Source organism: Haliotis asinina, chromosome 12, assembly GCF_037392515.1.
Source record: "Haliotis asinina isolate JCU_RB_2024 chromosome 12, JCU_Hal_asi_v2, whole genome shotgun sequence".
Lineage (NCBI taxonomy): Eukaryota > Metazoa > Mollusca > Gastropoda > Lepetellida > Haliotidae > Haliotis > Haliotis asinina.
Window position 1 is genome coordinate 3,953,873 of NC_090291.1, and position 104,780 is coordinate 4,058,652.

Consider the following 104,780-nt stretch of genomic DNA (forward strand, 5'->3'; position numbering starts at 1 on the left):
TTACTTGAACGATATGATCTCATATACAAAAGATGCTATAATATTTTATTCACGAAATGGAAACTGTCTTTTTAGTTCGTTGCCATGTTATCAACACAAGGCAGTAAGTTTGTGTCCATAATCCTGTACATGGATACTCTGATTGACAACCAGTTTTCACTCACACATCTGTAGCACATGTCATGTCGATTACAGGCTGGCGTGAACGTCGTCTTGAAGAAGAACGGCAGCCTGAATGGTGTACTGCAGCCGTTGACGTCGTACCGAGCACACACATCACTTGACGTCACCGACACTACCCATAATGCAACGCTCAACCCCTGAATTAGTTGAATATACACTGAAATGGAAATATACATGATTCTACGAAGTCCAATAATTCATATGACATACTTAAAAATACATAAATTATGTCCTGGTTGATGAGTAAATAGTTATTTTATTCCTCGTGCAGTCCTTAGGTGATAGACCCTTGATGTTTGTTTATGTTCCCTGAACGCTTACACCACTTCAGCCGATCTGTGTGAATCGAACGATTCGAATCTTGCATCTTGGTGTTTTTCCCGCAGGTATTGTCTTAATATTGTCGTTGCGGTGTAATTACTCTTCTTCATATTCACAGGGACTACGTATACATTTGGACGTTTCGTCAAAATGTATTTATTGGAATGCGAAGCAAATCTTTTCGTAGCCACCGTTAGATTTTGCCGACGACACATGAAGAATAGAATCAGAGTTATAATAATAGAAGAGCTAGCGCTCAGCCAATCAGAAAACGCTTTTATGTGAAGGGTAAGATGTATGTCATTACACTCCTGTATAAATAGTTTGTCCTTCAGTGGCAAGTGAGGTGGAGTTTGATGGTGAGTTTCAGTGGTTTTGTTTTTTATTTTGTGTACATGGACATCACCTCACACATTCTTAATCGACACTCAGGAGCGGTGGGGTAGCCTAGTGGTTAATACGTTCACTTGTCACACCGATGACACGGGTTCGTTTCCCCACCCAATCTAGTCTAGACTCCCCAACACAGAGGGTGTTTCCATATGGCATGCTGCTACTGGACATGACGTCACAAAACAAGCAAACGTTGATAAATGTGTCAATATCTATGTACACCTATATTCCCATACAATTACTGAGGCAATTACGTAACAGCCTCGCCGAAATGAAGACTGTTTTCGAAATATATTATGTCAGTAGCGCTATAGCATCCACGTACATCTATATTCGCACATAATGGGAATTGCATTTGTGTAACAGCCTTTCTGAAATGAATATAGCTCATATGATCATGGTAACACATGGTGCAATTATTGTTACAAATCTCTTGTACATCGATATTCCTGTTTGAAGATATAACTATGTAACTGCCTCACTGAAATGAATAAAATATTATAAAAAGAAACCGTTGATAAATGAATGACAACGCAACTGGTGAAAACTAACAGTTGTTCATCAACAAGATAAACAATATGAGTCATTAATAAAATGCGGAACTACCATTTGCAATCGTCAAACGCCATATTTAACCACTTTGAAAGTTGACACGGAAACTGTCACCACACCTAGACAGTCTTTATATATATCACACACAAATTCCCCTGTTTTTCTAATACATCACCACTAACACGCGTTCAGTGCTGATTCTAAGCTGGAAGAACAATGCCAGTCTCTGAGTGAAATGTCAGTGCAGAATAATGAACGTAATTAGTGATGTCTGCTCTGACCTATATGAAAAACCAACGCATCAAAGAGTTGAGAGACATTATGTTATTACTTTTCAAAAAAAGTTTAATAGTTTCAGGCCCTGTCTAGTCTTAAAGTGAGGCTACGGTGTTCGTTCTAAATCCATTTTCTAGTGTAATTCGAGAAGTGTGTGCAACCTATGCTTGTCTCCGTGTTGTTGGTCTAAACATAACACGAGGCATAGCATAACAATGGTTTTGATTCGCTTTGATCAAACGTAAACCGGAGCCACTTGACAAGAACATAATACCAAAAACAACTGTCCAACACTTTACAGATATTAGTGGCTGCTTCCCTGCAACCTAAATATTCCGCATGAATAGTAACATCCTCGTCTATTAATACATCTGAGCCCCATACAAATATGAATTTAATTACCGGGAAGAACATATGCTTAAACTGGAACATACAATTATCGTTACATTAGTAACCATGTAACCATTAACCATGTACATGTTAAGTGTAGCATATATCATTACGTTAGTTATATAAAATGTGTATAATGCTGCAAGAACAAGCCTACCGTGCATCCTGTAAACAACTGTGGCGCTTTGTCGTTGCTTTGTGTACTTGGTCACGTGTTCTTTCGAACAGCGTCCATTCTCATGTCGATGTCGAAGCTGACACACGTCTTTGTCTCGTGTTCAACAAGTGTACAAAAACACTTCCCAGGTCCAGCAGCTGACAGATGTAGACATCCCTGGTAGAGAGTGGTGAGGAGAGGGCGGGCCGGGCCAGTTTTCGACAAGGAATTTAATCGCCAAAATTAACTGAGACAGTGTCACTTCCCTGTTCGTGTGAGCGTAGGCACGTCACTTGCACAGAAGTCGCCGAGATGAACTTACAGAAATATCGCCGATGTAAGCCTTTATCACACAAATACTCATGTATGCACATGCACATACACACGCACGCACGCACGCAAGCACGCACGCAAGCACTTACATGCACACACATGCACAAAAACGCACGCACACACACATTCACACATGCAGATATATACAGTGATGATATGTACACATACCTCCAATTTGAAATACTGTAACGAGAGTTTCAAACCTGGCAAGGTTTGCATAGTTATCTCCCTTGTCTGTCGACATAGATGAACCGCTTCACAGCATCAGTGTATGAAATTCTTGGCGGGGTTGTAGTGTTCATTATTGCAAGAATATTGGCGACCATAGGGTGCCTTGAAGGGTGCCTTGAAGCACTTCTACACAAAGGAGTGAGTGAATGGAAGTGACTGTGTGTCGCTTTTAGCAGCATTCCATGCAGCTGTGTCACAGTATGGGACACCGGAAATGGGTTTCACTCACTGTGCCCATGTGGAGAGTCGAACTCAGGTCCTCGGAGTGACGCTCCAATTCATGGTGCATCATTTGTAATATCCAATAATTAATTGTTCTATTTTAATGGTTTAAGGTGTTGAATATCTGCGTATTTGTTATTATTCACTGGAAAATAATGAAATAATGCCTAATTTTGAGCGATTTTAAAGTTTAAGACCTTTCAAGCAATCTTGTCCCTCCTTTGATGTTATTTTTATTCTTTTTATATTTATTTATTTATTGTTTGTTTGTTTGTTTGTTTGTTAATGCATACAGAGGTCTTTCCAGTGAGGAAATCCATCAAGTCAGTATCTGTTGGGAGACGTTAACATTACATGACAGTCTCTGTACTAACAAGGGTTTTATTCGGTTACATGTCCCACGGTCACGTGACCCCTATGAGTTGACAAAGAATATTTATCTTTTTTTTTTTCATGTCACTTTTCAGACATACCTTCCATTTTCTTTAATAACGCGTGATTCAAATGAGTGGTGTCACAGCAAGAACAGACGAAATCGCGCAAAGTCGAATGTATGGGAAGACTTGCTGAGTTGAGATACAGCGTTGGAAATCGTTTTCATGAATACCTCACTTCAGTACCAACTATTGGTTCGTGTTGTATGCGGCAAACGCACGTACGGTATGGAGTTAGGCAGATTTTACGTAGGCTTCATATGCTCGTACACGCTCCCTTGCATCACAAATGTTGCATCGATCTCTTCCGATGTGCACTCAGCTGTACGCGATAGTGCCAAAGCAACCGGGAGGTCGTAAAGATCCACGCCTACCATGCGGAACGCGTAGTCGCATATATTCTCGAGGCATTCACTGCAGCTAAATTTTAATGAGCGAGGGAATGTGACCTGAATACAAATATGAACTAAATTTAATATTATATCAAGATATGTATGATATGGTCACCATACTAACGCTTTGATGTTAATATTTTCTGACCGTTTAAGCCAACGACAATAGGTACCACCCGTCTCCCATGGCAACAGCAGTAAACCCTAATACTATTTATAGCACATTCTCTGAGAGTCACCTTGCACAAGGATAAGTGTTCCTATGATACTCAACAGGAACCATCAGTCAGTTTCCAACGCCTGCTCTCCAGTGAAGGTCGACATCCTAAAGCAACCACACAGACCGCGGTTGTTGTCTTATCTTATGTCACCTGACATCGAAGGCAAACAAATATTTAACCGTGCTTGACACCGACCTGTAGGGAGAGTATGACGCATGGAGATTAGACAAGGTAGATAAGTGTGTTTCTATGAAGACTGTTCGCGACCCTGTCAATTCTGGATTACCTCCGCAATGTGACAGTCTCAGCATGGCTCAACTGTAATATACCGTCTCCTCCTCACTTACCCAGCAACTACATCCCTTTTGTAAGGAGTACTTCTTATCGACAACTAAAAGGTAACGCTAACAGCATTCATGTATATATGTTTGAGTCTAATGTTCGCCTTCATTGACATGGAACATTGAAATAAGTCACTGATCACAGCAGCATGGGAAACGAGACACTATGTCATTAAAGGCTGCATTCAATTACGCATGACTACATATTCTACGCCGCTGGATTACTTTCCCTCGGGTAAATATGTGCTCCGTCTAGATGAATGTCATTTGTACTTCGGACTGTATGTTTTCAGCTAAGAAGCATATAACAGGCCCGTTTACAGGTGCACATGTGAGTCTAACATGCCGTTCAACGGGTGTATGAGTGAGATGTGTAATTATAACACGCCCGTTTACAGGTGCACATGTGAGTATAACATGCCGTTCAACAGGTGTATGAGTGAGATGTGTAATTATAGCACGCCCGTTTACAGGTGCACATGTGAGTATAACATGCCGTTCAACAGGCGAACGTGTGAGAAGTGTATTTATAACACGCCCGTTTACAGGTGCACATGTGAGTATAACATGCCGTTCAACAGGTGTGTGAGTGAGATGTGTAATTATAGCACGCCCGTTTACAGGTGCACATGTGAGTATAACATGCCGTTCAACAGGTGTATGAGTGAGATGTGTAATTATAGCACGCCCGTTTACAGGTGCACATGTGAGTATAACATGCCGTTCAACAGGCGAACGTGTGAGAAGTGTATTTATAACACACCCATTCACAGGTGCACATGTGAGTATAACATGCCGTTCAACAGGTGTGTGAGTGAGATGTGTAATTATAGCACGCCCGTTTACAGGTGCACATGTGAGTATAACATGCCGTTCAAGGGGTGTATGAGTGAGATGTGTAATTATCACACCCATTCACAGGTGCACATGTGAGTATAACATGCCGTTCAACAGGTGTATGAGTGAGATGTGTAATTATAGCACGCCCGTTTACAGGTGCACATGTGAGTATAACATGCCGTTCAACAGGCGAACGTGTGAGAAGTGTATTTATAACACGCCCGTTTACAGGTGCACATGTGAGTCTAACATGCCGTTCAACAGGCGAACGTGTGAGAAGTGTATTTATAACACGCCCGTTTACAGGTGCACATGTGAGTATAACATGCCGTTCAACAGGTGTATAAGTGAGATGTGTAATTATAGCACGCCCGTTTACAGGTGCACATGTGAGTACAACATGCCGTTCAAGGGGTGTATGGGTGAGAAGTGTATTTATAACACGCCCGTTTACAGGTGCACATGTGAGTATAACATGCCGTTCAACAGGCGAACGTGTGAGAAGTGTATTTATAACACGCCCGTTTACAGGTGCACTTGTGAGTCTAACATGCCGTTCAAGGGGTGTATGGGTGAGAAGTGTATTTATAACACGCCCGTTTACAGGTGCACATGTGAGTATAACATGCCGTTCAACAGGCGAACGTGTGAGAAGTGTATTTATAACACGCCCGTTTACAGGTGCACATGTGAGTCTAACATACCGTTCAAGGGGTGTATGGGTGAGAAGTGTATTTATAACACGCCCGTTTACAGGTGCACATGTGAGTACAACATGCCGTTCAACAGGCGAACGTGTGAGAAGTGTATTTATAACACGCCCGTTTACAGGTGCACATGTGAGTCTAACATGCCGTTCAACAGGCGAACGTGTGAGAAGTGTAATTATAACACGCCCGTTTACAGGTGCACATGTGAGTCTAACATACCGTTCAAGGGGTGTATGGGTGAGAAGTGTATTTATAACACGCCCGTTTACAGGTGCACATGTGAGTCTAACATGCCGTTCAACAGGCGAACGTGTGAGAAGTGTATTTATAACACGCCCGTTTACAGGTGCACATGTGAGTCTAACATGCCGTTCAACAGGCGAACGTGTGAGAAGTGTATTTATAACACGCCCGTTTACAGGTGCACATGTGAGTATAACATGCCGTTCAACAGGTGTGTGAGTGAGATGTGTAATTATAGCACGCCCGTTTACAGGTGCACATGTGAGTATAACATGCCGTTCAACAGGTGTATGAGTGAGATGTGTAATTATAGCACGCCCGTTTACAGGTGCACATGTGAGTATAACATGCCGTTCAAGGGGTGTATGAGTGAGATGTGTAATTATCACACCCATTCACAGGTGCACATGTGAGTATAACATGCCGTTCAAGGGGTGTATGGGTGAGAAGTGTATTTATAACACGCCCGTTTACAGGTGCACATGTGAGAATAACATGCCGTTCAACAGGTGTGTGAGTGAGATGTGTAATTATAGCACGCCCGTTTACAGGTGCACATGTGAGTATAACATGCCGTTCAAGGGGTGTATGAGTGAGATGTGTAATTATCACACCCATTCACAGGTGCACATGTGAGTATAACATGCCGTTCAAGGGGTGTATGGGTGAGAAGTGTATTTATAACACGCCCGTTTACAGGTGCACATGTGGGTATAACATGCCGTTCAACAGGCGAACGTGTGAAAAGTGTAATTATAACACGCCCGTTTACAGGTGCACTTGTGAGTCTAACATGCCGTTCAAGGGGTGTATGGGTGAGAAGTGTATTTATAACACGCCCGTTTACAGGTGCACATGTGAGTCTAACATGCCGTTCAACAGGCGAACGTGTGAGAAGTGTATTTATAACACGCCCGTTTACAGGTGCACATGTGAGTCTAACATGCCGTTCAAGGGGTGTATGGGTGAGAAGTGTATTTATAACACGCCCGTTTACAGGTGCACATGTGAGTCTAACATGCCGTTCAACAGGCGAACGTGTGAGAAGTGTAATTATAACACGCCCGTTTACAGGTGCACTTGTGAGTCCAACATGCCGTTCAAGGGGTGTATGGGTGAGAAGTGTATTTATAACACGCCCGTTTACAGGTGCACATGTGAGTCTAACATGCCGTTCAACAGGCGAACGTGTGAGAAGTGTATTTATAACACGCCCGTTTACAGGTGCACATGTGAGTATAACATGCCGTTCAGCAGGTGTATAAGTGAGATGTGTAATTATAGCACGCCCGTTTACAGGTGCACATGTGAGTACAACATGCCGTTCAAGGGGTGTATGGGTGAGAAGTGTATTTATGACACGCCCGTTTACAGGTGCACATGTGAGTATAACATGCCGTTCAACAGGCGAACGTGTGAGAAGTGTATTTATAACACGCCCGTTTACAGGTGCACTTGTGAGTCTAACATGCCGTTCAAGGGGTGTATGGGTGAGAAGTGTATTTATAACACGCCCGTTTACAGGTGCACATGTGAGTATAACATGCCGTTCAACAGGCGAACGTGTGAGAAGTGTATTTATAACACGCCCGTTTACAGGTGCACATGTGAGTCTAACATACCGTTCAAGGGGTGTATGGGTGAGAAGTGTATTTATAACACGCCCGTTTACAGGTGCACATGTGAGTCTAACATGCCGTTCAACAGGCGAACGTGTGAGAAGTGTAATTATAACACGCCCGTTTACAGGTGCACATGTGAGTCTAACATGCCGTTCAACAGGCGAACGTGTGAGAAGTGTAATTATAACACGCCCGTTTACAGGTGCACATGTGAGTCTAACATACCGTTCAAGGGGTGTATGGGTGAGAAGTGTATTTATAACACGCCCGTTTACAGGTGCACATGTGAGTCTAACATGCCGTTCAACAGGCGAACGTGTGAGAAGTGTATTTATAACACGCCCGTTTACAGGTGCACATGTGAGTATAACATGCCGTTCAACAGGTGTGTGAGTGAGATGTGTAATTATAGCACGCCCGTTTACAGGTGCACATGTGAGTATAACATGCCGTTCAACAGGTGTATGAGTGAGATGTGTAATTATAGCACGCCCGTTTACAGGTGCACATGTGAGTATAACATGCCGTTCAAGGGGTGTATGAGTGAGATGTGTAATTATCACACCCATTCACAGGTGCACATGTGAGTATAACATGCCGTTCAAGGGGTGTATGGGTGAGAAGTGTATTTATAACACGCCCGTTTACAGGTGCACATGTGAGTATAACATGCCGTTCAACAGGTGTATAAGTGAGATGTGTAATTATAACACGCCCGTTTACAGGTGCACATGTGAGTATAACATGCCGTTCAAGGGGTGTATGGGTGAGAAGTGTATTTATAACACGCCCGTTTACAGGTGCACATGTGAGTATAACATGCCGTTCAACAGGCGAACGTGTGAGAAGTGTGATTATAACATGCCGTTGAACAGACGAACGTGTGAGAAGTGTGATTATAACATGCCGTTGAACAGGCGAACGTGTGAGAAGTGTGATTATAACGTGCCGTTCAACAGGTCTATTGTTTATGTTAGCTCTATAATTATAATATGCAGGTCAACAGATGTATATACGAGAGCTGTTATTATAATAACATTCCGTTCAGCAGACGTATAATAATATGTGAGAATGGGTAATTAGAAGACGCCATTGAACATGTGCATATGTTAGAATGATACCAATAAATCTGAGTGAACAGGTGTATATATCTGCAGGTGAGAACCGTTCATGTAACACGCTGTTCAACAAGTACATTTTATGCAGGCGAGAGCTGTAACACGCAAGTGGTAGACACACCTGCGGTTTGGTTATCTGACACACCAGTCGACGGGTGTATATATTTACTGCAGATTGTAACGCAGAGTCGGCTCAAGGTTTTTTACAGTCTAAGTAAACTTTGTGTCAGTATGTGGAAGTGTATCGAATAATACATAGACTACGTTTACTGACACTGGGTTTTAACGCGTTTTCACTCGGATCCGCTTATAAACAACAAGGTAAGTCTTCTGCGAAATAAATACCATTGTGCCTCACACAAGTCACGTAATTTGACTTATACGTCACCTTAAGCCCGCTTTGGTCATCAGTCCCTTCAAACCAGGCCAACGGAAATAGGCTGATATCAACATCTGACTACTAGTAACAGTAGTAGTCCGCTTATTTGGAGCTCATATCCAGGCACGTTGCCTGCTCACGGAGCAACGTACATTACTATCCCCGGTCATAGGACACTATCGGACTTTCCTATACTTGGTCAGCTCCCTGGGATCACACAGCCATGCTACCTGTTGGGTGCAATGGACTAAACACACGCATTGCCAGCATATTGTCACGAGCTCAACTGAGACAATGTGGAGCCAAGTATCTTGTCCAAGGATACTACGAAATTGTACTAGACTCGGAGTCCGAATCTAGATGCCTCCACCGGGCTTCGAACCCGGGCTTTCAGTGTGGTAGGCAAACGCCATACCTCTGCACTACTATGCTCCATTACTAATTCATCACCGTAAAATGGCTTCGAGGCTAATAGTGGCATATGGGTCGTTTTCAAACAATATAAAATACTAGCACATTGATCGGTTTTACCCTGATGTCGCGTTACACTTAGTATTGTCCACTCTGTCAGCCGAAACAAGCAATGCCGTCCTTCCCAGTGGCGTACTCAAGAAGACCGATAACTTGTCAGTTGTCACTGAAGATGAATAATCGTTTGCTGTATGGCCCGTGAAGATCCGGTTTGGAACTGATCTTCCGTAACCCCATGATGGTCGGAAGAGGCGTCTTACGGGATCGGGTGGTCGGGCTCGCTGACTTGGTTGACACAAGTCGCCACATCCCAACTGTGTAGATTGATACTCATGATTTTGATCACTGGATTGTCTACAGACCGTCGCTGTATAGCTGGGTGCGGAGTAAAACTTAACTCATTCGCATATTTTGTTGTATGAGACATACCCTGTGACTTGATGCAGATATTGGTAGGATGCTAATTCATACAGATGCTAACAAGGTGATTTCAGTTATTCATTCCTTGATATCTGCGATCACTACAGTTCATTAATACTTTATTAATACAAACTGTAGCATTTTGGTAATTTCAGTTATGCTCACGTTCAGACACGTTTACTATCTAGAATGCTTTTATCAGCCACATTTCCTGTGAACATATGCTTCCTCTGGGCATGCCAGTAGTCGATGATCCGGGTTCGAATCCCAGTTTGACCGGGTTATCATACGATACCCGTGTTCTTACTGATTCTCATTCGGCATCACCGTGACAGCTTATGACAAACTCACTGGCCCATGTCGTATTTTTCCAACAGTTAGGTAGGTTAGTTTGTTGCTAGTTCTAGCTGCACTGACATGTTTGACATCGAGTCCAGACAAACCACTCATCCTTTCAGTAATACTGGCTCCAGATGTCACGCTGCAAAACAACAGTGGGGTAACATGAACTCAGCCATAGGAACTGCACTAATTACATTTTTTATTCAATTATGGAATATTTTATATCTCGTCTCCTGACACACAATCGCTAAACATAGCTAATTAACGAAGACAGCTGCATGCGAATTTGAATAATTTTTAATTCCTGATTACAATGTATGTGAGTAAGGATGGTTTGGAGATTTAATTCCGACAGAATGAGACCCGTGAAGACAAATGAGTGAGTGAGTGAGTGTGTTTGTTTGTTAAGATCAGTGCTTCACCCATATCGTGGCTAAAACAAGTCTCAAATGAGCCATAAACACAGGCAAATTTGTAAAAACCTGTCAACAATGGACAGTCAAAGCAACTAGGATATCACAGTATCAAGAATTAAACCAGCATCTCTCCATAAAACTGGATTTCAAGTTAGGGCAATACAGTAAAAGAATATTATTTTAGATCGCCAACAACAGATGGTAGGTCACCAAACTAGCGACCATGGGGACTTACACTGCCTTTGATACCTGCATGGACCTTGGTTGGATCGCCTTAGAATTGATCTTCAGTAACCCGTGTCTATCTTAAGAGGCGATTAACGGGATCGGATGGTCATTTTGATCTGGTTGACACATGCGTAAACCAGGAGCACAGCCCTGCGTGTCTTTTTTTTTTTTTTTTTTTTTTTTGGGGGGGGGGGGGGGGGGGGGGGGCAGCGTAAAAACTCAGTCACTCCGATTTAATGCGTATTTTGCACACGGTACGTGGGTCCAGGTGCTAAATATGGCTGGTGCTCCTTCACGTGATCAAACCTCAATGACAATTGTTTCTGTAGATAGTATTCCTCATTGCCGGAATGTCTTGATTTCCCATGCAGCTACATTCGTTAATTATGTGTGATCCTGTTTCAGTCGGCGAGAACAGTACAGCAAAGAAAAGGATTATTCCAAGCCATAATATATGTGTTAGGTGTAATTACAGCATGTTCAATCACGCATTGTTTAACACAAACAACAGCAATATATATGGCGAGGTACATAAAATGTACATAAACTTAAGAACGGGCTTCTCACCCAATGAGCAGAATAGAACAGGGCCTTGCAGCCTAAACAGAAGCCTTTGTCATTCAGCTGCCCCAACGAGCTAACACGGTATGCATGTCAAAAGAAAAGTGCATCCAGTGAGCTAATTTCCTTTTGTGATCCACTTTGTGCTGAAGTCTGGGGCTTCGAGAAGATTATACGATATATGGTGAATTGGGAACATATCCAATATATATACTTATAGGATAGGTTAGGGTCATTTCGTATGACTGATAACTAATTTCATGGCACAATGTCTACTATTTCATATAGTAGAATGGCCCAAATATATTTTGACATTTTATTAATGTAGTTAAAATAATTTTGTATTGTTCTGGAATAAACTTTTTTATGGATATCTCAATTTTGTACAAGTAAGATTTGGTTTAATACTTATCTTATGCATACATTACGCAACCAGTTTCATCAACCCTTGGACGAATGTAAAACAAAGTGTACTAAAGGTCACTATTATATTATGTTTAAGATACCCCCAAAGCTTGAAAGTTACATGTATTTATTACACCTTTCATTAAATTATTCATTTGGCTTACGTATATTAAAACTTATGATACCATCCATCTGTTTCTATTGGGGGCTTATGGTTACAAGTTCTAATGTAGGTAAGGTTAAAATACAATGAGAGATGAACTTCACGTCATGCATTGTCCATATTTATGAAATGTAAGTAGCTATTATTGTGATTACCAATTACCCTTGTACGCGTAAAGCACTACAGTTCAAAATAAGCACCTATACGAAAACCAGTCTAAGTATGCTCCCATAAAGAAGCCAGTACAATTGTATTTTTGTATCACTGTTGTGATCTTTATGGGAATAAACCCTTCATTCATTTATGGTGCCAACTGTCGCACACATCATCATCATCCAGTTCACATGACGGACTGTCACAACACATTCCATGTCGGCACTCTTAGTCCCAGCAACACGTGTGACTGAAATACGTTACATCCCAGTTCAACTTGCGCATGTTAATAATAAATATCATTTCCGCAGTTGCTGTAGTAGACGATGAAGGTGGCAGTGGTAGGTGCTGGCGTTGTCGGTCTGTCAACCGCTGTCAACATCCTGGAGAATGTTCCCGGGGCTGACGTCACCGTCATGGCGGACAAGTTCGAAGAAGAGACAACCAGCAGCGGGGCAGGGGGTCACTTCCGGCCAAACCTTAACCACATCGATGGTGTACCGAAGGCAACACTGAAGTACGTATAGAATGATCACTGATACTGATTGCCTGCTGGCAGTGTGCTCTCGCTGTGACTACCTGTCTGTGTGTGCTTACTGAGGTCACCCCCGCATGTGTGTTGGTGTACTTGTTGAGGTCACCTCTTAATTCTGTATGAGGTCTCACTTTTAGAGGTCACATCTAAGTAACGTGTACTTGTTGAGGTCACCTCTGAAGTGTGTGTACTTGGAGATGTACCGTTTGAGCCAAATGACAAATAATGGAAGACTCAGACGAAACGATGTCATTAGTAACAAGTCCAAATTCGGTAGATGACCTGTTTGTGCACTTGACATGTTGCGTCATTTTTTCATGCATCGCCCCAAAACAACATCAAGGCAACCAGGAAACGACCTCACGATCTATCGCAAAACTTGCGGCCCTAACTGGGGTGAAGTTTAGAAACTAGTTTTCGCGTCCAGTATTGTATTTGGGTCAATTTGGTCTCCCTACAGACTTCGGCACGTTTCCTTCACGTGAAGGCGAAGCTGCTTAAGGCGGGGACACAAAATACAGCAGTCGACCCTGTTCATAGCAGTTGTGTGTGTAGACACGATGTGTTTTGTTACCAGATGCTGCTATGAAGAGAGAGAATGGGGAAAGAGGGTGGAACCTATGATGATTTAATGACGTTGCATGTAGTGAATGACACCCCTAAAATTAATGCACAACGTATAGTCCGTTTGGCTCAAAAGCGGGCCGATGAACTGCAATGCAACTCGAAAACTAATTAGCATAACATACTCAATGAAACAATGATCATAATCAAACATCAAACCAATTCTGTGACGTTTTTGCAGAATTTTTGTCCTAATAGTAAAAAGGTAATATCAAAATACTGACACAGTTCACGATTTATTGCGAGGGAATGCAGAGAAAGGGACAGTCAGGAGTTCAAGAAGCACGTGCACAAGTGTCGAGAAAGTTATATATTCATTACTCTGTGCAATACTGACCACATGCTTCCTCTCCTTCCTGAGCCAAAGGAATATACATGACACCTCTCCCTCCCCCCTTGCTTGTCATGTGTAAAATCAAAGAACCCCTTACAGACCATGTGTACAAAATTGCTGACGCAGACACACCTCCCCAGAACAAAATGGGTGACCCCCCTCCCAAGCCCCACCCCTTTTAAAATCATCACCACCACCCCTAGCCATAAATCATGAACGGTTCCGTATATATCCGTATTTGCTTGTGTGTGTGCTGTTTGTAGATACTGTTTGATGTGTTGTGTTTCTAAAGATTGTTGTGTATACCAAGTTTGTAGCCACTGTTTCGTATGTTGTTTTTTATGACATGGTCCTGTTTATTGCATTTGCTGACATTGTTTATTGAGTTATGTTTGTAGTCTGTTTCGTATCTGGTGCTTGTAAAATGCTTTTGTGTATTGTTTATAGACGCTGGGCAATGGACTCGAGAGACCATTTCTTCTCTCTTGCGGCATCAGGGGCGTCATCAGAGTCGGGTACCGGCTTTGTCTCCGGCTATCTGCTGCAGGACACGCCTGAGGTGCGCAGTCGAGAACATGAGCTTGGAAAAAAGTATAACTAAACTGACGGAGAAAAGAAAGTATGCATCCATGATTCCTAGTGTCCAATATATAAACAGTATAATGAGAAAAATAAGAGGAAAGTAGAAATGGTCATTCTTTGGTGATGTTTTTCATGGCAGTATCAAAGTTGTATCTTAGACCTTTAGTTTACTGTGTTTTGTCGACTAGTTTAGTAACCTGTAGTTAATAACATAAATAGCGTTTTGATAACGTTTAAAGTTTCAATCCTATTTCAATTGTTTATTCTTTTGTCAGGCAGTTTTCGTATCCACCATTTGTAATAGTGATTTGTACATTCACATAAATGAACTATGTATTAGCTGTCGTTGTCCAGTATATATCTCAAATACTACTGTAGACACTTACTACAAACGTCGCTTATCAGAGATCAAAAGTTGTGACGAAAATGGAAATATTAGTCCTATATGGATGTACAGTATGGAAATATTCGTGCTATACTTCTCATATATCAACTGGACATGCAAACCCGGGCTTAAAGACGTAAGGATTTAATCAGAATATTGAATAACTTCCGTTTCTAGTCAAATTAAATCCACAACAGGACGTGCTTTTTATACATATTTTGCTTTGTGCAAAAATAGTTTCTTCAAGAATAATGTTTTCTCTCAAAAATATATCTCAATGCCCTCCTTCACATACATGTACGTTCATGTCCATGTTTTTATTCACATTACCTGTCATATCTATTGCTATTTGGTTTTTTCTATTGCTATGTAGAATTAATATCCATGTCAAATTCACATACATTATCAGGTTTGAATCAGTGTACAGCTTAACAACCAGTATCGTGTTCGAATCCATCTTGGTATTCCCGCCTATCCCACAGTCACATCTACCATGTTGTTGACATTCATGTTATATTCGCGTCTGTGTTTATATTCACACAGAAAATACAATTACATCAATATTTGCGTTTACATCCGTGTTTCTATTCAAATTCATTTTGGGGCGTTGTGGAAGTCTTGTGAATAAAGCGTTCACTTATCATGCCAAAAGCCCGGGTTCGATTCCTCACATGGGTACAATGTTTGTAACCCATTTCCGGGTTTCACCCGCCGTGATGTTGCTGGAATATTGCTAAAGGCGGCGTAAAACATACTCACTCACTCACTGAAATCCTTTTTATGTTAATTTTCATTTTTATGTTGACATTATCTTACATAAGATAATATACATAATATGCACACTTACATTCATATTCACATTCTCATGCAATTTATATTCACACTCATTTATATTCGTTTCCATGTTGACTATGTCCGGTTCCCGAATGTTCCACAGCTGTTCCTGCGGTGTGTTTCAGGGGGGTGTTCTGGAGGACATAGTGCTACACTTTAGACGACTCTCCCAACAGGAAATGGAGCGCTTAAACTTCAAGCAACGGTAAAATAGATTAACTGTTCTTAAGATAAGCTTTTAGACTATGGTAAGTGCAAGAACTTTTCGACGTGTCTATCTGTTCAAACACGACAAAGTCATGATGGCGTGATTTTGGATTTTACCAAAGTGATGATTCTATTAATTAAGCATTACCGAACCCCATGAACCTGAACCAATTCACTCCTTCAATCACAGAATTGTGTGAGAGATAATTGCTGTGGTTGTTTGTGTGTGAGTGAGTGGATACATTGAACGACGTTTTAAGCATCATTGCAGTCACATACTCTTCAAAAAGTAGGGGAACCTGCGCGTTCAATTTGGACAGGACGAACAAGCGGCAACACACTTTTCACTTTATCGCTGCCCCTAAACGCAACGCACGACCAGGATGCACACACACGAAGCAACGGCCCCATACACGCGCATGTTGTGTTAGTCTTAAACATGCAATACACCAGTGATATTTCAAAAACGATTACTGTTCAAACACCTATGGTTATAAGGAGGTTCAAATAGGGTTGTACTCTGAAAATGTTCATTATTATCATGTCAATACAGACTGACTCCGATTTATCTCCCAATTGTTTTAAATTAAATTAAAATGAAGTCCCCCGTGCACGAACAAACAGTGAAACCCATGAGTATGGCGCTGACAGACCTTAGAAACAGTGTGCGGTGAACCGGGATTCGAACTAACAATAAGTCTCCCACATGCGCCAAGACAAGTACAAACTGTGCAGCAAAGTCCGCTGACGTAGTTGCGCTGACGCTGAGAGAACAGCCCGTACCCAGGGGTACTTGTCAGGACAGTCTGGCACTATAGTATTACGGCAAAGTGTGTAAGTTTTTGACAGTTTGATTTGAAAATTAATTATACTATATTGCTTTTTCAGTTATTGCTATGTTTATACAACTGTCATCACAGAAATGAAGAAGTACCTCAAGTGGCTGGCGGCAAGGTAACTAGTGAAAGTACCGACTGTTATACAGCCATGGGCTAGTGTTCTTCAGCAGTGAGGAATCGCTACTTACATAGTATACTGGACAGCAAAAGAAACGGAACTGAGGTTTTTATCAAGTCTTTAAATGGCAGACAGGCAAAATTATTTCTCATCATTTATTCTATAGGAAACACTATGAATTTTTAACAACTGAAAGTTACTGTTTATGAGATTCTTTTTTCGACACTTGCATTTCCTTTGCTGTTCGTTACAATTATTTTTTTAAGTCTTTGAAGGGCATTTAGAAGTGAAATGCATAAGAATGAAGATTATATGGATATCAACTTCTTTATATGAGAACACAACGTTTCGGTGAATCAAACACCTGATGAAGGAGTCAGCATTAACTCCGAAACGTTGTGTTCTCATATAAAGAAGTTGATATCCATATAATCTTCATTCTTAATTATTTTTTTGTTTACACATCTGTACATGTCCATGTTACCCATTGCACAGCGATAGTTGAACACAGACGATTGTTTATAGACATTTGACCTTTTTATTGTCATGGATGCGACGTTTCGGTGAGGATGCTAGTATCACTTGCTTGGCTCATCCACTGCAATAAAGAAGTTGTCTCTCCACAAAAAAGAAATCGTTCCTGTTCATCATACCAGCTTCTAAATGCCACTCAACGAAGTTAGTGTGTTAGATGTCCAACGTAGTTTTATGCATGCGCGTGTGTTGTCCGTAGATATCGGATTGCTTTAAATCAATAAACTTATATTTCGGCACGAAACACGATTCGAAACATGGTGAGATTAAAATTCATGTATTACCCGAGTCCTCATTTACACCATTTAATTTTGAGATTCACTTTTTCAAAATGTTCCATGATGATTGAAACAGACATGCTCAACCGGAAAATATATCTTTCAATTTTAGATGTTGCTAAAATGCAGTTATACATTCTTCTGTCCCTCGGTCTATTTGTCTCTTACTCTAATGAAATAATTCAGTGGGTTGTTTCTTGCTATGATCGCTATGATTCTGTATTTTTGTTTTACATCAGAATTGTTGAACGAGGAGGAAGAATACAGAGAAGAAAGCTTTCTTCCCTAAAGGAAGTAAGAAATTTTGAGCTTATGACCCAAACTTCGTAAAGACAACTGTTTTGACAAGAAATGTCGATGTATCGACATATTTGAGTAATGTCCCTTGGATGTGATGCCCCGCTCCACCGCCTGGTATTTTTTGCAAAGACACTGGATCCTCATCCACAATGCTTTCGTACCCCTACGACATTCGTAAGTCTGTGATAGGCTACAGAGTTACGACAGATCGTAACGTTAAAGCTTTGTGGAGCGGGACCATTGTGTCGTTGTACAAAGCGACCTTAGCGTTAAAGTGACATACCTCTTGTACCTTAACATAGACTTAAGGTAGTCTCAGCACTAAAGCCGTTTTGTACAACGGCAGCCAGGTCTTTAACCTACGTGTGTGTTTAATGAAATCCGGTTCTAACTTTGGCTCGCGGTGTCAAAGCTGAAATATTAAATTCACTTAGTTCAGCGGCCTATATCATATTTGTAATATGACACCTTCGCTTATTGTCACACCCTGTGTTAGTACATAACGGCCTGGTAGACTTTGACTGGCTGTGATAGAAAGTCATTTTGATGCACTGCTGTCATATAACCACATCACGTTCATTTCCTGCAGGATACTGGAGTACACCATGTGTTGTCTCTGCAATACCTCCCGCATTCACTCTAACTTGCTGTTTTATACTGCTGCATACAAAATTAAATGTTTCTCGGGCACATTTTTGGGAAAAGTGACGAGGGCGGTAGGACTTTTTTTTAAATGTTTAATAGAAAAAAGTGACGCGGGAGGAACACATTTTTATTTTTCTTGTAGTGGACAAATGGATGACCGGGACAAGGCCAAGTCAAAACTGCTTTTTTCAATGGCGATAAAAGTTGTTAAGTGCGCATATAAAAGCCAGTGCCCGAGAAACATTTCACATTTTTTATTCAGCCTAATTAATGTAACCATCTCACTAACTCTGCCAAACCGTCTTCTATTAAAGACTATCATCAGTAATTCTGTCATTGAATGTTACACCTGCAGTGTAACCATATAACCTTCGTCACGGTGTGTTATAAATATCATATTTGGTGACTCGGCCACATCGAGTTATGACTTTGAATAATTACCTCAGTAACTCTGACACGTGTGTTTTCTGACTCGACCTCACTGGGTTACATCTGTAACAGGACACGTCGTTTTAGAACTTGCTGTAACACCTGTTAAGACTGGCACGTTGTATTGTATCTGTAACATGACAAGTGTTGTGACTTTGACATACAACCTTCACTGCCTAATGTTTTATGATAGTGTATTGGCTCGTGTTCAGACTGTTTCATGACACGTTTTATGACCGTAACATGACACCAATTACTACTTTAATATGACAAGTGGTATGGCCATAACATGACACCAATTATGACTTTAATATGACAAGTGGTATGGCCATAACGTGACACCAGTTATGACTTTAATATGACAAGAGGTATGGCCATAACATGACACCAATTATGACTTTAATATGACAAGTGGTATGGCCATAACGTGACACCAGTTATTACTGTAATATGACAAGTGATATGACCGTAACATGACACCAATTATGACTTTAATATGACAAGTGATATGACCGTAACGTGACACCAATTTTGACTTTAATATGACCAGTGTGATAGCTGCAATATTCCGCCTTAGCCAACTGATACGCCGTGTTGAATCTTAACAAGAACTGATGGATGCGGCATGTGTTATCTTATCTGTAAGGCGGCAACTGTTTTAACTCTAATGTACCGTCCTAGCTAAATGTTTTGACATCCATAATGTTTTTGAATAGAATATGACGTCTTCACTGCGTAACTGACTGAGCTGCCTGATCTGAAAGACTGACTGATTGATCTGCCTGATTGACTGACTGATCTGCCTGACTAACCGATCTGCCTGACTGACCGATCTGCCTGGCTGACTGATCTGCCTGACTGACTGATCTGCCTGATTGACTGACTGATCTGCCTGACTGACTGATCTGCCTGACTGACCGATCTGCCTGACTGACTGATCTGCCTGACTGACTGATCTGCCTGATTGACTGACTGATCTGCCTGACTGACTGATCTGCCTGACTGACTGATCTGCCTGACATCATCTGCCTGACCGAGGCTCTATTTGATCAATTTGCATGCGCATGAAATTGAGAGCGGTGATCTGTGAAAGCAAAATAAATTTATTTACAACAGACAATGCAAGTTAATCAATAGTGTGGAAATTCTACCTGTATCGTATCACTGGCAAATTGATCGGAAATGCACACTGCTGCATTTGAACAAGTAACTCGGTAGGTATATTACGTGGGCTGCATTCACCACACAGATCTCCAATTTCAGGTAGCATACGGTCTAGCCATACGAATAATGCGTGCACGGAAAGAACCTGTGACTGACGTATTGATGAAGTTGATATTTATGTATAACTGTACACTGTATATGCACCGTACGTGCACTGACTTCAGTGTGGAAAATAGACAGTTTCTCCCGTGTCCCGTATCAGCAAATATCAGTGATATCAAGCATCATATCACGGCATTAGTAAACACCTACCATTACCCGCTGTGGGCAGTTTTATCGCTTTCAAAGGTAACTACAAAACTACATGAAACACATGCGAGATATTCTAACTGATGTGTCCTTTGGAACTGAGTATTCAATGACGATCTGTGTGAGTAAGGTTTAACAGCCTGACTGCAACTGTTATCTAATCACTAATAAGCATATATGTCGTAATATCATCCATTACATTTCCCTTAAGAGAACGAGAAGAGGATGGTCTTTGAGAACATTTCAGTATTTTATAATTGCAAATAGATATTATATGTTGAATAAATTCCTTTGTCTAAGTATTTACCTACATTTGGAATGTCGTTGTTTCTATCCCATGAGTTACTATGTGCTGTCTGTATTCCGTTGTCTTCAGTGTGTTACTATGTATTGTCTGTATTCCGTTATCTCCGGTGTGGTACGGTGTGTTGTCTCCATTCCGTTATCTCCATTGATTTACTGTGTGCTGTCTGTATTCCACTGTCTCCCACGAGTTACTGTGTGCTGTCTGTATTCCATGATCTCCACTGAGTTACTGTGTGCTGTCTGTATTCCACTATCTCCCACGAGTTACTGTGTGCTGTCTGTATTCCATGATCTCCATTGAGTTACTGTGTGCTGTCTGTATTCCACTATCTCCCACGACTTACTGTGTGCTGTCTGTATTCCATGATCTCCATTGAGTTACTGTGTGCTATCTGTATTCCACAATCTCCCACGAGTTGCTACTGTGTGCTGTCTGTATTCCATGATCTCCAATGAGTTACTGTGTGCTGTCTGTATTCCACTATCTCCATTGAGTTGCTGTGTGTTGTCTGTCTTCAATTATCTCCATTGAGTTACTGTGTGCTGTCTGTATTCCATGATCTCCAATGAGTTACTGTGTGCTGTCTGTATTCCACTGTCTCCATTGCGTTACTGTGTGCTGTCTGTATTCCACTATCTCCCACGAGTTACTGTGTGTTGTCTGTATTCCATGATCTCCATTGAGTTGCTGTGTACTGTCTGTATTCCATGATCTCCATTGAGTTACTGCGTGCTGTCTGTATTCCATGATCTCCATTGAGTTACTGTGTGCTGTCTGTATTCCATGATCTCCATTGAGTTGCTGTGTGCTGTCTGTATTCCATGATCTCCATTGAGTTACTGTGTGCTGTCTGTATTCCATGATCTCCATTGAGTTACTGTGTGCTGTCTGTATTCCATGATCTCCATTGAGTTACTGTGTGCTGTCTGTATTCCACTATCTCCATTGAGTTGTTGTGTGTTGTCTGTATTCCACTATCTCCCACGAGTTACTGTGTGTTGTCTGTATTCCATGATCTCCATTGCAATACTGTGTGCTGTCTGTATTCCACTGTCTCCCACGAGTTACTGTGTGCTGTCTGTATTTCATGATCTCCATTGAGTTGCTGTGTGCTGTCTGTATTCCACTATCTCCCACGAGTTACTGTGTGCTGTCTGTCTTCAATTATATCCATTGAGTTGCTGTGTGCTGTCTGTATTCCACTATCTCCCACGAGTTACTGTGTGCTGTCTGTCTTCAATTATATCCATTGAGTTAATGTGTGCTGTCTGTATTCCATGATCTCCGTTGAGTTACTGTGTGCTGTCTGTATCCCATGATCTCCATTGAGTTACTGTGTGCTGTCTGTATTCCATGATCTCCGTTGAGTTACTGTGTGCTGTCTGTATTCCATGATCTCCATTGAGTTACTGTGTGCTGTCTGTATTCCATGATCTCCATTGCAATACTGTGTGCTGTCTGTATTCCACTATCTCCATTGAGTTACTGTGTCTTGTCTGTATTCCACTATCTCCCACGAGTTACTGTGTGTTGTCTGTTTTCCGTGATCTCCATTGAGTTACTGTGCGCTGTCTGTCTTCAATTATATCCATTGAGTTAATGTGTGCTGTCTGTATTCCATGATCTCCATTGAGTTACTGTGTGCTGTCTGTATTCCATGATCTCCATTGAGTTACTGTGTGCTGTCTGTATTCCATGATCTCCATTGAGTTACTGTGTGCTGTCTGTCTTCAATTATCTCCATTGAGTTGCTGTGTGTTGTCTGTATTCCATGATCTCCATTGAGTTGCTGTGTGCTGTCTGTATTCCATGATCTCCATTGAGTTATGTGCTGTCTGTATTCCATGATCTCCATTGAGTTGCTGTGTGTTGTTTGTATTCCATGCTCTCCATTGAGTTGCTGTGTGTTGTCTGTATTCCATGATCTCCACTGAGTTGCTGTGTGCTGTCTGTATTCCATGATCTCCATTGAGTTGCTGTGTGTTGTCTGTATTCCATGCTCTCCATTGAGTTGCTATGTGTTGAATGTTTAATGTTCTTCCATGTGTTTAATGTTATTATGTCGCCATGGGTTGAATGCATCCCTGTCTGCTTAATGTGTCATTATATTTTGAATGAATTCCCTTGTCTTCAATTTGTTATTTGTTCAATGTATTTTGTTCTCTTCAATGCGTTACTGTGAACGTGTACTCACAAGTATACAACGTATTGCGGGAAAGTGGACTAGCCTAACAGTCATTTTTAAATACCGTTAGCTCGTCACGACGAAACTAGGGCTGGAGAATGGGACCATTGGAAGAGTGTGTGAAGCCCATTTCTGGTGTCCCCCGCCGTGATATTGCTAGAATATTGCCAAGAGCGGCGTAAAACTTACTTGCTCAGTCACTCACACATTCACTGTGTTGCTTCTTCGTCAGTGTGTCCAAGTGTCTCCAGTGTGTTGTAGTGTTCGATGCAGTGTTCTTTCGTCTTGGCTATTAAACAATATCTTAAATGTGTTGATATGTGCCCAGTGTATTGCTCTCGCGTTTAATATTCGTGTATATTTCAGTTATGCGGGGTGTATGAAGCCGTGGTTAACTGCTGTGGTCTGGGTGCAAGACAGCTGGTTGGCGATACCAACATCCACGCCGTCAGAGGCCAGCTGGTTAAGGTTGGATATCACCCAGCTCACACATAGCCCTATACCTAATTGAATACATTAAAAATATGTCAAACCCGTTCTCTCGAATTCATGGGTTCAGTTGGATAGTTCAGTTTGACACACTCGATTCGGCCTTACCAACGTCATAAAACAGACAGCAACGTTCCGTACTTTTCTTTGCGAGCATTTTTCAATCATATCATACATACTGAGCGTTGTGCTGTGTTATGTCATTTATCGCCTTTAATTCCATCTGTTATTCTGTACTTTTCATAACATTTGGGACCACATCTGAATTCCATTTCGACATATGAGAGTTAAAATTTTGGTCAAGTATAGTGAGAGTTTCCTGGACCAGATTGTGGATTCGACCGAACCAGAGATTTGAAACATCCTAGTTTGATCAACTGTATTCTTGAAATTACTTCAAACAATTAATGTATGGGAGAAAAAAACTGCTTCAAGCAATGAATGTATGGGAGAAAAAACTGCTTCAAGCAATGAATGTATGGGAGAAAAACTGCTTCAAACAAAGAATCTATGGGAGAAGACCTGGGCGTGGTGGCAATGGGATAGCGTAGTGATTAGAAATTTCGCTCGTCACGGCGAAAACCCGTGTTCGACAATAGGAATAAGCTCGACACAGCTGTGTTTGACTGTACAGTCGTTACGAATCTCAAACACCGCTGGCACATAGAGTTCACACTGCCCCACTCATGCCCCAAGAGATGGGAGCTTAGTTACAATTCTCTTCTAGGTCCGTGCCCCCTGGGTCAACATGTTCTACACATCAGAGACGAAGGATGGAGTGAGCACGTACGTCTATCCACAGTGAGTATGTTACACGCACGTCTATCCACAGCGAGTATGTTACACGCACGTCTATCCACAGTGAGTATGTTACACGCACGTCTATCCACAGCGAGTATGTTACACGCACGTCTATCCACAGTGAGTATGTTACACGCACGTCTATCCACAGTGAGTATGTTACACGCACGTCTATCCACAGTGAGTATGTTACACGCACGTCTATCCACAGCGAGTATGTTACACGCACGTCTATCCACAGTGAGTATGTTACACGCACGTCTATCCACAGTGAGTATGTTACACGCACGTCTATCCACAGTGAGTATGTTACACGCACGTCTATCCACAGTGAGTATGTTACACGCACGTCTATCAACAGTGAGTATGTTACACGCACGTCTATGCACAGTGAGTATGTTACACGCACGTCTATCCACAGCGAGTATGTTACACGCACTTCTATCCACAGCGAGTATGTTACACGCACGTCTATCCACAGTGAGTATGTTACACGCACGTCTATCCACAGTGAGTATGTTACACGCACGTCTATCCACAGTGAGTATGTTACACGCACGTCTATCCACAGTGAGTATGTTACACGCACGTCTATCCACAGTGAGTATGTTACACGCACGTCTATCCACAGTGAGTATGTTACACGCACGTCTATCCACAGTGAGTATGTTACACGCACGTCTATCCACAGTGAGTATGTTACACGCACGTCTATCCACAGCGAGTATGTTACACGCACTTCTATCCACAGCGAGTATGTTACACGCACGTCTATCCACAGTGAGTATGTTACACGCACGTCTATGCACGGTGTTACGTGATCTTGCATCCAAGTCTCAGGGTTGTCCTGGAAGTAATACTGGAAACATTACTTTCGTGTTTATCTCCATCCTTTCATTAAACTGACAAGTTGTGGTCGCCAACATATGACGGTCGTAACATTAATCTCATCTAACCACCATCCCCGGCCACACTGTCTAAAATACATAAGCAGCCCCAAACATAAATATAACATACCTATTAGTGTGACATTTAATAACATATACTCCCCATCAAAAGGTATATATACATCAAAGACTGATTTCTCCCCTAACTTGCGGAAACCAACAGCGAACTTTATTCAAATGCAACTGCACGAAAATCATGCATCGAATTGTTGCAAAACATGCAAATATTCTTCATGTGAACTGCTGCATTTGGATGTAAACGTTTTGTTAAGAATTCGCCAAATTTCACTTGTAATTATCATTTGCTAAGCTCATGACAATAATGTTTACAACGAATTTGTTTTAGAATACATCACTTCATTTTTAAACAGTTCCTTTAAACAGTATTGAATACTTTGCAAAAATTAGTTTTAAAAAGTTGCTGAAGTAAGTGACTATACTTACTCTAGGAAACTTTTGGTGGGGAGTATAATTTACACTGCCAGTGTTCGATTTGATGTTGATGTTATTCCCAAGTTCGTAATCGTTGCATTGTTTGTAGGAAATGTGGCAAGCCGTGCTCCTGTGGTAAAAGGGAGATAACTATGTATTACGTCCCGTAGGACAGCCATTAAATATTAATATTTGCAGCTCTAACGTCGTCAACCTTGGTGGGACCAGACAGGTTGGGGAAACGAATCTAGAACCAGATCTCAATCTTGCTGACGACATCATCAGACGAACCAAACAAATCGTCCCTGCCCTTGAGGTAAGTGGTATCGCATCGAAGGGAGACACTGAACCCTGTCACTACAGTTGACCCAAAGTATTGTCGGAAATAGAAAAGATGTTTTTTGGTGAATACTCTGAAATTTACACAATTGCAAATAGTATGTGTCGAAACATCTCACGGCAGTCTAACTGGGCATTCAATAGCACGTGTAATGGAATATCTAGAAAAGCCTTATTGCTCGTAAAATCGCACAAAACTTACAATAAATACAAATAGCTGCTAAAAGCAACAGATCAGACTATATATTATATTCGTAGTGAAAACGTACCGATGAATTTCATTTTAAACTAAAACGTAAATCCAACAAAGTGAAATTAGGACTGCGAATTCTCAGAATTTTACCTTGGCAGTTGAACGTTTAAACCTCCGAATTTCATTCATCTTAGGATAAAAGTTTGCATTACAAGGGGGTAAGCACAGTAGTTGGAACAGTGAAACAAATGCACGTGCTGTACGTGGTGAACGTTAACACAGACCACCCTGCTTGTTCTCGGTGTTTGATTTAACACCTTGTGACTACAGTCATCGCTCTTGAAAGATAGTTGTCATATGCTATGACATTCGCATGTGCACGAATTTCATTTTTGAAAAAAACACGGCCAGAAACAAACATTATCAACTGTGTGATGTCAGATGATTGTCCATATTTATGGTTGACATGATAAGTTCTTGAACACAGTCAAAATCAAGAATGACACCCCATGCACGTGTATGAAGCTGCTGAGTTGTACACGTACATCCAAAGCGTTGTGTTAAGGGTTGATGATACAGGAAAATGGTGGTGCGTGCTTTGGTAAGTTTGTAAACGCTCATGCTTCCTATTCCACTTGAAAGTCCGGGTTTCTATACTGGACAGATCCATCGAGACCACTGGCGCTATCAGTGCAGACCAATCCTGTCTAGAAATATTTGATGAGCTGTGACTTTGACCTCCAGCCATAACAGAATATCATGTTACAACTGCTGTGTCATTACATCATCTTGCATTGGCGTCAATTGTAATCGACATAATCTCTTGTGCTGTATTTTGTCGGGAACATTCTTTCTGACATTCTTTGCACATTTGCGAAAGGTGAATCGTTAATGCTTTGTTAATCAGGGCGCAGCTATCGTGGACCACTGGGTCGGTCTCCGTCCAACAAGGACGCCGATACGGATTGAACAGGAGGTCCTCCATGGGAATGGTAAAGACATAATGGTAGGTATGTGAGACCTGTACCTCACCCTGCTCATTAGGCCACCTGTCTTAATATCGGGCCAAACAAAATTAATCACTGAAGCTCTCTGCTGCTGCTGTTGTTGTTGCTCCTTTGTTTGTTTGCGTATGTCATCGCGCTGGTCAACACTGGACCTGTATGGGTATGGCCATTAAGGTTCAGGTTCAGACCAGACAGGAGAGTGACAGAGTCAAAATCTCTCAGCTGCCCTTACCTGCCTATTTCGACAGGCCTAGCTTGTCTTGTCACATTATTCGCATTCTTTCTACATTTGTGCCCGAGGTCTCCCAGAGATTTTCAAATGATTTTATTCACAGATGTGAAATTTATCCAACTTAAATACCCGTTCCTATGTATATTTTCTGAAATAAAGCACGCATAGTCGAGATTTTCCCCAATCTCAATCACCGTATCGTGGGCGCCGTGTGCTTCAGGACACTATCGTGTGTATGGTGGTTGATAACTAGCTGGTTTCACGTCTTCGTATTCAAATTACGCTGCAAGAAAGAGTAAGTTTTGTACTACGCCGCTCTTAACATTGCATGTATTCAGCAATATCACGACGGGGGACTCAAGAAACGGGCTTTGCACATTGTATCCATGTCGGGAATCGAACCGGGATCTTCGGCGTGACCAGCAAACGCTTTAAACACTAGACTACCCCTCGGTCCCCGCGAGAAAGACGTATGTGTTGAATGGCTCGTTGGGGCTTTCCATAATGATTTCCATAATTTTTGTGTCCATTGATTTGAGAGTTTTAGTATTCCATACATTTGCAGGTGATCCATAACTACGGCCACGGCGCCCTTGGAATCACGCTCAGCTGGGGCACCGCTCTGGACGCTACAGAGATCCTAAAAACATGGGCACTATCCCGCAGTCGGTCCAAACTCTGATCATTGTCATTGCAAATGTTACTGACACTTGTCCTTGTTTAAAGGACAAATAATGGCAATCAGTGGTTAGTGCAATGGAAACTATTGTGAAAGTACTGTTTTGTATTGATTTGATTTCTTTAGATTATTTTAGGTAATGTTGCTGTGTGGCTGAAATCATCCATGTGTACTAAAGATTGCACGCCATCACAAGGGACACCGACGTCGATACCGACGCGTGATAACGCCATCGACAAAGACACAAACATCAACACCCCAATTTAATCCACATCCACACTTGCAACTGCACTCACACCAATACCCCAACAACCCCATTGACTGACACCCCTCAACCCCACCCCACATCAACATCCACCCTGACCCACATCCACCCTTCATGAATCGTCTGTTTATCATTACGTGCATACTGGATGTGTAAATTGGATGTTTCCTGTGAAACAACGATTCGCTGTCCGTCCAGTAACAATGGTGGTGGTATATTCAGTCCTTGATGGGCAGAAAACAGTTGTCTTTGCAAGCTCCATGATTGCATTGTAAAAATGATATATAAAATCAATAAATATAACTGAAACACATTTGTTTGTCACAAGTAGCTCGTTTTATCAATTCAGTAGGATATCTGTTTCAAATGTGGATCGCATGGACAAAAGCTCACTGACGACAAAGGCTAATGCGCGAACAATGAGGGTTTGCCTTTAAAGTAATTCTGTAGATTGTGTGAACATGGTGCCTACTGGAACTATGCAGTCGTCTGCCTTGGTCACCTTAGAGCATCGGTCCTTTCCAGGACCACACACCTGGAAAACAGCCTGAAATGTTACTGCAATGTTATGCTCAAATGCTTTGCATTATCACTAATTGACAATGGTTCAGTGTCAGGCCTACTAGACCTAAGACACTGCACAAGAACATTTCCTCTTTGTGGCTGCTTGTACCGCTGTAATGCGTACTTCATATGATAGCGACGCCAGACTTACTTATTGGTTGAAATTCTACGTATTTATGGTTAAAGTCAACGAACTCCGTTATTGACGGACATGACATCAGTTTCAACGAAAAGCAAACATATATTCTAATATTTCATGTTAAACTAGGCATACTAATTGGCCTTCGTGTTATGATGTTTATGCCGCTGAGAATATCTGTAAGATCAGATTACGGTAGCGTATAGCAGAGTTTACTAATAATCAGTCGCCCTCTTCATATAACCAGGTTATGAACAGGTCAGAAACACACGCTTGTCCTTTACAAGCTCAGGTGGTCAATGTAGTAACAATTACAGACCAACATATGTGTAACAATATCGATCTTAGCGGATAGTTCACCTACAACGAAATCATCACTTTCATAAATGTATGATCAACTGATAACTTTTGGTATACTTTCTTTTGCCGAATAGTTTAGTTGTGTTACAAGAAATATTGTACATGTCGTTATTAAATTTCTTGAAAGGTGACAGTAGGTAGCATAACGGTTAGCCGCTTGTCAAGCTGAAGACTCGGGTTCGATTTGCCACACAGGTGAATATATGAAGCTCATAATCCCCGTCGTGATGTCGCTGGAATATTGCTAAAAGCGGCGTAAAACCGAACTCATTCACTCACCTTTCTGGGACGGGACAACGGAGAATGCTATTTAAGTTTTGTGTCAAACGGCTGAAACATGAGGTGGCATATACACGTTTTGTTTTAACCAGACATAACTAAATTCATTTTAGTATTGAAAATGTTTTTAAGATGAACATAACTATGATGAGAGGTCTGGTCTGTTAGTCATGAAATGGCAGCACAATACTGGTATGCTGCATGAAAAGGCATGTTACTGTATGATGGCCGCAAAGTGTTGGTAGAACACAATAAAGGGCACATAATGATCTCGCGAGATGTAGTCCCAGTAAAGCGAAAAAGCCATTAGCAATGGCAAGTGAAGCCATTCTATAGCATTACATCTGCACCCAGTCTGTGAAATGCACAAAGTCCCCAAGGACGCCTATAAACTCTTGTTGCTCTATCCGAGCTGTCAAGTTGAAACCTTGTCTCACCTTACCGACTTGTGGCAGTTTAGTGCCCATTCCTTCGATGCACCAACGGAATACGGCTGATGCACCAATGGTCATGTTTATAAGACATGATACATCGACGACCCTTGGAGTTAAAGAGATTTATTTATGAACATGTATGGTTACTATTTACTGCACATAATTTGAAATTCCTCCTGACAAAAAATATATATATATATATGGCGTAGGGTGTACCATTTTTGAGTCAACCAACATAGATCAGCCAACGTCTATAAGAGGCATTTGGAAGGTGGTAGGGTGAAGAGGAACGCTTTTGTATGGAAAGACAACTTCTTTATTGCAATATGTAAGTTCCTCGGAAACAACCGGTTTCCCCAACATGTCAAAACAATATCCATCACTTCCGTGTTTAGAGCGAATACCATTTCGTCATAACCAGCTGTCATTAAAACAACTTTCCACACCGAAGAGACAATACAACGCCATACATAAGTCTGTTAATTACCGAAGGAAGAAATTCATCATTACCCCTCTTGACACTAAAACCTGACGATATGTCTACTCCCCGCTGTGCTGGAACAGAAAGCTCCATCAATATACCTAGAGGCGATCTAACCCACTCACCCAGCCAAACATATCACGTGTCGTCAGGTACTAGCTATTATAGTGTTTTCTACATCTTACAACAATGATCTCAATTAGAGAATGACGTGCAACTGTTGTTATACCCACTTTCCCACGGGTGTCAGATGACGTGTGACAAGTCATGATCAAGTGTCATGATCATCTGTTCATCAAGCCTGTTCTTATACAATCTAGCTGAATCTTCTTAAGACGGACGTATTGACTCAGTAAGTATTTGCATGGTGTTACTTCACAGGTGTCCCTGACTAAGGTGTCGCCATGGTGTCATAACACAGGTGTCCCTGACTAAGGTGTCGCCATGGTGTCATAACACATGTGCCCCTAAAGTGTCGCCATGGTGCCATAACACAGGTGCCCCTGACCGAAGTGTCGTCATGGTGTTCTGACACACGAAGAATGGGGTGTTTATTTTGACGCTTTAGCAACATGACTTCACAATTAAAAATATATAGCATACAAAAACACTTTTTTATAATTCCCTATTGTTAATTTGCCAACAGTCGATGGCCAGTGACGTACAATCTATAAATATTCAACATCTTGCTTCAAGAATATCAACGTTGCATGCCTCACATCGGTGGTTTGGCTTCATTCCAATCTAACTCACCGTCCATAGATCAAGCAGTTGCTATACACAAAAATCATGGAGTTTTTGCTTCTGAAGATTTATCTGATGATGGTTAAATATTTCTATGTGATTTGTGGTAAGTCTCTGTTTGATTATTTTGAGTAGACTATTAGGTATATAAAAAGTTGTGGTAGCTTCATCATTGTGATGTCACAATGCAGTGTATGGAGTTTTTCATCCTTTTCGAATTCATGTTGTGCCTGTAATCTGAGGTGGGTGCTAGTTTTATGGTGTGAATATTTCGCATTAGTAAATAATATTGGCATTGGCATTGTTGTATGTCGGTGATATGTATTTGATTGATCTGACATTACATATGAACCACTAGCGTCACCAATATCTAAAACCCCATAAACATGAATCAGTTCTGGCATCGTCTGGGATATTCTCCATTCATAATGTGTACATGCCATTGAGTAGATGTATCGTTAGAAGTGATATTTAAACTGACAGGCAAAAGAAACTATACCAAATTTAGGATTCAAATATTTTTAATATTTTACCTGAATTTTGTTTCCACTTTACATATACATATCACAAAAACACAACACACAACAATTTGAGCACGAGCTATGTGAAAATGCACTGGTTCCTGCGAAAATCAGTTTTAATGATGAAAAATTTAACGATCCCATAATCGAAATGGTAATGGGTGTAAAAACCCGGCAGTTGGTATTCCAAGACCATAAACAAGACGATTACATCAACTAACTGATTAACTGCAGAACAGCGCGAGAGGGTGATTGGTATGTTCCAACTGGGAGTCAGGCATGCTCATGTGGCAAGAATCTTTGTAAGAATGAAGATTTTTATGGATATCAACTTCTTTATGAGAGAACACAACGTTTCGGAGTTAATGCTTACTCCTTCATCAGGTGATTGAGAAAGGGATACAGAGGTGTATTTGTATGTACAGGTAAAACAATAACAAAGTAACAAGTGGAATGAGTTAACGAAAGCTAGTATAAACAAGCACTGATAGGAAGCCGATAGTTAAGATAACAATGATGGAAGCCAATGGTAATGCATTACGGTTGATTGGATATGTTTACATAACACAGATACGGGGTAAGGACGATGTACATGATTGGGGATGAGGATGGAAGCCAATGGTGATACATTACGCAAGATAGGATGATGTACATAACACACGATAGGGGGTGAGCATGTTTACATGAGGGTTGATGATGTACAAACACAAGTAGGTAAGGATGTACTCGGGTAGATTGGCTATACATGAATTACATAGATAGAATGTACACAGGTAGATGAGATTAATTTATCAATAAGTTGATGTACATAACACACGATAGGGGGTGAGCATGTTTACATGAGGGTTGATGATGTACAAACACAAGTAGGTAAGGATGTACTCGGGTAGACTGGCTATACAAGAATACATAGATAGAATGTACACAGGTAGATGAGATTAATTTATCAATAAGTCCCAGGCACTTGGTAGGTACACTCCTTGGTCGCGGTTGATGGCTGGTTTCTGTCTCCGGATCTCGATGGCCTCTTGCAGTTTCCTTTGGCGCCAGTTGTTGTTGTTGGTAGATAGTATCCTAGTGTCCTCCCATCGAATTGATATATCTTCATTCTTATGTATTTTCACTTCTAAATGACATTCAAAGACAAGAATCTTTGGTTGCACTCGAACACCAGTAACAAGGCTGAAGGCAAGACAGAGGCAAAGAGGTGGCACTGCTGACAGGCCAAGGAGCGGCAGAACACGAGTTACCACCAACAATGACGACCGGTATGCGTTTATTACATCTTCCTAATCGCTTCATCACTGTTACGTCATCAGCAGCGATGTCGTTGAATCGTGTGGTCAGTCGAAGAACCAGACGACTGAGACATTATGGTATTCGTGCTTATCGACCATTCCGTGGGATGACCTTGACCTCTCGTCATCGACGTGACAGACTGAGGTGTGCCCGCACTGTGCAGCATTGGCAGAACCGGAATTGGCAACGAATTTTCTTTACTGATGAAAGCCGTTTTCAGTTATTCCGTGCAGATGGTCGGGTTCGAGTCTACTCCTTTTGGTGGAGGGAGTGTTATGGTCTGGGGCGGCATATGCAGAGATTTGACGACACAGCTGGTAGTTTTCGATGCAAACGTATCTGATCATGTCCACAAGCTCCAATACGTCTCTTAACAAACTGCAAATTTACATATCACACCTTCTTCATTTAAATTTCTGTACATTGCTAATGTCAGCCCCAAATGCTGTAAATTTTATGAATATCCATTGACAAATGAGTGGTTGAACAATGAATTACATAACTTTGACATGTCTTTCTTTTTTATATTTTCCCAGAGGCAAATTTGTATTGGTATTGTTTCGCTTGCCCGTCAGTCTATTTTAAGTCAGCGTGTCCTTCTTTACACAGGCCTACTACAAGCCTACCAAAGCAAATTTGGAGCTACTACAATGCATTACAATTGACATGCTTGAAGTTTTCACATTAATTACAAACATGGACGCAGCGTTCATAAAGTTGCATCCCTGCACATCTAAACACCCAAACACCCCAACACCCCAACACTCCAACACCCAAACACCCCCATATCCCAACACCCAAACACCCCAACACCCCAACACCCATACACCTCAAAGTCTACCAGGATAGTCAGAGGTAGAAGAGGTATGCCAGTTTGTTGAACAACATCCTTCAGCGCATGCAAAAGTCTACAGCAGGCAGCACGTTGACGATCAGGCATGAGACAGAAAGCTAAGGGAATCATAGTATTGCCACTGAGAGAGTGAATCACGTACAACTGATGCCAAAGTCTTGGACACGAATAGGAAGTTCCATCCATAAAGAGGACATCAGTCTGCTGTAACGTTGAGAGTGTCTCTTCTGTAGAAAACACCAGCAATTTGTCACCATCTCCGTCTTCAACAGCGAGAAAACGACGACCATCAGATGTAGTAGTTCATCTTCCGTCAAGGTTGACATCTCTACGGTGTTCAGGCAATGCAGGATTTGTCTTCTTTCTGTGTCTAGAAAATGCTGGCTTTACACTGGATAAGAGGTTGTGCAACAGCAGTAGCTTCAACAGGCAGTTGGCGGAGCTCTTCATTGTACATTTGGGGCATTGGTGTTGACTCATCTCTGGCTCTTTTTCACAGTATGCTCATGAGTCCAACTGTGGCTGGATTGTCGGGCCCGTGATTGTGCTCGCCAGTAACTGCTTTGATGAACTCTCCAGTTGTTGACAAGTTGCTTCTACACCTAGGAACAACACAGTTCCAGTAGTCAGACACATTTCCAGACTTGTTCAACTTGTACCGAAATCCAGCATGCAACACTTGTCGGGCTCCTCTCTGTGATATAACAAACTCTGCTCTCTGAACACCGGCCACAGCTAAATCAAAATACGTGTAACTTTGTCTTATATACTTGTTGATAAATAAGGTAGTTAAAACGTTTTATTTTTTTAATCAGAGTAGAGGGATTACCTTAGCTTGGGTTGTACAGGAGTGATCTCCAAATATGTCCAGATTTCAAAACATATGGATGAAGCGTGAGTATCTATATCTTTGATCGGAGTAGAAGGATTATCATAGCTTGGGTACTTTCAAAACAATCAATCTGTATTTTAAATGTTCAAAGTACCTTAGTTTGGGTTGTAGAGGAGTGATCTCCAAACTGGGAATAATCAGCTATACAGGTACAGTACATTATTAAGTGCAGGGGTGGTCCATTATATGTGTATTTTAATTAGTAGTCATAATGGGAGCAGTCATAATGAGAGTAGTCATAATGGGAAGATACTTTAAGAACATTGACCATGTTCAGCAACAATACCTGATATCGCCTCTGTTTGAAATGATCCAATTAATGTACCACGTTGTGACCAATACAGACTCTTCCAGCAGATAATCGCGACCACGTAGGCCTTTACATACGCGGCGTCAAACTGGAAAAAATGTCATTTCATTTCCGTGATAATACCTAAAACAGATTATTAGAATCACCTACACACCAAGCTGCCATGCTGAAGATTATCTTCTTAAACTGCATTTGGAAGCTGGTATGATGAAGAAGAATGCCTTAGGGATAGTTGCTATAGATACCAGTTTATCACTGAAACTTTATACACGCTGTACTCACATTTACATTGCGATTTTCTTTGCATTATATATTACACGTTATCTTGCCACATACATAAATGCCGTTTTATGATTGGATAAGCGCTCTTCTATTATTTACAATGTACCCCACTTACAAGCGAGGAACATCGCTAAGGGAGATAACTCTATTTGTCATCGGCAAAATCTAGCGACGGCTACGAAAAGATTTGCATACCAATTAATAAATCTTGACAAAACGTTCAAATGTAGTCCCTGTGAACTTTAAGAAGAGGGATTACACCGCTGCAATTTTACGAAGACAATATCTGCGAGGAAAACAGCAAGATGCAAAATTCGAATCGTTTGATTCACACAGACTGGCTGAAGTGTACGATCCTGGAACCCATGCTTCAGACAGTTCAAAATTAACATTGAGGTGTTCGGTAAGATAAATGCGATGTTCACTGGTCCCGCGGGTTCAGAAAACATACGAACACAACGAGGATACATCAACTCATGCCAACAGGTATGTACCTCTCTTGTAAGTGGGGCACGTTGGAAAAACAAATAATAGAAGAGCGCTTAGTCAATCGGAAAACGACATTTATGTGTGAGGTCTTGTGGTCGCGATGTTCTATAGCTTGTGGCGGAACGTGGACGTCTTTCCGAGGCACCATGACGTCTCCGTGGTACCCGGGGGCCTATACCAGCGGCCCGACCTGTTGGTACAACGTAAAGCCTCCCTCTACCGGACAGAAGATTCAACTGAAGTACGACCTTATGGTTATCTCCTACCTCGATACCCTGGAGGTAACTAAAGAAGAGGTTTATTGTCATTCGTTTCAAATTGTTATCTTTCGTCAGTTTTAACGTTACGGGTATGTTATCTGTGGATGGGGTAGTTCCAGTGGGTTATGGTTGGCTGGGATTTGATAATCAAGGAGTGGTTGTATATGACCTGTCAATGTTAAACTGGGCATAAAATCGCCAGATTACCTCTTCAGAGAGTGTGGGTTCCCGGATGAGAGAATCTGCCCTCTACTTACCAATAGATGTCAAATATGCTCTTGAAAACCTAGGGGGGCCTTCATTTTTATTTACGGTTGAGTCAATCAATGTTCATATGATAATAATCAGTGTTTTGAGTGAGCATTGCCACTTGCGCTTCCTCAACTATATTTGATTGTTTAGTAAACGCTCATGAAAAAATACTGGCTTATGACGTGGAATGTGCATGTGTACGATTTCTATTTTCAAGCAAAAACACTAACAACAGTATGATGCAGCATGACTGTCAAAATTGATGACCTACAGTGATTTATCTACCTTCTTGAAAAAACGCTTCAGTACGCGTGTTGCAGTGGTTAGAGAGTCCGTCCGGCATGCTGAAGTTCGATCCTCGGATGCGTCAAACCAAAAGACGTTATGGCCGACATATGAACGAAATATTCTTAAGAACGACGTTAAATTCCATTTCACCTCACCTAAGGTTCTTGAAAATCGTCACAAATCAAGAATGCACGTGTGCAGGTGCTTCTGCGTTGAACACGTGCACCCCACCCCATGTGTTTTGGGGTCGTGATAAATAGAAATGGTGGTCCGTTCCATTTCTGTCTTACGCTTATACGTTCTATCCAAATTGAAAGTTCAGGTTCCCATACTTCTTTAAAGAATATATGACGTATGTTAAGATCGTTGATTCGGAGAGTTATAGTGGTGATGGGCAAAAGGACTGATCGGTTTTATTTACACGTTGCTAGTAAACATTGAAGCGTACGCATAGTACATAGCATACTGGTAAGAGCAGTGTGGGTACATATGAGGTAGGCTGTGTCACAGTTCGCTGTACACAGTTGCGTCCCTTTTCCGTACCAGCAACCTATTGTCGTGGGTTCGAATTCTCGTCCTGGATTTTCGAAGCTCTCTTAGCGCTGAGATAGTCGAAAGTGCCATTCTTTTAAGTCAACCTACGACAGTATAGGGCTTCGAAAGTGTACGCCCAGATTCGTCCCGAGGACATATCTAGGTTTGTCAGACACCAACCCGGGTTGGTGGGTTTCCCCAAAATACGTAATCAGGCTTCCTTCCACAGTGGGCTGACATACTGTAATATATCTTGAATGAAGTGGTTTTAAACCGACTTCACCCATCTCAACTACAGGTTAAAAACTCATCTCAAGTCGTGGTATCGAAACAGTCAGGACAACGAGGTTACAGCGTGGTTCCAGCGTCGCCTAGTTACGAGGCCAGCTTCACTAGAAATAGCCCATATGTCCACACTGGATTCAAGGCATCGTGGGTCGGTAAGTCATAGGTTGTTTGTTGTGCATGTTGTACTCCCCACTGACCATCCCACCCCAAGGTTTCAGACAGTCTGTGTTCATGGAACGTGGGTTTCAGACAGTCTGTGTTCATGGAACGTAGGTTTCAGACAGTCTGTGTTCATGGAACGTAGGTTTCAGACAGTCTGTGTTCAGGGAGTTTCAAACAATACATTGTTCACCTGACATTCATCCGCTATCCCAACCCTGTACGTTTATCTCCTAATTGTTCGCGAAGAGATATAATAATAGTTGCCTACAAATGCTGACATTATAACTATGTGTCTTGTCCTTAGAATGCGGCGGGGACTGGACGAGCGACTCTGGTAGTTTTAGTTCGTCTTACTACCCCAACAAATACCACAAACAGGCTCACTGCATCTACACTATCACCCCGTCCAGTGGCAACGTCATCGTCCTGACTATCAACACTCTCAACCTGGCTGACAACGACGTCCTACAGGTAAACGACAACCCTCTCAATTTACCTGACAAATACGTGTTTCAGTAAAATGTTGACACTCCGAACGTCGCTGTCGTCGGTCTTCGTGTAAATGCCAAATACCCCCAACGTTATACTCAGTCACGCCCTACAGGCAGTTGTTGACGCCCTTCACTAGAGCCATTCAGAAGTCGTCCCGGCTCTCCACATTGTACTCAACCACATCATGCAGGTGAATGAGGTGTACAGTTTCATGAGAGAATTGTTATCCAACTGTTTCTTTGTTTTTGGATTCGATGAGATGTGTCAACCACGTAAACGAGGATGACCACCCGATCCCGTTAGATCAATAATTCTAACCCAGACAATCACGAGCAACGGTGTTAGAAACGAAATAAAGGAGATGTTCATACGTATTGTGTCATCCTTCCCTACTGATACAACTGATTCGTGAACTTTAACATATGTCGTATTTGGGAATACACATTCTAGTACAAATTCTAGAACTTCTTCGTTCAGGTTTGGAGATTGGGTGCCTGACTCTGAGAGTACGGGTTCGCATTTGTACTTTACTAAGAAAGTGTATTCCCAAATATGTCATACATTACATATGATCAGTTTCTAAATGTCATTGTGTAATCTTGATTTGTGAAGTTATTACATCCGGCAGTCGAGATGTCCTTTCTGCAGCTCAAATTGTGAATTAAGTTATTATCTAATTCTGCATATCTCCAACCAGCATTCATATTAGCGTCTCCCTAGGGGTCCCCAAGGGGTGACTATGCAGCTCAGTTCACTTCTTGTCTACTTTCTACAGGTGACGGATGGTGATGGAAAGTCTTTGGCCAACCTGACAGTTAGTGCAGCGTTCCATCAGTTCGGACCATCCTCCTCCTTCAGGGCTGAATTCAAGGCGGATAATGGCGCCACGAGCACCGGGTTTCATGCAACATGGCAAAGTGAGGACATTAGACAGTTTTAGTCACGTTAAATGCTTGTCTCATCGAAATGACAAAGAAACTAGTGCCGTTTCGAGTAGGAGACGAGTATCGTATCCGTGCGAAAAATATGTCTGTACCTAACACCTGTGCCGGTATCCGTCCTATTTCCATCCATGGCAATACACAGAAACGGTATAGGATGACATCATTTGAAGCAAAATTGTCATTTTAGCTGATTGCATAGGTATACTCTTTTAATATTCGATGAGCGGTGGGGTAGCCTAGTGGTTAAATCGTTTGCTTGTCACTCCGAATACCCGGGTTCGAATCCCCACATATGCAGGGTGTAAAACCCACGTCAGGTGTCCCCACCGTGATATGGCTGGAATATTGATTAAAGCGGCGTAAAACTAAACTCAATTACCCACTTTAATATGTGATATCTCGATAGATTAAAAAAATAGCAACATTATTAGTCAGTGCCTGCACCATGATGGTACACTTCACGAAATGATAAATATTATTTTCTCTCGATGTTCCAGCAATGCCCCCTCGCATAAAGTACGATCTCGCTCTCCACACATCTGGTTGCGCAGTGGGCAAAAAGTTCTCCGAAGTCACCACGGCCGGTCTGAAGGGTCGCTCAGTTTCCATTCAGAAGGTGTCGGCAAGGGTCGAGTGTCTGTACGCGTGTCTCGTGTCACCCAGCTGTTCTCTCTATTCCTTTTCTGGGGACATGTGTACTCTCCTAACGCTGGACAACGCCGGGTTTCCCCTTCCAGCAACAGTCATGAAACAGTTGTGAAGACGCTGTACATACATATATAGGAAAACTGAAACGGTGATGCTGTAAATAACGCGCGTGGAAGTAATTACACTTCCCTTCAAAAGGTTAGACCCACTTAGACTTACTGTATGATATGTGTATATGTATACGTAACTACATTATCTATATGTATCCAACTACATGTACACACTAGTTACATTCGAAAACTGATTTCTCCACTAATTTGGGATGCACTGTTCCACGCTCAGATTGCTGGAAAGTATGTGCAAATATCGTGCATGTGACCAGCTGCGTTTGGGTGTAAAGGTTTACGAAGAATTCGCCAACTGTCACTGAGTTCTGTCTTGTATTGAACTCATGACAACTGTCTTTTCAACGTCACGGATGTGTTTAACACCACATCAGTCAATGTGTAGACGGTATGTAAACATCTTTAAACAGTATGGAATAATTTGCAAAATTTCGTTTGGAACAGTGGCCTGAAAGAAGTGGCTATATTTACACTAGCAAGTGCAACGTTTTGAAAGGAAGTATACATAATATTGTTCCTTGTATACTTAGAAAACCGATGACTAATCACATTGGTCTGGGATTAGTTTTCGACAAAACTGAATTATGTCAGTTAACGATTTCACGTCTACCCACCCTTCTGTGCAACTGAGTTATCGCAAAAATATCAAACAAATATTTAACGTACTGTGAGTTATGGACAGTTGAACATCGATACCGTACATAATTTTAATTATTAATGTCGCAACGGTGCTTTAAACGAGCCGACCACTTACAAACAACTGCACAATGATGTGATTAGATATTCGCACTTACGGTCGAAGAGCTGTTTTAAATGTTGTGCCCTTTCGTTAGTGACGCAAACAGATTCTGGTTCGTGCCCCCTGCAGCTTAAGAATTTACTAGTATATATTGACGCAAACAAGAGGTACGTCACTACACTGTCTTAGTGTTTGAGTTCACAGTAACAGAGGAGGATAATGGATCAGATGTGGAGAAGTCATTTCCATTTTACATTGACTTTGCTTGTGTCATGATAATGTGTGTTCCCGGTGGTAAACAACGCACTTGGTGTTTAAGATTCGTGACTGCAAACGTTTCACACTGAGAATGTAAGCTGTATGCTTCTCTCAGGGGCAATGCTGTCTGATGTACTCCTCTTGATGTACTACTCGCTTGACAACAACGCTTGACAAAGATACAAGAATATGTATTGAAACGCCGTTTGTAGTAAATGAAAATTACTACGGATGACAACTTATTCTTTATAATATTTCACGTCTGCTTGAACACCAACTTCTAAATGCCTCCCAAGAACCTCAAAGCCTTATCACCTGAATAAATCAGGTGAATGTTTGTCCTCATCTGACCCTTGAACTCTCGAGCTGCGTCTATGACAACAAAATGAACAGCACGAAACTTCGACGTCGTCAGTAGTGCGTAAACCTCTGTAGATTTTCTGATCACTAAATTAGTTAAAGTCAGGATCCATTTAACAAGAGCCTTTTTAACTCCAAGGACTTTATGTTAACTACTGTTTACTTCCAATTCTGACTACAACTTTAACTTAACTTGTACATGTTCAGCCATGACCGTCAACAGCATAGCTCATATTATTAATAGTAATAAGGCTTCGTGATGTACGTCTCTTCAGTGGGGAACCAGTCCGGGACGGCTTATTTAACGACATGTTCCAGCTGGGTAACGGAGTCCAATTGTATCTGTTTCTCTAAATATTGAAGTGAGTTTTAGTTTTACGCCGTTTTTATCAGTAGTCCAGCAGTATGGCTTCTCACATTGTACCCATGCAGGGAATCGAACCAAGGTCTTGGGTCTGAAAGGCGAACGCTTTAGCCACCAGGCTCCCCAACCGCAATTCAAGTGACAAAAACAACATACAAGAATACGTAACTCCATCATCAACAGTAGGCCAGCTAAAGCAAGATAATATACTCTGGAAAGGACTTCCGTTCCTCAGGACAATTAATGACAAAGTGAGTAAGATGGATTTTAGGTCGCCTTTAGTTATATTCCAGCAATACCCAGACGGGGCACATCAGTAATGACGTTCACACTGATGTAGTCGTCGTCGGTGGGAGATGGGTATGATTTACCCACTTGGCTACCCCACCACCCGGTGTCACAATCGTCATACTTCCTACTGTTAAAATAGCGTATGCCATGGTTGACTGCACCAACAACTACCTATGTAATAGCTGTATAAAAATAAAGTGGGATGATCCAAGAAACAAAAATACAGCTTGACATCAGTGAACTTTAACAATCTGTCCTCATAGTATCCCTACATGATCTGACTTTGAGCACAGTATCCATACAAACACCTGTAAACTAAATAATTTCAGTTCACAGTTTCCCAAGTAGCTGGGTAGAGATAGCATCAAGAAATTGAGTTTTTTTCTGGCCTGCTTCAAGTTGGTGCCACAAACGTTCGAAGCCCAACGTTTCAATTTCAAACACACAATAACAACGTCTATTTATAACAAAACAAAATCTCACAAAAAATGATTAACTGAAGAAAATAGAATGTGGCACTACAAACTGACTGCAGACAGTCCAGTGGGTTTCACCAATGGCGCTAATGAGAGATTACCCGCCATGGATTCCAGTCAATCGAACTCGGGAAACTATGGGATAAGGATTACAATCAAAATGTACACGAGACTGGGCTACATTATAAATGAGTGTCTGTAAACAGTAATCCATAAGTCCAAATACCAAAGAGTGCCAGGGATTGAGAGTATTGTAAATGATTCCCTTGTGTAGAAACATCGATATCATCATTTCTTGAGTTCCTGAATCTCGTAGATTCAGGCCACATAGTACACAGTATCTAGGGAGTGTCATACACATCTTGTGTCACCACGCAGTATTATTTCTTGGCGTACACTTTCTCGTCAATGCATTCTACACAGTACAGAATGTCTAAGGAATGCCTCGCACACACTGCACCCATGATTAGCATAAAAAACGACGTAACATCCATGGGATGACCTTCGCGAATGACTATCGCAGTAGTTCCGGTGTAGCTGTACGCTGATTCAAACCACGGTTTCATGGTGAACAGCGCCCTCTCGCGGCTCCTGATCGTTCTAAACCACAGTTGTCCACTGTCACATATATGTATCTGACTTGTTTACGCAAAATATTGGAGCAGTGTACTCGGAAGAGTTCCCTAGTCTCTTCACATGTGTTGCAAAGGTTGCGTGTTGAGGACCAAGGCACTTGTTTAAGCCTCTGAAACCACTTCTACTTTTCAATGAAGTCAAAACAATCTAATCGGTATCTTCTAGAAATGATTGTTTGCTGGACATTTGTACCCCAGAGTTTGGGATTATCTGTCAAAACATTCTGCCAGTTTGAGGGACATAATGGTCAGGGACATAATCGCCAGGTGGTCGTATCTGTCGCCATGTTGGAACGCCGGTAATGTACATGATTAGCATAGCATGGTGTCTGTCAAGACCGGTGTATGATACATGACAGATAGTGATGTACACTTCATACAACCGGATCGTGTGCATTTATGTTACCTATACTCTGAATAAATTGTCATGTGTGAGAATGGTGTGCTAGTGCCCAAAACATATTTGTTTACTCATGTCATCTCTCACATTGTAATCGTGCTCTCGATGTTCAGTGAAAAAATATTTTATACGTTTGTGCTATTGACTGTTGAGACGTATTTTGCTCAAAGTTCATAGGAACGTGTTCAGACACATACTGGGCGCCTTTGTAAAGGCCACAAAATGTCCGAGTGCCATGCTGGGATTCGAACCACAGACCTGATCCGAAGTCGGACGCCTTGTCCACGTTGCCAAATAGGTTCACCCCGTCAGATGGCATGGTAAGGATGTTATCTGTGGGGTGACTCCACGCCCTGCAACACTACTCCTTAAAAATACAAGACGCGAATGACATGGAAAGGGTCCCTGGCAATGAGCGATGTCTTAATGCAACGGGTAGATCGATTGGTCCAGCCTCGTCGCAGTGTGCAGTTACCATCGGAGGTGGACGATTTGCGACGAGTGAAAATGAAGACCCGTTACTCCAGGAACGTGATAAGGGTAGGTCACCAGCTATCATCCTCTACTGGGATCACCGTAATCATCTGCAGGATGCCCAATTGACCAGAGATGGAATTCTCACCGGCGACTCCAGTTCATGAGGATCAGCAGTGTCGGAACATCCAGAGTGCTGAGTATTCATTATAGGGATCGTGCTGACGATCGACTAAGCCAACAATGGACCAGGAAGTGATAGGTAGGATAGAACGATGGACTTCTTAATGGTGAAATGTTCAGTTCGACCGCAATCGTCTTAGGTGCAATGAAAATAGTTGGACATTCACTGAGTCATTGAATAACTGGAAGCAGCTGACCGGCTCAGATCGTAGATCGTAACATACATGTAGTGGACATACAGTCAGATCAATATCATCTTGAAATCGGCGTCACCATCGGGAAATTGCCACACTGTTCAGACGGTTAAAGAGGCTGTTACCTCAGGTATCAGTCAATCGAGATGGCCATCTAAATTGTGACTCTCCTGCCGCAGGATGAACCTGATCTTTCGTTTATCGATCGCCGCCTGCAGGTCATTCAGACCCTGAGGATGCTTCATTAAATGATCAGCTGCCGATAACTACATACTCTACTTCAACTTCATTGGTGTCATTTCAGACTCGGACTAGAACAACAGCAGTCTTGCTTTGCTGAGAACAAATGGGCCTAAGAAAAGTCCATTGCTTGAAAAGAATTATATTCCATGGTCTGTATGGAAAACCGAAGATATTTTGCTTTGATAGTCTTCCTCCAAAGGTTGTTATGCTTGGCACCAGTCAACAATTCGATCAGGCTTTCACTACAATGTGAAAGATAAAGGATGTATTCCCCTCACTGTCCAGAACATCAGAAGATATCAGAGATAGACTGACCATTAATCCTGAATAGAAAAAAAACATTGTTACAACAATAAAGAGAAGTGGAGAGGGAGAACAAACAAGCTCCAAACGGAGTAATCATTCAGAGGCACAGCCGACAACAATCTCTCAACTGCAGCAACCCATATCCCAAAGGAGTCAGGAAGAATTACTTTTATGGCAGCGGGAGCCAGGAAGGACTCCATGATCCAACACAGAGCAGGTATCCAGGAACGTTAGCTGCTAAACTGGACTGCTCTACCCAGTGTCACCACTTTCGAATGAAGCAGCTGGGCTGGGATCTTCTGTCCCAACCATCCGTATCTTCTATTCCTGAGACAGCTGGAGGAAGTTGGATCAACGCTGTCGGAGAGGGATACCATCTACTACTCGTTGTCACACATCCCAGGACCAGGTCGCACACTCAGCAGGAGCATCCTCCAGCACAGCTGACAGCTCTCTGAGGCAAGCTGTTAAACAATCGACAGAATCTTTAGGTCACCAGCTACTTCCAAGTCTTATAATACCCCAAAAATGAATCCGAGGACCTATGCACCTCGATTCAGAAGTCTACAGAGGCCGTCAACGGACACTCGTCGCTCATAAGTTTGGACCTCCAAGGCTGCAATCTGCGCATCCCTATCCATTCTGTCTCGGCTTCCCTTTTCAAGGTGTACACACCCAGGTATGAAGTGGTGCCATATGGCATATCCGGAACCCCGGGACACTGTTCTGATATCTAAGAGGGGTCGCATTTGAAGCTTACATTAATTATTATATTGAAGCTCTTGCATCTCCAATGATCCTGTTCTTCTCCTGGCCGTGACAAGGTTGTTGTTTCATCAGTTTGGATGGGTGATAATTGTGAAACTGATTTATAATTAGTGTTGTAATTTATTAATAATTATAATTTAGTGATCATAATTGTGGTTTGTGTACGAGGGGTGTCCCAAAAGTGGTCGGCCTCACTAGATTCTCGGTTTCCATTGTTAGAAAAGCTCCCATTTCCAACAAGAATTGCACATGTGACGGTAATGTGTCTAACGAAATATCAGTCAACACAACACATTGGGATATAATATTTTTTTTAAAAAAATGCAAAAAGTGAAAAACGACCTGTCATTTTGTACCTCTTGGATGCTCTAAGATATCATAAAAAATATGTTCAGTATAGTATTGGGTGACTTATCAAAAACATTGCGTCCAGACATTGAAGCTGGCACTGTTCACAATATATTGCATGCTGACACTTGTGTGACCATTCATTGTTTAGTTTGAACCTTTGGCTTCCTGTATGATTAGTGAAAACATTAGAATAAGTTATACCCTTACATGATAACGGCATCTGGAAGGAGTTGGATAGTATCTCCATAACAAGCTCTTGCAGTAAACATCATTAGTGGAGTCACTTTATAGCAGACTGTAGTTTCAAATTGCACTTTTATGCACTTTGATATCTACGTTCTGTTCTAGAGGATATCTGCTTAGCTCAAACACACTGAATGTTTCTGTAATATTTGTTTCCTGAAGTTAGTGATTGATGTATTTGGGGGTACTAAGATAAAGATAAAAAGTCAAGCAAACTGGGGATCGTGAGGCTGGAACATGGCAAAAACATCTTGCTTGAGCTTGACATATAATATGTAGAGAAATAAAACATAAAAACAGTTGCATTTTCACAACTGTCCAGGTGAGCTAGACCACTTTTGCAACATCCCTCATAAATGGAACGAATGCTCGAACACGCATCCTCGAAAGCTTAAATGCATGTTTCTGTTCGAAAGTGTCACGCTGCACGAAAATGTCTTGACGAAAATGTACTTAACAATATGCATGTGCAGTTCTGAGGAATTGTGAGCTGGGACATTGAACATGTAAGGATGTGCAACACTGAGAGAGACTCCAAGGTTGTTACACCAGTTCACAGGTGGTGCATGCTCGTTGTGAGGTTCACATTTATGTGTGATGCCAGAACTCTTTCTACCTCTTTCAAGGTGCCTCTGCAACAAATGTGTTGCCAAGTCAACAGAACTGCAATGCAAGTAATGATATAAGCCTCCTAATATGCAGTAACAGTGAAATATCTGTGAGCAAGGCCCGATTTGCAGCCAGAGAGTAACGGACAGTGAGGTCTGCTGGTATTAGACAGTGTTTCAAGCCCTTGGTATACTAGTTCAGAAAAATAAATCAAGATATAGTTAGTAAGCCGAATATCGTGATGGCATTCCCTGAGTAGGCAGTATTGGTTTGGTTTCATAACTTCCTGCAGATGCGAAAGGTGATGATGACAGGCAAAAGCAGGTACTATAACATTTTACAGCCAGCACTAGACTTCCCGACCCTCTGATCTCTGCCAGGCAGAGGCTAACGATATCTACCATACCAAGGAAATAATCACCTACATCATCAGGTTTGGTCATGAAAGATGGAATCAGACAAGATTCAACACGATGGGAGCCAGTACCACACGGAACACAGACAATATACACTAAATAATTTATTAGTCATATAAAACGTTGGCGTCACCCAGTGAATAGCTATGTAAAGAAGGTAGTCATTCTCCACTGTTTACAACATTAAACGGATCAGTCTTACACATCAGTTTAAAAAAACAAATCGTGATTCGTTAAGCTCTTCTGTAACCACGGTTTCAAGTTCCTAACTAACCTGGTAGTAGAAGTGCGATGTTCAAATTAATCCATATGTCCTACCACAAACACATATGTATTTCAACAAATACAGAGTAGATATTACTACGTGCCTCTCATCGGTGTGTGTGCGAGCGCACAATAACACCTTGTTGTTCCCCCATGCCAACAAGAGGATGCTGGAAAGTGAGGCAGTGTATGTACTCCTTGATCAAAACAGATCTAGTCAGGCAGTGTATGTACTCCTTGATCAAAACAGATCTTGTCGGGCAGTGTACCTTGATCAAAACAGATCTAGTCACGCAGTGTATGTACACCTTGATCAAAACAGATCTAATCAGGCAGTGTATGTACACCTTGATCAAAACAGATCTAATCAGGCAGTGTATGTACACCTTGATCAAAACAGATCTAGTCAGGCAGTGTATGTACACCTTGATCAAAACAGATCTAGTCAGGCAGTGTATGTACACCTTGATCAAAACAGATCTACTCAAATGGGCCAAAGGACAAAAGGGGGACCACGAAGTGCCAAGTCAAATGAATTGTGGTGAAAATCAATCAAGTAATGAAAAATTATAATAATTATTTTTAGTCATAATGTTAACAGAGAAGGAACACTTCTTGTAATAAGCAGGCAGGTAGAGTGGAAAACTTAGATCACAAACAAACCATAGACACTGCATATTTACTACACCAGGGTTCAATCACAAATCACAAATCATTATGAAAAAAAATATCTGTACTGGTGCAAGTTTCAACTAAACAATTTTTAGCCAACAACATACGATTGTCCATTGGTAGAAATTTGTCATAGCTAGGCAAAATATATAAAAACTGAACCACATGGAAATCCTGACACTCATTGTGAAAACAATCTGCATAAATAAGTGGAAACAGTTCTATTTCAACAACTATAAATATGTTGTGATAAACTCTGGATTTAAATAAAAATAGCACAATGTCAAGACTAGAGATGTCACACATGAAAATTTCCACTATCATGGAGACACTGGATAAAATACCAGTATTAATATCTCGAAATTGTGGATGAGTATAAAAGCTTCACATATTCACATCTACTGTTATAAATGATAGTAGACAGCATATTCAGTGTTCACCATAGGTGTTACACGAGAGCATGCAGAAATAAAATTATAAATATGTAGTTCAAATCTTTTATGCGTGAAATTTTCATTGCAATCCTGAATCATGTTAACGTTTATTGTTTGTCTATATGTTGTGGTTTCAAGTTACTTTTTTAAAATTATGTAGATCAGACTCTATTCATCCATAACACATACGCAAAATATTTTTTGCTTGCTTTTATTATTTTTTTTTGCATGAAAAACACAGGTTTCTGCTTTAATGCGAACACTGATATCACCATCCAACAGCAACACTGCTGCCAAACAAAGGAGCATTGACAATAAAGGTTAACATTCAAACTGTAGAACTGGTTAACTTATTGATGCGTTAAGTACGGTACTTCATGGATGACTACCTCATTATCATATATGTTGCAATTATCTGGGAACAGATTGCATGAGTGAAGCACTATATAAGGTTCACTCTGGCTTGAGAACAGTTTAACAATCTACAACAAAATATATGATGTATAATAAAGACCTTAACACACCTTAATTTCCTATTACTCCCCAACTTCTAAAATGCCAACCAATCAGGTTATCACCTCATCTTCATCATGGACAAACACTGGGGGTATATATATACTTCACTGACATGAGACACCGCACAAACAGTGTAGCAGACTCTATTTGACAGCTTGAAGCCTCAGAGGCGCTAGGACTTCAGTCCTGCCACACAACGCAACACATATGGTCTCATCTTCAGCGAGTTTGTACAAGACTGCCTCTGTTAACCCAGCAGAAAATGGGTACCAGGTGGGATAAGTTATCTGACTATAACCTTCTAGCACCTAACAGGCAGCTTTGGTTAACCATGGTAATAATGTGCCATGGGCACATTGTCATTGCTATGAGCATACTTAGTGTGGCGTTAGGCGATATATAAATTGGACACATAAATATCATTATTAATGTGTCCCCCTATTCAGCTTGTCTTTGCACCATAAACACACAGATTCACACTGAATTTGGGATTCATCAGAAACAACGAAATGAAGGTCATCATAACATCAAATGCTGATGTTCGTATTAAAATTGCTCATCACTTATAACGCCAAAAAGCAAAAATCATCCTTAATGCTTCAGAAAGATACTTAAGTTATTTTGGAATTCAAAGATTTTAGACATTATGCATTGAGTAAAAGTGTGTAATGTTACAATATATATGAAATAACAAGTAATAAACACATACCAATAACTCAGTAACTCTCTCCAACAAAATATTTGAAAATCACATACAGAATGCTGATGGCCATTCAGTATCAGATGCACCTTTGGATCTAAATTCAAAGCTGCATATTTAGCAGTCATGAAACTCAGAACAATAGAATGGGAATCTGCGATGAAAATCTTCCACACACCCTGCAAGGTCAGTTCAAATGAATCCATCAAGTTACTCAATAGTTCAAAAGCTGAGAATTTTGCATAACTGTATTCAAGACATGTGGAGAGTTTCAAAGCAAGACTGCGATGAACAGCATATAGTAATTCATGTATGACTAAGCTTTAACTTAACTCCTCAGCCATCCTGGGGACTCTTCATAATTTATGGCTTTGGGGTGAAGCATGTACAATGTGAGAGTCGCACCTTAAATTTTATGTACAAAGCAAGTGATCCACCCTGCATGTCATGAACAAAATCAATGACCCTTCCTCCCCATTCCCGTATTTTTAAGCATAAATTTTAAATATTCTTATGTGCAGAATTGCTGACCCCCATCCCCCTAGTACATGTGTACAAGACTGATGACCTGTCCTCCCTCCCCAGAACAAAATGGGTGTCCACCCTGTAAAATCATTATTCCCACCACCCACCATAAATAATGAACAGTCCCTAATCACAGAGGGTGTGGCCATGATGTAATATCACCAGGTTTGGGTTAAGGTCTCATTAGAACCACACCTGCATAAAACATGTGTTCTAGTTTACACATTTTGTGCCTCATGTTGCTGAAAGCTTTAAAAACTCTATCAGTCTCTTCGGAAGTGGCAGTTGTGGAGCTAAGTGAAGGACTTTGTTTCCCATACACCTGCGCACCTTTATGCGGGAGAGGTTCTGCAAAGACTGAGGGGTTCTGTGGAACTGGTCAAGCCATGCTGCAACATGGGGATCCAGTAGATGCTGAGATGGATGGTGTGACATCAAGAACACACCTGCAATTCCTCTCAGGCCAGACACAAGTAACAGCTCCACGAGGTCAAGGTCAGATCTGTCAACAAGCAATTAATTTGACAAATGGAGACTGAGTAAGATTTACTGCTACAGTTTGTGCATGACATATCATGGTAACTAGGATATTTATCAAATTTCATCAATATCATCATTACCAAGATGTATATTTTTTGGAGGGGTCCTGACCTAAAGGAGTTCTCACTATAAGTGTAAATTTGCACATAAAACAAATTACCAGTCAATAAGTGAGTGAGTGAGCGAGTTTAGTTTCATGCAGCTTTCAGCAATATTCCAGCAGTATGTATCATGGCAGGGGACACCAGAAATGGTACCAACACATTGTACTATTTTGTAGAATCAAACCCAGACCTTCGGTGTGACCAGCAAACATTTTAACTACTGGGCTACTCAACCACCCTCTGTCAAGAAGGGGTGAGTGAGTGAGTTTAGTTTTACGCCGCACTCAGCAATATTCCAGCTATATGGCGGCAGTCTGTAAATAATCGAGTCTGGATCCAGACAATCCAGTGATCAGCAACATGAGCATCGATCTGCGCAATTGGGAACCAATGACATGTGTCAACCAAGTCAGCGAGCTTGACCACTCGATCCTGTTAGTCGCCTCTTACAAAAAGCATAGTTGCCTTTTATGGCAAGCATGGGCTGCTGAAGGCCTATCCTACCCCAGGACCTTCACGGGTCCTGTCAAAAAGGGAAACAAGACAAGAACAATGTGCATAAAGAACTGAAGAGGGCAACTGCACTGATATTTCAATCTTCAGGCAAAACAATTTCATTCCAACACTTTTATGTTTCCAGAGTTTCCAAGCTGACTTGGCTTACATGTGTCACAGTATCCCAATTGCATACACTGATGCTAATGCTGTTTATCACTGGACTGTCAGGTCCAGACTTTTTTAAATACAGACCACCACCATACAGCTGGAATATTGCTCAGTACAGAGTAAAACTAATCAAACAAAATTCAGTGTTTCCAATATCATCAACATGGCCCAAAGTTCAAAGGAATGCCTGTAAGAACCATGAGCTATTACGATTCTAATTATTAAACAATAAATGTTACTTAGAAGAATACACAGACCTGTTCATAGGACATTAATTGCTTATGGAATTATCAAAAAGAGATTTTATGAATGCCTCTGTCAGTTTGGCATCACTCCAAGTGCAACAAATATTAACATGCATATTCTCTGTTTAAACTTCAAAAAAACATTTGAAACTGTGATATCTCCCTTATCAAATGAAATTAATAGGGTTTTGCTCCAGATTTGTTGAGGGGAGGTGGGGTAGTCAGTGTTTTAATCCCATATCTGATGCCAACCAGTGTGATATTGCTGCAATAAATGCGGTATAAAAATGCAACATAGAAGAAAATTTTACTCTTTAAGCATGCATTTGGATTTGATCAATGAAATAATTATTTAGATTTCTTGAATTGTGTTTCCTGTGCTGGTCGGTATAGAATGAAGAGACGGTGTTTCACCAGTCACCTGTTCACTCTTAATAAGTGTCATATTCCTTTATCAAGCAGTAAAGATCAGTAACATTCTGCCTGGTCCTGTCTATCCCAAAGCATAATGTTCAATTACTATTCCAAGAGGAAACAAAAGGCTAGTGTAAAGACTGACAGACAGCATGACAAACATCAACACATGAGAGTAGAGTGTGAATTCTACAATTTATACACATGAATGTCTGGAGTGGCGCTGTGTACCTGAAGATATTTAACGCAGCCTGACACCTGAACAGAGGGAGCTGGGTGCAACCTCGTAACAAGACGCGGATCACAGTTCTGTGGCCATGTTCAAACAGCTTGTTTAAGGAGGAGAGTCTGCAACAAGATGCTGGATGCTATGCTCAAGGCAGAAATAAAGCATCTTCCATAAAACATGTAAACATCCATAGGCTCAAATATCTAAACAATGCATCTGATTTTGCCTGAACAGTAACAATCTGACAATGGAAGATGATGCTAACACAGAAGATTAATAATGGGTCAGTTTTTGCACATTAGCATGAAAAATGGCAAATTAAAATTTGTAAATTTACTACTGATACAAGAGCAGTGGCCCATTCAAAATTCAGGAAATGGCTAATAATCCTGAAGATAGCCCATTGTCAAACGTCTCTTTCCCATTCCCTGCTTGTCTCCCTAATTTATCTGGTGATTCACATTCTCAGTACCCTAAGCTTGTATCTGGACCCTCTTGAACAAAGTACCCTAAGCAATCATAAATCTACACTATCATGAGTGAGTGAGTGAGTGAGTGAGTGAGTGAGTGAGTGAGTGAGTGAGTGAGTGAGTGAGTGAGTGAGTGAGTGAGTGAGTGAGTGAGTGAGTGAGTGAGTGAGTGAGTGAGTGAGTGAATTTAGTTTTATGCCACACTCAGCAATATTCCAGCTATATGGCGGCGGTCTGTAAATAAATGACTCTGGACCAGACAATCCAGTGGTCAACAACATGAGCATCGATCTGCGCAATTGGGAACCGATGACATGTAAGAACCAAGTCAGCGAGTCTGACCACCCGATCCCGTTAGTCACCTTTTATGACAAGCATAGTCGCCATATATGGCAAGCATGCTGAAGATCTATTCTACCCCAGATCTTCACGGGCCTACTATTAGAGATCACTTCAGCACTAAGATTACTTTGTGCAACCAAGCCCTGGATGATGTTATACAAAGTGGCCTAGTGTGATTGTGACTCCCTTACACTGAGCAACTACACTCCTAAATCTGGTCACTATACCTCACAAAGTGACCTAGTGTGATTGTGACTCCCTTACACTGAGCAACCACACTCCTAAATCTGGTCACTATACCTCACAAAGTGACCTAGTGTGATTGTGACTCCCTTACACTGAGCAACCACACTCCTAAACCTGGTCACTATACCTCACAAAGTGACCTAGTGTGATTGTGACTCCCTTACACTGAGCAACCACACTCCTAAACCTGGTCACTATACCTCACAAAGTGACCTAGTGTGATTGTGACTCCCTTACACTGAGCAACCACACTCCTAAACCTGGTCACTATACCTCACAAATTGACCTAGTGTGATTGTGACTCCCTTACACTGAGCAACCACACTCCTAAACCTGGTCACTATACCTCACAAATTGACCTAGTGTGATTGTGACTCCCTTACACTGAGCTACCACACTCCTAAACCTGGTCATTATACCTCCCCAGAACTCCATGCTTGTCTCCCTTTGGATGTCCCTGACCATAACATCTCCAAAGTATTGTAACTCACTTGTGCTGAAACCAGGATAAGTCGAAGGTATATTGATGGTCCCAGTCGTATCGTGTTAACGAAGTTTCACTGTAAATCAAGGTAATGGCTTTTGATACAGGTAGTTATTCAGACACCTCAGGGAAACAAGCATAGTAAAGACGATGAGAGCTAAAACTCACACTAAATTCAAACTGGCTGTACCAACAAAGCAGCGATAATATTTCACTTTCATTTGTTAGGCATTCAGTATTCCACCTGCATGACAGCAGCATGAAAACAATCAGATCAAGTGGACCACTGACTGACATCATGAGCATTAAGGCCTGCAACAATTTGTTAGTTTCAATTTTCGATAAATACCATCATTATTTTGATGTCATGTCTGAATATCTATTTAAATTATGTAAAACAAAGCAAGATAGTAATTTCAATCATATTCAAGCAGTGAAATAAGGTAAATCGTGATTGGTTTAAGGCCAGGCCAATTAGCCAATGAGAATTGTTGTTGGAAGACACTGTCAAGTTGACAATTGACTAAAAGGCTGACTCACTCGAACTCTTAGAAATAATGAACTTTTTACTTGTATCATGAACCAAATAAAAAATGAACAAATTGATGATCAACATTTGACATTTGAATCGAGGTGTGGGTGAACTGTTGCAGCCCTAACATTGAGCAAATATATACAGTAGATATAACAACTACACTATGAAACACACCTATCCACCTCATCTACTTTGCTTGCTGACAGTGAAGATCCAGGTCAGAACTGGTAATCAGCAATGACTGTTTGACATAAGATGCAACTAAATTATTCAGGCGGTCATGTGTTAAGTTTGTGCACATCACGATATCCCATATGTGTAGATGGAGGGTCATGATGTCAGTCACTGTGTATGTTACTCCAGACCTGATTTACAGACCTTCATTATACAGATAGAATGTACCAATAACAACACTTAAGACGATGACTAAGTTGCAGTTTAACCTGCAGAGAGAAAACACATATTCACTTTCTAACACTAGTTGGTGCTTGTGTGATGTCCACGCCATGACGCAGGAAGACTTCCACAACGTCAGCAAAGCCCTGCTCCATTGCCGCGTGAACAGCACACCTGCCACTCTGATCACGTTGCTTGATACTAGCACCAGCTGAAATAAAATGCAAATTACCATGAATACAAACAAAAGCACTCCAAGATTTAGCAATCTGGGCCTGGAGTCCAAAACTATTCATAGTGACTGATCAGCCCTGATCAGCAGTTATTGTATTTGTCATTGTTTAAGCACAAAAGTTACTGTTTTTCATAACCTGTATTAACACCTCAATATTCAATATTGCAGCTGTATAGCAATGGCTTTGAAGTCCTGACCAGATAATCCAGTGATTGATATTGTAAGCAATCATTTGTTCCCCACACTATAATGACATACAATCAACCAATTCAACAAGTCTGGCCTGAATAGAGGGCTAGGAACCTATTCTAAACTGGAACCAGCACATATAATTCAGGAGCCAGCCCTGAAACAATTTTCTCCATGGCAACAATTGGGATATGTTCAGGAGATGTGTTACCCTTAAAGGGCCGGGTTAGAATACTGGCCTTCGGTAACCCCCAGTACACACGACAACAAATAATATCAACTCTCCAGGAAACTGAAGACCCATTTCTTAGAAAGTTGCTGTGATTTGCTCTGCCCTAGTTTTTGTTGCCATGTATGCTTCAGTAACTTCATATGTCTGATTGAAAGTTCCAGCAACTTTGGTACTGGGCTGAAAAATGGGTTTTGTGATTTTTCAAAAAATGGGTTGCCCTAGCAAATATGACTTTCTTATGACACAAATACGGATAGCATTTAATCAATCATGGTAACAGATAGACGGAATAGGCTGTATTATTGAAGAGAGACCAAGAAGAATTACAAATCGTGCCTTGCAACACAGCGCTAGTCAGCTCAGTGTAACTAGACGAGTCTACTTATCGACTGCCATACACCTGGCTAAAGAAACAGGCGACCTTCCATTTGGATTGCTTCGGTTCTCTAAGAACGCTGGCTGTATAAAACCATGTCAGAGAGGTGAGAACTTGACCTCGCTACTTAATAACAAGTATGACAATATGTTGGATTGTTAGCCCTCACAATCACTAAGAAGTGAATATTTCTTAAAGGTCGCATGCAACCAAAAAATCAAACATAATTAAAACACATTTATCACTTATTCATGACATATAATATACATTGCTGCTTGTAAAAAAACAAATAAACAAAATTTTAAGCGTACAATCGCGATTCAAAAGTGCAAAATTTTGTACTAAGGCTTACTTTCCCTAAAACGGAGACCAAACCCAGTCATAGCGGGTGGATATGCACTCAAGTGTAACGACGGCTTCCGATTGGCTGTTTCATTTGCTGATATGCTGAGGGTTCATTGTGTGTACAGAAAGATGATCTGTTTGATGGGCATTTTAGAAGTATAGCCAGTCACAAGAAAGTAAGATTTTTTATGGATAACAACTTCTTTTTGTGTACTTGATGCGTCGTTTCAGTATGGATTCATATACTGTTGTGAAACAAAATCATTTACACTAACAGAAGTTGTTATCTATGAAGAATGTATATAGAGATGTTGGGTTTGGAAAATACATGTTCTCTGAATTTGCGCTCGATCCAATCAAAAATCATGTCAGTAGAGATGGTAAACTACTGCGTGGCTGGAATCTGTCATTCGTCAAAGTACAAAGCAGGACTTGGAACCGACAAGAATTTGCACCACTTTCCGCCAGATCCAGTCATCCGAAAAAAATGAATGTAGTTTGTTTGCAACCCACAGACATAAAAACATGTCATGTGTATCACACGTGCCTAATTACATAATGTGGCAGAGACGGGACTCGGGTGCACGAGTTATAAATCAACTTATTTTCTTTATGTCATATAGTCTGATAGGTGTTAAGTTCAAATTGCGCGTGGTCAATGATTCAAGCTGTTTATTGTATGTTGTCTTTAGCAGACAGGCACACAGACATATAGGTGTGAATAAACCAAACACCGAGCTTTCTCTGTGACAGAGACTGCTTACCACAATCAACAAGTTTTTTTACGTAACGAGTAGATTATTTACTTGTTTGTCTACACACCCAAGATTAGACTACTGCTCATGACCTCAGACGCATGCATACTGTTTCAAGCTCCGCGAACCCATTCACTGCGCATGCGTTGTGGACGCAGCGCAGCACAGCTGTTGAAACCAGTTTTCCCCCCAGCGCTGGGGGGAATTTAGTGAAACGTTTGAACTCCGATTTCGCGGGCTTTTTTTCATCGCGTTTTTTTCAACTTTATATGTTGAATTGGCATTTTTTATGATTTGTTTCGGTAAGTGCATACCGAAAGGTACCCGAATCTGCAAAGTTGTGTTTTACGTTGCATGTGACCTTTAAGCTATTTGACCAATTTTCTTGAAATTTTGTGTACACCACCAGTATACTTCAAGGCAGTGAGAGATGGCCACCCATTTCATTTCAAGGTGTGATGCTACAGATGTTGATTCCTCCATGTCAACATACCTGTGATGAGCATATCGACTGCCTCTGCATTGTTGAAGACAGATGCCACATGTAGAGGCCCAACACCATACATATCCTGTTTGTTGAGTTCACATCCCTGAGACAACAAGTACCTCACAACTTCATTGTGTCCTGTACAACAGAAAATGCCTAAGTGAGCTACATGAAACTGAGACTGAACCAGTGATTGGCATAACACCCAACATGTGATACACTCAGGATGTGATAATACTCAGGTCATCGAGCTTGAGCACTGACTCCATAACATTACTTCTGAAAAACAGATAATTTACTGTGCACCATTTCTAATGTTGAATTATTCAAATTAAAGTTATAAGGTAGAATGTTGACAGTGGCCCACCTTTCATTGCTGCTTCATACAGAGGAGTGACACCATATTTGTTGGATATATTAACATCACAACCAGCATCACACAATATCTGAAAACATAATCAGTTTGTCACCAAATATACAAGCACTGGGGTGCATCAGCGATTGTGTGCATGTGTACATGCATGTATGTGTGAGAATGAGACGCATGAATCAGATGCAACTGAATTATCACACAGCACTTTGACACATTTGCCAATGGGGTTACTGATTGATCAAAATATATCCTGAGAATTCACAGGTGTGACTCCATTTTGATGAAAAACACAACATACCTTACATTTAAGAAAACTTTTCTGCCAGAATTTGGCAATGAGAAGTTTGGTAGAACATAAAGTGTCCACAGAAATAAAAGGTACAGTTGAAATAAAGTTGTCTGTCTGCCAGTTCCAGCTCCATCTACTGTCACAACCACACCATACCAACAGTGGACAACCCTCTACCCTCACAACCACACCACACCAACAGTGGACAACCCTCTACCCTCACAGCCACACCATCCCAGCAGTGGACAACCCTCTACCCTCACAACCACACCACACCAGCAGTGGACAACCCTCTACCCTCACAACCACACCACACCAGCAGTGGACAACCCTCTATCCTCACAACCACACCACACCAACTGTGGTCAACCCTCTACCCTCACAACCACACCATCCCAGCAGTGGACAACCCTCTACCCTCACAACCACACCACACCAACTGTGGACAACCCTCTACCCTCACAACCACACCACACCAACAGTGGACAACCCTCTACCCTCACAACCACACCACACCAACAGTGGACAACCCTCTACCCTCACAACCACACCACACCAACAGTGGACAACCCTCTACCCTCACAACCACACCACACCAACTGTGGACAACCCTCTACCCTCACAACCACACCACACCAACAGTGGACAACCCTCTACCCTCACGACCACACCATCCCAGTAGTGGACAACCCTCTGCCCTCACAACCACACCACACCAGCAGCGGACAACCCTCTACCCTCACAACCACACCATCCCAGCAGTGGACAACCCTCTACCCTCACAACCACATCATCTCAACAGTGGACAACTATCTACCCTCACAAACACACCGCACCAACAGTGGACAACCTTCTACTCTCACAACTGCATTACACCAACAGTGGACAACCCTCCACCCTCACAACCACACCAGCAGTGGACAACCCTCCACCCTCACAACCACACCGACCCTGCAGTGGACAATCCTCCATCTATACAACTGCGCCGCCGCAGAGTGGACAAAACTCCACCCTAACAAATGCATCACACCAACAGTGGACAATCCTCCACCCTCACAACTGCACCACCCCAGCAGTGAACAACCCTCCACCCTCACCAAGACATGCCATCCCAGATAGACACCGCTCCACCCTCACAACTACAGGACCCCAGAAAGGGACGACCCCCCCACCCTCACCACACCACACCAGCTGTGAAATATTGGAGACAACAACGCTCCGAGGCTTTGACAGACAATGTCAAACCGGGGAGGGAGGGATTTCCTGACCCTAGTGGTCTTACATTGTCTACCAAAACCGAGGTGAAGTGTTTTCTCTAACATATATACTGTCAATAAACACTTGTATTGTGAGTTTAATCTTGAATGATATTTTTCAATTGATTTCAAACACTCATGAATCATTTGAATGTTGATGGTCACATAAAGTTAGGAAAAGTAAAACCTAGGAAGCAGTCTTACGAATGAAAACTAAAACCTTGGAAGAGGTCTTTCTAGTGAAAAGTAAAACCTATCCCTCTAAAACAAAAACCTCAAATGTGGTTATTCTGGGAAAACAAGAGATGACCTAATATATCGAGAGAGGCACACTTTAGGTTTATACCAACCCTCAACAATCACAATCACAACTACACCACCTCTACTGTGGACAACTGTCTACTCCCACTACCACCTCTGCAGTTGACAAATTTTCACCCTAACACCCACACAACCCCAGCAGTGGACAACCCTCTACCCTCACAGCCACACCATCCCAGCAGTGGATAACCCTCTACCCTCACAACCACACCACACCAGCAGTGGACAACCCTCTACCCTCACAACCACACCACACCAGCAGTGGACAACCCTCTATCCTCACAACCACACCACACCAACTGTGGTCAACCCTCTACCCTCACAACCACACCATCCCAGCAGTGGACAACCCTCTACCCTCACAACCACACCACACCAACTGTGGACAACCCTCTACCCTCACAACCACACCACACCAACAGTGGACAACCCTCTACCCTCACAACCACACCACACCAACAGTGGACAACCCTCTACCCTCACAACCACACCACACCAACAGTGGACAACCCTCTACCCTCACAACCACACCACACCAACTGTGGACAACCCTCTACCCTCACAACCACACCACACCAACAGTGGACAACCCTCTACCCTCACGACCACACCATCCCAGTAGTGGACAACCCTCTGCCCTCACAACCACACCACACCAGCAGCGGACAACCCTCTACCCTCACAACCACACCATCCCAGCAGTGGACAACCCTCTACCCTCACAACCACATCATCTCAACAGTGGACAACTATCTACCCTCACAAACACACCGCACCAACAGTGGACAACCTTCTACTCTCACAACTGCATTACACCAACAGTGGACAACCATCCACCCTCACAACCACACCAGCAGTGGACAACCCTCCACCCTCACAACCACACCGACCCTGCAGTGGACAATCCTCCATCTATACAACTGCGCCGCCGCAGAGTGGACAAAACTCCACCCTAACAAATGCATCACACCAACAGTGGACAATCCTCCACCCTCACAACTGCACCACCCCAGCAGTGAACAACCCTCCACCCTCACCAAGACATGCCATCCCAGATAGACACCGCTCCACCCTCACAACTACAGGACCCCAGAAAGGGACGACCCCCCCACCCTCACCACACCACACCAGCTGTGAAATATTGGAGACAACAGCGCTCCGAGGCTTTGACAGACAATGTCAAACCGGGGAGGGAGGGATTTCCTGACCCTAGTGGTCTTACATTGTCTACCAAAACCGAGGTGAAGTGTTTTCTCTAACATATATACTGTCAATAAACACTTGTATTGTGAGTTTAATCTTGAATGATATTTTTCAATTGATTTCAAACACTCATGAATCATTTGAATGTTGATGGTCACATAAAGTTAGGAAAAGTAAAACCTAGGAAGCAGTCTTACGAATGAAAACTAAAACCTTGGAAGAGGTCTTTCTAGTGAAAAGTAAAACCTATCCCTCTAAAACAAAAACCTCAAATGTGGTTATTCTGGGAAAACAAGAGATGACCTAATATATCGAGAGAGGCACACTTTAGGTTTATACCAACCCTCAACAATCACAATCACAACTACACCACCTCTACTGTGGACAACTGTCTACTCCCACTACCACCTCTGCAGTTGACAAATTTTCACCCTAACACCCACACAACCCCAGCAGTGGACAACCCTCTACCCTCACAGCCACACCATCCCAGCAGTGGATAACCCTCTACCCTCACAACCACACCACACCAGCAGTGGACAACCCTCTACCCTCACAACCACACCACACCAGCAGTGGACAACCCTCTATCCTCACAACCACACCACACCAACTGTGGTCAACCCTCTACCCTCACAACCACACCATCCCAGCAGTGGACAACCCTCTACCCTCACAACCACACCACACCAACTGTGGACAACCCTCTACCCTCACAACCACACCACACCAACAGTGGACAACCCTCTACCCTCACAACCACACCACACCAACAGTGGACAACCCTCTACCCTCACAACCACACCACACCAACAGTGGACAACCCTCTACCCTCACAACCACACCACACCAACTGTGGACAACCCTCTACCCTCACAACCACACCACACCAACAGTGGACAACCCTCTACCTTCACGACCACACCATCCCAGTAGTGGACAACCCTCTGCCCTCACAACCACACCACACCAGCAGCGGACAACCCTCTACCCTCACAACCACACCATCCCAGCAGTGGACAACCCTCTACCCTCACAACCACATCATCTCAACAGTGGACAACTATCTACCCTCACAAACACACCGCACCAACAGTGGACAACCTTCTACTCTCACAACTGCATTACACCAACAGTGGACAACCCTCCACCCTCACAACCACACCAGCAGTGGACAACCCTCCACCCTCACAACCACACCGACCCTGCAGTGGACAATCCTCCATCTATACAACTGCGCCGCCGCAGAGTGGACAAAACTCCACCCTAACAAATGCATCACACCAACAGTGGACAATCCTCCACCCTCACAACTGCACCACCCCAGCAGTGAACAACCCTCCACCCTCACCAAGACATGCCATCCCAGATAGACACCGCTCCACCCTCACAACTACAGGACCCCAGAAAGGGACGACCCCCCCACCCTCACCACACCACACCAGCTGTGAAATATTGGAGACAACAGCGCTCCGAGGCTTTGACAGACAATGTCAAACCGGGGAGGGAGGGATTTCCTGACCCTAGTGGTCTTACATTGTCTACCAAAACCGAGGTGAAGTGTTTTCTCTAACATATATACTGTCAATAAACACTTGTATTGTGAGTTTAATCTTGAATGATATTTTTCAATTGATTTCAAACACTCATGAATCATTTGAATATTGATGGTCACATAAAGTTAGGAAAAGTAAAACCTAGGAAGCAGTCTTACGAATGAAAACTAAAACCTTGGAAGAGGTCTTTCTAGTGAAAAGTAAAACCTATCCCTCCAAAACAAAAACCTCAAATGTGGTTATTCTGGGAAAACAAGAGATGACCTAATATATCGAGAGAGGCACACTTTAGGTTTATACCAACCCTCAACAATCACAATCACAACTACACCACCTCTACTGTGGACAACTGTCTACTCCCACTACCACCTCTGCAGTTGACAAATTTTCACCCTAACACCCACACAACCCCAGCAGTGGACAACTCTCCTCACCTCCACAGTAGACAGGTATCCTAGTCTGGCAGCCAGGAAGATGGGGGCATGGTCCTGACTTCCAATATTCACATCACAACCTGCTTCTATAAGCTGCTGAGTAATCATGTCACGTATATCACAGTCTTTCACCTTGATAGCCATATACAGTGGCGTTAATTTCACATTGTCTGTAAGCTGCACATCAGCCTCATATGACAAAAGAGAGGCCACCGTCTCAATGTGACTGTTATCAATTGCAACAAGAAGAGGGGTCAAACTGCTGTACTGATTGGGAAGGTTTGGGTCAGCCCCTGCCTGCAGGAGGACATCTACCACATCAGTGTGACCCTCCCTGGCTGCACAGATGAGGGGCGTGTCCCCATTGTCATTGCACTTGTTGACATCACATGTAGCATGGCAGGGTCTTGCTTTGGTGCAGATGTCATCCTCTGACTGAAACATAAATGTCAAACCTGTTGGGATCTGGGTCATATAGAGTAATAGGGCAGTATGGGTCCTTATAGCTGTGACTGTACATAGCATGGGGGTTCAACAAATTGAAGGTAGGTCTTCCAAGGGCTTTCTGGAAAAGCACGGGGAATTTTCATGGTCTCAATACACAAAATAAACATGTCCAAATATACCCAAATGAACTAACACAAATAACCAAAAACACAGCTGAAGATTCAACTCTGACAATAGTCCACATTAAAAGTCACATGCGACCAAAAAATCAAATATAATTAAAACACAGTTATCACTTGCTCATGATACTTAAATAATCGCTACCTGTGTTTCAAGCAGAATATTAACAATACTTGTTCTCCCGAGACGACAAGCAAGGGTCAGAGGTGTCCAGCAGTTGTCTCCCTTGCCATTGATATCAATATCCTTCGCTAAAAGCTGCACAACTGTGGCAACAGGTTCGTGTTTGATTGCAGCCAGGAGCATCTGGTCAGTGGTTGCCGGGGTGATAAGCTGACGCTGTGGACGGTGGTTCGTCAGCATCACACAGTCCAAGGCCATCTTGCTAACTAACGCCACTCATCTGAGACAAACAAGCTGGTATGGAACCAAATTTCTGTACTCAGTCACTTTTCCAACACCAAAAGTCTGTTACAAAGCTGTCTAACTTCCAACCTTTAACTTTACTGAAACGGTGTACCTCTGGGACTGCGTTATGCATGTAAGCCTCACATTAGTGGGGTAGAATTGTTGGATCATAGGTTCTGGGACATCATAGTATCATACATTTTCAGACACTTGCTATAAGGAGACAGTTTGTGTCACACAGGGATTGAAAAAAAACATGGATAATAGCTTGTGTTTAAGAAAAAGTGGTTTCTGTTTAATATAGTGATGTGTTTTGGAAATGTTCCAGTGGATATTGTAAGCAGATAAAAACCACAAAACAAGGATATAAACTGCAAACAGAAATATCCCACAATTCATGTGCATCACTTTACAATGCTCGTGACCAAACTCATAATCTCATCTAGGTTTAGAAGATAATGAGACTCCGATAATGATAAAGGAAGAGTTTCAGCAATCTGAAAATTTGTTATATAAGTTCTTTAAGTCAATAATAAGTCAATAATTTAATGCCTTCAACTGTTCAATTTGTCGATCTGCAGAAAAGTTCATTCTCGGATTTCTGTTGTGTGCAGAATCAGAGTCCGAGAAAAGTTTAATCACAGACAAATTTAAATCTAGGTTTATCTATCAACAAGAAATGTTACATACTGTTATACCTATACCTCTGTGGGAGTCAAACTTGTGCAGGTACGACGATCGTTCGACAGCTGAGAGACAAAACAAGAAAAGGGGGATAACTCTAGTTTTAGGGTTAGCCTCGCGTCTGTCAAGCAGTACATATTCGTCTGCTCAAGAGTGATTGGATGTGAATGTCTTCCAAATACATTTGATACCTCCAATGTGTGATATAAATAATGAATTTGTAGTACTGTTTTGAACTCGTGTTGTAAAGGTTTCACGTCTTTAAAGTTAACTTATAGGCGCTATCGGAAAAATTCATCGTGTTTACATGTGACATCACAGATGAATCATCGTCGCATGAATTACCTGTCGGTACCTACGCATGCGCGCTCGGTCTGCTGACATTCCTCGCCTAAGTTCGGCACATTCCGGATGATAAATATTGAACACGACAACATCCGAGTTGTTCCGAAGTAGCTGATACGGGGCATTTCGGAGCAACATGGCGCCCATCGGAGAAAAGGATGACAGGATGGGCACGTCGGTTGGGGATGATGGCTCAACAGATGACTCTCAAAATTTGTGGTAATTGCATTTCAAATGAAGATTCAGTAATCGACGCATCTAACTATTGATAATTCCCATTTCCCTTCGAATATAGGTTATGCCCGATGACAGAACTGCACAAGAATTTTTGCAAAGGGGGTCGGACAAAATTATAATGATCTTTGCCTTCAGCAAGATATAAATGCTATTTAAACTGTCTACTTTAAAACAGTGATGTTATTTACACGTTGGTTTAGAGGTTATATCAATCAGCTACCTTGTGTATGTTACGGGGGACGACTCTCCCAGACTAAATGACTACTCACGAAATTGCGAGCACCTGTTGTCAATCATCTCTATGATCTCAGCATATTCCATATCACCGTCACAATCAGCTTTTCCATTTAAATGGTGCATAGATGTGTATGCATCTGTAATTTGATGCATGTTTTGATTTGCACTGTTTATTCAGTAAACTGTTGAGTATGTTCATGACACCACATCCAGCACAAAACCCCAATATTTAGACTCGAAGTATTCAGTTAGAAAACGTAGATACTTGCTTGCCTGAGATCTTATGGATGCATTAACATTTTACAACATATACATCATCAAGTAAGTGTGTTAAATTTTGCATGGCCAAATGCAAAACACCCTTATGTCAATGGTGTCTGTCAAGATTTGGTACAGGTGTGTGCTAATGCTTGCAGATATTCTTCTTCCTTGGTTACGGTCAGTCTGTGGTAGGATGGTTGCCATACCTGAGGAGGTTTGACAGTAATAGCCGTCTGTGACACTAGTAGTTGAGTCCACTGGCATAAGCTGATGTGTAACTTCTATACCATATCTTAGAGTTGCTTATCAACATTACACCTCCAAAAGCTAAGGTTACCATGGTTACTTCTCAGAAAAAAGTGTGTGTGCTGTTGTTTAATGGACGTAATACTGAAATACTCTAGCAACATGTCAAAGTCTTGCTTAACAATAGTATAAGAATCTAAGCCAAAATGTCACATCATGATGTATACAATGCAGAAGTTGTGTCATCCACAAAGTATACTGCTTTACTTATTAGTCATGAAGTTCTAAAATGCCTATCAAACAGATGGTGAAGGGATCCTGAAAACTCTTCAATTCTGACACAAACACTCTAGTTGATAGGTGTGGTGGTTCTTTGTAAATGTTTCAGTTTCCAGGGATGAAAGTTGTTAGTGCCATCTTACCAATGGCATGGCTATGAGTGAAATGGCACAGTTGATGTGTATATTTTCACCGCTTTTTAAATGACATTAAGAACAATGATTAATGATAAATTGTTCACATCACACAATCAGCTAATCATTAATGTCTTTTCAAAGTTTGAGGTCAGTAAAAAAACAAATTACATACGTGGCATTGTTTTATTACTCATGATTTAAATACAGTTACTCCCTGAATATCAATTTCTCCCTAAATTTTCAGTGAACGATATGTAAAATAACAAATCAACTACAAGGAAGAGGAATTGTTTAGACTCATAAACTAAGGGAAAATATGCATTGCCCACTAACATACACACAATACTCAATGTACTGGATTCTTCACTAGAAATGTACAGTTTCTGAAATTGTATTCCTTAGTATTCTTACAGTGTAAGAGAGAAAGTGTTACAGTGTTGAAGTGGGAAAGAGAACTTTGACAATAGGTCATTTTCAGGATTATTAGCCCTTTTGTGAATTTAGAATGGGTCACAGCTCCTTGTATCAATATTAAAGTTCAAAGTTTTAATGGGGCATTTTTCATTTTAATGTGCAAAATGGCCCATGGCACCTGCCTTTTCACAGTCCGTGCTTAGTAACAGGCAGCACTGTATAATAATACATTAGCTTTGTAATACACCAATAAGTCAGAAAAGGCACTTACTGCCAGCTGATAGTGCTACACAAAATTACAATACACTGCAGTAGAGATGCTATATTTTCAGTTGTATCCGAGAACGATCATATATGTCAGTCACTTCTGTCAGATATTCAGGAGGAGCTTGATTGACACACTTACAGGTCAAAGTAAGAATCCAAACCCCTAGATATGTACTTGTAGTTCACAATTAGATCCCGGTATGAGTAGACTAGAGTGTTAGACCAGCAGCATCATTCAACTTAAGTGAAAGAAACAGGCTGAGCTTGTTCTGTAGCATGAACATGCACTCCGTCAAGTCCATTTGCCTTGTCAGTCGATGTAGGACTGGGGTGCCTGAGAATAGCCTGTTGTCCCAAAGATTTTTATCAACATTTAAAACGGGTGTGGCTATCAGTTACAGGTCACAAGCCATTTCAGTAATTCAAGTAATTGACATTGCGACATGAAGTATCAACTGTATATAATAGAGGATGGGTGCTAGTAACGACATATGAATGTATGTATTCCATTGAAAGTCCAGGTCACAATCAACTGTATGTGTTCATGTTTGCTAGTTAGAATTGATCTTCAGTAAGCCATGTATGTCACAAAAGGTGACTATTGGGATCAGTTGGTCAGGCTCACTGACTTGGCTGACACATTTATCATATCCCTATTGTGTCAGTAGATGCTCATGCCATCGATTACTTGATTGTCTGGTCCAGACACCATTATTTAGAAACCGCCAGCTGGAATAATGCTGAGTGCTGGTGAAAACTTAACTCACATGTTGGAAATAGGCTATATACATTGATAAGTGGACATTAAGGGTGATGTTTCTTGATATTCTTGGTAGGAATAGTCCCCTCAACCTGAGCTGGCTCTAAGGTTACCATATGCATCAGGAGGACAGGTTCTGTGGACAGGTACTGTGGACAGGTACATTTGAAGTGCCTTAACAATATCACAGATTTTTTCCCAATTAGCTGACTGAGCACATGCAAGTTAGAAACCTAGATATTTCCCTGTGGGCCTAGCCAACTTACTGATGCCTCACAATGTCTAATACTGGCATCGGACAGTTGATCCTGTCTGCCCTGCCACACACTATTGTCACCTGAGTTAAGTTTCTAGTATTTGCTGTTAGAAACATCACAGTTGACATAAATAAAAAATATCTTTATATGAACTCATGCAAATTATCCTTAACAACCATTTTCTTCTTTTTCAGGGCCCATATTTTGAGTGAGGTTCAGTCCAGCTCAGCCTCCAAGTTGTCATCATCTAGATCAGTATTAGTGTTAGGTGAGTTACACTGCTACCATTTTACATGCTAGATAAGAGTAATTATAATCTACACGGAATCATCTCACCTCATCGTAAGTCAAGAAGTTTTTCTTCCATGTATCTTATTCTTATTTATGCAAATGACGATATGGTCACGATATTCACCAAACCCACATGCATATCGCTATCATCTGTCAATTACAAAATTTAGGGCTGCTTCACATACACTTTGAGGTAAGCGCAATATGTTTGACCAATTTCAAGAAACAAATACAAACATTTAAACATAAATAATATCCAGGAATTAAATTGACAGACATTTTAGGTTTGAAAGTTTCATTGATAGTTTCTGTAAAGCAAGGAAGCTATACATCACTAACATGGTTGTTTATAGTGTAATGACAGCACTTAAAGTCGCCTTGGCAAAATAAGACAAGTTGTGATATTGCATGTCTTGGATATATTCCATCTTGCATTTATCAGTTAGATGCAACAAACTCTTAAAAGTATTCATAAATAGTCGGTTCTTGTGACCAATTCCGAGTGAACTGTAGCTGATTAGTAAAAGCTAAAAATTCTTGTTAAATACTTTTGTTTACAAAGTGTATCTTGTTCCTGGCTTCTTCACAGATGAGAATATGTTTTCCAAATTTTTATCAGTGGAGGCAACTAAATGGCTAGAGTAGACAGGAAGGGCTCCAGTTGAATGGGTCGATGTTCATGGTATCAGTGGTTGAAACGTATCGATACGACTATTTGAAGAAAGCTTTTGATAACTGGAATATTGTTGAGTGCAGCTTTAGAAAGGTTTGTCCCTGGACAGAGAACAGTAGATGCATCTGAATTGGTGCTTTCTATGATTTGTATTTAAAGGTTAGTCTATATACAGAGGTAAATGATGCATCACAATCAAATTTTTAAAATGCACGCTGATTTTTTTATAACCCTGCCATATATGGCCCTGAGGCATATAGGGTTAACATCTGTCTGTAGGTATGAAACAGGGAAAGTTCTCAATCCAATCTACGACAAACAGTGTGGAATTCAGTGAACTTGTAAATGAGCCTTCTTAGGATTCTAATCATGCTAATGGTGTGCATCTCATATTTTGTTTTTGTATTTTATTGTTTTCTTTGGAAGTTTAGCGACATTTGAACTTCGATACATTTTGCAGAATTTCTCTCTGATGATAGTATAATGGGGATGAAGTATATCCACTTCTTCACAAAAACTGCGTATCAGAATTGAATGAACTTTGACGTGTCTTTCTTTCTTAATTTTGTCACTTAGCAGATGTTTGAACTTAGTTGAATTTGGTTCTATTCGTCCCATACAACAGGGGCTGTACTTTATCCACTTCTCAAAAAGCACAGCTTAAAACTCATTTAGCTTACATATGTCTTTTGTAGAGACTAAAGGATGTGCATCTCATATTTTGTTTTTATATTTTGTAGTTTTTTTATATGTTTGCAGACATATGAACTTAGATAAAGTTTGTGGAATTTTCTCTGTGGTGATAGTGAAATAGGGGATTAAGTCTGTCCACTTCTCCACAAAATCTGCTCAACAGAATTAATTAGCTTATACATATGTTTCATTTGGAACTCGAAAGGTGTGCATCCCATAGTTACATAGATGTTTATTGAACTTGTTCATGAATTTTGTTCAGTTATTGATCTTTATATGATAATAGGTTGTGTTATATAATCCCTCAACACATTGTTTTTAGTGTTTCAGAATATGCCAAAACATACCACTTAAACTTCTACAGCAATCTGTTGCTTTCACTTGCCTGCACAGTGATTTTGCTGTAGCTAGTTCATTCACCCTTGTACCATGAACCTTCACCAGATAGGTTTAATTGTACTGTGATGATTTCATTATGACATACATTTATTACTTATGACATACAAATGTTTACCTTGGGCACTTTGCATATATTTATTTCATAATCAATTATGATATTTATTTAGTAGAAATAATCACCAGAGCACCCTCTGTGTATGGAACTCTTCCTACCACAGCAGAGGGGGCATCCATGCCCCAGGACACCATTTTTTTCTCGTTTCATGATGAACTAATAAACAGCCCAGTGATAATGATATCCGAAACCTTACCACTTGGCATGAATTAACAGATTAAGTTTGTTATCCCCCCGGCATGTAATGCTAGGGGATATAGTCAGACACCGTTCAATATTTTTAGACCAAACTTGATAGATACAGTAATCTCAGCCTGTGGTTTACAGATTTTTGGCATATTTTTTGGTTTTTCTATGGAACATTTTGGTGTTAGTCTTATGGTGGGGTGGACTTCGATTCAGGAGCAGAACTCAAAAACCGTTCAATATTTTTCTGCAAAACTTGGTAGATATATCAGTCAGAATCTAAAGTGGTGCCTTTTGCTATGTACAGGTTTTTGTGATTTATATTTTCTTAGTTTCCATTTAAATGTTTCAGACTTAGTCTCAAAATGGAGGCATGGGCTTTGTTTCCAGAGCAGCACTCAAAAACCATTCAATGTTTTTTCTGCAAAACTTGGTAGATATACCAATCAGAACCTATAGTGGTGCCTTTTGCTATGTACAGGATCTTGTGACTTATTATTTTCTCGGTTTCCATTGAAACATTTTGAAACTCGTCTGAAAAGTGAGAGGTGTCTTTCATTTCCAGAGCAGAACTCAAACACTTTTTAATATGTGTTAGTAAAACTTTCTAGATATGTGTGGCAGACCCTAAAGTGGTCCCTTTTGGTTTTTAAAGGTTTTTTTGATATATTATTTTCTTGGTTTCCATGGAAATGTTTCCGACTTAGTCTCAAAATGGAGGGATGGGCTTCATTCCCAGAGCACAACTCAAAGACCATTTCATATCTTTCAACAGACTTTGGCAGATATATGAGACTGATCTTGAAATTGTGACTTTGCTGATTACAGATATATGGCATTTATAATTTTCATGAATTCCATGGAAACAATTCAAACTTAAACGAAAGAAACAATGAGTAACTCTCAGATTATTTGTCCTTTCAAACATGTGGGGGCCGTGGGGATATGTCATCTTCTGACGACTCTTGTTGTAGAGACTTTAAGACTTTTATACCAGAAACCTTTCATAACAGCTTCAAAACAATGAATTAACTTGCCATATATGGAATGTAAGCAGTTGGTTCATACATCAAAAACTATGAAACATGGTGTTTTCGATGGTTGTGACACCCAGACGTGGGTGCAGTCACAAACTGTATTATAGGATACAGTAGAACATGGATGCAGTCACAAACTGTATTATAGGATACAGTAGAACATGGATATAGCGAACACGGATATAGCGAACAGACGGATATAGCGAACAAATTTAAAAGTCCCGTCAATGGTCCCTTTATATTTATAATATCATTAAAATTATACGTGAATAACGAACTCGTGAATAGCGAATTAACGGTTATAGCGAACTGATTTCCTGACCCAAAGCCCAATTATCGACGTGAGTAGAGAACTCACTCAGTGTCAGGTCAGTGTCAACTCAGCGATTTAGCGGTATACATCAACCTTGTGGGTGGTAAATCAACATTGTTTAACCTCGTTGGCGGTGAATCAACATTGTTTAACCTCATTGGCGGTGAATCAACATTGTTTGATTGTCATTAATTAATTAACAAAAGAAACACATCGTGTTTAAAAGCTTGACTGAAATTGGCAGGACATGGCGTGCAGAGCAAAATTGTGGACTATGTTAAACGCAGTTAAGTGTTATATTGTTGAAATTGTTGTGATTGTTAAACATGTTCTAGATAATGATTTGAACAATGAAATCAGAATTTTAATGTCAATGTACAAGAATATAAATATGTAGCCCATGTATATACGTGTCTCTTCATCTCTATAAGCCAATATGGCGGTCAAACGTGAATAACGAACAACGGATATAGCGAACTAAATCCCTTGGTCCCTTGGAGTTTGTTATATCCGTGTTCTACTGTATTTGTAAAGAGTGCTCCAAGGGACATGACCCTATAGTGTTTGATTGAAGTAATCGTTCAGCAAGTTGTTAGGTCAAAAGTCAGTACAATGCAGTGTTTTCATTAATTCATTCAAAACTTTTCAACTTGAAACTATTATACCCATGCCATTTTATTGAAATAAATTCTATGGGAGCTTCCATTATTGAGAAAAATGCATTATGTACTTTTAGAGAAATGTGGTGTGAGTACTGTGACATTGTGCCACGAATATGCTTTGTGTGACCAGATGTTTAGCATCCTCATTACACCTGTATACATTTCCTGCAGGTGACAATGACTCCGGCAAGACTACATTGATAGCCAAGCTTCAGGGAGTGGAGGAGCCGAAGAAAGGCTCTGGATTGGAATACTACTACATTGATGTTAAAGATGAATACAGAGACGGTAAGTCACACCCTCACTCTTCTGACAGGCAGTGTTGGTCTACAGCCTCCATAACTGTACAGGGATCAGTTCATCTGTGGACGTTGGGGGTAGGGTAGCTGAGAGATCTAAACATGTGTCCGTCCCCAGACATGAGGTCAATTCTCACATGGGTGCAGTGTGTGAGGGCTATTTCCAGTGACCAGTGAAGTGATACTGCAGACTTGTAACAGTTCTGCGCTGAATGTAAACCTAAAATACCTCTTCAAGAAAATAAACTAATTCAAGGGGCAGCAGGAGAGTTGAGCTTCATTTGTGGAGTACAACTCAAAACACCGTTCAATGTCTTTCTACATGATGCAGCTTATATATCATTATCAAGTTGATCTTGAAGTGGTGCCTCTCCTATTTGCAGACTTTTGGCTTTATGTTTTCAACTGTTGTTTTTGAAACGATTTGTAGTTAGTCTAAAACAAATCACGTGGCTGTCAAATGAAGAACAAATTTCTTGGGGGCCAGGGGATTTGTCATGTTCTAATGACTTTTTACAAGGTGGTTGGTAGCAGAATTGTTTTGTTTTGAGTTAAGTCTTTGTTCATCATGATCAAGGACATATCTTGTCAGGTTGCATATGAATTCCTGCTTCAGTGAATTTCATCTGCCTCATTTACATGATCATGATTCATGCATATGTATGGTTATCTCTGGACTGAGTGACATAGAGGCTTACTACACATAGGCCTGTACCAAACATCATTATATATGTCATGACTCCACCTGCATACATTCGCCCACACCTCAATTCCATTCAATTTCTGATACTGGATTCTTAGTTTGATCATTTTCAATTAATTTTTTCATACAAGTAAAAACATAACATTTCATTTAACTCTAAAAATATCATCAACTTGGCAGTGTCTGCCACCAACAATAACTGGCCCGGAGTCATCCAAGCATGTTTCTCAATATTTCAGCACTCGAAACTGCTCAAGTTGGATTTGGAGTCAGAATTACGTTTTGGCTTTGTGGAAATGAGTTTAATTGGTATTCAAATATTAAATCGAAATAGTGATAATTGTCATTGAAAATCAAAGCTAAGGTATGATTTTCGATTTAATCAACCCAAATCTTTACAATCCTATTCATGACACATGTCCTAGTGTGTGCATGTCATCCTCCCTGGGCAGACAGTAGTTAACACATCTGTACATTGCCCATTGTGTCATTAGGTTAATCAGATATTTCCCATTATACACTACTCAAAATAAGTAAAGGAACATCCGAGTCTTTCGTGTATTATCAAAATGCTTATAATGATCTGTGGTTGATGCGAACTAAAATTTGTCGTTGGGTGGGTTTGTTATGAATGTGGTTTACGACTAGTTAACCATAGTTAATTAACCTGCGATGTTTACGCCGTTGTAACTAATTGGGTGATCCTTAACCATGTTAACCTCTTTGAGTAGTATATATCTGCTGGTATTTATTTATTTATTTATTTATTTATTTATTTATTTATTTATTTATTTATTTATTTATTTATTTATTTATTTATTTATTTATTTATTCTCATGAAATATGTAACAGTATCATTATGGATTCCACTCTCTTAGTAAAGTACAGATTCCAGTACCCAGTATCTCTCATGGTGAAGCACCTAACTGCCACCAAAGCAGTGTGAAATAAGCCAAAACAATAGCCAGACATCTGGGTAACTAGTAATCTAGACCATCTCAAGTGGTCAGACAGGCCTTTCGAGGCAATATGGAGTCTCCTTCTGAGATTGTCGTTTGGTCATTTTGTTGTTTAATGCCGCATTCAGCAAAATTCTTGTTGTGTGGCTGTGGTCATAATAATCAGTAAATAATCAAGTCTGGTCCAGACAATCCAGATCACCATCATGAGTGACAAGTCAGTGATCCTGTTGCTTACCTGTTACGACAAGCATTGGTTGTTGAAGAGCAAATCTAACTCAGATCTTGATGGGCTCTGAAATCATATGTTCCAATCCTTGATGACACTTTCTTCAATGCATCATGTATTCATATCCTTAAGGTTGTCTACTCGTGTTCACTTTCTCTAGACTTTTGATCAAACTGACAATGAAGGAGGGAAATTAACTTGTTACACAGTCACTAGTTACATGTAACTATATGGTGTCTGTCTATATAGCCCTGCCATAAGATCACATGGTGAAACTCATTCATTTTTTCCTGCACATATTACAGAACAAGCACGACTAAATGTGTGGTGCCTGGACGGAGACCCGAGTCACACTGGACTCCTGAAGTACGCGCTGACAGAGCAGAACTTCTCCGACACACTGGTGATGTTGGTGGCCAGTATGACACACCCCTGGTCTCTCATGGAGGCCCTAGAGAAGTGGGTGTCCATTTTGAGAGAACACATTGACAGACTGAAGATACCCTCAGAGAAGATGAGGGACTATGAACAAAGCTGTAAGTATATCCTCTTTGCTCGGCGTTAAGGCAGGATGAATGTCTGTGATGTGCTTAATTACTGTAAATCGTGAAATTAATGCGAACATTTTATTAATGTGAAAAATATGTCTGTGCTCTTCTCGCCTTATAATATGATGAATTCCTGTGTGGCTATGTCTACGTAGACAGCTTAATAAAAGACAGCAAACGAATATCACTTGGCATCTTCAGGTTAGCTTTTATCATAACATTACAGAATATAACTATTTAGACATCTGTCATAAAATTAATTGATACTAATTGATATCCATTCACCTTAGTTGTCAACAAATGATGTAGCAATTGTTGACACTACATATTACACCAAGACAGGTCACTTCCTCATTACATGTGTCTCAAGTCACATGTAATTATCACTGGTTACAGTCACTGGTCATTAATTAAAGTCACTCAAGTCATTAGTCAGAATGGACTTTCTCCAACCATGTATGATCATTTCACAATCTTTGCTCATCTTTGAAAGCGCAGCTTCCATTCAGGAGAAAATTGCTTTTTGTGCCTGTTTGCCAACCCTGTTTTAAAATACCATTGATATAGCTATGAGATAACATGTAGAGGAAAATTCAACCAGAATTGATACTACGAGTAGACTTATGTTGATAGTCAGTGTGTTAAAGTGACCCCACCTATAAGATGACCCAAAAGTAAAAACCTTCAAAATCAGTGCTAATTCATGTACACTATCTATAGCACGAACCAGAATTAAGCACATCTTCAGAGCATTGGTGATCCCTAAGTTTGTAATATAAATGTGTTTGTGTCTCAGTAGTTACTTATACAATACTTGGTTGCTTGGGACTCAGCACATGGCGTCACGTGATAAGTTATTACATTGCGATGAGGGAAATACAGGGCTGTGTAAGTCCTGAGTAAGGTTGCATGTTTTTACTAAATCAAAAGAAAACAATGCGCATCGATTCAGCTTTACTAAAGGCAATGCATGCTTTTCTCTTTTCGCTCCCTGCGCGTGGATCATGATGGGTGTTCATGGTATTTTATCAAAGTCATGTGAACCACTCAAAACTGGACATTCTGACATAAGGCTCCATAGTGTTTGTTGACACAGTGTATCTGTAAGATGTCATATGTGAGGTCATACAGACAATTGATTGGGGACGACTCAAGTTATGAAAAAGTACTTTCGCCTTGTGGTAATTCTTTTTTGCCTTGTGGTCTCTCTCTCTCTCTCTCTCTCTCTCTCTCTCTCTCTCTCTCTCTCTCTCTCTCTCTCTCTCTCTCTCTCTCTCTCTCTCTCTCTCTCTCTCTCTCTCTCTCTCTCTCTCTCTCTCTCTCTCTCTCTCTCTCTCTCTCTCTCTCTCTCTCTCTCTCTCTCTCTCTCTCCAAATCTTCTGAAATCGTTATTGAAGCTGTTCTATCAAAACATGATAACAAGGATTTTATCTTGCTGATATCAGTTAACGTTCACCTTTTTGTTTTCTGATATGATCAACAGTTTATTTGTAATAATTGTATGCTAATTAATTATGTAAGTGGTCTTGTTTCACAGACCCTTTAAGATCCAGGGTAGGATAGACTCCAAAATTTACAGACAGCTGCCACATAGCTGGAATATTGCTCAGAGGGGCATAAAACATAACTCACTCACTCACTCTTATCTGACATCCCACATACCCGTGAAGGTCCCACTGTAGAATAGGCCTTCAGCAACCCATGCTAGCCATAAAAGGCGACTATGCTTGTCGTAAGACGCTACAAACGTGATCAGGAGGTCAGGCTTACTGACTTGGTTGACACATGTCATCGGTTCCCAATTGCGCAGATCGATGCTCATGTTGTTGGTCACTAGATTGTCTGGTCCAGACTCGAATTATTTACAGACTGCCGCCATATAGCTGGAATATTGCTGAGTGTGGCGTAAAAGACTTGAGCTTGACATTTGTGATATACAAGAAGGCAACACTGTTCATTTATTTATCATGTTAGAACTGTCAATAGTATGACTCTGACCAAGTATATGAATTGCACAGCAGCAGCAGCAGCAGCACAGTAACAGTGATGGTAGTGGAGCTGCTTCAGGCACTACCAGCATCACAGTAACAGTGATGGTAGTGGAGCTGCTTCAGGCACTACCAGCATCTCAGTAACAGTGATGGTAGTGGAGCTGCTTCAGGCACTACCAGCAGCACAGTAACAGTGATGGTAGTGGAGCTGCTTCAGGCACTACCGGCAGCACAGTAACAGTGATGGTAGTGGAGCTGCTTCAGACTCTACCAGCATCACAGTAACAGTGATGGTAGTGGAGCTGCTTCAGGCACTACCAGCAGCACAGTAACAGTGATGGTAGTGGAGCTGCTTCAGGCACTACCAGCAGCACAGTAACAGTGATGGTAGTGGAGCTGCTTCAGGCACTACCAGCAGCACAGTAACAGTGATGGTAGTGGAGCTGCTTCAGGCACTACCAGCAGCACAGTAACAGTGATGGTAGTGGAGCTGCTTCAGACTCTACCAGCATCACAGTAACAGTGAAGGTGGTGGAGCTGCTTCAGACTTTACCAGCATCACAGTAACAGTGATGGAGCTGCTTCAGACACTACCAGCATCACAGTAACAGTGATGGAGCTGCTTCAGACACTACCAGCATCATAGCAACAGTGATGGAGCTGCTTCAGGCACTACCAGCAGCACAGTAACAGTGATGGTAGTGGAGCTCCTTCGGGCACTACCAGCAGCACAGTAACAGTGATGGTAGTGGAGCTCCTTCGGGCACTACCAGCAGCACAGTAACAGTGATGGTGGTGGAGCTGCTTCAGGCACTACCAGCAGCACAGTAACAGTGAAGGTGGTGGAGCTGCTTCAGGCACTACCAGCAGCACAGTAACAGTGAAGGTGGTGGAGCTGCTTCAGGCACTACCAGCAGCACAGTAACAGTGAAGGTGGTGGAGCTGCTTCAGGCACTACCAGCAGCACAGTAACAGTGAAGGTGGTGGAGCTGCTTCAGGCACTACCAGCAGCACAGTAACAGTGAAGGTGGTGGAGCTGCTTCAGACACTACCAGCAGCACAGTAACAGTGATGGAGCTGTTTCAGGCACTACCAGCAGCACAGTAACAGTGATGGAGCTGTTTCAGGCACTACCAGCAGCACAGTAACAGTGAAGGTGGTGGAGCTGATTCAGGCACTACCAGCAGCACAGTAACGGTGGTGGTGGAGCTGCTTCAGACTCTACCAGCATCACAGTAACAGTGATGGTAGTGGAGCTGCTTCAGGCACTACCAGCAGCACAGTAACAGTGATGGTGGTGGAGCTGTTTCAGGCACTAACAGCATCACAGTAACAGTGATGGTGGTGGAGCTCCTTCAGGCACTACCAGCAGCACAGTAACAGTGATGGTAGTGGAGCTCCTTCAGGCACTACCAGCAGCACAGTAACAGTGATGATGGTTGAGCTATATTATTTTTGTTTCTCCCTAACCATGTTACATCATAGCATGTTGTCATATGTTTTATTGTGTACAGTTGAAGCTATTGTACCTATACAGTATAGTGTTACCTATGACTCATTGGAGACCTCGCCGAGACCTCCAGGCTGTTACACGCTGCCAGCCACCATATTACACTGACAGCTACATCAGCCACTTGATGGAATCACACATCATTAGACTTGATTGAGACATTATCATCGGCTGATTTGGTGTGGTATTGGGTTTTTCACTGGTATGACTAAAACCTTGACAAATCAGCAGTTGATCATTGAAAGTGGAATGTTGAGCAAATGCTAGTTGCAATGTCACGTATTTCCATTGCAAGTATTGACTTTGCAGAATGAATCACAATAGTTTGTGAGTATACTCTGGTAATATAGTGGTATTGATTTGTATTGACAAGTCAGTTGAGGCATGCCTGGCTTCACCATGTGACAGGTGCTAACTGCTGTATATACCTATTGGGATATAATCTTATTGATTTAGTTGCAAGTTGAGCGTGTTGCATTTCAGTGCTCAAAATTTCATGGAAGGAATCTTCTGAAACACTACCTATTATTTTACAGTTTCCACGTCTTCACTAGGCATTAGTCCAATATGATCAGGAACTACAGTTTGCATGTTCAGAAACAAGCATCAGTGACCTGATGCTAGAGACTTTTCATCTTCAATACAAGTTTTTCCAATTAGGTTTCGACATTCAGCAGCACCATGTTCGTAGGTTTTCCCAACATGGGTACCAGCCATGAAGCCCCTTTCCAGTGTCCCTTGCCATGATATTGCGAGAAATTTGCTAAAAGCGGTGGAAAACTAAATTCACTAACTCGTTTCATATTGGTTTATGTTAGACACCTGCACTATTGTACCTGCTGGCATGCTAATATTTGTTCCAGATATAGTTAAACATAGCTCAGTCCCTGATGTATGTTCGTCGAGTTTCACCCTAAAGACTGGGGTTCAGTTCCCCTCATGGGTACAGTAAGGGAAGCTCATCTTTGATGTCCCCCACTTTGATACTGCTGACCTATTGCTAAGTTGGCGTAAAACCATACTCGCTGACTACTTGTGAATGTGCGAAAGAACATATGAAATGAGACTTTAAGTTGATTCAGTGTCTCATGAGGTGCGTACTTTGTTTCAGTGGTTCGGTTCTTCCAGGAGTACAGTGCCCCAGAGGAGGGTCATTCCACTTCAGCCCCACACCGGGGGGACAGCAATCCCCTCCATCCCTCTGCCTCGGCCACAGACGAGGAGAAGGTCCTCCTCCCACTCGGGGAAAGCACGCTATCACAGAACCTAGGAATTCCAATAGTAGTAGTTATAACAAAGGTAGGAGACATCACAGATCCTTGGACTTCTACCTGTAGCAGCTGGAGCCCCCTCAGTTACAGTTAGCAAGTTCCTCAGTTTTCACCTCATAAAGGGACAGGAACTAAACCAGAAACCTTGTTGCAAGCAATAAAGAATGAGCAGAAGCTATGTGTTCCAGTTGTGGTAGTTAAGACTAGTTTGCACCCACCACAGAACCTAGGAATACAAGTAGCTGGAAGTTTAACTCACTTTAAATCCATCACAGACGTTAGAAATTCCAACAGTCGTAATAATCCATCCATAAGTTGATCCATCACAGAACCTTAAAATTGTACATATCTAATGACTATAATTAAATTCATGTTTGTCAGAAACAGTGTGTTAAAGATTTTTTAGCTATTTCTGTTAACTTATTAAGTAAATTCACATTTCAGAGTGACGCAATCTCAACATTGGAAAAGGAGCATGACTTTCGAGAAGAGCATTTCGATTTCATTCAACAGCATATTAGGAAGTTCTGTCTAAGTTGTATCCTTCTCAAATGAAACAAGTGTTCCTGGAATAACACCTTGTTTTCACGGACTAATTGCAGATCAGAAATCAGAGCTGAGATAATGATCAATAATCAACTGGAATCTTAAAACCCACCACACCATGCATGTGGGCAATGACAGGATGCAATCATAAAATTGTGCAACCAAAATGGGCACCAGTTTTTACTATGATTAAGGATATTTCCTGTTGTTTCCATGTGCGCATCAGTTTGTTTATTTCTTGATTTAACAAACATGGCAATAAGAAACATACCTTCTAAAGTTTAATTGGATGTTTCTGGGGTTTTTTATGAATCACCAGATGCAAGCAAGATAAGTAAGCAAGATAATTTCAGATGTAAGCAAGATCCATCAGTCTATAGACTGGAAATTTCCTAACGCTATGTTATGTAAATGTTTCCTGAAATATTTCACAACGGTTATTGATAATGATATTAATTATCAACTTGAAACTTTATTGTGATTTTTATATTTCAGATTGACCAATCAAACATTAGTATTCTTCATAGTCATGGTAAAACATTGATCATTGATGTGTTATACGTACATCAACCAGTGTAATCTGTTTCTCAGCCTTTATCTAGAATCCTTAACATTAATCAGATGGTGCATCATTGTTATACTCATCTGTGAAGGAAGACCGGAACTGTGAATTATTGTACAAATATTTAGTACACAGAATATATGGATTCCCCTTCACATCTCAAGCCTATGTGGTGGAGAAGGACAGTGTCTTTGTGTAAGTGTTACTGTCCTTAAGTATGGGTAGAGTCAGTGATGGGGTGTTTGCTTTTCACTTTCCTCAAATTTGTTTACAATGTTAGGATTTGCCTCCAGCAACTGTGAAGGCAGAAAGAAGCAAGTTACTGGATTTTGTGGTCACCCCATTGTGATACTGATATACTACTGAATCCTCATGAAGCCAGACTCACCCAGGGAAATATTATTGACACGCTGAATACTGTTGACAGGCTGACTTCCTTAGTGAATACTGTTGACAGGCTGACTTCCTCATTGAATACTGTTGACAGACTGACTTCCTTAGTGAATACTGTTGACAGACTGACTTCCTCAGTGAATTATGCACTGAATACTGTTGACAGGCTGACCTCAGTGAATACTGTTGACAGACTGACCTCCTCAGTGAATACTGTTGACAGACTGACTTCCTTAGTGAATACTGTCGACAGACTGACTTCATTAGTGAATACTGTCGACAGACTGACCTCCTCAGTGAATTATGCACTGAATACTGTTGACAGGCTGACCTCAGTGAATACTGTTGATAGACTGACTTGCTCAGTGAATACTGTTGATAGACTGACTTGCTCAGTGAATACTGTTGATAGACTGACTTCCTTAGTGAATACTGTTGACAGGCTGACTTCCTCAGTGAATACTGTTGACAGGCTGACTTCCTCAGTGAATACTGTTGATAGACTGACTTGCTCAGTGAATACTGTTGATAGACTGACTTCCTTAGTGAATACTGTTGACAGGCTGACTTCATTAGTGAATACTGTCGACAGGCTGACCTCCTCATTGAATTATGCACTGAATACTGTTGACAGGCTGACCTTAGTGAATACTGTTGACAGGCTGACTTCCTTAGTGAATACTGTTGACAGACTGACTTCCTCATTGAATTATGCACTGAATACTGTTGACAGGCTGACCTTGTCAGTGAATACTGTTGACAGACTGACTTCCTTAGTGAATACTGTCGACAGGCTGACTTCCTCATTGAATTATGCACTGAATACTGTTGACAGGCTGACCTCCTCAGTGAATACTGTTGACAGGCTGACTTCCTTAGTGAATACTGTCGACAGGCTGACTTCCTCATTGAATTATGCACTGAATACTGTTGACAGGCTGACCTCCTCAGTGAATACTGTTGACAGACTGACTTCCTTAGTGAATACTGTCGACAGGCTGACTTCCTCATTGAATTATGCACTGAATACTGCCGACAGGCTGACCTCCTCAGTGAATACTGTTGACAGACTGACTTCCTTAGTGAATACTGTTGACAGACTGACTTCCTCATTGAATTATGCACTGAATACTGTTGACAGGCTGACCTCCTCAGTGAATACTGTTGACAGGCTGACCTCCTCAGTGAATACTGTTGACAGGCTGACTTCCTTAGTGAATTCTTTTGACAAACTGACCTCAGTGAATACTGTTGACAGACTGACTTCCTCAGTGAATACTGTTGACAGGCTGACCACCTTAGTGAATACTGTTGACAGGCTGACCACCTTAGTGAATACTGTTGACAGACTGACTTCCTCAGTGAATACTGTTGACAGACTGACTTCCTCAGTGAATACTGTTGACAGGCTGACCTCCTTAGTGAATACTGTTGACAGGCTGACTTCCTCAGTGAATACCGTTGTAAGGCTGACTTCCTGAGCGAATTATGCGCTGAATACTGTTGTCAGGCTGACCTTGTCAGTGAATACTGTTGACAGACTGACCACCTCAGTGAACATTGTTTACAGACTGACCTCCACAGTTGATACTGTGAGCATTCAGTGACCAAAGGAACAGTGATTCAGAAGGCATGTTTGCCGTTCCTCTGTCTATGGTCTTCAGTGCTACGATTTTGAGAATGTATTTTCATCATGAATGAGTATTGAACATATTTAATTTCCCATTTCAGACCATCAGGTTGGGATAATGAGAAGAAAATTAGCATATTATATGAAAATATGAGTAGCATGAAACCAGAAGATGCATTTGATGATGTCATAGCCAAACCAGTCACGAGAAAGGTTAGTGTAATGACAACACTCCTTGTAGGTCCGGGTTTATTCTAGCATGCTCTGGTATATTCTGGTTCACATTGGTATATTCTGATTTCCCCCAGTGTATTCTGCTTGACAACCGGTATATGCTAGTTCATTCATGCATACTCCAGATATTCTCGAGGATATATTGATACATTCTGGTATGTGCAAATATGCTTGGTACATTCACATGAATACTTCATTTCAAGCCACAGGTATTATTTTTTGGTACATTATAATTGAGATAGCAATTCTTTCTCCTAAGCTTGTATGGAAAAGTGTAATATTAATAATATAGTGTGATGCAACTTTATTCTTTTTAGTGGTGTAGCATATATGGGAGTCTGCTTCACCTTACTCCATCTTTTTGTGAACCCTACCATTGTGTTGTGTGTGCATTGTGTGTTGTAGCCGGTGCAGAGAGATGCTGAGATCACTGCTGAAGACGAGCAGGTGTTCCTCATGAAACAACAGACACAACTGAGCAAGCAACCCCAGCCGGGGACGCAGGGGGTGAGTTGGCATTAGCAAAGGAGAAGGGGTAAAACATACTGAAGTAGGTGACACCATAATTGCCCTGAGATGAAGTTTGACACCAGAACCTTCCTAGTACCTCTAGCTTGTCTACTGATTGGGAACAAAGCATAAACTACATGTGTTTCTCCCAGAAGAGATTCTGTATGCACTGAGTTCCTAGCCAAACTCCCCCAAAAGTTAAGGTATCACATCTGAAGAAATTTGGGATATTTAAGGTTTTATTAATATTGATTATAAGTAAAAGTTTGCTGAAAATGTATGTTTCTCCCTGTAACGTATAGTGTTTTGTTTACAGCCTGCAGAGGGCACCCCACAAAGGATGCAGCGTCCACAGGTACAACGCACCCCGGAGAGACAGGGGTCATCACCAAGCACGCCTGGCCGAGGCAAGGTGCGTCATGGTTGTGTGTAGATAAAATCAGACTATCTTGCATGGAAATGCTTTCAGTAATATCCAAACATGATATTGTGTGTTAGTCCATTGATACACTTGTTTTGAAAATTGTTGGACTATTATAACTCTGACACAAGTTATATTTGGGATTACACTTTTTCTGTAAAGTACAGATTCTAGGACTTGTATTAAATTGAGTCCCATCTATCACCATGGGATAAAGCCAGTCATCTAACCTACTCAGCCACCATACTTTACTGAGAATGTGTTATCCAAAATATAACAGTTTACATCTGACCACTTTCTAAATGGCATTGTATTGAAAGAACTCTGACATTTCCAACAAAAGGGAACTATGTCCTTTTCTCAGTTCTTATAAACAACGGATAAATTGGAGAATTAATGGCGTTAAAAGCAATCAAATCATAAGTCTTTTGTCCAGATTGTCCCCCATACATGTTGATCAAGTCCAACATTGAACTGTTTAATTTATGTACGTATTCACCTTGCCTGTCTTGTTGCAATCTCAGAGCCCCAAAGTAAGTATATACTACAACAACAGCTGCTGTGTGGGTGACTTGATGGCTCAGTTTGGTTGCTTCATTAAGTATACCTGTCATATTGTTTCTCTCATTGGCTTTGCACCGTGTTTTCTTGTCAAATTTAGATCATTCCTGTCACTCCACCTTCTCCATGTATCATCTGTATCAGGAACACACACTCATTACCACTGGTGCTTTATAATATACACATACTAAATATCAGTATTATATCTCAATTGAAATGAAATGCTTTTCTAATACTTATCACATTGATTGCCTTTCACGAGTATGCTCATAGTGTCAATTCTAGTTGAGTTTGCCATAATGAGTTATCTCACAACTACATCAGTGGTAGCTACGAGATAATTTGTAGTGGCAAATTTGAGCAGACATTGATACTAGGAGTATACTCATGAGGGCAGTCAATGTGATAATGAACTGTCTCTGAGTGTAATAATATGCTGTATTGCCTGAGTATTTTAATGAATACTGTTACATCCTACTCCTCCCCAAGATGCCTGTTATTATTGTAAGGGCCACCCACCAAGGGGGATTGAATGGTCATGATGTTTCATCTCACGCCATTTGCATGGATTGTTGCTCATAGTGTTGATCTTCTGGTCACCTACTTTGTTATCATATGACTTGAACATTGCTGACACTGGTGTTAAACAAAGGGACGTTTTAATCTTCTCCATGCAGTTGGTTGCACCAGTCTCATTCAAATAAGATTGTTTACTTCGATGTGAATGATTGTGATACCTCTCAGTATGAAAATCTGATCATCTTTTGAATTTCTTGATGAGTGTGTCCCAACTAAAATGAAAGATGTTTGATTTCTTAAGTCATTCTGAGGTTAGATTTCCCCAATGAGTTGGTCTTGATTTTGAATAATCATCTTGATTAAGAAATCTCGATGGTAACCAAAGAAAGACAATACTGAAGGCATGTACAACAATAGCACTAGCATTACTCCCTTTTGTCAGATTTTCAGTTACCTTTGTTGGAATGTTTTGCCTTCTTGCACTTGGAAATTGGAAAGCTCAAATTGATTTGCTGATCAGAAAGTTCACCAGATTCCATCTTCTCTAGAGATAGGCTCAGATGATCATATAGAGAGGTATCATGGTAGTAAATGGCCTGATTTTGATCAGATTGGGCTTGCACATCCATCCATTCTGTTCGTTCTGTTTCTGTACATACTGCTTAGCTTCCTGGTCGAATCATACCTCAAATCTATTTTGCATAGCTGAGTATGGTGTAATCTGCGTTAGCATATCAGTGTAATGGTGATCTCTGCTTGGAATTCTGGGATAGGTGAATTATTCATTTCTGTTGCTAAGCATGTGGTGCATATATTCCTGGTAAGTGAAAAAACAAGCAAAGGGAGACAACTCATGAATGTGGTATCAAACTGTGAAGACCACACAAGTGTTATAGGCCTTCCTGCCTCTGATTGCTGTTAACTTGGAGAGATTACTGTTATCTCTGTATCGTAAAGTAGGGTTGTAGACTTGCTGTGTTGGTGGTACTGCTAGCTATTTTCACAAACAAAAGTCAAGATGTCTTTAAAAAATGCTTGTATCTGTACAAGGTAGTGATCCTTATTACTTATAAACGACTTTATCAATGTTACCAACACAACCATTCCAGCTTTGGCAAAAAAACATCTTGTATATTTATGATGAAGTATGTATGTGCTTTATCATGACGTGTGCCTCAACAGCATGTCCCACACCTGAAGATTTCCTGTTGGACTGGGTCTTCAGTAACCATGCTTGTTGTAAGAGGAAACTAAATCAGTTGGTCAGGCTCCCTGACTTGATTGAAATGTGTCATCATATCCCAGTGGCACAGATTGATGCTCATGCTGTTGATCACTGGATTGTCTGGTCCAGACTCTATGATAAACTGTTGCCATATAGCTTGAATATTGCAGTGTAAAACTAAACTCACTATCACTGAAAGAGTGATCTTTGCTTGTCATCAAAGTTGATTAGTGAGGTTGGCTAGTTACAGTGTATGACTTGACTGTCGTGTGTTACTGTGACTGGCCAGTGGACGTTTACCTAGACCAGACTTGCTTATTTGGAGGTTGCTGTAATCTTGCCAAAATGGCACTTCTTTGATGTATGACACAGTTCTTCGCTAAACAGATGGTAACAATGGTAATACAAAACTTCATATTAACTGTAAAATGTGTCCATTTGAGAAGGAAAATATAATATTAATAAATGACATTGGTCCCTTCACACCAATTAGTAACCAAAACTTATTACACAGAACTTCATAGTAACCATCTGTGTAAAATGTTGAGAGCAACACAAGATGGCCTCTGTTGCTTTATTGGTCCTTGTCTATTGTTGAAGGGGGAGGGCAAGGCGCCCGCTGGAGCCACCAGCGAGGGGATGCTGGCCAACTTTTTCAACAGTTTACTCAACAAGAAGACTGGTCAGCCTGGAGGTGCTGGCACGGGAACAGGTACGCCTCCCATCTCAGGTAACACTCTGCTCTGTCTCTCTTACCTACTCCACTCCGCACCCATTAGTTTCCTGTGTCTGGAAACAGAAATCAGTATTCAGAATGATACATAATGAACGAGTCTGATAAATGGGGAAAAACAATTAATAATGATGAACACATTGGTACAGTATGTGCAGCCCTTCCTTGTCAAGCAAGAACATGTCCCAGTATGGAACCATCAAGACATGGTTCATGACAAGGTCTTCACGTTGCAGAAATGACTTGATCCATCATACCTGTTTGTTTTATGTATCACTGTGAATGTTGATATGCAATAAGTATGTTATTACATAGGTTGTATTTTTTGTTATACCTTCTCTTTCACAGTAAGCATATAGGTATTAATGCAATAAGTATCATAACAGGTCAATAAGATGCCAGTTTTTTGTGAATATATGGATGAAAATTACCCTTGGAGAACTGCAGTTATTCAGTTTATCGTGAAGTAAGAACTAAGTTGATATCTTTATGTTTTCTCTAGTGTTTTCATCTGTGTCTGTTTGCCTGTACCATTGTAATCTTATTAGTAAATGTTTGTAACTGATGAATTTGGTATCTGTACTTGTGAATTTGTATTGATCTAGTGTCCCCACCAGATGTATGTTAATCACTATTTATCATCACTATATACTTGCATTACATTTCTGTCTCACCATGACCTTATTAAAGCAGACTTGTGTCATGACTCATCATCATACAACCATCTGACTTCCTTCTTTCCATTCGTCCATCAATCTCTCAATGTTTAGCACTAGAGCTGTAACGATGCATCAAACTATTAATGGATTGTAATTGTTGAGCCTCTGATAGCTAGTAATTTATGGCAGAAACAAACAACTATTGATGCATCAATAATACTTATGACTATTGATAGTGTAGTTATTGGCGTCCATAGGATAAATGCGCAGCCCAAACTACAGGAAGTGCTTTGATTTAGAGTCATCTGCCCCTGTTACCTTGCAAACAAACTTGATCTGGGTTTCAAGCTTCTTGTCAGTTATGAAAAGAGACTGAAACTACTTCAACTTGTTTTTATTTCACATAAACTATTCATTCATTTTGGAAATGACTTCAGATCATCAAATGGGACACTTCAAGGAGAGAAAATGCTATTGCAATAGTTGTTCGCAGTAGACAATATCTGGCACTGAACTGAAACCATTCAGTTGTAATAACAACATCATATGTCCTCAGCCTGTTGTGGTGTGGCCTCTCCCCAAAACATAGGGTTTATTTAACAATGACAGATGACACTGAAATAGAGAGATCATGAGCAATAATATACAGGAAAGACTAGGTGTAACATGACAATCAACAGTGTAGATGTCTAAGTGCAACATGACAATCAACAGACTAGGTGTCTAGGTGCATGGTCTGTGTGGTTGGGAATCAGGTATATGAAACCCAAACCTAACTGTGGCTGTAATATTCCGAATCTGATTTTCCTTCTTAACTTCTTATGTCTTCAAATTATTTTTATCATCTATATGTAATCATTTTTGTTTACTGATCCTGGTTGTGTTTTTTTATAATGCGCATAGCAAATGTGAGCTTCAGTACCTCTGGTTGATGCTGGGACCAGGGTTAAGCTTCCTGTTTGCATCACTGTTTATCTGTTGTATGTTTGGAGCAGTGGGGTAGCCTAGAGTTTAAAGCATTGGCATTGGACAAAATTCGCCCCCAAAATTGCAGCATAGGACAAAATCCATTCCAGACAAAATCCACCTCTAATAAATTACACCCTAAGACTATAAAACTAATGACATGTTTAGTCACAGATATGAATTTTATTCGTGTCAGTCATTCATGATCAATAGCAGAAACAATCAAAACACGTATGTTTCACACATAATGAAACATTGTTTCCTTGTAATTCTTGTTATCATTCAGACATATCTATGAATAAACATCTTGCTATAATTCAATTTGTGCAGATGGATTTTGTCCGGTCACCTGTTGTGTGAAAGACCTGTGTTCGATTCCCCACATTGGTACAATATATGAAGCCCATTTCTAGTGTACCCCACCGTGATATTGTTGGAATGTTGCTTAAAGCATTGTGCAACCATGCTCACTCGCTCACTGTTTTATATTTGCATTTGCAACATTTAAAAAATGCTTTCTAAAGTTGCAGCATACTGTATCTTCATATGAACTGTCGCTCTTCACAGATAAAGTTTCGCGAGATGCTGCGGCAGAGTTGGAGCGGATGACGAGGGGAAAGAAGCCAGCGGAGACCAATTCAAATGACACAAGTGCCTCGGGATCCTGATTGTTGACACACTGACTATATTTGGTTCCACCATGACCGGGCAAAGTAGATGGTTTGTGTTGTCAATCTGTGTTTCTCATTCTCTGCCCAGTTGCTGCAATATCGGCTTCTCTCATATCTGCTGCAGACGCCCGACAAACAGCATCGCCACGGACCACACAGATCTTTGTTATTTATGGGCAAAGCAAATACCATGGAACCTAAGTTTGCCTCAGTCTTTTGTTAAATGAATGTATTATTATTTGTGTACAAAAAAAATATTTCCTCGAAATTAATGATTGAAGATTACACAGATGGTATGATACTTGAATTAAGTCCTGTTTACAGAATAACATAGCAATGATTGACTGTACATAGAAGATGGATGCTGCCGTGTATGTATAGATAGATAATCCTTTGTTACGTCTTATTTAAGTTATTGCGCTACAAATCATGTATTACCCTCTCACACCCTGACCTGGAGACCATCTTAACACTCCTAGTGCTAATACTCAGTATGAAACTATTCCAGTGGGGAAGGAAGCTGTTCCGGAAACTTCTACAAGAACGCAACGTTAAGCATCTTGTCGGTAGCTTGGTTATTAGTAAGCTGTTACACAGTGTAAAGATATGAAGACTGTGGTTCACATTTGTCATTATGTGTATAATGCCAGTGTTGTTTTGTATAGAATTATTTATGCTCCAGTTTACAAATTAAAAAAGATGCATCCATGACAATTCATTTAACCGTGTCTTACGAGAAACTAAAGTAGCCCTCCTCTCAATGGGTACAGCTCATGTTATTTGCATCTTTCAATGTCTCATAACACAAGACAGACCCTGTCATCTCCTGAAGATATTTATGCACCAGACTAACAATTCCCCTATTGACCAGGTGTGTACACATTCTCCAATACAGCTAAAGAGATGGTGTTTTGTGTCACATTTTCACTTGGGCCAGGATAACCTAAGTAATATCAATCTGTGTGACAGGTGTGTAACCTATTGCAGAAAATTCCTGGCTTTCACAAATGATTACTAACATATCTTGCTACAACATGTGGTATAGTCTTGTCCCAGTCTCTTCGCCCTCCCTGCTGTTCCCATCACTCTGCTTCCTCAGCTATGTCTCAGACGTTACAGTTACCCTCTTACAGATGAAGACAGAGGTCAGTACTACTGTATGCAGCCTTGGTTAGAAAACACTGTGAGTTTAAAAGGCAGACAAACCTTGTCTATAAATCTTAGTTTTCACTGCAAGTATTTCTGTGTGAAAACATTCAGACATAAAATAGCTTTGAACAATCCACTTGAACTGTGGACATTTGGAACAGACCTGTTTGCCCTATGCACTGTCTGTGATATATTGTGACATTGACTTGGTGATATAGTTAGTTGAATTCCATGAGTCAATCTTTACAGACGAATCACCCCCTCTTCATCTATTCCAGAATAATTCTACTTAATTCTTCAGTGATATTTTTTGTATTAAATATGTAACGTCTTAATGGCCCATCTTGACAGATACCTGAGATCTTCTCAGCTTGCTCATCCACCATTTTATGAAAGTAATTGGAAAATATGACCTGAATGTATTCATAGCCCCAGGCTGCATGCTTTCTCTCTCTATTAACGACACTTTCATTTAGACTTCTGCTTTCTGTCATACAGGAAACATCTGCCTCCAGATGATAGAAATAAGAAAAGAAAACTAAATACTTTGGTTACATATTTACAACTTAGGCACAACAACTTGAATATTTTGCCAAGTGTTATGAATGTTCACATAGGAATGGTTGTTTTTCTACCCAATCTAGGTATTTTCTGTAAACAAGATGGTCCAACTGAACAACAGATGTGCTAGATTCTACTCCTGTTTGTGACAAGTAGAGGCACCTTCTTCTCAACTAGATGCCAGTCGCTTCCTTCACAATCAACCCCACCCTTCACACCCAATCTTCACACCCTATCTTTACACCTAGTCCCACCTAATTGTTTCCTTGTCAGTGTAAATGTGTTGAGATGGTAAGCATTGATCTGCATCAAACAATGCTGTCACATACATCTACAGCATGACGCATGAAGAAATGATCAATGTGTGGATCATCATCTAAGAATCAGCAGAGCAAACCATGCTTTATACAAGAGATGATTGTCACTGTCGGCCTGCCAAACGATATCCAAATAATGTGATCTAGTCAGGTTTAAGGGGAGAGCATAATACAAGTTACCTCCCTTTTTTGTAGGCATTGATACTGAGAAACTGAAGCCAGTGGAAATATTTGTGCTAGAGGTGTGTTGTTCCCTGCTGGTCTCCCTTAGTTGAAGGTCAAGGGACGTACCGGGGATCTTCAGTTTTCTGTGAAGGGTCTCATTTGTTAAGCTGACCTTGCTCTTTAATATGTTATTGTATTCCTTATGTTTCGTTCATTTGTCATGAATTAGGTGTGGGGAATAATTTCAGTTGAGTTTAGATTTTTCGAAGGCAAGGTCAGTTTTTACTTGTGTGGCAGATTTGTTAAAGATTGTTAACAAGCAAATCAACATTTAATGGTCAATACAGAGACGTGTGTGTATTGGCTGTGAATGGGTCTCTCCTTGTTTCCCAAACCACCTTGTAAGTGTTGTTTTGTTTGAGTCCTGTACAGTCTCTTCATAGGTGTTCCTTATTTGGAATTTGAACAAATATAATACATGTACATACAGATTTGACAACTATCTATATTTTGCCTCGCTTGTTTACAAATACTGCCTTTTATTAGTTAACTTTGAAACTTAGTGATAATATTAATAATACCAGTCAAAGCCTGTCAGAGCAGTTCTGACAAGTAATGGATTTTATGTACAATGTGAAAGTGCTATGGTTTAAGGTTCATTGTCAGTCTCTTATTTTCTTGCCATTCTTCCACCAGCTGTTTCCAATATCAAAAGTTGATGGAATAAGATCAAACGTCATGTTACGTAAATAATCCCAGTAAAGTCTTTGCCTCATGAAATGTCAGAAAAGTAATGGTTTTATGCTGCCATATTCTCCATATTAATCACCGTATTACAAGACGACAATTTTTCTAACAAAATTTAATCAATCTTTATGTCACCAACAATTACATGCAAGTCTGGATTTGCTTGTGTAGGTTTCAGATGTGTGAGTTTAATGGTGTAAGTTTCACTGGAAATGAAATCAACTGATTGTATATGGTTACATAAGCTGCTTCCTTTTCAATTTTCCAAGAGCCTAGGGCCTAGATTTTTTAAGCTCTCTTACTGCAAAGATAGTCGTAAGTTTATGTTAATGTATGGGACTTAGGACTATCTTAGCGCTAAAGGAACTTCAAAATCTTGGCCCAGAACATTTACTATGGTGAATATGTGCCATATTCCCCCAAGAATATGCTCAGGACACTGCATTTTGATTTGTGGATTTTAAATAAATATATGATTATGATCATTGCTGAAGTTGTCTGGTCTGGTCTAATCATCAAGTATTGGCTTGAAACAGTGAGATTGTGTGGATTATACGTGCAATGTTGAGTGAAGCATGAACATATGTTTGGAATTATTGTACATACGTATTTTTGTCATAACCTTAAATTAATTGGAATATTTGCTCTGATTACCGCACATTATTATCGCTAAGATTTTGCTTCCATCAGCTGAGATTGTTTATGCCTGCAAACATTGTCTCCTTGCTGTGTACTCCTGGGAAAATCTTGTCATGACGTTCAACAGATTAGTTTTGTCCTGGTTTGATAGGGTTTCACTACCTTAGGGCCTGACCTTTAAACCCTGACCTATAACCATAACCCCTTGGGGTCAGCCAGATAGATGGCATCATGTGCAATGTGTATTTTGTAAGTCCTGAGATGTGTTTTCGACTTTGTTATGTTCTGTTTTTTGTTGGCTTTATATTTAGTATGCAAGATTGCGATAACTCTGACCATGAATTAATTTATGGTGCTTGTATCCATGGTAACCAACCAAGATGGCGTCACAGAATAATACATCCTTGAGTTTCCAGCAAGTTCATATCTTACAATCTTTTTCTTTGTCAAAATAATAACCTTGGATTCAGTTTAGTGAAAGTAATATTCTGTTGTGATATGGGCTGACCACTCAATAGATAGAGGCTGATGGCTCACAAGAGACATGATTCCAAGGGATTTTCCCTGAATAATTATCCTTTCGCTCAAGTCTGTAACAACACTATTTGTCACTTTCGTGTTATGCGGGTTACAGATTATTACTGACTAGGTGGCTTAAGCTGACTGCTGAAGGGGTATAAATTAGTGCCACTCTTGACTGTTTGGTTTTTTTTATTGATTTGACAATAGTGTCTAAATCTTAAGTATTTTTGAAGTAATATAATTGATTTATAGTAGAAGTTTAGTTCTCTGTGTAAGAAGTTGTAGATGCAAGAGACTGAATGTATCGCATTTATTATTCAATAAGTTGTTTCATTTTGGATGTGCAGTGGTGTAACTCAGTGATTAAAGCATTTGCTGATCACGCCTAAGATCCTGGTTCAGTTCCCCCAAACAATTACAATACCTGGTTCATAGTGGCTCAATTTTTTGGCTGCCCTGCCATGATGCTGCCATGATGCTGCCATGATGCTGCCATGATGCTGCCATGATGCTGCCATGATGCTGCCATGATGCTGCCACGACATTCCTCAAAGCATCATTAGTCCGTAGCCACACACTACCGTGAATTTGCAACTGAATCTGCTCTTCCTATTCGGATATGACATTAAATCTTAACTCACTCACTCCCTCCCTTGCTATTCGTCATTGATAGAAAGGAAAGGCTAATAACTAGTGTGAAATATTTCTGATCTGTTTTGTGATTGAACATTTTAGCTCTAGTCAGTTGAATTAGTAAACCCGAACAATATGAAAGTGTCGCCTATACTACTGTAGAACTGCCATGAATTGATAGTGCTCATTGTAGGAGTTTTTACAATGTACAGTAAATTTGGTGTAGTGTCTGTAGTGGTATGGTAATTTATTCTCTACATTACTGGGCTTATATCAGTTGTGTATTCTGTATGGAATTTAATTCAGGTACAGTTATAGTCAAACCGTGTATGCCCATCTGCCAGTTAAGGGAGGGTTTAAGCACCTCCTGTCGTGATGTTTTCAGGTGTATTACTAATTATTCATCAGTCATATGGTCAGGTGTAGAAGAAGGTGATTCAACCAACAATATTTGAAATTTCAACAACCAGTAAGTATGCAATCAAATAAGAATATTTTTGACTACTGATCTGTAGAAATTCTGTAAATAATTCACAGAATAGTCAAGTTGTGCCTTTTCAGTAGAAAGTGTTTTCGTATTTAAGATTTTTAATAATGGAATTTTAAAGTCTGCCTTGTGACTGATAGAAGTCATCACTAGGTGTTAACGAGATGTTATAACAGGTGGACTTGGGGAAATAGTGTTTCATTCAGTACTTGAATCAACATTAATTAGCTCCAATAACTTTGTTTTTTCATGGACAAAACTGTTTCCTTTGAGTTATATATACATATATATATAGTCCTTCAATTTTCTTGCTAAATAAATGGTTAAAAAGATTACTTCCTAAAACCTTCTTTGTCATGTTTGGATGTGTAATGATGCAGGAGTACAGCTGCCTCCCCCAAACTGTGTAAGACCTCTGTGAAACAATCTGGTCAATGGTGTTGATGTCACCTGTCTCCAGGTACTCCTTCTGAGCTGCATTTAGTACAAGTATATACTGTGATTTTATTATGATATATATCATCAGATGCTATACTGATTGATAGCAGTGAAACAATTCTCATGTATGTGCTTACTCTATTTTCTGAATGATTGATGACCAGAACTAGCAAAGTGACCATTGAATATCCATTATCAGGTCAGGTATCACAAATAAGAATCACCTGATAATGTGTAAGTATGAGGCATATGTCCACCAGTTACTGTTAGAGGAGACATCCCTTTGCTAATGGCAAGTATTTGTGTTAGTCGTTATTTACACTAACAGCAAACTAAATTCACATCACATAGCTGCAAAACAGGGTCTCACATGCAGATACAAAACTGGTTTTACACTTGGCAGCTGCAAGGCTGGTTTCACATGTTTTGGCTTCAAAGCTGAGTTTCACATTTATACAGCTGCAAAGCAGGGTTAACATGAAGCAGCAAGGCTGGATTTGATCAGTAAATAGAGATAGACCATGCAGTGATGTTTTGTAATCACAATAGCTAGACAAGGATATCTTGTTCAAGTTCTGGTTTGATTGCTAGTACTCGACATGCCCTTTCTACTATGCTGTGTATAATATTTGTCATACTGCTTCTGTACATGAACCTTCCCAGCAAATTCTGGCTCTCAGACTTCTGCGTAGGACTGTAGATCCAATGGGATAGGGAAATCTTCTGTTTACTTGAATAAAACTTATCGCAAACCTGACTTGGTTTTGTAATGCATGGCGTTAGGTGTCATAGTGGCATAGGCCTTTGATGTTGATCATTGAATTGTCTGGACTAGATTGGATTATTTACAGATCGCCACCATCCGGTTGGGTGTTTGCTGACTGCTGACTGCTGATTGCCACCTTAAACATTAAACAGACAGCACTCAGCAATATTTCAAACTATACAGAACAACAAAAGATATGCTACAAAATGTGTTCTAGTTTTCTAGTAGAAGACACAAACATGAACGATTACTTTAATGAGATTTCATTTTCTCGAAACTAGCATTTCATTTGCTGTTCAGTATATATGGCTGTGGTCTGTAAAAAGAGTATGGACCAGATAATGCAGTGATCAACAGTATGAGCATTGATCTTCACAATTGGGGTACGAAGACCTGTGTCAGCGCCTCACCACCCATTAGGTTTTAGGACAACCACGGTTTGTGGAAGACAATGGACAGCTGTATAAGGATGCAGTTGAGTTATTCAGGCTCAGTCATAGTTGTCTTTACCAACTTAACATACCAGGGACTGACATGATGATCAGCATCACACTCAAGCTTGATCACCTGACCGGAGCAGGTTGTTTCTTTTGACAATGGCTTGTGAGGCAATGCTTCCGCGGAATCCCCACCAGATGTGTGTGAGCCAACTTGACCCAGAACAGAGAGATGTGAGAACTACTTCAGAAAATCTAATCTCAAAGTCACAGGTACCTTGCGACACTGCCTCTATCATCAGGAGTGTTCAGTTGAGATGGACACTGTTATATTGTTGTGATACATTTCTGTGGGTACAATAGAGATACAGAAAGTTACTTAACAGTATATACAGTGTGTACATCCTAAGAGACTCGCTACACAGCAGTCTCTCTCAATTAATAATTCGTTACATTGCTATATTGTGTCTATCTGGCTAGGTTCTGGATACCTCATGGTAGTATGTAGTTGAGCCACTGACAGATGCGTCCGTGTCTTTGTGAGTCACGTCTGTCTCTATACAACGCGTGAGATCAGCCTGTAGGTCGAGACTGATGGTTGCACGGATAGCATCTCTTACAGCTGTACAATGTACATTGCATAGACTGTACTCTACCTCGGGCCTGACAGACCAAGTCTGCGTACTTCTTGTGGTCGGCAGACGCGCTGTACAATTTGTTCACGAGTTAGGTGGATACAGACAAAGGAGGGAGCCTCACAGACTTGAGCGAAGCTTATAGAAACGTCACACGATGGTGACGTGGATGCAGCACTAAGATAGTCACAGAAACGTGTACTTACTGATTCTCCACACTTCTGATTGGTAGTATAGAGCATGGACTTGGGCGCATCCAGGGTTGGTCAGGGGTTCGACAACTCACCCCCTACCCCACCTTTGAACATGACTTAACACCACACTGAAGATATTTTTTACGTTGGCGGAGTCATGGCACCCACAGTGAGGCTGCTGGAATCATATTGTGGTTTGGGGACTGCGAGACAGACTACGTATGTTGTGCCCTTAAATGCACAATGGTCTAAAGTGCACAGAAAGCATTAATATTCATCATCGGGCGGAGCTTATGTGATTGCGTCACATTCACAACACAGTATCTTCCTCCGATCTAATACATACGTTCATTGTTATTGAGAGACTGTTGGTACTGGAAGCAGTAGTAAAATACGCGAGTCTTGTTCACGTTCGGTATAAGCTTGACATGATCGATGATGATGGTGGTGGTGATGACTTGTTGTGATGAAACTTGTTTTTCTAAACACTAACCCAAACTATTTGTTTCACTCGAAGATGCCGATTCTAGTGGGCATACTTTGTTTGCTGGTCTTTTCCAAACTGTCTGTTTAGTCCTAACATCAACAACACGAACATGGCCATCCTCCCCTGGATAGATCTTTAGTATTCTGCCAAGTTGCCAGTTTCCACGAGGAGCATCAGGAGATATAACTAAAACAACATCTCCAACTTGAAGATACCTATGAGGAGAGAACCACTTTCGTCTAGTGTTGAGACTTGGTAACCATTCCCTCATCCACCGGCATCAAAAGTGACGCATCAACTCCTGAATCTTCTCCACCGTTTGCGTGGGTTGAAATCTGTTGTGTCAACTGTGTCAGGTGCGAACACCGCGCCCACCTGTCCATATAAGAAGCGATTTGGTGTGACAGGAGTACTGTCATGAGGATGAGCCGACTGGTAAGTTAAGGGACCGAATCGCTTCCCTGCCAGAGATTATTCAGTACATCATGGAAAGCGAAGGTAATATTTGGTTTGTGCTTACCTTCATCATGATAATGTTTGATAATAAGTGTCGTCACCCAGCTGTTCTTTGGCTAAATGATTGGAAATTTAGTATAATGTGGCAAATATTCAGCATATGCCAAGCGTCCCTTCAACCTCATCAGTCCATTGTCATCCATCTGGGGATGAAGGTTCGGGATTTTCGACCCGGGAGGGAATGGCTCTCTGGAAGTCAATGTTGAATATTCTCTGGAAAAACATTCCTTCTGCATATTCATGATGATTCGGTGCTCAGCGTCACATATCTCATCTGGTGATAATTCTCCTTCAAGTTTATCATCTTTTGATGCTAGACAATTGTGCAGAAATCTGTGAACCCATGCATTCACTCGTGCGAGTCTTCTCCACGAGGAGAATCGAGAGGGTTCCAGTCGCCATGAGGCACACTGCACAGTAAGAAATCCTGCTGACTGAAGCTTATTTCTTATCATTTCTTTCAGGTCATCCTCTTTTGATGACTTCGCTTAGTTTCAGGCCAGTCACTTTCATCTCTCAGTAAGTACGACGGCCCTGTCGACCACAACGAGCAAGTAACCAGCTGTTGAACTTTGGCACCTCGACTAATCAAATCAGCAGGATTTTCCTCACTAGGTGTATATCTCCACTGTGACGGACTTGTAACATCATGAATTTCACCCACCCTGTTGGCAACGAAAGGTTTGAATATTCTGCTGTTATTTCTAATCCAGTAGAGCACGTTCATGTTGTCTGACCAGAAAACAACCTGCCTAATGTCAATATCAAGTACATCCGTGATATTCAATGCCAATCGCAGATCTAGGATAGCTGCCATAAACTCCAGTTTGAGTATGCTGACAGCTTTCAGTGGTGCAACTCTGCTTTTATATGCTACCATTATGCTCAATTTGTCTCCATTTGGGTAAACAGTCACTGCATACACAACTGCTCCATATGCTATTTGCGAGGCATCCACAAAAGTGTGCAAAATCAGAGATGTCATATCTTTATGACTGCACAGACACCTGCGGAAGAAGGGAAATTTCACTGATTCTAGACCACTCACGTCTTTCAGCCATAGCTCTATCCTATCTCGTAAGACCCCTTCTACCTCATCATCCCATCCACATCTCTTGCAGGATCACTTTAGCGGTAACAATGAATTGTGTTATAAATCCTAAAGGATAAAAAAGCCTGGCAACATATCTCAGGAAACCCCTTTTTGAGATCTCAGTGATGGGAAAGTTTACCCTAAATGTAAAACAATCACTTGTGGCTATCCACAATAGGCCAAGAGTTTTTACTGAAGGCAAATGCCCTCTGTTGAGATCAATCTCATTCCTGTCCTTCTCAGGTATGCCATTTAAAACCTCAAGATAATTTGACATCCACTTTCTTGCATGCATTCCTGCCCTATTTTCATGGATTTTCTTTCATGTGAACTCGTGTCACAAACTGGGCCAAGAATGGTGAGGATGTTATTCCAAACACAACCCTGCAGAACTCGTACACCTCAGGAGTTCTTGTTATATCCATTGACCTCCACAGGAATCTATGATAAGGTCGATCATCTAGTGACATAGTGATGTGAAGGAACATTTCAGATACCTTCTGAAGTGCATCATAAATCAAACAGCTCCCTTTGCAACTTAGGTCTTGCATGTATCGCATCATTTAAAGATGTCTTCCATCAAACAATACAAACCTTCGTGGTACTCTTGTCAGGACGCAAAATGGGAAGATACCATTTTGTTTCACTAAGTGGTTCATCTTGTGGAACTTTGCTAATGGATCCTTTTGACAAGTACTGAGAAATGATGTCATCATAAGCCTTGGCTATCTCTGGATGTTTAGACAGCTTCTTTTCAGTACTGTTCAGACGTTTAACAGCCATATCATAGTTGTCAGTCAGCAAATGAATATTTTCATTCCAAGGAATGCCTGTTTCATATCTGCCATCCTAATGTGTGAGTGTTTCATGTGCTGTTTGTAAAACCCCTTCATCATCATGCTCTATTTGAGATCATGTTGTTTCCTTCATCTACTTCCCAGAATGTGTGCAGTAACTGGTTCAGCTCAACATATGTTGTCTCTGAAGAATGAGCTAACACAGTCACTTTGTTCAAACTTGACTTGCATTGGACGCTTGTCTGATCAAGGTAATCCGAGTGGAGTACGTCTTGCAACTGATCACCTTGATGTCCAGTTACTTCTCTATATGGCTGATGCAGATCTAACTGATCAACACCAATAAGCAAATCGACTATGTAAGGCTTTGCTACTTTTGGAATGGAATAATTTGCAAATGTGCCCATTTGCGACTATGCTTTTACCAATCTATCACTTGCAAATTGCCAGTCACAGCATTCGCTGTCATTGCAGACACCTGGATACCTAAATCACCACTGATGCGTTCAAGCCTGAATTCTACTGGTTTTGTGTGAAACGATTCTGTGTGACCGTTAAGAGCATTTACAAAGATTTTTTGAGGTTCACCGTGTAAACCCAACTCAGCTGCAATGTCCGCACTGATGTACGATTTCGTGCTTGCATCATCAAGTAAAGCATTTACTGGTATGCTCTTCGTTCCACAGGAACAGTGCGAAGACCTATCAACAAATTTGACACTGGTGTTATTGTTGTATGACATATTTCACTTTGATCATGTGTTTCCTCTTCATCATGACCCATTCTAACCACTTGCTCAACAACCTGTGTTTCTGCTTTGTTTTTTTCTCTTGGCTGCCGCTAGCAGAATCAACATAGAGTTCATTTTGTCTGAGGTTTGCGTTATGTAATAATCTGTTGTGATTCTTTGCACATATATCGTTGATATACATGTACCACATGCCCTATTTTGACGACAGCTGTTCCCAAGATGATTGCCCCTGAGACAACAAAGCCTCAGTCGCTCAGCTGCATTCCATCTATCAGGAACGAGCATATTTTTGAAAGTCTTGCAACGCCAAATCTCATGCTGTCCAGAGCATAGGCCACAAACTATAATGTTGATTTCTTACCTGGTGTATTCAATCCGCGTACTGCCTCCTTTGCTACAATCTGAAATTCTGCTTCTAACATTATCCGTTCTCTGAGAGTCTCCACTGATTTCTGCCTGTCCCTTTCAAACACCCACTTTGATATTGTGCTACGATAGGCTCAGTCATCATTTTTCAACAAAGTGACACATTGGGGACCATTTCCCAACTCCTCTACCCTATCTGATTCTCTGATGTTTGAGACTGCAACATCCAAAATATCAGCAAATTTCTCCAGATCCTCAACATGACCCTCTCGAATTGGCTTAAAATTACTAATTTTCTCATCTTGGATTGCAATCTGCCGTCGTTCCCCACCAATTTTCCTTTCAAGACTTTCCAGAGCAACACCATAAGCTACTGAACTATGACCTAAAGACTGAATTGATTTCAAGGCTTCCCCCGACAGATATTGGCGTAATTGCAACAACCTATACTCAGGTGTAGCTGGGGACTGATCAATGCAAGTCATAAAGACAGCCTTCCAGCTTTGGTGGGTTTTCACACAACCAGAAAAGACAGGTGTGGAAACACGCTTTAACTGTTTCCACATATCGTTCCCTATGGCTTGATTATCAGACTTACCTGAGCGTGCTGTTTCACTAACATGCAACGCTAGCTTATTATCCTTACCTTGGTTAGGTCCTTTAGATATCAAACGTGCATGGGCAGCTTCTTCCTCTGACTAAATGCAACACGAGACTGTCGCCGAGACACAACACTTTGATGCTGGACAACCCGAGATTTTTCATTTTTCACCCTCGTTGAAAAGCCTATGCAACCCCCTACCTGACAGAGAGCTTTGTTCTGATCTGCTAGATTCAGATCTACTTTGTAAATATCCCTCTACAGATTGGGGAATTGTGTTGTTTTCCTCCTCTAATCTACTAAGTTCTTGATCTAACTTGTTAATGGTCTCACGATCGTCCAGTTTAACATAACCCTGGAAAGCTCCAGCATAACATCTATTGCCTTCACAAAAAAAAACATTCACGTGATCTACGCTATCCCTTACCTGTTTCTGTGATGGCTGATCATCACTCACTATCAAAGAAATGAGTTTAGTCCGAGCTTTGGTACAACTCGATTTGACTGCCTTTTTTAGTTTTTTTTTTTGTTTTTTTTTAACTCGAACACACGGACGCGTTCGTCTGTCGCCGACAGACATTTAGTCACCGAAGTTGTTGCCCTAGGCTGGCTATCAGTTTCAGTTTCCGCCATAATTGGGTCGAAGCTTTCTATCTATCTAAATGTCATATAAGTTCTAGTTCTATTGGTTCTAGCGAAAATGTAGCAGAAAATCACGCTCTGCTACCATGTGCGCGGTGGAACTGAAAAGTTCTGATGTGTAGAAGTGTGCAAACTTGGGAAACTAAACCTGACTCTTTTGTCTATAAATGGATGAAATAATCTAAACAACAAACGTGGGGAACTAAACGTGAACCTCTTATAATGGGGTACAATAAAAGTAATGTGAAAGCTTTTAATTCTATTTAACTATCTATCTGCATCCTACCTGGACAAGCTAATACAATCGTGACGAACAGTCACCTTACTCGAACAATTATGTACACAACACTGGTCGATTCGTCAGTGTCCCACGTCACGTGGTCAAGAGCAAGTGGTCTGCGCGCAAGTAAAGAAGCATGCTTCTCGGTGACCTGCGAAACATGGTGCGTTTGTGCGATCCGTTCGTATGTTTGGTCTCCAGACCAATGATGATGATGATGATGTTTGAAGTTTGACTTTGCTCTTAGCAATATTCCAGAAATGTTACATCAAGGAACACCAGAACTGGGCTTCACAAATTGTCCCCATGAGGGGAATTGAACCCCGGTCTTTTGGGTTGGCAAAAGAAAGCCTTAACCACTAGCCTACCCAAACAAACCAAACATGTTCAGTAAGTATTTGCATCACCTGAACTGACATTTTGTAATGATCCCCAACATAACTACCTTTAGTAAAACACGAGTGTTTCCAGAACCAGCTATCCAACAGGTCATTTTTGACAATGCTCGATGGCGACATGTTTTCTAACATCAGTACTTTCCGACACAAATATCGCTTCCTTGAGTGACACACTACAGCTCCCGATTGTATTGGACAAAACTGTATCAACACAAGTCAAGCAAGCAATCATTGCTCCTCACACACCTGCGTGTGTCAACAACGTGGATGGGGTGGTCATTCACAGTGATGTGGGTAATTACGGGTTATCGTAGCACGATACTGATCATAATCTAATTCGCAGGTTTGTTTGCTCCAGACACGACTTGCGGCGTCAAAAGACCATCTAATACATGAAATTATAAAGCAAAACAGTTGAAGATTTCTCGATTGGGTACTTCCTGAAAAAAATAATTCGGTATTTTGTAACCATCTCTTAATAATCAGTGGAAACTGTAAATGTTCCATCTACAAATAACAGAGTCTGAACCAGACAGTCCAGTGACTGACACCATCAGTCTACGCTGTAGGGATAAGAAGGCGTGCATCAAAATCAGGGATAATCTACAATAGTCTTCCTGTCAATATATATTATTATCCCCAGGGCCGCGATTAGCGAAGCGGGGGATATAGCATATATCCGTCATTACGTACGTACGTACGTACGTTCGTATTGGAATATCTTAAGAACCGTTCTCTAGATTCTTTTCATAGTTGGTACCTGGGTTCATCAAATATATTAAATGTCCCTGTCAGGTTTGGTGACCTTGACCTTCATTTCAAGGTCACAAGGGGACTTGAACGTTTTACCCTTGTCAGCGACTTATCTCAAGACCAGTTCACTGGAATTTCCTCATACACAACACTGAACTTTTTTCTAGGGCTGGCGCAAGGCCCTTCACATAATTGTCAAGGTCACGGCGACACTTGGAAGATTTCAGCATGTTAAAGAACAGTTCACTGTATTTCCTTCACAGACTTTCAAGACTTGCCTTCAATGTTTTTCAGCAAGCACTTTCTTTATTTCTCTTTTTGCATATTTCGTACACTATGACATTCATGTCCGCGTCAAAGTGAGTCTTGAAAATATCTGTGCCTTTGTACAACTACAGATCAAGATATCAACAGAGATTGAATGGTTATGTTTTGATGACATTTA

General features: G+C 41.0%; 5 protein-coding genes across 8 annotated transcripts; 4 read left to right on the forward strand and 1 right to left on the reverse strand.

Moving 5' to 3' along the window:
• The first annotated feature begins 4,152 nt into the window (after positions 1 to 4,152).
• LOC137257819 (D-aspartate oxidase-like) lies at positions 4,153 to 28,823 on the forward strand. Its single transcript, XM_067795274.1, has 11 exons — positions 4,153 to 4,503; positions 12,829 to 13,034; positions 14,458 to 14,569; positions 15,937 to 16,016; positions 16,907 to 16,972; positions 18,027 to 18,081; positions 23,493 to 23,594; positions 24,343 to 24,416; positions 25,994 to 26,111; positions 27,235 to 27,333; positions 28,132 to 28,823. The coding sequence occupies exons 2-11, from the start codon at positions 12,844 to 12,846 to the stop codon at positions 28,246 to 28,248; spliced, it is 1,014 nt and encodes a 337-aa protein (XP_067651375.1). The 5' UTR covers positions 4,153 to 4,503; positions 12,829 to 12,843; the 3' UTR covers positions 28,249 to 28,823.
• On the forward strand, positions 24,633 to 25,945 carry LOC137258567 (putative uncharacterized protein FLJ45035). The gene is made up of 2 exons (XM_067796280.1): positions 24,633 to 25,170; positions 25,905 to 25,945. Exons 1-2 carry the CDS (start codon positions 24,633 to 24,635, stop codon positions 25,943 to 25,945), a joined length of 579 nt encoding a protein of 192 aa, XP_067652381.1.
• Positions 28,824 to 36,234: 7,411 nt separating the features above from the next.
• On the forward strand, positions 36,235 to 40,137 carry LOC137258682 (tolloid-like protein 2). The gene is made up of 5 exons (XM_067796374.1): positions 36,235 to 36,438; positions 37,790 to 37,931; positions 38,246 to 38,412; positions 39,209 to 39,350; positions 39,875 to 40,137. Exons 1-5 carry the CDS (start codon positions 36,235 to 36,237, stop codon positions 40,135 to 40,137), a joined length of 918 nt encoding a protein of 305 aa, XP_067652475.1.
• A 7,411-nt stretch (positions 40,138 to 47,548) lies between these two features.
• On the reverse strand, positions 47,549 to 65,106 carry LOC137257815 (ankyrin repeat and SOCS box protein 2-like). Of its 2 annotated transcripts, XM_067795266.1 has the most exons (9): positions 65,019 to 65,105; positions 64,065 to 64,323; positions 63,294 to 63,728; positions 58,229 to 58,307; positions 57,868 to 57,999; positions 55,315 to 55,453; positions 54,319 to 54,387; positions 52,772 to 52,888; positions 47,555 to 51,073 (listed from the first exon to the last, which is right to left on the reverse strand). In XM_067795266.1, exons 2-9 carry the CDS (start codon positions 64,299 to 64,301, stop codon positions 50,806 to 50,808), a joined length of 1,476 nt encoding a protein of 491 aa, XP_067651367.1. In that variant the 5' UTR covers positions 64,302 to 64,323; positions 65,019 to 65,105; the 3' UTR covers positions 47,555 to 50,805. The 2 variants fall into 2 exon arrangements, with proteins under 2 accessions (XP_067651368.1, XP_067651367.1); XM_067795267.1 differs by lacking the exon at positions 54,319 to 54,387 and having other exon boundaries at positions 47,549 to 51,073; positions 65,019 to 65,106.
• A 356-nt stretch (positions 65,107 to 65,462) lies between these two features.
• Positions 65,463 to 96,376, forward strand: LOC137257816 (cytoplasmic dynein 1 light intermediate chain 2-like). 3 transcript variants are annotated; one of them, XM_067795270.1, is made up of 12 exons: positions 65,463 to 65,576; positions 68,647 to 68,720; positions 72,993 to 73,109; positions 75,317 to 75,547; positions 80,172 to 80,359; positions 80,776 to 80,869; positions 81,499 to 81,634; positions 83,564 to 83,675; positions 84,102 to 84,203; positions 84,523 to 84,618; positions 87,533 to 87,644; positions 89,858 to 96,376. In XM_067795270.1, exons 1-12 carry the CDS (start codon positions 65,494 to 65,496, stop codon positions 89,956 to 89,958), a joined length of 1,446 nt encoding a protein of 481 aa, XP_067651371.1. In that variant the 5' UTR covers positions 65,463 to 65,493; the 3' UTR covers positions 89,959 to 96,376. The 3 variants fall into 3 exon arrangements, with proteins under 3 accessions (XP_067651371.1, XP_067651369.1, XP_067651370.1); XM_067795268.1 differs by having other exon boundaries at positions 65,484 to 65,576; positions 87,533 to 87,662; XM_067795269.1 differs by lacking the exons at positions 87,533 to 87,644; positions 89,858 to 96,376 and adding an exon at positions 85,152 to 85,394 and having other exon boundaries at positions 65,484 to 65,576.
• Positions 96,377 to 104,780: the final 8,404 nt, after the last annotated feature.

Excerpts from the sequence above, each read along its gene's own strand:
- LOC137257816 (XM_067795268.1), top strand. The coding sequence starts at position 65,494 with ATGGCGCCCATCGGAGAAAAGGATGACAGGATGGGCACGTCGGTTGGG. Across the intron at positions 81,635-83,563 it reads GAGAAGGACAGTGTCTTTGT|ACCATCAGGTTGGGATAATG; the intron begins GTAAGTGTTACT and ends TTCCCATTTCAG. Across the intron at positions 84,204-84,522 it reads CCCAGCCGGGGACGCAGGGG|CCTGCAGAGGGCACCCCACA; the intron begins GTGAGTTGGCAT and ends TTTTGTTTACAG.
- LOC137258567 (XM_067796280.1), top strand. The coding sequence starts at position 24,633 with ATGTTACACGCACGTCTATCCACAGTGAGTATGTTACACGCACGTCTA. Across the intron at positions 25,171-25,904 it reads CGCACTTCTATCCACAGCGA|GAAATGTGGCAAGCCGTGCT; the intron begins GTATGTTACACG and ends CATTGTTTGTAG.
- LOC137257819 (XM_067795274.1), top strand. The coding sequence starts at position 12,844 with ATGAAGGTGGCAGTGGTAGGTGCTGGCGTTGTCGGTCTGTCAACCGCT. Across the intron at positions 16,017-16,906 it reads CGCTTAAACTTCAAGCAACG|TTATTGCTATGTTTATACAA; the intron begins GTAAAATAGATT and ends TTGCTTTTTCAG. Across the intron at positions 27,334-28,131 it reads GGAATGGTAAAGACATAATG|GTGATCCATAACTACGGCCA; the intron begins GTAGGTATGTGA and ends ATACATTTGCAG.
- LOC137257815 (XM_067795266.1), bottom strand. The coding sequence starts at position 64,301 with ATGGCCTTGGACTGTGTGATGCTGACGAACCACCGTCCACAGCGTCAG. Across the intron at positions 55,454-57,867 it reads AGTCGATATGCTCATCACAG|CTGGTGCTAGTATCAAGCAA; the intron begins GTATGTTGACAT and ends ATTTTATTTCAG. Across the intron at positions 54,388-55,314 it reads GCACCAACTAGTGTTAGAAA|TGAAACTTCGTTAACACGAT; the intron begins GTGAATATGTGT and ends CTTGATTTACAG.
- LOC137258682 (XM_067796374.1), top strand. The coding sequence starts at position 36,235 with ATGTGTGAGGTCTTGTGGTCGCGATGTTCTATAGCTTGTGGCGGAACG. Across the intron at positions 36,439-37,789 it reads CCTACCTCGATACCCTGGAG|GTTAAAAACTCATCTCAAGT; the intron begins GTAACTAAAGAA and ends TCTCAACTACAG. Across the intron at positions 38,413-39,208 it reads CTGACAACGACGTCCTACAG|GTGACGGATGGTGATGGAAA; the intron begins GTAAACGACAAC and ends TACTTTCTACAG.